We start from the raw sequence: 144,179 nt of genomic DNA, 5'->3' as shown, positions 1-144,179 counted from the left end.
CAATTCTTTTATTCATTTCATAAAACAATGTACAAAGAACTCTCTTTTAAGTGAGATGCGTATAACTACTTGGGTGAAGCTTGGCCAGAGAAGATGAGAGATCGGTATAACTACCTGTGATTCAGAGCCCTCTCTAACTATTGCAACACATCAAGACAAGCTTATAAAGACTTTGTGAAGACTGGTCTCAGAAATATCTCACTTTCTCAACATAGAAGCTGAAATATCAAACATGCATGTGCATTTGCTCGACACTTGAATGCCGTATTGTATGTATTAACTTTGCATGCTCTTGAAGAAATGTTTATGCTGTATCTATTAGTCAATTAGTCAATTCTCAAGTGTTGTTTAGTGATGCCCATTTTGGTAGAAAATATTATTTCTAATCTATCAGGCAAGAGAAAAGACTTGATGTAAATAACTGGTGAAACCACAAACTGCAGTCTGTCTGAAATTTGGTCAGTTAGCCACACTGGTGACATAAGCTTTCGCACTAGCATTATTACATGCATTTTCTCTCTCTTTTCTGTTCTGATATTTTACATGTATTTTTCCTCATTTGCAGGAGATATTGGAGGGAGTGACTGATATTGACTTGGTGATAAACTTAAAGCTCAGGGAAGATGTACTAATTGAGAAGTGCCTGGGGAGAAGGATTTGCAGCCAATGCAGAGGGAACTTCAATGTTGCTAACATTGACCTCAAGGGTGAGAATGGGACTCCCGGTATATGCATGGCTCCACTTCTCCCCCCTGCACATTGTGCTTCTAAGCTCATCACTCGGGCTGATGATACCGAACCAGTCGTAAAAGAACGACTCCGTATTTACAATGACCTGGTATTTTTCTGTTGTCTTCTCTCATTTTGCTTTTCACAAATATTATTTTCTAATTTCTGGAAGAATATAAAAATAAACAAGTACTATTTACTTCTATGGAGGTAAATGTACCCCATTCTCTTAAGGGAATTTTGTAATGTTCGTTTAATGTGAACAGAAATGACTGATTTTGCACAATGATCTAACCAAGGTTTAAAATTTCGGTCTTGGATTTGGATATGGCCGAAACCGAAATTTTGGCTGAAATACCGAAATTTCGACTGAAATCTGGGCCGACACTGAAATGTGTACTTTCAGTGTCGGCCCTGGCCGAAATCTGAAATTTCGGCATTTCGGCCGAACTTTAAAACCATGGATCTAACGAAGACTCCAAAGAGGATGTCTGCTTTCAGTATCAGTAAAACTTAAAGAATTTCTGAAGTGCAGAGTTATTTTCCTTCACTTTCAATTTACAATTTTAAGAAAAGAAATTGTTTGTTTCTGCAGAGCCGACCCGTGGAAGAGTTCTATCGTAGCCGAGGGAAATTGTTGGAGTTTGATCTACCGGGAGGAATCCCGGAGTCCTGGCCGAAGCTACTGCAAGCACTCAATCTTGAAGACCATGATGACAAGCAATCAGCAGCTGCATAAGTTATATGGGTCGAGGTGAGTCATTCTTCGCATGTGTGAGATGTACATGCGTGTCAATTTAAAACATTCTTTAAATAAAAGCTCGAATTCTGGCTACCGCTTAAAGATGTGGCTGTTAAGTCGGGCTTTCTGAGTGGGGGAGCAGGAAGGGGGTAGGTGTATTTTAAAAGCAACACGCTATTATTATATTGTGTTGAGAATGATGAGCTGAAAAGGATTTTTAGCGAGTTTTGATTGTTTTTTTTTTTTTTTTGACCTGACAGAGTTTTGATTGATATGAAGATTGTTTCCAGTTTTGGCTGGTAAACAAATGATTTCTTCTTCTCCTTCACCTCTTGATCGTTGACCATCCTTTGGAGAATGACTGAAAATTTTTACATCAATCTAAATGTCAGAAAATGCTTTGAAATTTCAAAAATATCCCTCCATGACGGTTACAAACTGATATAGAGGTGTGGATCTAGTGGCAATTCTGAAACTCAGTAATCTCTGTTATTTTGGGGAGATAAGGTGGTTTTATTGACGGAAATTGTAGAGTAGGCATAGTTTGGTCAGATGTGGTGGTCTTCAATTTCACAGATTTTTGCTTCATGGGTGTTAGATGTGTAACTTGGTCAAGCCATTGTTTATGACAATGGTGATCTTAGTTGCAGGTAGTCTGGATTGTAGTGGATGACAATTTTGTATTAACCCTAGTTGGTGAGGGCACATTTATGTCGGTTTAACGATTACAGATCTCATTGCAGGCTTGATCATTGCGACTTTGAAGAACAGAAAGCATCTCACATGTTCAAGAACTGCACTGGGTAGTGGAATGTCTTGCTTGTTCTGCTTTCGAACCCCATCATTAGTAGTAATGGAAGGAAAATCCAAATCCTCCGTGTTCTATAGGCAAAATACTAGATTTGGATGTCAGTTTGGGTTCGAAAAACAACATAGGTTTTAGCGCTTATAATCACCCTAAATGCAACTGTAAGATCAGTGGATCCAGGCATTCGTCAGCTTATTCTTCCCATTGATGACCCACAATGTGACATCATTACATCATTGGATGATCCAAGTCTTAGCCACAATCAGTTGTTTTTAGTTGAGCTGTTAGGAACAAGTATCTGTTGGTCTATTTTAACAGGGATTTCTAGGGATTTCTGATCTGTAATCTTTGATTTTTGTTTTGCTGTCATGCATATTGGGCCCTTATGGACACTTGTAGGAGTTTAACCCGACCCCGACGGGTTCAACCCGAAAAAGAGTTGGGTCAGGTTTAGGTTGAGTTTTCCCAACCTGGTATGAGTTCGGGTTCGGGTTGAGTTTTCCCAACTTGGGTTGAGTTCGAGTTCGGGCTGAGGGTTTGGGCAACCCGACCTGAGTTCAACCCGACATTTTTTATGAAATTTTTTTATTCTAAGCTTAAAAATATAGGTTGAACTCGGGTCGGGTTCGGATTGGAAAAACGGGTTCCTTGGGTCAGGGCGTCGGGTTGGAAAAAAGGGTTCTTCAGGTCGGGTTGGCCTCAACCCGTCCCTAGTTGCACCCAATAATGGACAGTCTGGATTATCTAACTGTTGCCTAACTGTATAGTCAGGTTGTCATTCGTTTTTTGAAACATTAGCGATACTTTATTCCCGTCCATGTGGACTTGAGGTTAATTTCGGTCCTTCAGGCATTTTAGAAAATGTTTTCTTTGGGAATTGCACTGTCCTTTCCAAAAAAATCTTTTCTCTTGAAGGTCTTCTCGGGGTTTTGGGTCATCCACCTTCCTTCTCAGATTCAAGAATGACAAATGGGCTCATCATTGGAGTGCTAGACTGTGTTCAGTCGCAATTAAAGGAAAAGACTATACTAGTCATACAAGCCGGAAAAAACAACAATAACAGAAATACAAAGAGCTCTTTAGCAACCATTCCTTGAGTTGTGATTCTTCTAGGTGTTAAAGAGTGAGGGACTCTCTTATCACTAGCCTGCTTGATCAGTGGCTGAATCAGATTTCATAGTTCTTGAATCTTCCCAATAATCCTTGTAAGCTTACAAGGTTCTGTTCACAGTCTCTTTGCCCGTGCAATCAGGGGCGGAGCCAGGAATTTACACTTGGGTGGGCCGGACTAATTTACACTTTGCCTGCATTGGTCATTGAGAGGGGGGTGTGACCAGCCTACGTGCAACCTATTGGCATTCAGTGCATGTAGGCTTCCATCTCTTAGTTTTACATGTAGGCTTCCATCTCTTAGTTTAAAACGGTAAAAATTTAAGGGGTTTTTGCAAAAGAAGTCTTCTACTTTGTTTTATTTGCAAAAGGAGTCTTCTTGTTCAACAATTTGCAAATAGAGTCGTAACTTTTGAGTGAATTTTGCAAATCAGGACATGTCATTGGTTTGTGACCAAAATGCCCAAAGTGACCAAAATTCCTTCTCTATATACTAACATTCTTATGCATGAAAAGACAAAAATTACGGGCGCTACTCTATACATGGGCTCGGGTGCTGGAGATCATGGGACCTACCCAATCATAACAATCTTGGCCTATGCTATGCATAGGTGTGAAAAAATGAGCCCACCCTGTCACAACATAAGCTTCAAAATTGTGAACCCATAAAAAAACGTAAGGCAAATTGGTGGGCCCAACCTGATACATGGGTTAGAGTTCACTTGGTGTGACCTGCCCTATCAAATATCCATGAGCACCATGGGTATTTTGGTCTTTTTAAAATATAGATTTCATCTTTTAAGATGTAGGGACATTTTGGTCTTCTTAACAGTAAAAAAAAAAATCTAACGAAGGGTATTTTGGTCATAAATTGATGGCATGACCTGATTTGCAAAATCGAGGAAAAAGTGATGACTCTATTTGCAAATTGTGGAACTAGAAGACTCTTTTTGCAAATAAAGAAAAGTAGAAAACTTCATTTGCAAAAACCCCAAAATTTAATAAGGAGAAAGAGAGATTGGAGAAGAAAGGACAAGTGTCACGGGGAAACAGTTCAGGACACAACCGGTATTAAAATCCATCTCGTCTCGTCTCATTGCGTCTTGGAAATGCGTTGTTTATAGCACCTTTGGTCGCCACTCGCCGCTAAGCTGGATGGTTGGCCAAACTCTATAGGAGAAGTTGACCCGTGACTTGCTGACTCCTCCCCCGTTAGGCCCAGCAGGTGTGGGCAGGAGCCTTGGTGGCTTGCTCATGAGTTGCAAGATGACTTACTTGTGCATCTGTTGCACACAGTAGGAAATCATACTTCAACTCATAGGCGTGCCCTAAGGGAGCTTTGGGTGCGGACTGTGAGCTATCCATAGGGATGCTCCAGTTTCTTTGGTTGAGGATGGGGGCCAAAGACAGTGCCTGTTGGGTTGGGTTCCCACATGCATTGCGCGGCGGACCGGTGCAGGGGGCTACTTATACTGTTTGCCCCTCTGCATCGCGGTACGTCTCGTGGGTAGGCCATTCTCTAGGCCTTCCATGGGTTCGTGCCGGGGCGACTTCGGTTGCCCTCGCGAGGTGTACACCTTGCGGATCAGTCCATGGGGCATCTTGCTCCTTGGATGACCAAGCCGTAGTGCTTGGCGGGTGGTGCGTGGCATCGTCATGCCTCGTACTCGATGGACTTTGCATTAGGCCCCAAGGCCTTATGTTCGATGTACTCGTGATGCAGGCTGATCATGAGTGTGGGTATCTAGAAGCGCATGTCAAGATCTGAGCCAAGTAGCCTGTTGAACAGCTTAGAGTTTGTGTGCACATTTGAAGCATCAAGGGGTGTTGGCGTGTAGGGCCTTTAAAGGCTTGCACGATTGAAGGCTGGCCCTAGCATTCGTGCATGTTGGGGCGCCGCACGGGTTATTCCGTTGCTCAAATATTTGGCCCGTGACAGTTGGTATCAGAGCAGAATGTCCAAGCTATGTATTCAGAGTGTGCTTTGAGAATTGGTGCCAGATGGTATCTAGTGCCAGATCAGAGCAGTTATGAATCAAGAGTTTTTCAAGGAGCTATGATACAGTTGGTGTCTGTGTTGGCATAGTTGCAGCAAGTGGCAGTGTTTGCGGCTATGATTAGCGCATCTCTAGTGCATGTTGCTTTGCACAAAAGGAACGGGAAATGCTTTCTGTTGTGGTGGAGTTGGAAAGAGCTTGAATGTTAGCACACCAAGTTGGAGGTGCCAAGTGCGGATGTCTTTGAATCTAACACTTTGAAAGTCCATTAGTCAGCCGAAGAAGAGCTGAAATTGCGTGGGTATGTTCCTTTCGGGGGACTCTCCCTTATTCTACTTGAGTCGCGCAACAGAGGCGCGGTGGCCTGTAAAGATTAGTACCATCAGTGTTTGTTCAAGCGTTGCTCAATGGATTTGCTCGAAGCTTGATACAATGTTAGAGCTACAACCATCAGGGAACAGGTTGGCATCTTTCAGTGACCCACCGATGTGTGAGATCGGAAGTGTCAGTTGGGGAGTTGTGAATGCTCCGTTGCAGTGTTGGCTAAACATTGATGTGTTAGCATATGGCCTTAAGGGCTTGCTATGAAAAAAAGGGTTGGCTGCTGGCATAAGCCTTCCCCTATCAGATGAGGTGTTGAGCGTGTCGGCACCAAAGCGCTCATCGAAGTGAATTTGCTTGCTTAGTGTGATGGCATAACCAGTTTGACGAACTAGCAGACATGCTCAGGATGAAGAGTTGGTCAATGACTGAAGTACTTTTATGGCAGTTCACAATTACAATCGAGCATGCATGATGCTCTTCTCAGAAAGACCTTGGAACGAACGCCAAGGCCGCTTAGATTTGATAATGGGTTTGCTGTGCTGATATGAGACAGTGTGGTGAGCTCAGATGACATATGGGCAGACTGTGTTGGTATGGGACGACATGGTATGTTTGTGTGTTTCTTGCTGCTTTAGAATCTCTTTGTTTGTCGAAATTGAAAGGACAGCTCAATCTGAATGATGGAATATTTGGGTGGTTAGCAGTGTGAGTACTAGCCGCAAGTGCCCAAGGAGACCATTTGTGGCATAAGGTTTGATTGTTCAAATCAAGTTCTATAGTGTTGAACAGAAGCAGGCAAGACTAAGCGTCCCGTTGATTGATCCCAACAGGGAATTCTTGGCCTCAGGAGGAGGCGAGACCGATGTGGTGGTCTCTTTGCTTGGGAGTGCTTTTGGACTCCGTGGTTGGCTTGCACTTTGCGGGTGGCAAGTGCTGCACTTGGCCGAAAGTGAGGCAGGTGCTGTGCCAGAAGTGGTGGCACATTCAGGGCGAGACGAAGCGGTGCAAGTTGGCCATTTCGGAAGACCACTCCAGAGGAAGCTCGAGTGTAGCTGAGGAGGAACTTGAGAGTTGCTTGAGGAAAGGATTCAAGTTTGGTCGCTCTGCCCTCATGGAGTTTGGTGGAGTGCTCAGAACCATCATCACCGGTTGTAGGTGAGCCAAAACCTTCCGTGCCGAAAGTGTTGGCACGTTAACCGGTTGTAGGTGAGCCAAAACCTTCCATGCCGAAAGTGATGGCATGTTATCCGGTTGTAGGTGAGCCAAAACCTTCCATGCCGAAAGTGATGGCATGTTATCCGGTTGTAGGTGAGCCAAAACCTTTCGTGCCGAAAGTGATGGCATGTTATCCGGTTGTAGGTGAGCCAAAACCTTCCGTGCCGAAAGTGATGGCACGTTATCCGGTTGTAGGTGAGCCAAAACCTTCCGTGCCGAAAGTGATGGCACGTTATCCGGTTGTAGGTGAGCCAAAACCTTCCGTGCCGAAAGTGATGGCACGCTATCCGGTTGTAGGTGAGCCAAAACCTTCCGTGCCGAAAGTGATGGTACGCTATCCGGTTGTAGGTGAGCCAAAACCTTCCGTGCTGAAAGTGATGGCACGCTACCCGGTTGTAGATGAGCCAAAACATTCCGTGCCGAAAGTGATGGCACGTTATCCGGTTGTAGGTGAGCCAAAACCTTCCGTGCTGAAAGTGATGGCACGCTACCCGGTTGTAGGTGAGCCAAAACCTTCCGTGCCGAAAGTGGTGGCACGTCATCCGGTTGTAGGTGAGCCATAACCTTCCGTGCCGAAAGTGATGGCATGTCATCCACAACGTTTGTAGGCTCCGTCAGAAAACCTTCGCCTAGTTTGATGGAGTCCGAGAAAACCATCGTTGTTGAAGATAACTCCAGCAGAGCTATAGTGCAGTGATTGGCAGAACTTGACGCAGTGTGGTATGCAGTAGAAGTCAGAATACGCTGATTGTCGAAGCACCAGTGGCAGCTGTTTTCAAGATTGAGAAGTCATTGTTATTGTGGAACTGAGCTTCACAGAGCGTTCAGTGTCGACGAGGGCGTCGACGTTATCAGGTGGGGGAGTGTCACGGGGAAACAGTTCAGGACACAACCGGTATTAAAATCCATCTCGTCTCGTTGCGTCTTGGAAATGCGTTGTTTATAGCACCTTTGGTCGCCACTCGCCGCTAAGCTGGATGGTTGGCCAAACTCTATAGGAGAAGTTGACCCGTGACTTGCTGACTCCTCCCCCGTTAGGCCCAGCAGTGTGGGCAGGAGCCTTAGTGGCTTGCTCATGAGTTGCAAGAGGACTTACTTGTGCATCTGTTGCACACAGTAGGAAATCATACTTCAACTCGTAGGCGTGCCCTAAGAGAGCTTTGGGTGCGGACTGTGAGCTATCCATAGGGATGCTCCAGTTTCTTTGGTTGAGGATGGGGGCCAAAGACAGTGCCTGTTGGGTTGGGTTCCCACATGCATTGCGCGGCGGACCGGTGCAGGGGGCTACTTATACTGTTTGCCCCTCTGCATCGCGGTACGTCTCGTGGGTAGGCCATTCTCTAGGCCTTCCATGGGTTCGTGCCGGGGCGACTTCGGTTGCCCTCGCGAGGTGTACACCTTGCGGATCAGTCCATGGGGCATCTTGCTCCTTGGATGACCAAGCCCTAGTGCTTGGCGGGTGGTGCGTGGCATCGTCATGCCTCGTACTCGATGGACTTTGCATTAGGCCCCAAGGCCTTATGTTCGATGTACTCGTGATGCAGGCTGATCATGAGTGTGGGTATCTAGAAGCGCATGTCAAGATCTGAGCCAAGTAGCCTGTTGAACAGCTTAGAGTTTGTGTGCACATTTGAAGCATCAAGGGGTGTTGGCGTGTAGGGCCTTTAAAGGCTTGCACGATTGAAGGCTGGCCCTAGCATTCGTGCATGTTGGGGCGCCGCACGGGTTATTCCGTTGCTCAAATATTTGGCCCGTGACACAAGGATAGGTGGAGAAGCTACATTTTGGAACATAAAGTCTTAAGCTTTTCCAACACAATAACAACATCAATAACACACAATAGACAAAGCAGTAGGGTAGGCCCATGGCTCCTAGTGGCTAGCTAGATGGGTCTCTTATTATGGCAATTAAGTTTCCATACATATACCTCTAACAAGGCCCCGAACAGAGGCATCGAGGACTAATTCCATTACAGTGACCGTCCAAGTAACCCTGCTCTGGCAAATTTTCCGGCAGGTGCTCTCCTTGAAACACAACAGAACTTTTTCTTTCCTAAGATACTCACATATCTCTGCATCCACCTTACTTATCCCAATCTCTGCCAGCAAATAATAATACACCCATCACATATTTTGCATGTTATCTATGTAAGGAACTTTGATAATTTAATCTTAGGTAGACGTAAAAAAGTTAATTAATATTAATGAAAATTAAATGGGTTGTGAACAAAGTCTTCAAAAAATACACAAGTGCTTTGTTGGTTTTACATATGGATGCATGTTCAAAACTTCATTTGTGGCAACTGAAAAAACAAAACATGATTTGGGTGCATTTTAAGGTGGTTATTTTTGTACTAAAAATAGGAGACATTCACATATAATTAAGGCTGCAACAGGGTCGGGTTGGGTCGGGTTTTACAAAACCCTAGCCCAACCCTGGATCCCATTATCTCGGCCCTGACTCGCCCTAACCCTGAGTCAGGGCCGAAAAACCTCAACCCATTGCTCTCCCTACAGGGCTCAACGCAGCCCTGGCCCGCCCTGATTGGCCCTGATTGGGCAGGGCCAGGCCGGGCTGGCCCTAATTGACCCTAGTGCAAATACTTGTTAAGATTGCCAAAAATAAAGCAACCACATATCATATAGAACAAAATGATCAATAAACAGAGAAATGGAACAAAATAAGGCAATATGAATTCAGCAACATGACGGGCCATCAATCCAAGATAATAGAAAACATTAGCAAAAGAAACATGCACAAATGGTTCAATTATATAATAGAAAACTTAGGGTCGGGCCGGGTCAGGGTGATCCGAGGCATTAACCCAGAACCCGACCTGACCCTGAGTCAGGGCCTAAAAAATGAACCCTGACCCGCCCTCAGGGTTGGAAAATCCAGCCCAGACCAGGCTCAGGGCGGGTCAGCGCGGACAGGGCCAAACTTGCACCCTTACATATAATCATATATGTATGGTATGGAGGAATGAATGCACAAGACATAAAGAACCATGACATGCAATGCTTGTAATGGTCTTAAGAGAGAGAGAGAGAGAGAGAGAGAGAGAGAGAGAGAGAGTTACCAGAGGCAACAAGTAGGAAAGCCAAAAGCAAAGAGAGGACCCTTCTTCATGGTCACCATCTCCTTCTACAACTTAACAAGTTACAACTGCTACTCCCGTCCTCATAGTAGAGAGGTTGCCTTCTATTTATAGGAGTACTAGAAGAAGCTTGGCATTTCAATGAGGGTATATATTGATATGAACACCCCTTCATTAATGCTATTACCAACCTTAATAGCGAAGATGAGATGAACATGCGTCACCTCAATATATGCAAAGGATAAAACGTCAAAGTACATTCTCTAGAAAATTCCTTCTGTGAGAGAATTCTATATTTGAGAGGTTTCTGAGAACAGTCTTTATCTACAGGGATATTATCTAAAGTTGCATCTCTATTCTAAAAAATGTAAGGATAAAAAAAAATCTATAAATCAAATACCACTCCTTCCTTGTCATCGATGATCCACATAGTGCATTTAAGTCTAAGTTTGTTCATATGATATGAGAGCTATCTAAGGAGTGACCAAGTGAGCATCCTTTGTTTTTTTTTATTTTCTTAAAAATTTAACCATGTTCAATGGTTGTATCCTCCCCTCAAAGGCTGATACCCATATCAATTTTGTAAACTTTGAGTCTCAATCTTTGTGTGTTTAAAGTGACTTAATTAGATTAGGATGATTTCCTTCTATCTTTATTTTTATCTTTCCAAACTTATTCACTAAGTGCTCTATATAAGCACTGTTTACTTAGGACCCTTTTTTACTAACCTCATAGACGATTGATCTGGTGATCATTCTAATCTGTAATTATCCTTTAATCGTAATAGGATAAGGGAAAACACTTTGAAAACGGAATCCTGTCTAGAAAATAAAGAAAACAATAGAAATTACCGTGGATTTGGTCATTTTCACTGTATTAATAGTGTTTCATGGGGATTCGAGCTCTCCTTATTGCCTTTTTTTTGTTAACACAGCACCAATATTTGTATTTGATTACGTCTTTTATAACAAAACAGATTCTCTTTTTGCTAGCAGTGCTCCCTAACTTTATAAATTGCAACACTAGCCCAGACGGCATAAGAATGAAGTGTTGAAGTAGAAGTAATTAAAGAGAAATTATATGGTGCCCGATCATGAAGTCTCATGTACGGTATAAAGGAGTAACCCCTTGATATTTGATAAAACTGCATCTTAAAAAGTGTGGCAATAGCTCTATATACCATGTGAAACAACCAATTACTTCAAAAGCTTAAGTCGTTAGAGGTTGTGTCAATTATTTAATTCTTTTTTTTTTAGAAGGTAACTATTTCATTTCATCTGTAAAAATTTACAAATTGACATACGGGACAAGCTGTCCCTGTGACTGTACAAAAAAAGCAAGACTATAATCTTATTTAATCCCCGTGATATCGTTAAAAGATATTTCCGTGTCTGATCGGATTGCACCCACCTTTGCTAAAACGTCTGCCATTGAATTTGCTGTTCGTCTCCTATGCGTTAATGATGGGCAGATATCTCAAACAAGGTCTCTAATCTCTTCCACAGTGCTTGCTAGTCTCCATGGCCCAGCACGTCTTCCCCCTGCCTACGTAATAACATTTGTGGAGTCCCCTTCTACCATCAGAGGACCCATATTGTGAGACTTATACCATCTCAGCCCGAAGAGTAATGATTTTGCCTCAGCCTCATTTGCATCACACAACCCAATCGGCCCTGAGTAAGTAATGATGACTACCCCATTTGCGTCATGTAGCGCGCCCCCGATTCCACTCGGGCCTGGATTTCCCAATGAGCTTCCATCAAAATTTAACTTATAAAATCCGTTAAATTATTGGCCCACGGTGGATCGCACCTCCTGACGGATTTCAATTATTTAATTCTATGGCAATAGAATTTGACATAACTCCATGCACATATGTAAGCTTCCTTCACTTATTTAATAAAGGCAAGATTTAAAAAAGAGAGAGAAACAAGAAGAAGAAGAAGGAAACAAAGAAAGACAATTAGAGAAGGCATATCTATAACCATAAGTAAGCTTTTCTTACACTACCAACACCAACAACACACAGATAGACAAGTAGGGAGGATCCATGGCGCCTAGTGGTGAGATGGATATTTTATTATGACACGTGACTCATCTAGCAAGTCCCACGACACATGCATCGATGACGAAACCCATGACAGTAACCGTCTATAAAAGCCTCACCATGGCAAACATTTTCGCAGTTTCAGTCACTCAAACACAACCCTTTGAAGGTTTTACTAGGCGTATGACACAACTTAATTTGCATCCACCTTACTTATCCCAATCTCTGCAAAACAAAGAAAAACCATAAAACACAACAAAAATTACACCCTTCTCATATGCGTTGCATCTTATATAAGATAAGTAGCGTATTTTAATCATTTGAAGCTAAGTAAAGGTGGACCAAACATCTTAAAGACATGAAAATTAAATGGGTTGTGGTTTGAATCTTCAAAACACTACATAAAATCTTTGGTGTTTCACAGATATATAGGTTTGAGATCTTGATGTGAGTACTTTTAAACTGGGTGTTTTTATATTTACATTCATATTTGGTATGGAAAATTGACATAGAGAATAAAGGGTGGTGATGGTTCTTAAGAAGGATAAATGGGGAAAAAAGAAGAGATGTACCAGAGGAAACAAGGAGGCAAGCCAACAAAAGAAAAGAAAAGAGAAGACTCTTCTTCAAAGGCACCATCTTCTTCTAGTAGCCAAGATACAACCACTTATTATCATGTTTAAGGTTGCCCTTATTTAGAAGAGTACAGAGAAATAAAGGGAATCCCTTGATTTTTAATCCAAGGGAAAGTACCATTTTTACTCTTCCTTGGTTCAAAAATCAAGGCAGCAGTTTTTGTCTCCTTCCGCCCTTTACATTTTGACGGTAGGGCATCATATAATTTCTCTTATAAGAGAAGAAAGTCGGTTGTTAAATGAGGGACAGATTGATATGCATACCCTCACTTCCACACGAAAGGGTGTGCAATACCAAAACAAGGGGAGTTAAATATTATCCCTCTCTCAAATGTTAATTTCCTTTTTCAGAAGTTCTACAACATTCCCGGGCTAGCCACGTTTCATTGTCCTGGGTCTTTAATATAAAATTAAATAATTAAAGAGGAAAGAACGATAAGAGAATGATATTTTCTTGACGGATAAAATCCCCCCTTTAAAGCTATCTGTTAACTTTCAAGGGTAAGAAAAAACATCAAAGGGGCTGAATTTATTCTCAAGTAGTGAACCATTCTCACGGAAATCGCTAAGCGAGGGGGGGGGGGGTTGATTTTATCCCTCAAAGGGGAAAAAATATCATTCCCCTAAAATTTCTATGTATTAAAACTCAACAAATAGCAGAATATAAAAGGCCGAATTTTTTATTTTTTTACTATACTACGTGTAAATTTTTCGGTTAAGCATTCTTTTACTAATTTTTTACCATTTTTTTTCAGTCAAGCCCCACATACAATTAAGCAAATTCCACACGTATCCCTCCCTATATGGAAACACGTCCCAAACCTCCCACGTATACATAATTCTAGCTCTATTTTTTACACGTGCACAGACGTTCCTTCCTATTCCACCCACTCTCTCTTCCCGGAAAAACTCTCCACCATAGTCTCTCTCAAAAAAAAAAAATCAGCGAGAAAACTAGTCCTTTACTCTCTCTTTACTGACCAAAACCCACAGACCCATCTCTATTTGGTGGGCCCAACATTTAATTTGTTGAAATATTTGAACAAGGTAGGCCCCACCCATATTTTTCAACATGAACTGTACAGCCCACACCATAGGATGATCCAAACCGTCCATTTGATGGGCCACAACGTAAATAGGTTGTCCAAAAAAATCATTCCATGGAAATGATTTTTGGGGCACAACCTATTTACATTGCTGCCATCAAATGGATGGTTTGGATCATACTATGGTGTGGGTTGTATAGTTACATTAACTCCCAATTGTAGGCCCCGCCAATATTTACCGTCCAATGATCTCCACCCAAGCCCATGCATAGGGTGGGACCCACAATTTTACACCCCATGTTTTGATGGGGTGGACCCCTCTCTTTTGCATTCATCTATAGCATGGGCCAAGAATGCTATATGTAGAAATAGTATCTATTCAAATTTCCTTTACATTACATAGAAATAAATTTCTTTATAGCTATTAAAGACCTTGCTCTCGCTCTATTTTTACCTTATGAAACTTTAGAGAAAAAAGCATAAGTATCGCCAACGAAATGTGGGCACACTATTCGTGTTAAATTTCACCCACCCTCTCTCTCTTAGATAGATACATATGCTACATTGAGCGTTACGTATTTTTGAAACGTGTACATGATACCCTTAGAGTGTACATGCAATCTTGAGCATTCAATGCACGTAGGCTTCCATCTTTTATTTTAAAACGGTAAATTTTACTAAGGAGAAAGAGGAATACAAGAAGAAAGTAAGAAAAAAAGGGTAGAGAAGCTACATTGAGAACATCTAGTCTTAATCCTTTTACACAATAACAACACCAATCAGACACAGAGAGAGACAAAGCAGTAGGGAGGACCCATGGCGCCTAGTGGCTAGCTACATGGGTCTCTTATTATGGCAATTAAGTCTCCATGTATAGGTCTAGCAAGGCCCCGTACAGAGGCATCGAGTACTAAGTCCATTACAGCGACCGTCCATGTAACCCTCGCCCTGGCAAATATTCCGGCAAGCGCTCTCTCTCAAACACAACCCAATTTTTTCTTTGCTGAGATACTCACAAGTCTCTGCATCCACATTACTTATCCCAATCTCTGCCAAAAAAATAAAAAGCAAAACAACAACAACAACAAATTTACACCCATCTCTTTGCATGTAATATATGTAAGGCAATTTGATCATTTAATCTAAGGTAGACCTAAACATCTTAATTAAAACTCATGAAAATTAAATGGGTTGTGAATAAAATCTTCAAAAACTACATAAATGCTTTGTTGGTTTTACAAATAGAGGTTCGAAGATACATTTGCTGCCACTAAAATGCCAAAAAAAGATGTGGGTATTTTAAGGTGGGTGTTTTTTTTACTAAAAATAAGAGAGCCTTTCACTAATTTATGTGCCGTATAGTCTATAGAGAAATGAATGCTTAAGACATGAAGAACCATGACATGCAAGGCTTGTAATGGTCGTAGGAAAGATATATGCTAGAGAGAATTCTTTCTCTTGAAAAACCAACCCTAGGAGGCTACAAAATTCGTCCCTCTCTCTCCTCCCTCTTCAAATTTATTCCACTTTTTTGTATACTTTGGTGTTCATCTCTACCACTTGGTTCTACACAAAGTGCTTTCACATATTCAACATATTTGAGGCTATATTATTATTCTTCGGGGTTTTCTATGCGATTAAAAGGGTAAGTCAAAACGTATATCCAAGGATTACTTACCCTAGAGACAAGGAGAGCTAGCAAGGTTAGTCTTCCAAAACCCTCTTTCATGTAGCTTAAATTAGAAGCATGCTAGGAGTGAATCTATGCTTTTCTTTAAAAAGTTATGAAGATGAAAGTGTTTGCATGTAAAATTTTGAGAAGATAAGATCAGGTTTAGGTTATTTCATAATCTGAAATTTTTCTTGAAAAATCTATTTTTTAATATTAAAATCTGATTTTTGAACTTAAGAAGGTTTAAATCTATTTTACAAAGCAATTCTAATAATCCTTTGTAATTTTTTGAATTTTTCAATCTCTAAGTCTTTTGTGTATTAAAGAGTATAGAAATTTGAAATTTTCAGGAATTTTAACTTTATATTGACCACTATTTGACCTTTTGAACTCTACCCTTAAAGGGGTAAAATTTCAAAGATTGAATTTAAAAAGATGTCAAAATATATAAAAAAATCAATAAAAATTTAAACATAACAAAATTTTAAGGTTTTGAAACAGCACAAATTGTTTGAAGAATTTTGGATTTAAATTAATGGGTTTAAAAAATTGTTTAATTTTAGGGGCATTTTTGAAAAAAAACCAATTTTCGAAATGTATATAGGGTTTCCAGAAGTAAATTTTGGATAAAACTTGATCTGATCTCCAGTGAATTTTTCAAGATTTTTGGTTGCTGTTAGATAAGTCTTATAATTTTTTATGACAAATCAAGCAAGCCATATTAAATTCGAAAAAAATAGCAAATTACAATAAACAATTCTGAAAATATTTTATTGAGGTTTACTTCTGGAATGACATGTTTTCACAAAGTTTGGATTGATTTAGACTATTTTTACTATATGTTTCTGTGTAATTTCATAATCTGGACAGATATCTTTAAAATCGACAATTGATTGTAAATCATCTTTAAAATTCATGAAAATTTTACAGTAATCTTCTCTGATCAAGATAAAGCTACTGTAAAAATTTCATCTTATTATGATTAGATTTGCTATAAGTTTATGTGTATATTTATAATCTGGACAAATATCTTCAACATTAGAAAATTGATACCAAAACACAGTTAAAATCCATGACAATTTTACAGTAATCTTCTCTGGTCAAGAGAAAGCTACTGTAAAAATTTCAACTAATTTTGATTAGATTTGCTATAAGTTTATGTGTAATTCTATAATCTGAACTGAATTTTTTTAAAATCCTTAAGAAAATCGAAATAAATTCAAATTGTTATAAAAATTTTTCGAGAATTCTAATACTACATCATGTATTCAATCTTTAAACTATTGAAACATAAACCTTAGTAATCATTGATTTCCTTTGTAAATTTACAATGCTATGATAGTTTAACCGCCAAAATCTCATTTATAATCGCATACTAATTGTGATCAATCATTAATAATTTGAGCATGTAACTTATAGTACGTTATTGGCTCCAAGGTCTACTGTCCACGAAAATCCTGAGAAACATGCCAGGCAATAACATACTATAACTTACGTGTTAAATTATATAAGGGTGGAAAGCATGATTCCCTTCCATGGATGTAATTATATGCTGAAACTTGCCAATATTAAAGCCATTGGTATTCCTTAGATTTTAGGATTCGAAAACCTTCAAAGAACTAAAAATCGTTAATTTCAGATAACTGAATTAATTTAATCCGTGTCTTTGGAACCGTTGGATTACGGTCTCCCATCGTAGGAACCTTTAGGGCTCCTTAGGAACACTTACGTCACATTGTGTTTAGGTTTTATGATGTCCTAGAGTTAGGAGTTCAGCCTCATCACGACCGATTGCTATTATTAGCAATCGAGTAATAGGTCTAGCTACATTTAACCCATTTTCCTATAGGACAAGCCTAGTTAACATAGGATGTATGTTCACCTGCATTAGTTTAGGGAACGTCTTGCACTTAGATAGAACCATATAGCATCTTAGATGAAGACCTAGGATAATAAAAGCCACTCAACTTGAATTAAATGAATTCCCTTAAACTGTTGAAACAGTTGGTCCAATTTAGATTGGTGTCCTAGATGTTTAGGCATATAGCTTAGTTTAGGCACCGAACTACGATCGACTCTTATTCCAGTGAGGCTTGGATACGTAGGCAACTTTGGATGCTTTGAATGGCATACTGAGCACGAGTCGGCCCACTACAAATGGTGGAATTTTGTATGTTAGTTCTTTTAATTGAATTAATTAAAATATATAGGATTTTTTACAAATTAGAATTTTAGAAGAACATTCACTTAAATTGAATCCAAACAAATTAAGAAAATCAAAATACACATTAGGAATTACATTGAAATTAGATTTTAGGATGCATGTCACATGGTTCGCACATTAATATAGAGTTAAATGAGCCATTTAAAAAAAATTCAAGAGCTGTGGGACTCGACCCGCGAGAGGGGTGGCGCGGCCCGCCTCTCTCTCTCTCTTGGTCTCTCGTACCCACGCGATTGGCGTGTGCCTTTATTATTGATTTAATTCATTTTTTTCATGAACTTGGGATCACTAAAGTAATTCGAATTTCACGCAAAAGGGAATGACAGAGTCGTCACCTAGATGAGAGATATAGGACCCATAAGTGACCAGAAATCTTGATTCGTTACCTGATTACGAGAATGGAAGGTATGTGGAGTTATCACCACATGCATCACTCTTGCCTGATAATCCGGTCTTCAATTCCAAAAGTTAACTCTCTTAAATTTTTTTTAAATGGCTCATTTAACTCTATTTAATGTGCAAATTATGTGACATGCATCCTAAAATCTAATTTCAATGTAATCCCTAATGTGTATCTTGATTTTTTTAATTTGTTTGGATTCAATCTAAGTGAATGTTCTCCTAAAATTCTAATTCGAGGAAAATCCTATGTGATTTAATTAATTTTAATTTAAAGTTTTAAATAAAAAAAGAAAATAAAAATTATCCTAAAAACCCCACTGATTGTGTGTGGGGCCAACTCGTGATTGATATGCTATCAAGCATCCAAGCTGCCTACGTACCGAAACCTCACTGGGATCAGAGTCGACGCTAGTTGCCGCTATGTAGTGGGCATTGATTTTGGTCGAAAAAACACTAGCGCTTTTCTTGGCTTTATGTGTTAGAGGTCGTAGTTGGGGGCCTACCTTATCTGGCAACTTTTGACTCTTTGAGGGTGGTGGGACCCGTACTTCCTATTAGAAATGGGGACCACTGACTTGCCGACGTTGTATTTTAAGCGCAGTAACGACAGGTGGAAGAAAAAATAAAGATATCCAACCTTATTACTACACGCCGAAGATGATTTTTTAGGCACGGCCCATCTAATGTCGGTTTTGATCATCCTATGGTGTGGGCATACCGTACTTTTAAAAATGTGAGGACTGCAGTCATCAAAATACGGTAGTGGTGATATCATTTCCCTTAGAAAAAGGTATAGATATTTGCACTACGATGTTTTGATAATGGCACGAACTCAACTCGTCTTTACCTCTCTGTAAGGGCTGCTGAGAGCTTATTGGAAAGAGTAATGCTAGATCGAAAAATTGGGTTCTAGCCACAACGTATGCCAGGCCTTAGGTTTAGGAGAATTGACAAAAATCAGATTTTTCTTTTTTTTGCACACATGTCCCTCCCATCTGTCCCACTCTCAGCCACCATATTATTTTCCCATTGGGATTTGTGAAAACCTTATGCTCCCCAGAGACGAGAGTTTCAAATCCCCATAGGCTTACCCGATGCGCGTGGTTTACGGGTGATTGTGCGCATCCGGAGGGACTTAGTCCCACTCTACAAAGTGGGGTGGGGACACCCTACGTCATCAAAAAAAAAAAAAAATTAAAAGACCGGGCGAGTGTATCCCATAGTACTTATATTGGCACTTCAATGTTTAATAATTCCACAAACTCAGCTTTGTCTTTGAAGTTTTAATTGGCTTCTGAGAGCTTTTTGGTAGCTGTAATTAGGGCTGCACAAAAACCGGCCAAACCAATAAACAGAACCGAACCGGGCCTTTCGGTTCGGTTTCTCTAGGCATTGGTTCGGTCACGGTTAAGATTTTTACCAAACCGAACCGATGGGAATGCCCATTCCCCCCAGTGAACTCAAAATTGCACCTTCTTTCTTTTGTCTTCTCATTAGTGGGAATTTTTTGGCATTTCGGGTAGTCTAGGAGTAATTCTGTCATTTTAGTCACCCTAAAGGGTTTCAAACTTTCAACCTTAGATATAAATGCAACATAAAAGCCTGGTTTGAGGTATAAACCGTGAACCAAACCGGTCAAAATCGGTTCGGTTTGGTTTGGTTATACCCCCCAATCGGTTCAGTTACGATTTGGATTTTCTCCAAACCGATGGGATCGGCTCGGTTCAAAAAACCTCCCTCAACAAAACCGGACCGAACCGTGTGCAGCCCTGGCTGTAATAACCTTCAATAAGCACAGCAGTTTAAATAATAAAAGAGAAGATGAACTAGTGCAATTATCAAAACATGGTAATCCAAATATCAGTAGCTTTATTGAACCATGTCAACACACTTGACTAATAACCTCTCTCTCTCAACATTTGTATCCATGGCAACACACTAGAATTATTCCACGCATGTAAGCTACCATCTCTTATTTGAAAACCACTACATTTAGTGAGCAAGGTGAAACACAAAACGAAAAAGAAAAGGATGGAGAAGTTCCATCTACAACCAAACGACTATAACTTTTCTAACACAATAAAACACCACCAACTACACACACATAAAGACATAGAAGTTGGAAAGGAGACTTGGACAATCAACCTAATCGCGAGATGGGTATGTTTTCCGGCATAGTCTAGCAAGGCTTGGTACACAAGCAACGACGACGAACTCCAGAGCAGTGACCATCAGTAAAGTGCTCACTCTGGCAAATGCTCGCACAATTGCTGCTCCTAAAGCACAACCCATTGAACTTTCCGCTAGGTGTCTCACAAATCCTTGCATCCACCTTACTTATCCCAATCTCTGCAACAAACACAAAAACAGTAAAAATTTTACACCTATCTCATATTTTGTACTTTAGTGTGTTCCTTTTAAGCAAAGATGAAACTACGTAGCATCTTAAAGACTTAAACTAATGAAAATTAAGTGGGTTGCCATTAAAATCTTCAAGAACAATAGGAATATTTTGGTGCTTTAGAGATGTATGGTTGGAATTAAAAAGCCAAAACAAAATCTGGGTGTCTTTTTATTAAAAGTAAGAATGTATGTAGCCTCATGTAAGGCAAATGGCATAAAGAAATGGAAATATGTAAGGGATGATAAGAGAATAGGAGAGAAGAAACACCAGAGGAAACAAGTAGGAAGGACAACAAGAGAAAAGCAAAGAGAGGACTCTTCTTCATGGGCGCCATCTCCTTCTCCTACTTAACAAGATACAACTACTACTTCGCCCCATATTGCCTAGATTTATAAGGAAAAGAAGGTAGCTCATTCAGTGAGGGGAGTGATATTGATATGTACAGCCTCTTCATCAATGAAAAAAGACTTTAGAAAACGTGACAAAGTGTGGGGCATAAAATCAAGTGGAGTTAAATATCCCCTTCCTACTGTTTCTCCGTAGGCAGTACAAGACTCCAAGATTACCCAGTAGGATAGTATTTACCACGTTATCTTCAAATCTGATGTTATAATCTTCTTATCTTATCAACAGTTAGGATGATGGGATGGGATGGATGGTCAGGATCGTTTAGTTAGTGGGATTTTGAGCTATGGCCCCTCACTTTACATTCAAGTGAACCAATTGGATGGTTGATGATGGCATGTATTTACACTGAAATAGAAGCATGATCTTCACATTACAAGTGGGGCCTACTTATTCAATGATATCCAAAAGACTTCTTCAAATGATGAAGCTGAAATACAAGTGGGACCTACTTCGTCAATGATCTAAACCACATTTATCTATTATTCCATCAATCGAAATCCATTTACATGGAACGATTCTAACCCTCCAATTTGTTGCTGCTAAATGGATGGTAAGAAAATAAAGAAGCAACGGTCTATATTTACAGCGGTAAATTGGAGAGTTAGAGTCATCCAAAGAGAAGTTTTTTATACATTTTTTTTTATGGGCAAGCTGGGGTTAGGCCGGACTAGGGGTGTAAACGAGCCGAGCCAAGCCGAGCTTGGCCCGGCTCGGCTCGGCTCGGCTCGTTAAGCTCAAAAGCTCGGCTCGGCTCGGGCTCGAACCAGGCTCGTGAGCCTTACCGAGCTCAGGTTATATTATGTTCACACCCCTCATCTTCCCTGGACAGCCCTACTAGTGTAATTTGGCTACTTTTTTTACACTGTGGGGGGTGGTCCTAGTAACAAATGGGGTTCCAAAAATGAAGTGACATATTTTGCCCCCCCTTTCACTCCCTGGACAACCCTTTTAATGTATAAATTAATATATAATATATATATTTAAATATATTAAATTCTTAACGAGCCGAGCCTGGCCTAAATTAGGCTCAACTCGTTAAGCTTAACGAGCCTGGTGAGCCGGCTCGGCTCGGCTCGTTAAGGGTTCGAGCCGAGCTCGAGCGAGCCTCCGAGCCCGAGCCAAAATTGACACCCTTAGGCCGGACTCAAACCAGAAATTTAAACAGAAAGAGATATTAGGATCTAGTATATAGGACCTCTGTCAAGTCCATGGAGGAGAGGAGAGGAGAGGGGATGGACATGGTCACATGGGATAGTTTTTTATACATGACCCATAGCAAAGCTTCCCACATAAATGGTTAGGATTACTGAACAAGTGGGCTCCACAGTTTAGATGAACGCTTTAAATAATTCTAAATATGTGGGCCCTACTTTACTTTTATACAGTACCCACCGACAGATAATATTAAATCTAGATTTATGATGGGGGTAAATGCGGTAACATAGGAAACCCACTACGCCAATTTTTGGTTTTATCTGCTCAGAATAGTGTGGGGCTCACTCTCCAGCACCTGTCAACGTTTACTGGTGGGTCCCACATTCCACTACCTCACAATCTCAGTAGTGGGTCCCACATTACCTATTTTATATAATGAGAAGACTCAGAAGAGAGATGCCGACAGTGTCTTTGCAGGGGAAGGACTAAGGAGTGCCTTGTGGGAACGGATATGGGGATATTCCTATCTTATGCGAGAAGCTTGTGTTTATTTTCGTGCTGCAATTTATAGTGGGCCCCTACCAGATATATTAGATAAAAGGGAAAAATACACTTAGATCCCCTGTGGTTTCTGACACATTCAACTTAACCCCTGATGTTTAAAAAGTTACAAGTAGACCTCTTGTGGTTTCAATTTGTGTAAGGTAGGGCCCCTCAATTGAAGGGTTAGGATGATCCGATGGAGCTGATTTTTTGGGCACACCCTATCTATGTCAGGGCCCATCAAATGAACGCTTTGGATCATCCAAACAATGTGGGCCCATACCCGAATCTACCACAAGGGGTCTACTTGTAACTTTTTAAACATTAAGGGTTAAGTTGAATGTGTCAGAAACCACCGGGGGTTTAAGTGTATTTTTCCCTAGATAAAAAGAAGAAGGGAAATGATACTGTGATATAACGGTCTGATCAAGAGCTTGTAAATTGATCGGTCAAAAAATGCAACCGTCTGCATTTAATTCAGAAAATTCATTTGATCACTCAGTTGAAATTTTCTGACTGCCATGATTTTTGTATATGGTCCAGGTTGATCAAAGATGGGCCCCACCTTTTTCAATATGGCACTCCTTTTTCAGCGTACACGGATTCGGTTCATGATGCTATGGTCAGAGGCGTTTTTACTCACTACTCAACTCAACTAAGCCTTTGTCCCAAGCTATTTGGGGTCCGCTAATGAATTCTTTAGAAAATTTTCATGAAGAAGGTGAAATGATCTATCCGGCTCAAATTGACAAAGTCTAATCCTGACACTAGTTGGGTTAGCCTACATGGATCATTTTCTTCCATTCTCTCGTATCCAAGGTCATGTTCTCTATTATGTTCCTAGCCGTCAAGTATTTACTCACTGTTTCTACCCAGGTTGTTTTCGGTTTGCCCTACCTCTTTTTACTCCATTAACTTGGCACAAATCAATTCTTCAGACAAAGACCTACGTTGGATATGCCCAAAACCATCTTAAGCGGTGATCTTTCTTCTCCTCAATTGGTGTCACCCTCACCTTTTTACGGATGTCTTCATTTTTAATTCGATCTAACTTTGTGTGGCCGCACATCATCTAAACATTTGCATCTCTGCTAAACTCATCTTATGCACATGGTGCTTCTTGGTGTCCCAACATTCTGAGATGTGCAGCATGGCTAGCCTTACAGCTATCTTATAAAACTTTTCCTTCAAATTGGTAGGTAATTTACGGTCGCACAGAACTCCTGAAGCATGCTTTCACTTTAACCAACTTGCTCTTATTCTATGATTAACATCCTCTTCAATTCTGAGGCGTTTGACCAGACAAAACGTTTAGAACGGTGTTTCTTTTGTCAATGAGTGCAAACTAAGTTTGCAAAACCCTGTGTTTTATATTTTTTAGGCTCCTGATATAATGACTTCGCGGCCGTTTGGATACGCGGATTTTAGAGTCCAGGTTTTAGTTTGAAAACAGTGTAAAAGAAGGTTCATGATCAAGCTGTTGTATACTGTCGTGACAGCATTTCTTGGATTGTAAGTAAGAAATCCAGGTTTTAGAAACCTCTCCCCCACCATGAGATTTCTAAAACATGGGACGCCTCGTCTGCTCTCTTGCTGTTGGAAAGAAAGGGCGAGAAATAAAAAAACAACGGCTGGTCTCTTTCTTCTAAAATCCACGTATCCAAACGGCCCCTACATGTTTTCATAACAACTCAACAACTTGTTTTTCCCTTTAATTGTTATAGCTTTTTTTGGTAGGTAACCTGGGATGGAACCCTTGTCCTAAAGCTTGAGGAACAAAGCCTCAACCATTGAGCACCTAACCCCTTTAGCTTTTGACAGCCTGTTAAGGAATAAAAGACAAGGGGATTCTGTGTCATTATTAAAATATGGAAATGCAATATCAGTAGCTATGTGATTTACTTTGGTCGCAACTTGCATGTACGCCGCGTAAACATGTGGCTTTGGAAAAAGACTTGGTTCCACTGGCAGGGAAATAAAAGGTGGTGAATACGCTGGAGTAGCGCCATTTTCCTACCAGAGCCACCCACTGTTGTTTTAAAAAAGCATTCATAAATGGACTAGAGGGGGTGACAGGGAAATAAAAGGGGGTGAATATATCACTTCTCAAAAAAATACATAAAAATTAGTGCTTAATAGAGGCTCTTTATAAAAATAGGGACGCTAAATTGAAAGACATCCGTGCAAAATCCCAGTGACAAGGGCACTCCATTGGATTGACATCAGCTGACCATATTTATGACGGCAGGAAAAAATACCAAAAAGAAATGATAAATGCAGTTGGGTGACGCTGTTCCAATGGGGTGCCCTTCAGACCAAGGTTTTAAATTTCGGTTTCTGCATGAATTTCGGCCCAAATTTCAGTAATTTCTACTGAAATTTGTAAGCAAATAAAATAATAATAATTTAGCTAAAATTCAACCAAAATTACTGCTAAATTTTGCCAATTTCGGTCTCGAAACGTTTCGATTTCGTTCTTGACCGAAATCCAAAATTTAGATTTCGGTCAAATTTCAAACGTTGCTTCCGACTAGGTTTCTGTAAAGGCACCCTTCAGTTTAGCATTCTTCTAAACTCGAGGGCGCTCATACTTTAATTCAGTTGCAAGGGTACCCATTGGATCCTGGTCACTAGGGCTGCAACTCGGGTCGAGCGGGTCGGGTTTTGGAGAACCCAACCCAACCCGAGAAATATCTCGGGTCGGGTCGGGTCGGGTTTTTTTTCGGAAAACCCACGATTCCCAAACCTGACCCTACCCATGATAAATCTCGGGTCGGTTCGGGTTTTTTCACGTTGACGCAATTTTTTAAGGAAAATTCTTGTTTGGCAAGACAACTCAACTCATAGAAGCAGAAATTACACTCACATTACACTTGAATCAAACAATGATGTAATTACACTCACATCACACTTGAATCAAACAATGCTGTAATCAAACAATGTTGTAATTACAATCAAACACTTGAATCAACTCAACTCATAGAAGCAAAAATTACACTCACATACGGTAACAGTGGGTGCGTGAGTTTTCACTTTTAACTTTTAACTAACAGTAGAAAAAAATGTACATACTATACTTATGTAACTCGGGTCGGGTCGGGTCGGGTCGGGTCGGGCCCCTTCAAACCCGGCTCGACCCGAGATTCATGCGGGCTTTTGAATGCTCAACCCGGCTCGACCCGAAACCCATGAAACCTGAACCCAACCCAGGCTATTTTCGGGTCGGGTCGATGCGGGTCGGGTCGATGCGGGTCGGGTAAAACCCGGCTCGAGTTGCAGCCCTACTGGTCACCCAACACTATTTATAAGGGCACTGAAAAATACTCAACAATAAACACACTTGGGTAACGTGGATCCAATGGGGTGCCCTTGCTTCCGGGTATTTACAAGGGGCACCCTTCAATTTAGAATTCCTCATTATAGAAAACCCTTTTATTGCAATTTTCAATAAAAAAAAAACTTTTGAAGAAAAACTCTTCTTTTTGGTTTTTTAACCCTAATTTACCTATTGCCTACCACTAAGGGTGTCAATTTTGGCTCGGGCTCGAAAGCTCGCTCGAGCTCGGCTCGAATCCTTAACGAGCCGAGCTGAGCCCGATTTAGGCCAGGCTCAGCTCGTTAAGGCTCGTTAAGAATTTAATATATTTAAATATATATATATATATATATATATATATATATATATATATATATATTAATATATACACTAAAAGGGTTGTCCGGGGAGTGAAAAGGGGAGGCAAAATATGTTACTTCATTTTTGGAACCCCATTTGTTACTTGGACCACCTCCCATAGTGTAAAAAAGTAGTCAAATTACACTAGATAGGGCTGTCCAGGGAAGATGAGGGGTGTGAACTTAATATAACCTGAGCTCGGTAAGGCTCGCGAGCCTGGCCGAGCCGAGCAGAGCTTTTGAGCTTAACGAGCCGAGCAGAGCCTGGCCAAGCTCGGCTCGGCTCCTTTACACCCTAGCTACCACTTTAAGCTTAGTTAAAATTTTGGCTGCTGACTAATGTTCCATTTTCGTGAATATCTAAGGCGTGTTAGGCACTTAGGCTACTGAGTACTGACTATGATGTTCCATTTTCGTGAATATCTAAGGCTTGTTCGGTGTCTATAGTGAGAGAATTGATGTTACAAGTTAGGACTCCCACCCATGCCTCAATAATGGTACTGCTCTCGCCATTGGACCTGCAAGGACTCCCATCCCTCAATAATGGTACTGCTCTGCTTGCTGCGGTTTGAGAGGTCCGATCGAGACAGGCCTTGCAAGGGATCTTCGTAGCTAATAATAATAGCCCCTCTCGGACTGTATCAACAAATGTTTTATAACGAAAATAACCCAATCTCTCTCATAAATGACAAATCTCTCTCTCTCTCTCTCTCTCTCTCTCTCTCTCTCTAACATTTGTATCCATGTCAACACACTTAATTATTCTACGCAAGTTAAGTACCATCTCTTATTTGAAAAACCATTACATTGAGTGATCAAGGTGAAAGACAAAAAAGAAAAAGATGAAGATGGAGAAGTTCCATCTACAACCAAGCATCTAAGCTTTTCTAACACAATATATTAATATAACACCACCAACTACAGTACTACACACATAAAGAGAGAGAACTTAGAAGGAGACAAGGACAAGCTAATGGCGAGATGGATGTGTTTCCCTAGCACAGTCTGCACGTCTAGCAAGGCTTGGTACATAAGCAACGACGACGAGCTCCAGCACAGTGACCGTCTGTAAATTGCTCGCTCTGGCAAACAGTTGCACAATTGCTGCTCCTAAAACACAGCCCATTGAACTTCCCACTAGGGGCCTCACAAGTCCTTGCATCCACCTTAGTTACCCCAATCTCTGCAACAACAACAACAAAAGAGTAAACATTTTACACCCGTCTCATATTTTGTACTTAAGCAAAGTTAACATGCTAGTTAGCATCTTAAACTCATGAAAATTTAAGTGGGTTGCCATTAAAATCTTCAACAACTATATAAATGGTCTAGTGATGTATGTTAGAACTAAAAACTAAAAAGCCAATCCAACTAAATGTGGATGTCTAATTATTAAAAGTAAGAGTGCATCTAGACTCATAAGAGGCAAATGGCATAAAGAAAGGGATGAAGAAGAGAGAAGAAGCACCAGAGGCAAGGAGGAGGAAGGACAACAAGAGAAAAGCAAAGAGAGGACTCTTCTTCATGGGTGCCATCTCCTTCTCCTACTTAACAAGATACAACTATACTACTTCACCCCGTTGCCTTATATTTATAGGCAAAGTTGGTGGCCCATTGAATGAGTGGGGTTAGATTGATATGCACACCCCCTTCATCTAAGTTATTTGGAAATACAAACTAAAATAACTTCCTAATCTGCTACTACGACGATCCAATGGTCAGATCTTTCTAGATCTGACCAATACATTAATTCAAACAAAATAGAGTCCAACGTTTCATATAAAATCTCTTCATAACAAGCATGATCTTCACTCTACAAGTAAGGCCAAACTTCTTCAAGTGAGGAAGTTGAATTGCAAGTGGGACCTACTTCTTCAATGATCTAAACCCTCCAATTTGTTGCTGCTAAGGGGATGGAAAGAAAATTAAGAAGCAACGGTCTATATTAATTGTGATAAATTGCGAGGGTTAGAATTATCCCACGAGACTGGTTTTCTACACATGACCCACATGAAAGCCTCCCAGATAAATGGTCAGGATTATTGAACAAGTGGGCTCAACAGTTTGGATGAACGCTTCAAATCATTTTAAATATGTGGGCCCCACTTTACTTTTATACAGTAGCCACCGACTTATCATATATTTAAATATAGATTTACGATGGTGGTAAATGCGGTGACATAGGAAACCACCACTCAATTTTTTTGCTTTTATGTGCTCAGAATAGTGTGGGCCCCACACTTCGCTACCTGCCAATGCTCACAGGTGGGTCCCACATTCAGCCACCAGCCAATATCAGTAGTGGGTCCCACATTAGATGCTCAGAATACTCAGAATACAGATGCCGACAGTGCCTTTTCAGGCGGAGGAGTACGGGGATATTCCAATCTTATCCGAGAATCCATTGTTTATTGTCGGGCTGCAATTATAGTGGGCCCCACCCTAAGCTGATCGGGACCGTTGGATAATAATTGTTGGCTTTTCTCTCGATCGGATGGTTAGGATCATCCGATCGGCATGGTTTCTTGATCATTTGGAGATCTGAGATGGGGCGAACCGTCGGATCGAAAAATTGAAGGTACGTAGGACAAGCACCTTTGACGAGGGGTTGTATACCTTGCAATTTTACGTGGGACCCACTACATTTGAAAGGACCGCTCACATATGGGCCCTACCTTCGATCCTGTTTAAGTGGGGAAATTAAAGTCTTGCCTTGCCTTGCCAACCTTTTTAAAGTTTCATTATCTTTCCGTCATCTTTTTATCATCTCTTTTTATCTTTGACCCCATTCTTTCCATTCTTTCCAACGCATGCATGTAGTGGCACTAAATTAAGTGATGTCTCGATTCACTTACTTTATAATTTACTAAGTATTTTAACGTGTGTAGACTTAGATAACATTAATATTGAATAAGTAATGAAATGTATGACATGAGTATTCACACAATATTAAACGTGTGGGCGGGGATCATCCTATGAAATGATTTTTGGGGAACAGTCTATTTACGTTGTATTCCATCTTATAGACGGTTTGGATCATACCATGATGTGTTCGTGCAGTACTTTTTGAAAAATAAGGGACTATAAGGGCTCACACCGTATAAAAACTCTTCGTAAGTAATCACACAATCCTAAGCATGAGATTGAATACTTGAATATAGACTATTTATTTTATTTTTATTTTTTATTTTTATAATATAGACTATTCCCTAATCATTTTATTGACTGTGGCATCTCAAAAGCAAGGAAGATAAGATGAGCAGCTCAGATATTGTTGGTGGGTGGGCATCACTGCAAGTATTTCACATACATCACCAAAAAAACATCCTAGATGTGAAATGGGTCGAGTCGAGTCACCTCGAACAGGTGTTTGTTGGCCCAATAGAAACTCAAGCACATTTTTCATTTATTGATATTTTATAGATATAGTTACATTTCTTATATTTGGATCAATTACCAGTGGGGGACAAAAATTAGGTGGAATTATCAATAGGATTTATGCTTTTCAGAATTATCAACGAGGGACAAAAGAGGTCTTGTCATTAAAAGCTGGCCGAAAATGCCCTTTTTTCTTAAGCAACACATTTTGTTTTTCCACTTTTCCCTCTTCTCTCTTATTTCCCTCTTTTTTTTTTTACTTTTCCATTTTCAACTTGTTTGTTTTTTGCCCTACCAGTCATCTTCTTCATCATTTTAGCCACCATTGGAGGAGGGAAAGCTCGTAAACTTGAAACGTGAGTTCATTCCCATCTCTCTCTATATCTAGGTTTTCTTTTTCATTTGTTTTAGGGTTTTGTATTTCTCCTTCTCCCTTTCAATGGAGGATGAGGAAGATGAATTGTACGGTAGAAAGAAAGAAACGTGAAAATGAACGAGTAAAAAAAAACAGGAAGTAAAAACGTGTTCATAAGGGACTTGATAAGCCCATTCGGAATTTGATAACCCCATTTTGATACTGGATAACCCCAACACCAGAGACTTGAAAACCCCCTTCCAAAACTCCAGTACCCTTGGGCAATTTTAAGGGACTTGATAAGCCCATTCGTAAATTGGTAACCCCATTTTGATACTAAATAACCCCAATCCCAAATACTTGAAAACCCCTTTCCAAAACTCTAGTGCCCTCGGCCAATTTTTAGGGACTTGCTATGCCCGTTTGGAAATTGGTAACCTCATTTTGATATTTGATAACCCCAATCCTAGAGACTTGAAAACCCCCTTCCAAAACTCCAGTACCCTCGGCCAATTTTCAAGGACTTGATAAGCCCATTCAGAAATTGGTAACCCCATTTTTTATACTAGATATCCCGAATCCCAGAGACTTGAAAACCCCCTTCCAAAACTCTAGTATCCTTGGCCAATTTTCAGGGACTTGATCACCCCATTCGGAAATTAGTAACCCCATTTTTTATACTAGATAACCCCATTCCTAGAGACTTGAAAACCCTCTTCCAAAACTCCAGAACTCTCGGCTAATTTTCAAGCACTTGATAAGCCCATTCGAAAATTGGTAACCCCATTTTTTATACTAGATAACCCCATTCCTAGAGACTTGAAAACCCTCTTCCAAAACTCCAGAACTCTCGGCCAATTTTCAAGCACTTGATAAGCCCATTCGGAAATTGGTAACCCTACTTTTGAGAGTTACTAACCCCCTTCGAGAGAGTTGATAAACCCCTTCTGCTACAAAACCCCCTGCCTATAGCAACTCTTCTAATGGCATTACAATTATGCTCATGATAGAAATAACAAAGAAATGGATGTTGTTTTCATTAAATGTCCTTCATGTATTACATCCCAATTTGTGTATTACAAAAAAAAATTTAAGTAAATAAAAAAATGTGTAGCCATCCATTCATGTATTACATCAACTTTTTCTTATACAACCACTTGTCTTCCAAAAAAGTGAGTGAAGCCATCCATGCATTATCTCCAGAACTCACCCTAAAAACAATAGCTTAAACCCTAAACAAAATAAATCAGAAACAGAGGAATGGAAAATAGTGCAAAATCCTAAAAACAAAACCTAAATACAAAGAGCTAAAGGGTAAGAACTCAACATTTAAGTTTTTAAGATTTGCCAACAACAATGATGGCTGAACAAGGAGGAAGATGACTGGTAGTGTAAAAAAATCAAAAAGGTGATAATGGAAAAGTAAAAGAAGAGGGAAGAAGGAAAAACCAAGGACAAAACGTGTTGTAAATGCCAAAGGGCATTTTCGTCCAGCTTTTACTGACAAGACCTCTTTTGTCCCCCATTGATAATTTTTGAAAAGCATGGGTCATGTTGATAACTTTGCCTAATGTTTGTCCCCTATTGGTAATTGGTCCCTTATATTTTTAATCCACAGGAGAAGCAATTTTAGTGGTTTGAGATATGTTGCACAAAGTAAGAGGTCATGAATAGACCTGGCAAACGGGTGGGCCGGGACGGGTTTCACCCAATCTGTAGGGTCCGGGTGGTCTGTGCCGGGTCATAAATGCTCCAGGATTTTACGGGTTACAATTTGGTGAACCCAGACCCCACCCATACTGGCCGGGTGGACCCGCGGGTCACCCGGTTTTTTTTATTTTATTTTATTCCCACACTATAATAAGATTATCCAAATCGTCCATGTGATGGGTCATAATGTAACTAAGTTGTGCCCAAAAAATCATTTCTATAGGATGATCTTAGCCCTCTGAGCTATCGAGGAATTGCATATTATTATTTATAGAAACCTTTATAGATCAGAAGGCTAAGATCATCCTATGGAAATGATTTTTGGGGCACAACCTAAATGGACGGTTTAGATCATCCTATGATGTGGTCCATACAATACTTTCTGGAAACTACGGGACTACAAGGGCTTACACAATATAAAATCTCGATCATTGGGTTTTTATGGGCACCCACAGGTCCACCCAGCCCAGCCCAGCCCAACTTTGACGAGACCCGTACGGGCCAAGTCAAATTTCACCGGGTCAATAATTTAGTGACCCGGACCCGTAACTTAGGGGCAGGCTGGGTGAACCTGCTAGTCTGGAGCACTTTTTGCCAGATTTAATCTTGAAACAACTCATTTGACAAGTGAGTCAAGCCAACTAGAAGTATTAAGTTGAACCAACGAGCTTAATTACTATGGTATTTCATGTTGGCATAACCAAAACCAAAATGCATACTGAATTTCATGTCAAATGTAGTGTATGTATTACATATAAATATTTATTTAACTTACATGTGAAATGTGGTATGTGCTGAATTGTCCGACATGCATGCATGACAGCATATGACGGTAGTTGTTCTATGAATGATTTTCTTGCGTTTACAATTATTTTTATGTATATTTGCATTTATTCTAGCGTATTATGAACTTTCATCTAAAAAATCTACCACTTGCATATATTCTTATTCGTTTTTTTGTTATTTTATATTATTTGTAGTAAAACTTCAAACCAAACGAAAATGTTTATGCTTATGTGGTAACCGAAATCAAATCTTAATTTTTAAAGCTTAAGTGCAAGTGCATCACTTAGTATAACATATTTCTTTTCATATAGTCAACCAATTTCATCCGTAGACAAAGCTTTCCTCGAAAAGTACTATATTACATAAATATTTCAAATCATGCATCGTTTTGACATTCCCCTATGGAGAGAAGGTCTCAACCACTCTGATTTTTTTTCTTGTAATTGTGGAACCCAGATCTCATCATTATGTAAGTAGAGCTATGTTAAAATAACCATTTTTCACCCATTGTTTCATCATTAAATGTTGAGTAAATCTGTTAGATATTTTTTAGAATTCATAGACCTCATCCAAGCATACGAGTACGTCCAGCCGTAGCTAGGGGTGGTAAAATTGGCCGAACCGAACCAAAACAGAGCTGAAACTGAACCGAATCGAAGGTTCGGTTTCGGTTTGGTTAAACCAAACCAATTCAAATTTCGGTTCGGCTCGGTTCGGTTCGGTTTGGGGGTCAAACCGAACCGAAACCGAAGATTTCCAATGATTATGAGTAAGGGGTGGCAAAATTGGCAGAACTGAGCCGAAACCGAACCGAAAATTCGGTTTTGGTCTGGTTAACCAAACCGATTCAAATTTCGGTTCGGTTTCAGTTTGGTAGAACCACAAACCGATTCAAATTTTGGTTTGGATGTCAACTTAACCGAAACCGAACCATTGCCACCCCTAACCGTAGCTTGTAGATTTATATCTTTTTTCTAAAATGGAAAAGTTATAGAGTTATGCTGATATAAATTTAGGGAAATGATTTCAACACAAACATGTTTTGATATAAGATGCTCATGTTTCTTGTCTTTTATAATTAAAGAGGTGTAAAAGGGTTTTTACTGTCCCCCAAGAAGCACTTACGTGACAATTAAATGCTAAAAGACATGATACATGAGCGCATATACCAGAACATAGTTGTGTTGAAATCATTTCCCTTAATCTAATAGCTATAAAATCGTTTTCCACATTGCATTCTCAATGCTCATGGATAATATTTCCTGTCCTTGGAAATTAACATACAATGGGCCTCACTATGTTTTTCAAAGTGATCATTACGTTAGTAAGCCAATTACCAATCATATTAGTAACATGAATGAACATACGCGCGCACACATATACGGGCAACCAATATTTTAACATAATGAATTATGGGCAACCATTATTTTCATATTAAAAAAAATGACCAAGGTGAACGTATTATAGCTGATATATTTAGGGAAATGTTATCAGCACTACTGTATGTTGACGAGGGCACTCCTCACTTTATTAAAAGTACTGTATGGCCCGTACCATAGGATGATCCAAACCGTCCATTAGATGGGCCACAGTCTAAATAGGTTGTGCCCCAAAAATCGTTTCCATAGGTTGATTCTAACCCTCCGATCTGAATGTTAGAGGGTTGATCCTAACCCTCTATAGATTGGAGGGTTAGGATCAACCTACGGAAATAATTTTTGGGGCACAAACTATTTAGGGTGTGGCCCATCTAATGGACAGTTTGGATCATCCTATGGTGCGGGCCATACCGTACTTTTAATAAAGTGAGGAGTGCCCTCATCAAAATACAGTAGTGCTGATAACATTTCCCTATATTTATATATTGCTATACTACGACTTATGAGTCTTCTTCTCCTGGAAGAATTTAATAAAGTTAGAGTCTGTCTCGCATCCAATGATTTGCTCCAAGCATCAACTCACTTCGAGATTAAATTTAGAATAGCACTCATTTCTTTAATTACACCATTTCTAATTAGATAAATTAGGCGATGAAGACTGTTACAAATCCAAAAGAACAATAAACAACCCAGTAAAAAAAGTGTTCAATCGATTAATTAACTAAATCTAAGGCACTGGTGAGTCCAAAACCAATTACTAATTTTCAGTCGAATAATTAGTTTTGAACTCACAATCAGTTGCCATAATCTCAAACGAACAGAGTCTTCAGATAAAATAAATTATGAAACTATATCCATCTACCAAAATTTCAAAAATTATTAATTCTCATAACATTTTTTCAAGTACAACACTGAGATGCCAAACAGAGAGACACACAACCACACGATGAACTTAACATTTAAACGAGAAACAAGCAGTCCCACACGACACACAAACACTGATTAAGGAGGATTATTGCAGTTTAACTGCTAATCACTAACAAGTTTTAACACAAAAGCATCGGCGGCGAAATCCACGGCATTCTCCTCCAGGAAAGCCCTCGGTCCTGCAAACGTTCGCACAGTTGCTGTGCCTCACACATAGCCCTTTGAACCGATGGCTCTGAGACTCACATATCCTTGCCTCCACCATTGTTCCCATCTCTACCACCAAGTTCAAAAGATCAAATTAATAAGATTAGTTAGCCGATTATTAAAATTGGGGAGGGAATTTTTATTTGTGTTATGTTACGAGAAATTGAAATGTAAATCGATATGACTAAGTAGACAATCATTTGTATTATTTTATACAAAGGAGAAATATAAATCAATATGCTTAGACATTGCAATTAAGGACCAATGAAGCTAGGATTCTAATCTTTATTATGGTTAAGGAAATGGTATCAGCACAACCATGTTATGATAATTGCACAAAACCATCTTGTCTTTTCATATTTAATCGGCTTGCGAGAGCTTTTTGGGAACTGTAATAACATTTTTTTGGTAGGTAAGCTGGGATCGAACCTGAGGCCTCAAGGTGAGATACAAACCCTCAACCATTGAGCTACAAGCCGCCCATACCCAACTGTACTAACCTTTGAGAGCTCTTTCAAAGTTTCAATAACAAAAGACAAGATGAGTAATTACAATTATTAAAACATGGTTGTGTTGATATCATTTCCATATGTTTATTATCCGGAATTAAAATATTAGAGCTTAGAGTGGTTGCAATTCCCAAAAAAATATCATCAATTAAAAAAGATAAGACAAAGTGTGTTCTTCTTAATAAAGGGGGTGTCGTTATGAAAATAAAAGAGTGGAAATTTTTTAAAAACTTCTTATCGGACGGTTTAGATCATCTAATGGACGATATTTTTGGGGTATAGTCTGTCCACTAGCTAGAACCCAAATGAACACATTCTAGATCACGTGCAGATGCTCAGAGGGAATTTTACAAACGTTTTAAGAATTTTTCATTGGAAATGCTCGTTAGAAAAATCCTATAATCATCGTCATCATAATCTGTTTACTGAGTCAACCGAGTCAGTTGCGAGTCGAAGCATGTATGCCTGTCAACCAAGCGAGTCAACCAGTCCATGCATGCCTTAAGCACTACTTATAAGCCTTGTACACACTTCATCCGAGTCAGGGTGACTTTGCCTAGTATTAAATTAACATGGGTATTCGACCTTCGGCAGAAAAACTGAGTCAACTCGGACACTGTTTTAATCCTTGTTAAAAGCATGGACCTTTTGAAATCCATTTTGGTACATCGTGTGTAAAACTAATGTAACCATTATTTGTAAATGACTATTGAACTTCAAAACATTTCCATCCAAGTTTAAAGGCACATAACTTGTATAGGGGATTTGCTAGTGTCCATCGCAAAAGGCATTTCGCAAATGCTCTGTTCCATGTTAGAGTGGCCACAGAAGCTCACTTTTCAGCATATTTTGTCATCATTCACAGGGTAGCTACTCTGAAATGCGACAGAGCATCTGCGAAATGCCTTTTGCGATGGACGCTAGCAAATCCCTTTTTAAAATGCCCGAAGAGGCCCTTAATTGCTAATCATTAAAAAAACAGGATTGATATGATAATGTTTTGCATGCAAAGTGCCATGGAAGCACGTTTGAAATATAGAAGAAAGGAAAGAGAGTTGAAACCGGTAGCTAAGAAGAGCAAAACGAGCATGGCGATCGCTGGAACTAGGCTTGCACGACGCTCCATCAGAAAATGAAGAGAGAGAGAGAGAGAGAGAGAGAGAGAGAGAGAGAGAGAGAGAGAGAGAGAGAGAGAGTTGTATTGCAACAAGAGAGGGGGAGATTGATCTTATATAAGGAAATTTAGGGTGTTTTTAACTTTATTTTAACTCATTTCAGGCCTAGTTCACGCCCGCACCTCCAAAGAGAAAAGAAAAAGAAAAAGAAAAAAGCGCGGCGACCCCACAGAAGTTGGTGGGTGGCTTTATAAAGTGAAAGGTCCCATGATATTGCAGATTTTATTTTAAGGGTTTTGCTTAGGGCACTCTTTAAGCATCATTTACTTGATATTGGGACCATGAATTTACACATACTTTGAGATTTTTACATATTTTTTGACTTCTTTTTTTTCTCTCTCTCACTAAGTTTGTGCAAAATCGTGTTCCAAATAGCAGTTAAATGGTGCTTAAAGAGGGCCCTACACATAATATCGTTGGTCCACTTATGTGCATGATCTGAACCATTCATTTATTAGTCACTCGCCATCCATAGATCCTATGTCCTAAAAATCTTCTCTTTAGTGTGATCCTAACCCCAAATCCCCAATTTCAAATCTAGGGCCATCATCCTATGGAGAAGATTATTGTATTAAGATCTATCTGATGACCAAGAAATGAATGGTTTAGATCATTTATAGAAGTGTCCGTTACTAACTTTTTCTAATCCATTTATTTCAGTAGAAATACAAGGCCCACGTATTTAAAAATGGATAAAAGAAAAACATTGGGAACTGATCCACAGGAAAATGATAGATGTAACTCCACCAGGCTCGTTTGTATAATCAACTGGCTGGTTAAACCTTAGCTCCTTCCTGAAAATAAATAAACAGGGGGCGGTAATATAATATAATAATGTGGTACATTGATTTAAACCACTCATTGTCCCACTTCAAAATCAAACCACCCATTGAAAAACATTCAAATTTGTTGTGGGTTTATTTATTGATGAAGATAAGCTGTCCTGCCCAATTGAATATTGAATTATTTTGGTTATGGGCTACTGAAAGATAAAGAGTGGGGCCCACTTTTACTAGTTAGGCAACAGAGATCTAGTGGACATATCTTCATTAGGGCTGCAACTCGAGCCGGGTTTTACCCGACCCGCATCGACCCGACCCGAAAATAGCCTGGGTTGGGTTCAGGTTTCATGGGTTTCGGGTCGAGCCGGGTTGAGCATTCAAAAGCCCGCATGAATCTCGGGTCGAGCCGGGTTTGAAGGGGCCCGACCCGGCCCGACCCGACCTGAACCGAGTTACATAAGTTATAGTATGTACATTTTTTCTATTGTTAGTTAAAAGTTAAAAGTGAAAACCGACACACCCACTGTTATTGTATGTGAGTGTAATTTATGCTTCTATGATTTGAGTTGATTCAAGTGTTTGATTCAGCATTGTTTGATTGTAATTACAACGTTGTTTGATTACAGCATTGTTTGATTCAAGTGTAATTTGAGTGTAATTACATCATTGTTTGATTCAAGTATAATGTGAGTGTAATTTCTGCTTCTATGAGTTGAGTTGCCTTGCCAAACAAGAATTTTCCTTAAAAAATTGCGTCAACGTGAAAAAACCCGACCCGACCCGACCCGAGATATTTCTCGGGTAGGGTTGGGTTCTCCAAAACCCGACCCGTCCGACCCGAGTTGCAGCCCTAATCTTCATAATGATAAGGATCAGTTTCTTTGGCCATAAAATGGGCATAAGAAAAAAAAATTAGGGCTCATTTTACCCTTAAAATGAGAGTAAATTTTTTTTTTTTTTTTACAGTCATACTTTATGGACCCAATCGTAGCATGGGTTGTGGTGCAATCCAACCCGTGGAGCCACCAATGAATTACCCTAAAATGATGGCGACTTGGATTGGCCCAGCACAAATTGAAATTTCGATAAAATTGGCTCTTTGAGAGATGATCCTAACCATCTAATTTTGTTGCTTTAAAACAGAATACCAAATCTAGAAAAGGTTCTCTTTTAGGGCACAATTGGCTACCAAGAATTTTCTTTCATGATAAATCGGGGGCTTGGAGGGTTGGCAATTTCACCCGTGAAAATAGGGATCCGCCCCGCCCTACACGGGGCGGGGAATCCCCGACTTGGAGCGGGGCACGGGGACTTAAAAAATTCCCTGAAGCGGGGATGGGGAAGGAGATGGACCCACCCGGCCCCGTTTTAATATGCAAGCCATTATCAATATCCTCGTATTTTAGTAATGTTTTAGTATTTTTTTTGTTAACAATAAATATTTCTTTTAGGATAGTGATATTGGCACTACCATATTTTGATAAGTGCACAAACACGGCTTGTCTTTTTCTTTTTTATGGGCGTTAAAAGGCTTTTTTGGGGTGAGGATTTTTTGTGCGGGACAGGGATGAGGATTAGATATTCCCCGTAGGGCGGGGAGGGATTCCCTGCCATCCCCAAAGCGAGGATGGGGTGGGGACGGGGAATTTTCCTCCCGACGAGGACGGGGAATGCAACATCGGGCCCTGCCCCGTTGCTAGCCGACTCCAAGTGGAGATGAGGGTCAAGTGGCTAAAAATCAAAAAACAAAAAAAATGATACATGTGTCTCCAGTGATGAGAAGTGGCTAAAATCACAATAAACTCCATTAGATTTTGAGTAGAGCTTTTTGTTTCCTGATTTTTTGCCACTTCGCATCATTGTAGACACTAACATCCTGTTTTTTGTTTCGTGATTTTTAGCCATTTCACCCCTAATCTTCAGTTGGAGACCCCGCGATATATCATAATAAAAAATTCGTGGTAGCCAAAAGTGCCCTTACTCACCAATCTATTTAGCTATCGGTAATTTTTACTGGGGTAAACCCCACATGTTCGTGAGAAGTGGTAGTTATTCTCAATGCTAGTGTGCATATTGTATATTAGGATTTGCTAGGGACCCTCACAGAAGGCATTTTGCATACAAGCCTTTGCATGAGACAACAGCCACCCCGGATGAATTAAATGAATAAGACAAGTCCCTGGCAAATCCCTTGTATATTTTAATATAGGTTTTTTATTTTATTTTTAATATGGGATTTGCTAGGAACCATCGCAAAATGGCATTTTATAGCTGGTTGTTGCATGTGAGCAGCCACATAGGCTTACTTTTCAATAGATTTTGTCTTATTAATTTTATTCATCAGAGGCGGCTACTCTCACACGGAACAACATGATGGGAAATGCCTTTCTGCGATGGTCCCTAGCAAATCCTTTTGAATATAAAATTGGGGATCTAATGATTAATGCTCTACACATTTATAATCTCTTGTTCCACAGTGTTCAGACCATGAACTATATTACCTATGCCAATATTTATACTCTCTTATTTCTAATACTTAATACAAATCCAATGATATTAGATATAATAGAGTATTTTCTTAGAAAACATTGTTCAAAGTATATATAATAGATATAATAGAGTATTTTCTTAGGAAACATTGTTCAAAGTTTATACAGGCAAACATTAATACTCTTCAAAGTACGTAAAGTACGTAGGTACATAGAAAACATTATTTAGTCTCTTCAATAGAATCCATTGTGGTGCTCGTAGCAACCATGGACTCTAACACGACAGTGGCGACAGCACTAATGGCAGATGCCAGTAGAAAGACTCCCTACATAGCACGTTTTTTCTTACTTGACATACATATATAAAACTTAGTACACCAGAAACATGAGCTGAACAATGACAAAGAATTAAAAAAACGAAATGTTAAGTAGATAGGGGCATGGTTTTAAATTCCGTCCGAAATCCAAATTTCGCCAATTACCGAAATTTCAGCCGAAATTTCGAAGTTAATTAGATATTACTTCTTTTTTTCATTACCGGATTTCGGCCGAAATTTCGATTTCAGTGAGACCGAAAAAACATATGCCAAAACCAAAATTTAAAACCATGGCTAGGGGTAACGGATGTTGATGGATGACACTTATATGAAAGTTAATATTTACTAACCCCTTATAAAATGTGGCCAAACTCAATACTAATTATTAGAACCCTGAATGTAGTCTCCTAAGATCATAAATGTGTTACACATTTTGCCTTAAAATGTACATTGAGTGGAGGCTGAGTCATGAAAATTATAAAGTTAATCTCTTTTGATTCATATGTAGACCACAGAATCTTTCCTACTTTCTAAAGCTTCTTAAAAAACATGGTAGAAGATGACTACAATCCGACAATCTATCTTTTGAAAGATGTAAAGATATAAAGCAAAGAGATATTAATCCCAAAAGAAAAAAGAGCATTAAAGATAGACAGCAAAGAGATATTAATTCATATGTAGACCACTGAATTGGTGCACCAAATTTGGTAGGGCCCACAAAAAAAGTGTGACACTGTGAGATGCGGCTATCGCAAAAAAGTGTTCACACTCTTTGAGAGGGCCCACCACGTGCATGGACATATAAGGACCACTCTACTCACCTCGAAGCGAGTCAACTGAACACCAGGGTCCCTATAATAGACTCAATAGAAACTCGATTGTATTTTTTTATTTGGCACTACCATGTTTTGATAATTGCACGAACTCAATTTCTCTTTTCCGTTTTAATCTGCTTCTAAGAGTTTCTTTGGGAACTACAACATCCTTCTCTCCACCGCCCTTTGCATCTTCTTCTTTACTTTTCTTTCCTATCAACCAAACATATTTTCTCCTCAATTTTTATGGGAAATGATATCCCCCTCCCCTAAATGAATAAAATCCCCCCCCCCCCCCCCCCCCCCTTTAACGGTTTATGTGTGAGGATAAATTCACCCCTTTTAACGTTTTTCTTTGCCTTTAAAACTTAACGAATAACGCTGGAGGAAGGGAATTTTATCCGTCAGCGGGTGAGGAAAATATCATTCCCCATTTTTATCCTTTCCTTTCCTTTTCCTTTTCCTTTTCGCCCAATCAATTCCAAGGGCTTCTAACTAGTCACTATATTTCCAAGAAACCCCAGACTCATTCGATTTTTTGAGTGTGAAAACATATGACTGAATGTTCAATTAATTCTTGTGATATGATGTTTCTCTATTTAAAGTTTTTCTAAGTCATACAAGCATTATATTTTGTAACATCTTAAATTTAGAAATTATAAATGTTGGAAGTATTGAGGATCTGATCTATGGTTTATTCGAACCCAAAACATGCAACTTGAAGCGAAAAACTGTTACTCGAATCGAAAACCTTTTTCCGTTGAAAATCAGAAACCGAAATAAAATAGTACGTATCTCTTCTGTAGAAAACCTTTCTGAACCATATTGAAAAGGAGAAAGCTAAGTCGTGCCACTTGCTCACTCTCCTTAAGAATCGTATCTGCCCCCTATCGGTGCAACCGGGATCCGCGAACTGACGCTCCAAGATAAAACAACCAAATATGGCTCCAATCCGCGTGCACTCGCTGGCTGGTCCACCCAGAATCACCGTAGAATTGTGCTCAAATAGGAATGGAACGGAGGAAGAAGAAGAAAAAAAAAAGAAACATAAAGTCTTTCTTTGTAAAAACTAGAAAGTGCAAAAACGCCTTACTTTTTTGTGTGTCTCATCCCCTTTTATGACCAAAAGGTGTTTATTGGGAAAAGACATTAGAAGAATTCCAACAGCCCATGCATGTATAGACATGCACCGACTCGCTGACTGGTCCACCCATAATCACCGTAGAATTGTGCTCAAATAGGAATGGAACGGAGGAAGAAGAAGAAAAAAAATGAAACATAAAGTCTTTCTTTGTAAAAACTAGAAAGTGCAAAAACGCCTTACTTTTTTCTGTGTCTCATCCCCTTTTATGACCAAAAGGTGTTTATTGGGAAAAGACATTAGAAGAATTCCAACAGCCCATGCATGTATAGACATGCAACGTATAAAGGAATTTTGCAAGTCATGGGGGGACCATGGCCCCCCTCAAGCTATATGTGCCTCCGCCCCTGCCAACAGTCATATTTGTGTAACCCAAACCCAAACCCAAACCCGTACCTCGGGCCACGGCCCGGCCCGCGTGTGTGTTTTATTCATTGGCTTGTGCTCTTCTAAAAGCCTAGGACCCAACAAATTCTAAAGCCCCTTAAGGCCCAAGCCTTTCTCCAACTCTCCATCTTATATGGATGAGAAGAATTTTCTTTGAAAGCAATGTGGGACTATTTGTTTTGCCTTTGATTAAGAGAACACAACAAGCACACACAGTCCAAGGTTTTGGGTTCAAGTCCCTATTCAAGCAAAAGATTCTTGCTTTCAAAACAAAGAGGAAAACTTTAATTTGAATCTTCCCTCCAATTTTTAAAGTCTAGCAAAAGCAAGTTATAAATTTGACTTTGTCTTTAAAGACTTTTGTCTTATTCAATTTAAAAACTAACAATAAATAAACTCAATTTTTTTCAGAATGCAAGATATACCTTTATATTTAGAGAATGATGGACAACTAAGAGAAAAAAATTATAGAATCCATATTAACCGAGCTCGAGAGAGGATGAGAGGGTGAAGATGGGAGGGAGGAGAGCATGAGATGGACTGGAAAAACAAAGAAAAATTATTCACCAAGGGCACGTTTGGCTGCCATGAATTTTTTTTCATGATAAACTAGTGTTAGGATTAGACTTAGTCAATTTGAGCCGGTAGCTTTCACCTTCTTCATGAATTTTTTTAAAGGATTCATCACCCAACCCCAACTAGTTTGGGACAAAGGCTTAATTGAGTTGAGTTGAGTTGAGATAAACCGGAGCCTCCAAGTTGTGAGAGGGGTTTGGCTTGTGAAGTTGCTAAAAATCAGCAAACAAAATACAAACGTGCATGTTACTTTGTCCTGTTTTAAGAGGCTTTACCAAGTGTGTCACCCAAAATCAGCACATTCACTGATTCACTTTCTCATACTGATATTAGTCTAACTGAAAAACAGGTTTTTAAATCTCAGCCATTCTTAGAAACGTGAATGGACAATGCACGTAGTCGCGACTGAAGTGAAATAGACTACTGTTATTAAGGCAAATATTTCCTACATTGCAACTGTTTGTTCCATTTATGTAGGCTATTTTGAACAGATTTGGCCAATTTTGTGAAAGATTAAAGAGCAGGGACAGTACATGTTAAGTTATGCATTGGGATCATCAAAATCACACGCTTAACAAGTGAACTGGATCGTTCATCCTGCAGCCATTAGATCAAAAGTTGAACTGACTGAAACATCAGACCTGTTCAATGGCATCTAAATAAATGGTCAAGAACAAAAATGAGCAATAGTCTATGTTCAACAGTTAAAGGTCCCCAATTGAACGACTATGATTGCCTAATCGGTGCAGTTTTGCCTAATAGATGATCTGGGTCACCATAGAGATATCTTATAATGCGGAAGGAGAAACAGTTCAAGTAAAATGAAACAGAATGAAGATTGCTTTGCCTATTTTCCCATATGTAAATCCTCAGTAATGTTTTTGTACACCAAAAGTAAATGAAACTGAAAGCCATTCAAATCGGAAAAAGTAAATCCTTAGTAATGTTTTGTACAGTAAGACCAAATGAAGTACTTAGCAAATACAAATTGAAAGCCACTCATCAAATCAATTACCAAGAACAGTAACACCATCACCAAGTACAAGGCAAAGAAAAAAAAGCACTGGAGTGCTTTCCCCTGATAATTTCTTCTCTTTACTTCTCTTGCATTCTGCAATCTGGAGAATTCTGCTGCAGAGGCGACAATGGCTTTCTCGGCGAATCCGACCCATTAAAATCAATCACCTTTCCAACAGAACTGGGTGTCCTCGGGCTTGATTTTCGTTTTCCCTAGATGAGAAACGCATGTAAATTATTGCACAAGCTCACATTTGTAACAACTAAGATAAACTAGAAGTTACAATAACAGCACTTAATAGTAATACATCTCATTCGAAAGAGAGCTGCCTTGGAACTTGATTGACTACTTGGTCGAATTTCTGAGTTTTCAGGTCTGAATACTTGATTTTAGTTTTCAAAATGCGGATGCAAACAAAAACACGGTCAAAGAAAATCCTAATCGACTTGGCATTGAAGTGGTCGAGTACTCAGTGGACGTGGCTAAGTACTTGATTGACGTGGTCTTAACTTGGAAGAATCAAAGTAGTTTTGATTGAGTTTGTAAGGCAAGATGCAGACTCGGACAAGAATGCAACCAAGGTAAAAGGGGGTGTCAACTCGGGGGAGTTTTGAAACTATGCTTTGATTGTGTCTTGAAGCCACATTATACCAAGTCAGAATGTGGCCAAGGTAAAAAGCTGAGAGTTGATCAAATTAAGTAGACCGGGTTACTTATCCAAGTACCCAATTGAGGTCCAATTTGGAACCACGCTATACCAAATTGGATATGCTTGATTTTCATAAACTTAATTGGGTAGAAAATGATGGGACCGATTAATCGGTTGGTGTGTTTTGTGATTGTTTAGCGGCTTAAATCAGCTTAACTTGAATCCCCATGGAAGTCCATGAACTACATGGTGCATGTTAGAGGGACCAGTGGATAAAAAATATAAGTAAATAAACATTTAGGACTTTGTAACTACAAATAAGTTTAAGAAAATCGAATATACTTCGGAAGTAGCACAATAAGTTCAAGAAAATCAAATATTTTCTTACTTTCGAAGAAGCACTGGTGGTATGTTTGCAGCCAGATCCTTGGTGATGCCTTTCTCGCTTAAGTTGCCTCAACAGTCTTTTAATTTCCTCATCCAACACATCATTTTCTTCGGACAATACTTTGACCTTGATTAATAAAATTAACAGATTACATTTAAGTGGGATGACATGAAGCCCAAAAGAACACTGAACATATTTATCACCATACCTCCTCTTCTGCCCTGTGTAGGTTAATCCTTATATGTTCCTTGTCATTCTGAAGTGATTCGACTACACATGCCAATGCTAGAATATTTTTGGTTGATGGCTTCAGGCTGGAATGATTGATACAGAAATTGAAGGCATTTCACATCAAATAAGCAGAAAGTGAGACGCTAAGTTTTACAATCAATAAGATGCATTCCTCCCAAGTCAAGCAAGAGTCACACTCAGATACTAAAATTACCTGAAACAGGGTTCCTTTTAGGGCACATTTGGCTACCATGAATTTTTTTTCCCTGGAATATTAGCTAAATCAATGGTGAGGGAGACTGGGAGAGGGATAGATACGTGAGGGACTGGGTGAGGAGAGGGTAAGAAAAGCCTGAAAAACAAGGAAACAAAAAAATTTTATCCAAAATATGAACGACTTTTTCCTTGTATTTTAGCCACTTCTCACTCTCTACTCATTCGTGCCCTCTCAAGTCTCTCCTCCCATCCGCACTACGCCTCTCTCACTTCGAGAAACTAATTTATCATGAAAACAAATTCATGGTTGCAAGACATGACCTTAGCAAATGGAATTTACAAGAAAAGAACTCACCTTTCCCAGACTTTAAGCAAACTCTGACATGATTCGACTTCAGTATGAGCCTCTAAGAAAGAGCGTGCATTAACTGGAATTTCATCTGTCATAGGTCTTGTGGTGTCCACTTTTGTAAGCATTGAAGATATCACTGAATCAAGTAAATGCTCTTCCAAAGTTGTGCCAAGTCCTGATGAATCACCCTTTACAGAGCAAGTTACAAGATTTTATCAGCCTTTCTGTGTTTCCATTAGAAATGATACACTAATTTTTCATAAAAAGCACTGCCTATACTTTATTCAGTTAATACCACCTAGAGTATCAATATGCATAAACAAAGAAGACAGAGAAGTATAAAGAGATCCAAAATTGACAGTATGTTCTTGAGATTTTTTTCAGGAATTTTACGAAGGAATGGAGTTAGACAGAGGTACTGGTGCTACTTTCATTGTCCTTATTCCAAAAGTTAAGAATGCAGTGAATGCCCCCTATCACATTCTCTAAAATGCCCCCTCCAGATGTGTTTAGGTGATTTTAATGGTAATGTAAAATATACAGCCATCCCCTGAAATATCCCTTCCAGCTGTAGTCAACAATAGTCCACATGGTCACAATGGAAAAAAAGAGAATTTCAAGGGAGAATCTATCTTGGAGTTCTAGGATGTTTAACTTGTTAACAGGAGCACAGTTCATCTTACTAAATATACATGATAGATCTATACGAATTACGAATACATGCACTAACGCACCAGATCCTAACTGTTATTGGTACAAGTTGTAAAGGAAGATGAATTCTCCTCAATTCATCATCCTGATTGTCTTTACTTAGACCCCATCCAACTCCAAGTCTGAATGCACGAACCCAACTAATGTCAAATAGTTCGAGGGTTCTGTTGCTACTGGAATACATGATTAAAATCAAGAAGAAAGTAGAATCATAATTTAAACTAAAGAAACATCTTTAAACAACTCTTTCATCTTCGATCTTCGTTCCACATGTAGTTAAACTGTTAAACCAAACATGCGAAGTGACAGCATGCAACCATGCTGGCTCACTAAATGCCATTACCCTTTTATGTTCAATAACATGGCTTTCATAGATTGATTAATATAAATAAGTTAAATTGTAATTACCCTAGCTCAATAACAAGCACTTTACCATTCAAAAAAAAAAATTTAACAAGCACTTTACACGATTTTAATTTTTTCTTTTTAATAAAATGCCTTTAATAGTGGTTAATATAAAGTACAAGTTCATATTTCCATGACCCTACCTCAACAACTAGCACTTTAACACACATTTATTTTCTTGATAAATGTTTTTTCGGGTCCTTTTTACAATGTTTCTCTAGTTCACTTCAAGATATGCCAAAGCTTCTACTTGAGAAATTGAAACAGACACTTGAAGATTTTTCTGCCCCCGGGCGTTTCTTCAGGGATGATTCTGCATTTTGTTTCTCAGTTTCTAACATTTAATAATTCATATGACCATCATCACATAAGAAATACGAGGCTCTCTATCCTTTAATTAGTTAAAAAATCCAAATGAGAGAGAGAGAGAGAGAGAGAGAGCAATCCCTGCACATCTGCAATTGAGTCACTGGATAAATAGAAATGCTCAAAAATTGTGGAAGATGGGAGCAAGGATGAAAAAAAGTTTATAAAACAGTCCAAAAGCATAGAAAAATCCACGTTCAACAAAATACAACTCCAACATGAATTTATTGAGTTGTTACCCTTCAAGCTCACAAACTACAGCATGAGGCTAATAGATGGATTTTCCTAGCGCCTATTGTCTTAGCTTACAATCTTAATTTGTGGATTTTCCACGCTATTATCATCATTGTCAAGAAAACTATGATGAACCTCAAAGGACAACTGTGTATAAGTCGATAAATCTTCGAAAGCTTGCACTAGTAAAGATTTAAAACATAAGTCCATCATGCATAAACAGCAGATTGATGGTGTAATCCAAAGTGTTTCGACAGTTGGTCCTTAATAAAATCTAAAATACAAAATTCATCCAAAGCATCTACACTTATACGTGTATTGTTCCAAGTTTCCAAGCATTGTCCACCAACCATAGATGAAGCCTTTACCTTCTTCAGGACATGCATTATATACTTTATGCCAAATCAAGGCACATGTAACCGGAAACCCAATATAGCAAGCAACACCTAGCATTGTCAAATAAGCCATTAAATTGCTACAAAGCCTGAATGCTCTGCATCTCCAAACACCAGCTCAAACTTAAGATAACCAATATTAACTTGACACCGGTATGGGAGTATATATAAAATTGGATATAAAACATGAACTAGCATTAGGTAATAATCTAGGGTCGGGAAGTGAATAAGGATATACCATAGCATCTGACCTACTCTGTAATTTCATTTTTTTAATTTTTGAATGGTAAAAATTTCATTGAGTAAAGAGCAAGAATACCACGAAAGGAAATCGACTGAGCGGGTCGACAACAACAAAGAACAAGAAAAAGACAGCGCAATAAAATACAAAATGACAACAGGGTAGGAGAAAATCAAACAATTCTAGCCCCTGCCTCCCCACTCCGGCCCTCTAGCTAGGCCATCCGCTTCAGAATTAGCAGACCTTGTAACATGTTGGAATACAATAGCCGCTCCTCCAATCCGATCTTTAATCTCATCAATCCAGCCAGCGAATCTCCAAGGGAAAGGTTTGCCCCCCCTTGAATCACCCTATGACGTTCTGCAAGTCTCCTTCCACTACTACCTTATCCAAATCCAAATGTTCCGCCAATCTAAGACCCTGTAAAGCTGCCCCGACTTCCGCTTCGTTAGAATCCGCTATGCCTATCGGGCCAAAAAAGGCCCCCCTTCAACCACCCTACTCTGTAATTTCATCTTTGGGTAAAAAACTACCTTATACAGCCCCAAGAAAAAAATAACCATACTGCCTATCAGTGTTTCAAAACTCGGGCTCATATAAGAATTCAGCCATGGTAAAGAGTTGACTCGGGCGAGCCAACAATTGATGCTGTCAAATTTTCATTAACATGGGTGAATCAAAGGAGTTTTGATTAAGGTGCTAGGGCAAAACTCAGACTCAAACGAGAACTCAGCTCAGCCAATGTAAAAGGACTCACCTCCTATTTGAGTATTTGTAGTGGCCCCACCTATAATTTCCTCAAGAAGACCTCATTAAAAAAAAAAATTAAAAGAATCTTTCCATGGATGAGAATCCAACTCACCATTAAAAGTCAAATCAAGAATTTAAATTTCAGTTTCGGTCGGCGCGGAAAGGGAAACATTTTGGTTTCGGTGGAAATCTTGTAAAATCAAGGAAACGTATAGAAACATATGCAAATGATGAATTTTTTTAATCTTCTAAAAAGAAACATATAGAAATGATGAAATTTTACGATAAAATTTTGGGAAATGCTAGAATAAGGAAAAATACATACTTAGAAACCATCACATAAGCAACAAAACCATCCATGATGACTTAATCCCACCGAACACCTAGTGGCATGCATTGTTGCACATGTCTATACCAGTTAAGTCAATAAAGAAATACAATGTAATAAAGCATAAGAGAGTACAATGACCAGCCTTCCCTCTAAGGACCTCAACTCTATGTCAATACCACATAGAGTTACGGGATATTATTGGACCCATGCGGATATGACATCCCATGTATACGATACGGTTATTTTGTTGTGCAATTCAATGATGTTGCCTGCCATATCATTAATGAAATAAAGTAAGATGCAAATAATATCTTTCCATTTTTTGTCATTCCGACCATTTCGATCGAATTTTGTGAATTAAGGTCAAATTTCGGGAATCCCACTCAAAATTTCAGGGAAATAATAACGTGAAAGGAAATCCTGTAATTTTGTATCGGTGGGGATGGAAATGAAAACATTTCGATCATTTCGGGGAAATTTAAAACCATGAGTCAATCAACTCTCCTCCCCCACTCACTCCCAAAAAGCCCACTTTTCTCTCCTTTTCTTTCACAAAACGAAAAAAAGGGAAAACCACCCCTTTCTCAAGAGCACTCACTCTATTCTTCGTTTTCGTATCTCTCTCTTACTACTTAAAGACAAAATACACATCTTCTCTTCTTTTCAATTATTTTTACACACATCAAATCGTTCATCCATCTCAATCTTCACACAGGGCCTATGTGGCCTACTCTCTGATCTCTTCTCCTTCTTCCATAACGATTTCACAATCAATGATTGAAACAACAATTGTCAAGGCCAGGGAAGATCTAACCTTTATTTTCCTTTTATCCTTCATTTATCACATCCATGGTTTAAGCTTGAGTAGATAGTCATATGAAGCAATGATTAGACTCGTTCATTTAAATATCTATTTTTCTATGATCATAGCTTTACATTATTGTCTATTAATCGATTATACATGTCCTTGATCCTAAATAACCTCTAAATCGATTCGATTGATTGATAAATTTGCTAGGAAAATTTATTTTCTCTCAATTTCTATCTTTATACACAATATAACATTTACTGGTATAATTATCAATCTAAGCATTCATACATTATCTTTGTGTTTGTAATTTGTACACTCCATAATTAATTAATCAATATATTCAACATTTATTGTTTGTTTAAATAACATTATTGTCGATTATATTATATCTTTGTGAAAATACACAATTTATTCACTTAAATTTATAAAATATCATTTTGTCATCACATCCTCATGTATACACAGAAAACACAAATCTTTTACATTTTTGCTGTTTTCAGGGAGTAACTGAACAATTGAAGTAGGGAGTTTTTAAACAGTGCTTCCTATACAAAATATAATGTTTGCCATAAATACAACGCAATGCAGTAACATTAGTAACAAGTCTAATTCTTGAGAAAATATTCTAGATTGTCATTTTATTTCACTGATAAAAAACAAATCTCTAGTTACAAAAAATTAAAGTAAAAACCAAATCCCCTTTTCTAGAAACAACTCAACATAAAAACAATGGAAGTTCAACACTCACAGTTACAGTGGATAGCAAGTGTGATCGCAATTCATGATTTTCCTTCTCCAGTGAAGAACATTGGCGACAAGAAAGACGGTCATTATCACATCCTTGCAACCTGTTTTCCACACATGATTAATAGATTTAACGTGCGAGTAAAATACTAAAAAATCTATTAAACAATGCTAAAATGGCTATATGATAATACAGTTTGATTAAAACCCAGTATACCGTGTGTGGTCAAGTTCATCAATCTTGTGCCGAAGAGCATGCAACTCTGCAGTCGCCCTTGCTTCATTAGCCTATCATAATGTGAAACAACCAATTACTCCAAAAGGTTAAGCTGTTAGTGTTGGTGGTATTTAATCATTTATTCTTCAACACTCCCTCTCACACGTGGCCCCTCTTTTTTGGTTTGGCCGTACACGTGGATTTTTAATATCAAGGAGTTGTTGGGTTTTGAACACAGGAACTTCCATGAGGCAATTGCTCTGATACCATGTGAAACAACAAATTACTCCAAAAGAAATCATTTAAATTTGAACACATTAGATATCAGATATCATAATCATAGAACTAACTCCTTTGACATAACAAAAAAAAAAAAAAAAAAGAAAGAAAAACAATACCAAGTGATTCTCGCATTCATGTCGATAGTAATTCAAATCTTCCATTAGTCTCCTCGAGCTTTCCTCTGCCTCAAGAGCGCGAATCTCGGCCTCCTTCACACGTTCTTCAGCATCATTTCCAAACTCCATCAACGCCTCTCTGTCCCTATCATATAACAAGCATTCATTCTCCCACTTTGCACATTGACTTATCAACTTCCCACATTCCAACTCCAATTTTTTGTTCTCCTCAATGTATTTCTTCAATGCTTGGGCGTTCATGCTCGCCTCGGCCTAAAAAAAAAAATCATTGTCTCATCAAAGAATAAAGAAGAAACTTAAAAATTCAAAAACAATAGATAGACAAATCTACAAGAAAGGTGAAATGTAAACCCTAGATCCCTAAAAAAGAGAAATCCACAAGAAAGGTGAAATGCAAACCCTAGATCGCTCGATTCTTGTGTCTTTCTCCTTCAATCGATCTTGTAAGAGAAAGATCAGTTCTCGAAGGCGATTACATGAATCTTCAGACGCACGAAGCTTTAATTCTAGGGTTTTTTCAGGGACGGGGAGACCTAAAGAGTATTCGATGGATTTGTGGATGTATTCGTCTAGATCTGAAGAGAGATCCATTCTCGAAAAAAATCAAAAGATTTCCTCCTCACAGAAACCTAACAAAGATCGATTTTCCGCTTACTCAAAAATCAAGTTTGTAGAAACCCTAGAAATTGGATTGCGGTAGAATGGAAATCCGTACGGAGTTTCAAAACCCTAGAAACCCTATGAGAAAGGTTGTTTCTGAAAATGAAACCCTAGAAATGTTGGATTCGAATCGGAAAATAGAAACAGGAAAAGATTGCAGAGGAATATTTTTCCAAGGATTTTGGGATTTTTTTTTTTTCTGTTTCTTTTTCTTTCGTGGGAGCGAAGAGGGCAAAAAGTAAAGAGAGGGGTTTGATCGGGAGTTTTTCTTTTTCAAAATGGAGGAAGGAGCCGTTACCGTTAGAAAAGGTTTTTTTTTTTTTTTTCCGTCTTTTAAAAAGGAAAGGAAGGGTGGGCCAAAAGAGGATTTTACACGTGGTGCAAGATTTATTAATTTTTTATAGGACTAGTTGCAGACCCATGCGATGCACAGGGTGCGAAAAAAAAATGATTTAAAACTGTTTTAAATAGGGGAAATTATTTAAAAAATGCAAAGTTTATGCTAAATTGTGAACAAATGATGGACATTTCAAATCTATATAAAAAGGGCTGTCATGTACGAAAATAGACCATTTAGGACGAAAATACCCCCCCTTTGCTTTTTCCCACCAACTATATAGGATCTAATCCCTAAGCAATTTCACCTCCCTCCTTTTCTTTTCTTTCTTCTTCCCCAAGCAAGTTCCAACGTGAGAAACAGCCATTGTTGATGAAAAATAGCCATTGCCAACGTAAAAAACAGCCATTGTTCTTTGAAAAAAAAATGGGAAATGTTATCCGCACTACCATATTTTGATGAGGACACTCCTCACTTTATTAAAAGTATTGTATGGCCCGCACCATAGGATGATCCAAACCGTCCATTAGATGGGTCACAGTCTAAATAGGTTGTGCCCCAAAAAGCATTTCCATAGGTTGATCCTAACCCTCCGAACTGAATGTTAGAGGGTTGATCCTAACCCTCTATAGATCGGAGGGTTAGGATCAACCCATGGAAATGATTTTTGGGACACAACCCATTTAGGCTGTGGCCCATCTAATGGACGGTTTGGATCATCCTATGTGGGGGCCATACCGTACTTTTAATTAAGTGAGGAGTGCCCTCACAACATTTCCCAAAAAAAATACCATTACTTACTAAACTACTTGGGTGATAAACATAGCTTCAAGTATGTCTAAATTATGGTTCCAAGAGTGATACTTGTGATGGGGGCATTCTAATAGTATGAAATTGGTTTTGAAACTGATCATGAGTGTTTTAAACCTTTGGAACCATTACATAAGCCCCGGAACCACTAGGGAACCATATTATAGTTGTTCCGGGGTGTTAAGTGGTTCGAAGAGTCTAAATTATGGTTCCAAGAGTGCCACTTGTGATTGGGACATTATAATAGTATGAAATTGGTTTTGAAACTGATCATGAGTGTTTTAAACATTTTGGAAAAATTACATAGTCTCCGGAATCACTTGGGAACCATATTATAGTTGTTCCGAGGTGTTAAGTGGTTCCAAGAGTCTAAATTATGGTTCCAAGAGTGGTACTTGTGATGGGGACATTCTAATAGTATGAAATTGGTTTTGAAACTGATCATGAGTGTTTTAAACCTTTTGGAACAATTACATAAGTTCTAGAAGCACTTGGGAACCATATTATAGTTGTTCTGAGGTGTTAAGTGGTTTCAAGAGTCTAAATGATGGTTCCAAGAGTACTACTTGTGATTGGGACATTCTAATAGTATTTTGAAACTGATCATGAATGTTTTAAACCTTTTGGAACCATTACATAGGCCCCGAAACCACTTGGGAACCATATTATAGTTGTTCCGAGGTGTTAAGTGGTTCCAAGAGTCTAAATGATGGTACCAAGAGTGCTACTTGTGATTGTGACATTCTAATAGTATTTTAAAACTGATCATGAGTGTTTTAAACCCTTTGGAACCATTACATTGGCTCCGAAACTACTTGTGAACCATATTATAGTTGTTCCGAGGTGTTAAGTGGTTCCAAGAGTCTAAATGATGGTTCCAAGAGCGCTACTTGTGATTGGGACATTCTAACAGTATTTTGAAACTGATCATGAGTGTTTTAAACCTTTTGGAACCATTACATAGGCTTCGGAACCACTTGGGAACCATATTATAGTTGTTCTGAGGTATTAAGTGGTTCCAAGAGTCTAAATGATGGTTCCAAGAGTGCTACTTGTGATTGAGACATTCTAATAGTATTTTAAAACTGATCATGAATGTTTTAAACCTTTTAGAATTATTACATAGGCTCCGGAACCACTTGGGAACCATATTATAGTTGTTCTGAGGTGTTAAGTGGTTCCAAGAGTCTAAATGATGGTTCCAAGAGTGCTACTTGTGATTGAGACATTCTAATAGTATTTTGAAACTGATCATGAGTGTTTTAAACCTTTTGGAACCATTACATAGGCTCCGGAACCACTTGGGAACCATATTATAGTTGTTCCAAGGTGTTAAGTGGTTCTAAGAGTCTAATGATGGTTCCAAGAGTGCTACTTGTGATTGGGACATTCTAATAGTATTTTGAAACTGATCATGAGTATTTTAAACCTTTTGGAACCATTACATAGGCTTCGGAACTACTTGGGAACCATATTATAGTTGTTTCGAGGTGTTAAGTGGTTCCAAGAGTCTAAATTATGGTTCCAAGAGTGCTACTTGTGATGGGTGGGACATTCTAATAGTATTTTGAAACTGAGAGTGTTTTAAACCTTTTGGAACCATTACATAGGCTTCGGAACTACTTGGGAACCATATTATAGTTGTTTCGAGGTGTTAAGTGGTTCCAAGAGTGCTACTTGTGATGGGGACATTCTAATAGTATGAAATTGGTTTTGAAACTAATCATGGGTGTTTTAAACCTTTTGGAACCATTACATAGGTTCCGGAACCAGTTGGGAACCATATTATAGTTGATCCGAGGTGTTAAGTGGTTCCAAGAGTCTAAATGATGGTTTCAAGAGTGCTACTTGTGATTGGAACATTCTAATAGTATTTTGAAACTGATCATGAGTGTTTTCAACCTTTTGGAACCATTACATAGGCTTCGGAACCACTTGGGAACCATATTATAGTTGTTCTGAGGTGTTAAGTGGTTCCAAGAGTGGTTCCGAGGTATTAAATGTGGTTCCCTAGTGGTTCCGAGGTATAAAATGTGGTTCCGGGGTATAAAATGTGGTTCCCTAGTGGTTCCAAGGTATAAAATGTGGTTCTATAGTGGCCCATCTAATGGACGGTTTGGATCATCCTATGGTGCGGGCCATACAGTACTTTTAATAAAGTGAGGAGTGTCCTCATCAAAATACGGTAGTGCGGATAACATTTCCCATTTTTTTTCCAAAGAACAATGGCTGTTTTTTACGTTGGCAATGGTTGTTTTTCATCAACACAGGTATTGGCAATGGCTGTTTCTCACGTTGGAACTTGCTTGGGGAAAAAGAAAGAAAAGAAAACGTGGTAGGTGAAATTGCTTAGGGATTAGATCCTACATAGTTGGTTGGGAAAAGCAAAGGGGGGGTATTTTCATCCTAAATGGTCTATTTTCGTACATGACAGCCCTTTTTTATAGATTTGAAATGTCCACCTTTTGTTCACAATTTAGCATAAACTATGCATTTTTTTAATAATTTTCCCTTTTAAATAAAGATGCATTTTAAAAGAGATCCATGAGGATAGATATTGATAACCCTATAAAAATAAAAATAAAGCTAAATGTACAAACAAATTAGGAATTAATGGGCGAGAAAAATTATAAATCAATTTTTATAAAGTCGTAGAAGCATAAACCAATATATAAATTAATTGCAAAAAAATGCCTTTTCTTTAAGGAATAAGACAGCACAATAAAAAAGAGTACCTAGTGTCTAATATAATGGTGAATTTTGAGCAGAAGATATAGGGAAAATTGCAGAAATGGGATGGATAATGGGGTAGAGGCAAGGAAACTATATTTAAATAGGTGGAGTTCAGGAGGCATTTCTGAAAAGACATTATGTATGGGTGGGTATTTAGAAATTATGGATGGAAGGGTTGTGATCCTTCATAGGGTTTGATTGGAGAGAGAGAGATAGAGAATAAAACGGTTTAAAAAAGCTTTGTGAGTAGATGCGTTAAAAAAACGGCTGAAATTATGGATTGAAGGGTTCTTATCCTTCATAGGGTTTGATTGGAGAGAGAGAGAGAATCGTAGAAAGGAGGGCTGAATGCGGTATGCAGAGGGGTGACACGTGGCACACCCTCAGCATACCACATCCAGCTTTATATATATAGATAGGTTTGCTAGCGACAATCGTAGAAAGGCATTTCGCGAGCGGCTGTTGCATAAGAGAGCAGTACAGCAGATTTTGTCTAATGCATTTGATTCATCTGAGGTGGCTGCTCTCACATGCAGCATCCAGTTTCTTTGATGATCCCTAGCAAATCCCTTTTTTATTGGCAGTGGAAGGGACGATTGATTAAGGTGATTCCTCAGCCGTCCATTAGTGGAAAAAGATGGGGCCCACCAATTGGAGGATGATCATCTGACACACCAATTGCACAAAGTGGGTCTCATTGATTTCAGGAATTTTGTGGATCAATTGGAGTGAATTTTACTTTGAGAAATTGAGGGTGTTTTGGTCATTTCAGGAAGAACTTTGTACAAAAGGATTTAATATGATACTTGGGAGTGCAGTTCAGAGAATCAGAGTAAAAATCCTCTTCGTAGGATCTATCATATTTTTTATACGGTGTATCCCGTGTAGGTGAGTATTTTTTAAAAAACAAAATACACTGGAATCCATTTTATACACTAGCAAACGCTTTGGATTCGGGTATGGGCCCACATTATTTGGATGATCCAAAGCGTTCATTTGATGGGTCCTGCATAGATAGGGTGTGCCCAAAAAATCAGCTCCATTGGATCATCCTAACCCTTCAATCTATGGACAAACCTTCAGCTGAGGGGGCAAACCTTCAACAAAACGAAACTAGAGGGGATGTCTTTGTCACTTTTTAAACTATAGGGGTTGAAGTGGATGTGTTAGAAACTAGAGGAGGTGTAAATGTAATTATCAAACTCATAGGGCATGGTTGGTAAAACAAGGTGAGCTTGACCCATTATCAAAACATGGTCGTGCATATATCACCTCCGTATTTTTACATCATCATTTTTTTTTTTTCAGCCGCTTATTTAACACCAAGGGCATGTCTAGTAACCATGAAAAACTATTCCATGGAAACATGAATGCAGATGGGTGGTAAAAGAAACTCCTAATCTCTGACCATTTTTCATGACTAAAACGAGGAAAAAATATTTCATACCCCAAAAGCTTCACCAATCACCAGCTTCCATTCTCAAAGTTTGGGGGTTACCCAAAGGATCCAGTGTTTTCGACACAAGGATCCCCACCTTCAAAAAACCCAATGTTTTCTGCAATTGCAAAATCACAAACTTGCTTTTCTTCCATTTCACAAAACCCCTTCTCCAACTGCTGCAAAAACCCATTTATTTTGCCACCACAAATCATATCTAGCTACTGCAAGTAACTGTAATTCCTCAATATATCTCACAAGGATCCCCACCTTTATACTTGAAACTTGAAAGTAACCCCCCTATGGAAACTTTTCAATTATAGCCTTTTTGGCCAAATTTCTAAGCATAGAACAGACAAATATCACATCAAGAACACTTAATTCAAAACCCAAGCTTACGGACATAAAAATGGAACATTGAATTACACCATACTGTTTTATATTCAACAGACTTGTAGGCACACAACTACTTATTTACAGTGTTCATCAGAAACATCTCCAGAAGTTTAAACAAAGAAAAGTCAGAGCCCCTCCTTAATGTCAGGAAGGGGAAGACCCACTCATATATTTGCCCTTGGGTATCATTTCATGACTTCATGAAGTCATTCCAATTCCAAAAAGCACAAACACTGTTCACCACTTCTTCCAAGTCGTGCATTTGAAGACTTTATAACCTGCTGGAAATACAGCATTTCAAGTGAAAATTTGTAACTTCAATATACAAACATTTATGCATAACTAGCATTGGATGCTTGACTGTCACAGTCCCACATGATGTTGCATTGGTTCCCACACAAATGCAACATCCATTAAGAATTATCTCAGATTTTGGCCTAAAGTTAGTGAAACAACCAATTACTCCAAAAGCTTAAGCTGTTGGAGAAGGCATTATTTAATCTTTTATACTTTAATACTCCCCCTCAAGTGTGGCCCCTCTTTTGGGTTGGCCATTACATGTGGATTTTTTTATCATCAAGGAGTTGTTTGGTTTTGAACCTAGACCTGCCGTGAGGCAATAGCTCTATACCATGTGAAACAACCAATTACTCCAAAAGCTTAAGCCATTGGAGAAGGCGTATTTAATCTTTTATAATTGAATAAAAACTTATACCAAAATACACCAACTAGCTTAGTGTATCTATTTTTTATCTTTCTCATTTTCTTTACCAAAAGAACATGTAGTAATATTAAAAAAATTAAGGAATGCTAGTTGCAGAAGCAAGGTCTGCAGATGATCCAAAACATGCGGCCATGTCTTCACATTTACTGTGTTTGGGGATCAAAACACAGATAACATTTTTGATATGTAGCGTGTCTGCATGTTTGAGGTGCACCTGCAACTAGCATTCCTCATTGAGGCAGCATTAGGTGTATACATTTGATTAAGTTTCTGAGGAAAAAACAAAAACCTAAAAAAGGAAAGAAGTAATCTAAAGCTATACGGTAATACCTAGGAACAGCATGCTGAGGCTCGTGATCTTTCTGCTGGCCTATCCATTAGAACCATGCCTGTTGGATTCTGAGCAGGCTGAGCTCGAGGCAACCTTTTTGCTGTTTCAACAGAACAAAAATTCTGTCATTAACAAGAAAAATGATTCCATTCAAAAAAAAAATGATTGCTAACATGAACAAAAGCTAGAACAGTCATAACCTACAGTCGGGAAATAGAGCAATATATTCGGGTATCGTTACAGACCCACCCGCTTATATACTACTGTGATTTCAGTGATGAAGCAACGGTCATATAAATTATGCATCGAAATATGATCCACACAAATTTCTGTCTAGTTCAACAATACTACAGGTGATTGAATCAAAGAGAGTTATCAAACTCTGATATCAATCATGTCATAGTGATACCAACCAAAGGTGGGAAGCAAAAAACGAGTGAAACAAGGCATGACCATGGTTTTAGATTTCGGTTTCGGTAAATATTTCGGTGTTGACCGAAACCAAAATTTCGGCTGAAATCCGGTAAGGTGATACGAACTCATTTTATTGAAATTTCGGTTTCGGTGTTGACTGAAATTTCGGTCGAAATTTAAAACCATGGGCACGACTACAACAGGTCTTGCCTAGCCAAGTTGCACAAGAGGTCCACTGTCCAGAGTAATATGGTTTATCGCCAAAATCAAACACTATAGTTTCCCTAGTTCTGCGAGAAGGAAATTAAAACTCACCAATTTCATAGAATATGTCATTCACATTAATAGCAGTTTTGGCAGAGGTTTCTATGAAGAAAAGACCATTCTCCTCGGCATATGCACGTGCTTCCTGAACAGCAGACAGCAGCAACATTATGCACGTTAAGCAATCAACAAACCATTTAGAACGGGGAAGCAAACAATACGCATTCATCTCTTGATATATCAAGAAAAGCAGATGATATTTCAAAGAGGAATGCTAGACTCACAGGCGGGCAAAGCCAGGGCTCCCCCATTGGTAGAATTCCATTTAAGATGGCACAAAATATTGTGATCATAACTGTCTTTAATGGAATTTGACCAAGGGTCAATGCTTACGAAACAATGGATAGCAGGATAGGTAACATGCAACAACCAGACAGCTTGCAATTGTCAAGACTCAAGCCACCAAGTTCAAAATGCCAAAACACAACCATCCTTACATGGTAGGGAAACAGAAATGGGGAACAGCAAACGAAATAAAAGAAGAAGAAATGGGAATAATTTTAGTTATAGGAAATACATTCAGGGTAAAAAGGACCTATGATCATTCCTTAGAAAAATTATTAGTAAGATTTACCAGCTCTATCCCATGATAGACGATAGTATGGCTATGGTTTGAAGTTCGAAAATAGGCACACTGAAAAACAATAAAAGAGGATTGTTCCAAATTGCAAGAAGACAGTCATTTCTCGCCAATTCCCATTGTCCCACCGTCTTCAATTTCCCTCTAGGGCCTGTTTGGATACCTCATATTTTCTATTTGGATCTGGAATTGAGATTTGAATACAAAAATGAATAGATCCGCCAGCTCATGTTGAGGAAGACATAGAGGGAAGGGGGTACTTCCAACTGGAGGGGAGAGGTTCAGGAGCCAAGAGGGTGAAGGAAACTGCCAGATCTGTAGATTTCCAATTACTTATTTCCACAGCATATTTGGAAATCTGATTTTTTTCACTGCCAGTCGCTGATTTGGAAATCAAAGGATTTGATCCGGATCCAAATCATAACACAAAACAGGCTGCAAATGTGAGACATCCAAATCAAAATCTTCTCGGCATCCAAACGGGCCCTTAATGACAGATATTCCCCTTTTCCCTACTGGATTCCTAAATTAAGAACCATTGCCCTGTATCCTTGGTTCAAAAAACAACGCATATAGCAAAACGACATAGGCATGCACTACTTTGGATCACAAAAAAAAAAAGAGGATTCAAGGAATCGTACATCTAGAAGTGATTTAGCATGGTGTTTAGGGGTGCAACTTGGGTCGGGTCTGGTTGAGCTTTTGCTAAAAAATGAATAGGAATCAACCCGAATCTGACCTGATTTTAAGGTAAAGCTCAACCCGAGTTCCCAAAAATCAGCCCGAGTTGCACAACTAATGGTGTTCTTGGATAGCCATTACTTGTGTATGACTTTATTCATATTAATTATGCATTCCTTTTCTTATTAATTTAGGATAAGATTGTAAATATTGTGGATATGGGGTCTATCTTTTAATGGATATCAACCTCTTCCGATGTACAAGATTATCTGATCTCTCCCTCCAGAATAAAAGGTTGCATGTGTTGTCCTTATAGGATACAGATTGTGTCCTTTGGGCAGAGAAAATAAGCTGTTTCCTTCAGCACAAGAAAACAGATTCAAAGTGGGCTGTGCAGGCTGCCATGTTCAGCAGCAACTAGCAACCAAGGGTGGAGGCAATCTGGGATATACAATTGGCACCGTGTAATAAATTAATTTGGAGACTCCAATATCAATGATTTACCTGGCTAGGCTACTAGGCTTCCACTTTCCGGACAACATAATTGTTTACCTCATAGAAGCAGATTCCTCCATCCCACTTCATTTCCCATTCACAAATCTACACATTAGGAGCTACAGCTTGGCAAATTCACGCTATTATTTAACAGATTTAAACCCTTATCTTGATAGATTACCCTCTTGCATTGATAGGTATATAATTAAGAACTGACAGATTAACATTTTTTAACAAATCTGTGGATTGGTATCACTTGTACAAATGAATAGTTGTGAGATCAAACATTATCATCAAAGTCATGAATTGGTCAAGATAGTCATTAATCTGTACCAAAAGATTTGGGACTCTAATATTTGATAGCTTCAACAATCAGTCTTGACTTTTGAATCTTTATAAACTTTCAAACATTTCAGTAAGCATATATTTAATTCAACTAGCCACTAAAGTTGTACTAAAGTTTGTTTAGATGACAATGCCTATTTGATGAAGCACAACCTTGATAAATTATAATTGAGAACATTGAGTGCATGCAGTCAATATATGCAACCATGTTACAAATTAGTGAAACAGATTAGATTTTAGCATAAGATATACTAATATATAAGTAAAAAGTAATACTAGTTGCTAAGAAACAAAGATAAAGTTAATTTTATTTAAATATCAGTTTTGATATTGCAAACAATAATCCTTATTCATGATTATTTAGGCCCCGTTCGTTTAAAATTCTGACTACTGATCGTGAGTCCAATACCGATTATTGGACTCAATTGCATTTAATTTTGAGTCCAATAAACGGTATAGAACTCATAATCGGTTGTCATAATCTTAAGGCCCTGTTCATTTGAGATTATGACAGCCGATTGAGAGTCCCAAACCTATTATTGGGCTCAAAATTACATTTAAATTTGAGTCCAATAATAGGTTTAGGGCTGACAATCGGTTGTCATAATCTCAAAAGAACAGGACCTAAAAATGGCGAAATTATAATCAAAGGAATGGACTTCTATGAGGCCTAATGGTGTTACATGTAGAAAACTACAAATATAAACTTAGTAAAACATCATATACAATGATGGCAAATTGCAATTAAGATTTTCTATCCAATAGATGGAGCAGGGAAGCAGGATTCGTACCTGAGGGTGGGGATTCGCGATTCCCCGAATCGCGAATCGGAATCTTGATTTGATTCGATTCCCCGATTCTGGGGAATCCCGAATCGATTCTGTCGGAACCCCGATTCCCAATTTTGGGAACCTCGATTCCCAATTTATGAAAACCCCGATTCCCACTTTATAGGAACCCCGATTCCCAGGCGATTCCCTGCGAATCCCCAGCGAATCCCAACTCCCCAGCGACTCCCAGCGATTCCCCGGCGAATCTACAGCGAATCCCCGGCGATTCCCCGACGAATCCCCGGCGAATCTCTGGCAAACCCACGATTCCCGCTTCCAACCATCCCAGGAGCCTTCGATTCCCGCTTTTGAATCCCGAATCGAGTCCCGCTTTCGATTCCCGCCTTGGCAACCTTGAGATGGAGTGCCCACTCCAATGTAACTATATTAAGTTTACAATAGAAAATCATTTACAAGAGCATGAAACATCAACCATGCACAAAGAGGGTAAAACATCAACCATGCACTTGAAAGAATAACACAAATCTACCACCGAAGTTAATTAAGTTGCCAAGAGCAGAAGATACAACAATTTAAAACATTTTAAAATACCTATAAATGAATGGGAAATACAAATAGTTATATAAACTAGTTTTTTTTTTTCCTTTTTGGAATAGCTAGTTATATAAACTAGTTAACTATGGACGTTAAATAGAAAGAACATTTAACTATCTTAAAATCTTTATACTCATTTTAAATGTCTCTCTTAATATAGTATAATATATTAATTATCAAATATATACACCAACAACCACTTTCTGATCCTAGCCTTCAACACCACTCCTGCACTCTTGTTCTCACCCTACTATTGGCTTCCAGCATCAATAAATTGTACAAAACATAATGAAAACCATGGATTTATTAAAGGGAAGTGATATTTACGCCCCTTTTGATCACCAGGGACACCCAGTGTCAGTGTATCAATGACAAAAAGGGAACTAATGTACTTGATGTCAGAAAAATCCATTGGCTATGATTGCAACATACACTGGCAATGGGTGTCCCTGGTGATCAAAAGGGGCGTAAATATCATTTCCCTTATTAAATCATCCAAGATGCAAAAGGTAGATGGAGCTCCAAAACCCCATACCTATGGTTCCCATGAGATGTGTCCCTAATCATTAAAAGGGGCATGCTAAAATCACAAAACAATTACTGGAAGCAACAAAAAAGAAATAAATAAGAATAAAAGGAGAATTTTCCTCCCCCACAAAGCAAGCATAGTATCAAAGGCTTAGCAATTCCATTAGCTTAAACCGTGATGAACTTGCACTTAGCACCACTATGCTTGGCACAAGTCGGCCATCTACCTGACTAGAGTAATACTAAGATGAAATGAACACAAAAAATTCAGAGAGAGAGCTTCTATTACTTGGAGAATGCTTACAACTTTATGAGGTGATTTACAAATGAGGGGCTCTCCTCATTTTATAGGCCTCAAGGAACTTTAGACCCCTTTCTAAACACTTCTTTTTCTAGAGTACTCTAAGAATATTCCAAGTACATTCTTTACAAAATATATAACCCTCTTCTAGAATATTTACATAATTCTAAAGACTTCTTCTACACATGTATAGAAGGTTATATAAATTCCTACATAATTCTAGTGATGTCTTAAAGGCTCTAGAATTCTCTACATAATTCTAGGTGTCTACATACTTCTAGACTTCTCCAAGAAACTTCTACAAAACTTTAGACTTCTGGAAGGTTCTTCACCACTCCGTACTAGTCTTGAGCCTCCCATATGCCTATAAAAAGAGATGTGGTGAGCCAAATCGTCACCCCGTGGCAATAGCCTCAAATTTTGTTCAATTAAAAAGAGTCCTCAAAAGATTTTCTGCGAACTAGAGTAGCATGGTTGAAGGCATCGTTCTTGAAGTGTCCATAGCATAATCATGTTTCAAAGTGGTGCCCTTAGCTTAATTGTGAAAGAATTGAAGGGACCAAGAGATGTTTGGAGCAATGTTAAAAAATGTGAACTAATTCAATCGTTAACTAGACCTGATCAGCTCCATTGCAACTCTATGGAGTCAAATAAACTTGTCCGCCTACCCTAAAACTTGACAACTCAATCATTGACTTGCCCAAGTCAACATAGTTGTGCCTTGGGAATATTCTTGAGCAAACATGAGGTTTTAAACATTGGTTTGGGGGGAACCACCCTTCTAAGGGGATGAAACTAAACTTTGAGAGAAATATCAAACACAACCCATGATAGAATGTTTAGAAGCATGCAAGGTTTTAAATTTCGGTTTACGTTGCCATGAAAACGGATTAGAAATTTAAGTGAAAATCCTATAAAATTATAGAATGTATGTAAAAATATACAAATGATAGAATTTTAAAATGAAACTTCATGAAATGCTAGAATAAGCACAAACATGGACTTAAAAACCATCAAATAAGTGAGACAACCATCCATAATGGTTTAACAACATCGAACAAGTTGTCACCTAAGTTATCAATTTCGTTTCGTTTAGGCTGAAATGGCTGAAACATTTCATTCTTGTCTGAAAATGGAACAAAATACCTTCGTTCCATTCCAGCTAGAATTTTTTTCCGTTTCGTCCCTATTTCGACCGTTTACGAAACGGTCATTATAAAAAAAATTACAATTTTGCCGCTTAACGACTCTTTTTGGTTTTACCCTTATGTTTTTAGCTTTTTTTTATCGTATTATAGCCATTTAAAAGGTGTTTTCCATCCTTTTTCCTCAAACATGAAAAACCCGATATAAACCAACATGAACTCTATATAAACCCATCTAAGCCCTGTTAATTTCCTTTCCTTTATTGATGCATCGCAATAAATTCAATGTTTAAGTAATAAAATGTGTTTTTTATTAAATTTGGTTCATATAATAGTTTCTTAATTTTTCTAGCAATTTTCTATTTTTTTTTTAAATTTAAAATTTTAACTGTTAAAGCAAAATCTCCAGTTGTAGTATTTTCCAAAACGAAACACCGAGACGGCCGAAATGTTCCGTTCCACTGACCATAACGAAATGGCAAACGAAACAGAATCGATAACTAAGATTGTCATGTATGTCTAACAGTTCATTATATACCACATTCATATGTGATTCAAATAAATATTTATAGATAATACATACACCGCATTTCACATGCAATTCATATAAATTTAATTATGCAACATATATTGATATAAGATACTACTAATACCCTTACGGTTTTGGTTTCAGTGTGTATTTCAGTTTCGACATGCGTTTCGGTGGGTGTGGAGATGAAAACATTTCTAAGCTGGTGAACTACTAGTTTCTATAACACAACCGGAGTTGGTACCGGTTCCTTCAAAATGGGATCAAGATTCTAAAAGAGTCGAGCCACCACGCATTCTTTGGCAATAAGTCAGAGGTCCTCTTCACCAATTTTGGAGCAGTTAATTTCATTACTGCAATTGAATCTGAAGACTAAGACCTTTCAAATCGGATAAGGAATCTAAACACACTTTGGATCAGCATTGACTCGATCAATTTCTTACTATTGATGAAAAGAGAGACTGTCCCTCTATAGAACCTCTATTGAAAATTTCAAAAGTTCGCCCAGGAAGGTATTCTGATTGATTGGCCTGATTGATCTTTTCTGGCCTTGCAGCTCGACTCTAAAGGGAAGCGCATCGCATCTTGATTCTCTCTCTTATTTGGCCCCCCATTTAATCTGCTGACTCAACCTGCTGTGGGGCCAAAGAGGCAATCTCTCCCAGCTTAAACCTCCCTAAACCCAAACTCGGAAGTGGACTTCAAAGAAAAGGGAGAGATTGATACGGTTTCCCGATTGGAGATTCATGGATCACAGACGGTATCTCCCCATGGCCTGCCTTATGACTCAAAGCTGAGAACAGCTGAGATCTCAGTCCTCCTACTGGAGTCCATACTATACTAAGGGCCACTAAGTTGAAACATTGCGCTCTCACAGAGTATTTTACTGAATGGATGGGATGAAAAAGATGGGTAGAAGTTATTCCAACCATTACAATGATGTAAAAAGTGCATTTACAGTTTCACACATTCGTAAAATAACAACAAGAATAATGCTTTTCCTTGGCCTATTTTAAGGCTGCACAAACAGATAGTCACTACTGGAACTTTTAAAACAAGGTGATGAATTCAATAGGTATTCAAACAGGAAGCATCGCCAACATTATACCCAACCAAAAAACAAATCCAAAGATCAAAGATAATACACTCACCTCTGCTGTCACCTTCCGTTTGTCTTCCAAGTCAGCTTTATTTCCAGCTAGTGCCATCACCATGTTTGGGTTACCTGAATCAGTATCGAAATGCATCAAAATTAAAGTAACAATACGGAAATTATTCAACTGATTCGAGTTATTACAACTGATCCTAAAGTGTAAAATGCAACAGCAAATGTAAAATAGAGAAATCTAAGTATATACAACACAAAAACAAGGAAAAAATGAAAAAACTCAGAATCAAATATCAGATAAGGCCCAACCCAATTCTTATCCTTCTATTATGTCTATTCAAATTGAGAATTCACTTTCATAAACACCAGAGAACGAAAAACATTAAAAAACCAAAATCTAATAGACTAACGGATTACAATTGTGCGCACCTTGTTTCTGGAGTTCTTGCACCCACTTCTTTGCCCGCGCAAACGACTCCTACATTAAAAAGAAAAGATGAATGATCAATAGGGTAAAGGGAAAATCACCAGATCCCCATCTCTAATTAAGACTACTAAACAACCAAACAGAGAGATACGAACATCTACATGCTACCTAACATGTAAAACTACCCACAAAAATTCAAGCAAATGAAATCACTTCCCAATAAAATTAAGCACCAAAAGAATCAAATTGAACTAAACAGATAGATTTAAACAAAAAATAAATAAAAAAACATCATACCGTAGTAGTTATATCGTAGACTATGATGGCAGCGGCAGCACCTCTGTAATACATTGGAGCCAAGCTATGGTACCTCTCCTGCCCTGCTGTATCCCAAATCTCAAATTTCACAGTCGTATCGTCCACCGCTAATGTCTGCGAAAAGAATGCCGCTCCGATTGTCGACTCCTGTAATTCAACAATCAAATAACAGAAAACCCCAACCCTTATAAGAAAACAATCCATAGAATGATACGTGCATATAATTATGGTGTTTATGGGGTAGTTGTAATGTAGTTATTATGTGATTTAGGGTAGTGGGTGTTAGTTGTTGATGATGTGTCTGGTAAGTGGGAAATGGAAATGAAGAGAAGGAAAAAAATGAAACTTTGTTTTAGAAGAGTCATGGTTACTCTAAAATTGGACCTCAGTTGATATGATATCTGCATATTATTATGGTGTTTATTGGGTAGTTGTAATGTAGTTATTATGTGTTTATGGTTTATGTGTTTTAGGCTAGTGGGTGTTAGTTGTGGATGATTTGTCTGGTAAGTGGGAAATGGAAATGAAGAGAATTTGGCATCAAAGAAACTTTGGTTTAGGAGAGTCATGGTTCCTCTCGAATTGAACCTCTATGAGGTCCGGTTGCATCGAATCAACCCGTCCTCACTCTTTTTCTATCGTTTTTCTTCATTTATTTGTGTTACGGCCAATTAGTCACGTAACATAGAAATTGTAGAAATTACAGAATCCTTTCACAGATCAAATCATGTTCTCAAAATGAAACCTTAGAAGCCAATGGAATTTACCTAGAATTCAAGGAACTGCCCCAAACCCATATTTAAAAAAAACCTTAGAAATTACATAATCGTTTCAAAGAACAAATCAAGTTCTCAAAAGGAAACCCTATAAGCTGATGGAATTACTGGAATTCAAGGAAATGGCCCCTAACCCTTATTAAAAAAATCCATAGAAATTAAAAGATCAAATCAAGTTCTCAAAAGGAAACCCTATAAGCCAATGGAATTACTGCCCATGGATAAATTTGCACCTACACGGACGTAGGTGCGTACATGCGAAACCCTAGAAATTACAGAATCGTTTCAGAGATCAAATCAAGTTATCAAAAGGAAACCCTAGACGCCAATGGAATTTACTTAGAATTTAAGGAACTGGCCCCAAACCCATATAAAAAAAAAAACCCTAGAAATTACATAATCGTTTCAAAGAACAATTCAAGTTCTCAAAAGGAAACCCTATAAGCTGATGGAATTAATGGAATTCAAGGAAATGGCCCATAACCCTTATTAAAAAAATCCATAGAAATTAAAAGATCAAATCAAGTTCTCAAAAGGAAACCCTATAAGCCAATGGAATTACTGCCCATGGGTAAATTTGCACCTACACGGACGTAGGTGCGTACATGCGAAACCCTAGAAATTACAGAATCGTTTCAAAGATCAAATCAAGTTATCAAAAGGAAACCCTAGAAGCCAATGGAATTTACATAGAATTCAAGGAACTGGCCCCAAACCCATATAAAAAGAAAAAACCCTAGAAATTACATAATCGTTTCAAAGAACAAATCAAGTTCTCAAAAGGAAACCCTATAAGCTGATGGAATTACTGGAATTCAAGGAAATGGCCCCTAACCCTTATTAAAAAAATCCATAGAAATTAAAAGATCAAATCAAGTTCTCAAAAGGAAACCCTATAAGCCAATGGAATTACTGCCCATGGGTAAATTTGCACCTACACGGACGTAGGTGCGTACATGCGAAACCCTAGAAATTACAGAATCGTTTCAGAGATCAAATCAAGTTATCAAAAGGAAACCCTAGAAGCCAATGGAATTTACATAGAATTCAAGGAACTGGCCCCAAACCCATATAAAAAGAAAAAACCCTAGAAATTACATAATCGTTTCAAAGAACAAATCAAGTTCTCAAAAGGAAACCCTATAAGCTGATGGAATTACTGGAATTCAAGGAAATGGCCCCTAACCCTTATTAAAAAAATCCATAGAAATTAAAAGATCAAATCAAGTTCTCAAAAGGAAACCCTATAAGCCAATGGAATTACTGCCCATGGGTAAATTTGCACCTACACGGACGTAGGTGCGTACATGCGAAACCCTAGAAATTACAGAATCGTTTCAAAGATCAAATCAAGTTATCAAAAGGAAACCCTAGAAGCCAATGGAATTTACATAGAATTCAAGGAACTGGCCCCAAACCCATATAAAAAGAAAAAACCCTAGAAATTACATAATCGTTTCAAAGAACAAATCAAGTTCTCAAAAGGAAACCCTATAAGCTGATGGAATTACTGGAATTCAAGGAAATGGCCCCTAACCCTTATTAAAAAAATCCATAGAAATTAAAAGATCAAATCAAGTTCTCAAAAGGAAACCCTATAAGCCAATGGAATTACTGCCCATGGGTAAATTTGCACCTACACGGACGTAGGTGCGTACATGCGAAACCCTAGAAATTACAGAATCGTTTCAAAGATCAAATCAAGTTATCAAAAGGAAACCCTAGAAGCCAATGGAATTTACATAGAATTCAAGGAACTGGCCCCAAACCCATATAAAAAGAAAAAACCCTAGAAATTACATAATCGTTTCAAAGAACAAATCAAGTTCTCAAAAGGAAACCCTATAAGCTGATGGAATTACTGGAATTCAAGGAAATGGCCCCTAACCCTTATTAAAAAAATCCATAGAAATTAAAAGATCAAATCAAGTTCTCAAAAGGAAACCCTATAAGCCAATGGAATTACTGCCCATGGGTAAATTTGCACCTACACGGACGTAGGTGCGTACATGCGAAACCCTAGAAATTACAGAATCGTTTCAAAGATCAAATCAAGTTATCAAAAGGAAACCCTAGAAGCCAATGGAATTTACATAGAATTCAAGGAACTGGCCCCAAACCCATATAAAAAGAAAAAACCCTAGAAATTACATAATCGTTTCAAAGAACAAATCAAGTTCTCAAAAGGAAACCCTATAAGCTGATGGAATTACTGGAATTCAAGGAAATGGCCCCTAACCCTTATTAAAAAAATCCATAGAAATTAAAAGATCAAATCAAGTTCTCAAAAGGAAACCCTATAAGCCAATGGAATTACTGCCCATGGGTAAATTTGCACCTACACGGACGTAGGTGCGTACATGCGAAACCCTAGAAATTACAGAATCGTTTCAAAGATCAAATCAAGTTATCAAAAGGAAACCCTAGAAGCCAATGGAATTTACATAGAATTCAAGGAACTGGCCCCAAACCCATATAAAAAGAAAAAACCCTAGAAATTACATAATCGTTTCAAAGAACAAATCAAGTTCTCAAAAGGAAACCCTATAAGCTGATGGAATTACTGGAATTCAAGGAAATGGCCCCTAACCCTTATTAAAAAAATCCATAGAAATTAAAAGATCAAATCAAGTTCTCAAAAGGAAACCCTATAAGCCAATGGAATTACTGCCCATGGGTAAATTTGCACCTACACGGACGTAGGTGCGTACATGCGAAACCCTAGAAATTACAGAATCGTTTCAAAGATCAAATCAAGTTATCAAAAGGAAACCCTAGAAGCCAATGGAATTTACATAGAATTCAAGGAACTGGCCCCAAACCCATATAAAAAGAAAAAACCCTAGAAATTACATAATCGTTTCAAAGAACAAATCAAGTTCTCAAAAGGAAACCCTATAAGCTGATGGAATTACTGGAATTCAAGGAAATGGCCCCTAACCCTTATTAAAAAAATCCATAGAAATTAAAAGATCAAATCAAGTTCTCAAAAGGAAACCCTATAAGCCAATGGAATTACTGCCCATGGGTAAATTTGCACCTACACGGACGTAGGTGCGTACATGCGAAACCCTAGAAATTACAGAATCGTTTCAGAGATCAAATCAAGTTATCAAAAGGAAACCCTAGAAGCCAATGGAATTTACATAGAATTCAAGGAACTGGCCCCAAACCCATATAAAAAGAAAAAACCCTAGAAATTACATAATCGTTTCAAAGAACAAATCAAGTTCTCAAAAGGAAACCCTATAAGCTGATGGAATTACTGGAATTCAAGGAAATGGCCCCTAACCCTTATTAAAAAAATCCATAGAAATTAAAAGATCAAATCAAGTTCTCAAAAGGAAACCCTATAAGCCAATGGAATTACTGCCCATGGGTAAATTTGCACCTACACGGACGTAGGTGCGTACATGCGAAACCCTAGAAATTACAGAATCGTTTCAAAGATCAAATCAAGTTATCAAAAGGAAACCCTAGAAGCCAATGGAATTTACATAGAATTCAAGGAACTGGCCCCAAACCCATATAAAAAGAAAAAACCCTAGAAATTACATAATCGTTTCAAAGAACAAATCAAGTTCTCAAAAGGAAACCCTATAAGCTGATGGAATTACTGGAATTCAAGGAAATGGCCCCTAACCCTTATTAAAAAAATCCATAGAAATTAAAAGATCAAATCAAGTTCTCAAAAGGAAACCCTATAAGCCAATGGAATTACTGCCCATGGGTAAATTTGCACCTACACGGACGTAGGTGCGTACATGCGAAACCCTAGAAATTACAGAATCGTTTCAAAGATCAAATCAAGTTATCAAAAGGAAACCCTAGAAGCCAATGGAATTTACATAGAATTCAAGGAACTGGCCCCAAACCCATATAAAAAGAAAAAACCCTAGAAATTACATAATCGTTTCAAAGAACAAATCAAGTTCTCAAAAGGAAACCCTATAAGCTGATGGAATTACTGGAATTCAAGGAAATGGCCCCTAACCCTTATTAAAAAAATCCATAGAAATTAAAAGATCAAATCAAGTTCTCAAAAGGAAACCCTATAAGCCAATGGAATTACTGCCCATGGGTAAATTTGCACCTACACGGACGTAGGTGCGTACATGCGAAACCCTAGAAATTACAGAATCGTTTCAAAGATCAAATCAAGTTATCAAAAGGAAACCCTAGAAGCCAATGGAATTTACATAGAATTCAAGGAACTGGCCCCAAACCCATATAAAAAGAAAAAACCCTAGAAATTACATAATCGTTTCAAAGAACAAATCAAGTTCTCAAAAGGAAACCCTATAAGCTGATGGAATTACTGGAATTCAAGGAAATGGCCCCTAACCCTTATTAAAAAAATCCATAGAAATTAAAAGATCAAATCAAGTTCTCAAAAGGAAACCCTATAAGCCAATGGAATTACTGCCCATGGGTAAATTTGCACCTACACGGACGTAGGTGCGTACATGCGAAACCCTAGAAATTACAGAATCGTTTCAAAGATCAAATCAAGTTATCAAAAGGAAACCCTAGAAGCCAATGGAATTTACATAGAATTCAAGGAACTGGCCCCAAACCCATATAAAAAGAAAAAACCCTAGAAATTACATAATCGTTTCAAAGAACAAATCAAGTTCTCAAAAGGAAACCCTATAAGCTGATGGAATTACTGGAATTCAAGGAAATGGCCCCTAACCCTTATTAAAAAAATCCATAGAAATTAAAAGATCAAATCAAGTTCTCAAAAGGAAACCCTATAAGCCAATGGAATTACTGCCCATGGGTAAATTTGCACCTACACGGACGTAGGTGCGTACATGCGAAACCCTAGAAATTACAGAATCGTTTCAAAGATCAAATCAAGTTATCAAAAGGAAACCCTAGAAGCCAATGGAATTTACATAGAATTCAAGGAACTGGCCCCAAACCCATATAAAAAGAAAAAACCCTAGAAATTACATAATCGTTTCAAAGAACAAATCAAGTTCTCAAAAGGAAACCCTATAAGCTGATGGAATTACTGGAATTCAAGGAAATGGCCCCTAACCCTTATTAAAAAAATCCATAGAAATTAAAAGATCAAATCAAGTTCTCAAAAGGAAACCCTATAAGCCAATGGAATTACTGCCCATGGGTAAATTTGCACCTACACGGACGTAGGTGCGTACATGCGAAACCCTAGAAATTACAGAATCGTTTCAAAGATCAAATCAAGTTATCAAAAGGAAACCCTAGAAGCCAATGGAATTTACATAGAATTCAAGGAACTGGCCCCAAACCCATATAAAAAGAAAAAACCCTAGAAATTACATAATCGTTTCAAAGAACAAATCAAGTTCTCAAAAGGAAACCCTATAAGCTGATGGAATTACTGGAATTCAAGGAAATGGCCCCTAACCCTTATTAAAAAAATCCATAGAAATTAAAAGATCAAATCAAGTTCTCAAAAGGAAACCCTATAAGCCAATGGAATTACTGCCCATGGGTAAATTTGCACCTACACGGACGTAGGTGCGTACATGCGAAACCCTAGAAATTACAGAATCGTTTCAAAGATCAAATCAAGTTATCAAAAGGAAACCCTAGAAGCCAATGGAATTTACATAGAATTCAAGGAACTGGCCCCAAACCCATATAAAAAGAAAAAACCCTAGAAATTACATAATCGTTTCAAAGAACAAATCAAGTTCTCAAAAGGAAACCCTATAAGCTGATGGAATTACTGGAATTCAAGGAAATGGCCCCTAACCCTTATTAAAAAAATCCATAGAAATTAAAAGATCAAATCAAGTTCTCAAAAGGAAACCCTATAAGCCAATGGAATTACTGCCCATGGGTAAATTTGCACCTACACGGACGTAGGTGCGTACATGCGAAACCCTAGAAATTACAGAATCGTTTCAAAGATCAAATCAAGTTATCAAAAGGAAACCCTAGAAGCCAATGGAATTTACATAGAATTCAAGGAACTGGCCCCAAACCCATATAAAAAGAAAAAACCCTAGAAATTACATAATCGTTTCAAAGAACAAATCAAGTTCTCAAAAGGAAACCCTATAAGCTGATGGAATTACTGGAATTCAAGGAAATGGCCCCTAACCCTTATTAAAAAAATCCATAGAAATTAAAAGATCAAATCAAGTTCTCAAAAGGAAACCCTATAAGCCAATGGAATTACTGCCCATGGGTAAATTTGCACCTACACGGACGTAGGTGCGTACATGCGAAACCCTAGAAATTACAGAATCGTTTCAAAGATCAAATCAAGTTATCAAAAGGAAACCCTAGAAGCCAATGGAATTTACATAGAATTCAAGGAACTGGCCCCAAACCCATATAAAAAGAAAAAACCCTAGAAATTACATAATCGTTTCAAAGAACAAATCAAGTTCTCAAAAGGAAACCCTATAAGCTGATGGAATTACTGGAATTCAAGGAAATGGCCCCTAACCCTTATTAAAAAAATCCATAGAAATTAAAAGATCAAATCAAGTTCTCAAAAGGAAACCCTATAAGCCAATGGAATTACTGCCCATGGGTAAATTTGCACCTACACGGACGTAGGTGCGTACATGCGAAACCCTAGAAATTACAGAATCGTTTCAAAGATCAAATCAAGTTATCAAAAGGAAACCCTAGAAGCCAATGGAATTTACATAGAATTCAAGGAACTGGCCCCAAACCCATATAAAAAGAAAAAACCCTAGAAATTACATAATCGTTTCAAAGAACAAATCAAGTTCTCAAAAGGAAACCCTATAAGCTGATGGAATTACTGGAATTCAAGGAAATGGCCCCTAACCCTTATTAAAAAAATCCATAGAAATTAAAAGATCAAATCAAGTTCTCAAAAGGAAACCCTATAAGCCAATGGAATTACTGCCCATGGGTAAATTTGCACCTACACGGACGTAGGTGCGTACATGCGAAACCCTAGAAATTACAGAATCGTTTCAAAGATCAAATCAAGTTATCAAAAGGAAACCCTAGAAGCCAATGGAATTTACATAGAATTCAAGGAACTGGCCCCAAACCCATATAAAAAGAAAAAACCCTAGAAATTACATAATCGTTTCAAAGAACAAATCAAGTTCTCAAAAGGAAACCCTATAAGCTGATGGAATTACTGGAATTCAAGGAAATGGCCCCTAACCCTTATTAAAAAAATCCATAGAAATTAAAAGATCAAATCAAGTTCTCAAAAGGAAACCCTATAAGCCAATGGAATTACTGCCCATGGGTAAATTTGCACCTACACGGACGTAGGTGCGTACATGCGAAACCCTAGAAATTACAGAATCGTTTCAAAGATCAAATCAAGTTATCAAAAGGAAACCCTAGAAGCCAATGGAATTTACATAGAATTCAAGGAACTGGCCCCAAACCCATATAAAAAGAAAAAACCCTAGAAATTACATAATCGTTTCAAAGAACAAATCAAGTTCTCAAAAGGAAACCCTATAAGCTGATGGAATTACTGGAATTCAAGGAAATGGCCCCTAACCCTTATTAAAAAAATCCATAGAAATTAAAAGATCAAATCAAGTTCTCAAAAGGAAACCCTATAAGCCAATGGAATTACTGCCCATGGGTAAATTTGCACCTACACGGACGTAGGTGCGTACATGCGAAACCCTAGAAATTACAGAATCGTTTCAAAGATCAAATCAAGTTATCAAAAGGAAACCCTAGAAGCCAATGGAATTTACATAGAATTCAAGGAACTGGCCCCAAACCCATATAAAAAGAAAAAACCCTAGAAATTACATAATCGTTTCAAAGAACAAATCAAGTTCTCAAAAGGAAACCCTATAAGCTGATGGAATTACTGGAATTCAAGGAAATGGCCCCTAACCCTTATTAAAAAAATCCATAGAAATTAAAAGATCAAATCAAGTTCTCAAAAGGAAACCCTATAAGCCAATGGAATTACTGCCCATGGGTAAATTTGCACCTACACGGACGTAGGTGCGTACATGCGAAACCCTAGAAATTACAGAATCGTTTCAAAGATCAAATCAAGTTATCAAAAGGAAACCCTAGAAGCCAATGGAATTTACATAGAATTCAAGGAACTGGCCCCAAACCCATATAAAAAGAAAAAACCCTAGAAATTACATAATCGTTTCAAAGAACAAATCAAGTTCTCAAAAGGAAACCCTATAAGCTGATGGAATTACTGGAATTCAAGGAAATGGCCCCTAACCCTTATTAAAAAAATCCATAGAAATTAAAAGATCAAATCAAGTTCTCAAAAGGAAACCCTATAAGCCAATGGAATTACTGCCCATGGGTAAATTTGCACCTACACGGACGTAGGTGCGTACATGCGAAACCCTAGAAATTACAGAATCGTTTCAAAGATCAAATCAAGTTATCAAAAGGAAACCCTAGAAGCCAATGGAATTTACATAGAATTCAAGGAACTGGCCCCAAACCCATATAAAAAGAAAAAACCCTAGAAATTACATAATCGTTTCAAAGAACAAATCAAGTTCTCAAAAGGAAACCCTATAAGCTGATGGAATTACTGGAATTCAAGGAAATGGCCCCTAACCCTTATTAAAAAAATCCATAGAAATTAAAAGATCAAATCAAGTTCTCAAAAGGAAACCCTATAAGCCAATGGAATTACTGCCCATGGGTAAATTTGCACCTACACGGACGTAGGTGCGTACATGCGAAACCCTAGAAATTACAGAATCGTTTCAAAGATCAAATCAAGTTATCAAAAGGAAACCCTAGAAGCCAATGGAATTTACATAGAATTCAAGGAACTGGCCCCAAACCCATATAAAAAGAAAAAACCCTAGAAATTACATAATCGTTTCAAAGAACAAATCAAGTTCTCAAAAGGAAACCCTATAAGCTGATGGAATTACTGGAATTCAAGGAAATGGCCCCTAACCCTTATTAAAAAAATCCATAGAAATTAAAAGATCAAATCAAGTTCTCAAAAGGAAACCCTATAAGCCAATGGAATTACTGCCCATGGGTAAATTTGCACCTACACGGACGTAGGTGCGTACATGCGAAACCCTAGAAATTACAGAATCGTTTCAAAGATCAAATCAAGTTATCAAAAGGAAACCCTAGAAGCCAATGGAATTTACATAGAATTCAAGGAACTGGCCCCAAACCCATATAAAAAGAAAAAACCCTAGAAATTACATAATCGTTTCAAAGAACAAATCAAGTTCTCAAAAGGAAACCCTATAAGCTGATGGAATTACTGGAATTCAAGGAAATGGCCCCTAACCCTTATTAAAAAAATCCATAGAAATTAAAAGATCAAATCAAGTTCTCAAAAGGAAACCCTATAAGCCAATGGAATTACTGCCCATGGGTAAATTTGCACCTACACGGACGTAGGTGCGTACATGCGAAACCCTAGAAATTACAGAATCGTTTCAAAGATCAAATCAAGTTATCAAAAGGAAACCCTAGAAGCCAATGGAATTTACATAGAATTCAAGGAACTGGCCCCAAACCCATATAAAAAGAAAAAACCCTAGAAATTACATAATCGTTTCAAAGAACAAATCAAGTTCTCAAAAGGAAACCCTATAAGCTGATGGAATTACTGGAATTCAAGGAAATGGCCCCTAACCCTTATTAAAAAAATCCATAGAAATTAAAAGATCAAATCAAGTTCTCAAAAGGAAACCCTATAAGCCAATGGAATTACTGCCCATGGGTAAATTTGCACCTACACGGACGTAGGTGCGTACATGCGAAACCCTAGAAATTACAGAATCGTTTCAAAGATCAAATCAAGTTATCAAAAGGAAACCCTAGAAGCCAATGGAATTTACATAGAATTCAAGGAACTGGCCCCAAACCCATATAAAAAGAAAAAACCCTAGAAATTACATAATCGTTTCAAAGAACAAATCAAGTTCTCAAAAGGAAACCCTATAAGCTGATGGAATTACTGGAATTCAAGGAAATGGCCCCTAACCCTTATTAAAAAAATCCATAGAAATTAAAAGATCAAATCAAGTTCTCAAAAGGAAACCCTATAAGCCAATGGAATTACTGCCCATGGGTAAATTTGCACCTACACGGACGTAGGTGCGTACATGCGAAACCCTAGAAATTACAGAATCGTTTCAAAGATCAAATCAAGTTATCAAAAGGAAACCCTAGAAGCCAATGGAATTTACATAGAATTCAAGGAACTGGCCCCAAACCCATATAAAAAGAAAAAACCCTAGAAATTACATAATCGTTTCAAAGAACAAATCAAGTTCTCAAAAGGAAACCCTATAAGCTGATGGAATTACTGGAATTCAAGGAAATGGCCCCTAACCCTTATTAAAAAAATCCATAGAAATTAAAAGATCAAATCAAGTTCTCAAAAGGAAACCCTATAAGCCAATGGAATTACTGCCCATGGGTAAATTTGCACCTACACGGACGTAGGTGCGTACATGCGAAACCCTAGAAATTACAGAATCGTTTCAAAGATCAAATCAAGTTATCAAAAGGAAACCCTAGAAGCCAATGGAATTTACATAGAATTCAAGGAACTGGCCCCAAACCCATATAAAAAGAAAAAACCCTAGAAATTACATAATCGTTTCAAAGAACAAATCAAGTTCTCAAAAGGAAACCCTATAAGCTGATGGAATTACTGGAATTCAAGGAAATGGCCCCTAACCCTTATTAAAAAAATCCATAGAAATTAAAAGATCAAATCAAGTTCTCAAAAGGAAACCCTATAAGCCAATGGAATTACTGCCCATGGGTAAATTTGCACCTACACGGACGTAGGTGCGTACATGCGAAACCCTAGAAATTACAGAATCGTTTCAAAGATCAAATCAAGTTATCAAAAGGAAACCCTAGAAGCCAATGGAATTTACATAGAATTCAAGGAACTGGCCCCAAACCCATATAAAAAGAAAAAACCCTAGAAATTACATAATCGTTTCAAAGAACAAATCAAGTTCTCAAAAGGAAACCCTATAAGCTGATGGAATTACTGGAATTCAAGGAAATGGCCCCTAACCCTTATTAAAAAAATCCATAGAAATTAAAAGATCAAATCAAGTTCTCAAAAGGAAACCCTATAAGCCAATGGAATTACTGCCCATGGGTAAATTTGCACCTACACGGACGTAGGTGCGTACATGCGAAACCCTAGAAATTACAGAATCGTTTCAAAGATCAAATCAAGTTATCAAAAGGAAACCCTAGAAGCCAATGGAATTTACATAGAATTCAAGGAACTGGCCCCAAACCCATATAAAAAGAAAAAACCCTAGAAATTACATAATCGTTTCAAAGAACAAATCAAGTTCTCAAAAGGAAACCCTATAAGCTGATGGAATTACTGGAATTCAAGGAAATGGCCCCTAACCCTTATTAAAAAAATCCATAGAAATTAAAAGATCAAATCAAGTTCTCAAAAGGAAACCCTATAAGCCAATGGAATTACTGCCCATGGGTAAATTTGCACCTACACGGACGTAGGTGCGTACATGCGAAACCCTAGAAATTACAGAATCGTTTCAAAGATCAAATCAAGTTATCAAAAGGAAACCCTAGAAGCCAATGGAATTTACATAGAATTCAAGGAACTGGCCCCAAACCCATATAAAAAGAAAAAACCCTAGAAATTACATAATCGTTTCAAAGAACAAATCAAGTTCTCAAAAGGAAACCCTATAAGCTGATGGAATTACTGGAATTCAAGGAAATGGCCCCTAACCCTTATTAAAAAAATCCATAGAAATTAAAAGATCAAATCAAGTTCTCAAAAGGAAACCCTATAAGCCAATGGAATTACTGCCCATGGGTAAATTTGCACCTACACGGACGTAGGTGCGTACATGCGAAACCCTAGAAATTACAGAATCGTTTCAAAGATCAAATCAAGTTATCAAAAGGAAACCCTAGAAGCCAATGGAATTTACATAGAATTCAAGGAACTGGCCCCAAACCCATATAAAAAGAAAAAACCCTAGAAATTACATAATCGTTTCAAAGAACAAATCAAGTTCTCAAAAGGAAACCCTATAAGCTGATGGAATTACTGGAATTCAAGGAAATGGCCCCTAACCCTTATTAAAAAAATCCATAGAAATTAAAAGATCAAATCAAGTTCTCAAAAGGAAACCCTATAAGCCAATGGAATTACTGCCCATGGGTAAATTTGCACCTACACGGACGTAGGTGCGTACATGCGAAACCCTAGAAATTACAGAATCGTTTCAAAGATCAAATCAAGTTATCAAAAGGAAACCCTAGAAGCCAATGGAATTTACATAGAATTCAAGGAACTGGCCCCAAACCCATATAAAAAGAAAAAACCCTAGAAATTACATAATCGTTTCAAAGAACAAATCAAGTTCTCAAAAGGAAACCCTATAAGCTGATGGAATTACTGGAATTCAAGGAAATGGCCCCTAACCCTTATTAAAAAAATCCATAGAAATTAAAAGATCAAATCAAGTTCTCAAAAGGAAACCCTATAAGCCAATGGAATTACTGCCCATGGGTAAATTTGCACCTACACGGACGTAGGTGCGTACATGCGAAACCCTAGAAATTACAGAATCGTTTCAAAGATCAAATCAAGTTATCAAAAGGAAACCCTAGAAGCCAATGGAATTTACATAGAATTCAAGGAACTGGCCCCAAACCCATATAAAAAGAAAAAACCCTAGAAATTACATAATCGTTTCAAAGAACAAATCAAGTTCTCAAAAGGAAACCCTATAAGCTGATGGAATTACTGGAATTCAAGGAAATGGCCCCTAACCCTTATTAAAAAAATCCATAGAAATTAAAAGATCAAATCAAGTTCTCAAAAGGAAACCCTATAAGCCAATGGAATTACTGCCCATGGGTAAATTTGCACCTACACGGACGTAGGTGCGTACATGCGAAACCCTAGAAATTACAGAATCGTTTCAAAGATCAAATCAAGTTATCAAAAGGAAACCCTAGAAGCCAATGGAATTTACATAGAATTCAAGGAACTGGCCCCAAACCCATATAAAAAGAAAAAACCCTAGAAATTACATAATCGTTTCAAAGAACAAATCAAGTTCTCAAAAGGAAACCCTATAAGCTGATGGAATTACTGGAATTCAAGGAAATGGCCCCTAACCCTTATTAAAAAAATCCATAGAAATTAAAAGATCAAATCAAGTTCTCAAAAGGAAACCCTATAAGCCAATGGAATTACTGCCCATGGGTAAATTTGCACCTACACGGACGTAGGTGCGTACATGCGAAACCCTAGAAATTACAGAATCGTTTCAAAGATCAAATCAAGTTATCAAAAGGAAACCCTAGAAGCCAATGAAATTTACATAGAATTCAAGGAACTGGCCCCAAACCCATATTAAAAAAAAACCCTAGAAATTACATAATCGTTTCAAAGAACAAATCAAGTTCTGAAAAGGAAACCCTACAAGCTGACGGAATTGCTGGAATTCAAGGAAATGGCCCCTAACCCTTATAAAAAAAAATCCATAGAAATTAAAAGATCAAATCAAGTTCTCAAAAGGAAACCCTATAAGCCGATGGAATTACTGCCCATGGGTAAATTTGCACCTACACGGACGTAGGTGCGTACATGTGAAACCCTAGAAATTACAGAATCGTTTCAAACATCAAATCAAGTTATCAAAAGGAAACCCTAAAATCCGACGGAATTACCTACAATTCAAGGAACTGGCAACTTACCCTTATAAAAAAAAATCCATAGAAATTACAAAAACACTGAAAATGAAACCCTAGAAAGCAGATGAATTTACCTGGAATTCAAGGAATTGGCCCTTGACGAAGCGCAAGACGAGGCTCGACTTGCCGGCGCCCATGTCGCCCAGAAGAACCTGTGAAATCGAGATCGGAATCAGAGTCAAGATCAAACACTAAAAAACATCCGGAGAATGGAAAGAGAATTGAGTTGACTCACGAGCTTGGCATTGAGATTGTTGTTGCCTATGGTGGCCATGACAATTACAGAAAGAAAAAAAAAAAGCTTCGATTTTTGCAAATAGAGAGAGAATAGGATGGGATTATATGAAGAGAAATGGTTTTGGTTTTGGGCTTTCTTGGAAACTCGTCGAGGGAGCGAAGAGAGACGGAAGAAAAGACGAGAAAATAAAATGACGATAATGTCCACGGATTCAACGAGGAAACGTGACGTGCTTGACACCTTATTTTGAAAGGGAAATGAGATCCGCACTCCCTTATTTTGAGAGTGGCACTCTTCTTCTCCTCCTCATTTGATACTTTTCTTACTAGTAAAAATGCAGTAATGCACGTGCATCCATTTAAAATTATACATACCACATCATAGGTTGATCTAAACCGTCCATGTGATGTGATGGAACACAACATCAATAAGTTGTGCCCATAAAATCATTTCCTTAGGCTGATTCTAGCCTTCTAATCTATAGAGGTTTCCATGATTGTTGTTCCTCTTAAGGTGCCCAGAATTCGTCAATATTTTCAAAGGTGTCCTGCATTCGTAATATCAACATTTCTCTAATTTGACCCGCACATAGTGAATAAGGAAAAGTAGTTTTTTCGCCATTGTTAGGAGTGTAACTTGGTTGTTAACCCGACCCAATTCGGATTGGGTTGAGTCGGGCTGACCCGATTTGATATGGTACCAATTGTTGACCACCTCAACTCAAGCCGGGTTCTTTTGGATCTTGAGAACCAATAGTGAGTCACCAATAATCACTTTTTAACTCACAATCGGTTCTCAAAATCCAAACCAAACAGGGACTAACAATTAATAAAGGGAAATATTATCCGCACTAGTATATTTTGATGATCACACTTCTCACTTTATTCAAGTACGATATGGGCCGCACTATAGGATTATCCAAACCGTCCATTGTGGACTGTGGAGACTATTTGAATGTTGAAAAAGAGAAACACGCATATACAGAACTTCTTCAGATGGAACCCAAATTCGGGTTTCGAGTTGCCCGACAGCCCAACCCGACCCGACCCTATTTCCAATTGGGGTTGATTTTTCCCAACCCAACCCAACCCGATTTGCGAAAAAGCTTAACCCGACCCAACCCAAATTCGGGTTGAACCCGACCTTTGTGGGAACATCCAAGTAACAACGACGGTTTGAAATTATATATAGTGCTAATGTCCTCACTACCATATTTTATAATGGCACTACTCACCGTATTTTGATGATGACACTCTTCACTCTATTAAAATGTACGGTGTCGGTACTTTTCGTATGTAGATTACGATTTTATCCTGAAATAATCTCTCATAGAGATAGATGTTAGATATTAGCAAAGGGGTTAATGGTAAAACAATAATGCTGATGTGTAAATCCTAGACAAAAAGAAAAGAAATTTCTTTTGGATGGGCCACTTCCTACATAGGTCGTGCCCCAAAAATAATTTTCATAGGTTTATCCGAACCCTCTAATCTATATTTTCATAGGTTGATCTAAACCGTCCATGTGATGGAACACAACATCAATCGATTGTGCCCATAAAACCATTTCCATAGGTTGATCCTAGCCCTCCAATCAATATAGGCTTATCCTAGCCCTCCAATCAATATAGGCTTATCCTAGCCCTCCAATCAATAGGGGTTTCCATAATTGTTGTTCTTCTTCAGGTGCCCGGAATCCATCAATATTTTGCAAGTGTCATGCATGAGTAAGTTCCTCTTCAGGTGCCCGGAATCCATCAATATTTTGCAAGTGTCATGCATGAGTAATATAAAGTAGTTTTTTCGTCATTGTCATATGTCTTTACCTCTTCTTGGTAGTTTTTTGCCGTAATTGTCAGTATCATGTCGGTACTTTTTGTATGTAGATTATGATTTTACCCTCAAATAATTTCTCATGTTAGATATCAGCAAAATGAGTTAATGGTAAGGGAATAATGCTGACAACACAAGCGGAAATAACGGCATATGACACAAATACCCTTACATGTGGGATGCAATTGGAATTATGGCAATGGGACACAAGCGGAAATAACGGCAAAGGGTGGAAGAACTTAACCCATCATTTTGCCTTTATATATAAAAATGGAAATAAAGAAAAGGGCGCTGATACCCCCCCCCCCCCCTTGTAGGCTATTCCCCCCCGACGGCTAGCTAACGTTAAACGTTAGGATGTCACTTTCCCACCATTTGACCGGTTTCTCTCTCTCTCTCTCTCCACACACACAACAGGAATAGTTGGTGGGCCCAACAGAAACCGTTGGTGGAATGGTGGGCCCATCTTTAAACAACATAGGCCCCGCCCATACCACCATAGGATAATCCAAACCGTCCATTTGATGGGCCCTAAACGTAAATAGGTTGCGTCCCAAAATATCATTTCCATAGGCTAATCCTAGCCCTCCGATTTAAATAGAAACTACATCTTATGCAACCTCTATAGATTGTAGGGTTGTGATCATCCTATGGAAATGATTTTTGGGGCACAACCTATTTACATTGTGGCCCATCAAATGAATGGTTTGGATCATTCTATGGAGTTGGTCGTAAAGTAACATTAAGGCCCGTCCACGACATAGGACGATCCAAGCCGTCCATGGTTTGGATAATCCTATGGAGTTGGTCGTGCAGTAACATTAAGGCCCAATCGTAGGCCCCACCGATTTTTTTCAAATTGAAGCGTACCGTCCACAACATAGGATGATCCAAGCTGTCCATGGTTTGGATCCTCCTATGGTGTGGTTCGTACAATAACATTAAGGCCCAATTTAGGCCCCACCCATATTTTTGAAAATGAAGTGTACCGTCCAGACCATAGGATGATCTGAGCCGTCCATTTGATGGGCCATAACGTAAATGGGTTGTGCCCCCAAAAGGGTTGGCCCATCAAATGAATGGTTTGGATCATCCTGTGGTCGTACAGTAACATTAAGGCCCGTCCACAACATAGGATGATCCAAGCCGTCCATGGTTTGGATAATCCTATGGAGTTAGTTGTACACTAACATTAAGGCCCAATCGTAGGCCCCACCGATATTTTTCAAATTGAAGCATACCGTCCACAACATAGGATGATCCAAGCCGTCCATGGTTTGGATCATCCTATGGTGTGGTTCGTACCAATTTAGGCCCCACCCATATTTTTGAAAATGAAGTGTACCGTCCAGACCATAGGATGATCCGAGCCGTCCATTTGATGGGCCACAATGTAAATAGGTTGTGCCCCAAAAATCATTTCCGTAGGATGATCACAACCCTACAATCTATAGAGGTTGCATAAGATGTAGTTTCTATTTAGATCGGAGGGCTAGGATCCGCCTATGGAAAAATATTTTGGGACATAACCTATTTACGTTTATGGCCCATCAAATGGACGGTTTGGATTATCCTACGGTGTGGTATGGGCGGGGCCTTCGTTGTTCAAAGATGGGCCCACCATTCCACCAATGGTTTCTGTTGGGGCCACCAACTGTTCCTGTTGTGTGTTGAGAGAGAGAGAGAGAGAGAGAGAGACCGGTCAAATGGTGGGAATACGTTAACCAGCCGTTTGGGGGGGGGGGGGGGGGGGGGGGGATATCAGCGCCCAAAGAAAAGGTAGGAAGAATTTAACCCTTGATTCACGCTTTATATATATAGTATAAGGATTATCAAATAAAAACAGTTCTTGGGATTCTCAGAAAATTCTAAACTACCAATTAGAAAAACGGTTTGACAGAGTAAGGACTAAGGAGTGATATAATTGAAACTAGGAGTGTGGATAGGTATTAGTTATTCCTTCTTTTTTTTGAATAAGGATGTTTAGCCTATTAATAGGATAACTTTATAGACAAATAATTGTGCAAATTAGAGTACGGGCGTGCACCAAACTCAATATTGGACTCGAAATCAAACTGATTATTAGACTCAAAATTGAGTTAATTGGACTCAAAATTGCATTCGTTTAGATTTTGTGAATCGATTCGCTTCAAAATCAAACGAATTTTAGAGTCCCATAACCAGTTTTGGACACAAAATATGTCCTCAAGTCAAAATACAAAACAAACGGGGCCTAACCTTATTTTTTTTAGATTTTGACAACCGATTGTGAGTCCAAAACCAAAACCGATTATAAGACTCGAAGTTAAACGTGATTTTGAGCCCAATAATCAGTTTTGGACTCACAATAGGCTCTCAAAATCTAAAACAAACAAGACCTTAAGAATCTCTGATCCTCAATATGATTTTAAGCTATGGGACTAACAAAGATTACATCAAATAAATGCATCTCATCTATCTAACCCAAATTCAAATGCTAAAATTATGATAATCTAGTCCCCTTTAATGTCTTTTTTTTGTAGGGATCTGGGGTTACACTAACCTTTCAGATTTATCGCATGAGATAAGAATTAGCTAGTGTATTACACTAACCTTTCAGATTTGAGAAACAAATCATCAATTTTCAACCGTTGAGCTACGGGCCCAGGCCCAACCCCTAGTGAGATCCACTTTGTAGGATGATCTAAATCGTTCATCTGTTGGGTCACAACGTAAATAGGCTGTACCACAAAAATAATCTCCATAAGTTGATTGTAACCGTTCAATCCGTAGAGGTTTCTAATAAGTACCTCAACAGATCAGACACTTACATTCATCTACGGGGATGATTGAGGGTATAGCCTATTTATCTTGTGGGATTGAACCCCCTACCTACGCCAAACATGTATGTATGAGTATGACTACTCTTTTTACACTACAAGGGGTGGCCTGGGGAAGAAAAAGAGGTGAGTATATCATTTCCCTTTTCCCAGTTCAGTATGGGGAACACCCATGGAGGGCTAAAGTGGACCAGGGTTTCCCTACTTTAATATTTTATTAGAAAATTGACATCTAGAACGTGACTTGCTTCTTATAAAAAGTTAAATTTCAAGTCAATTACATGGACTCTATCAAGGAGAGATGGTGCATTACCGTTTGCAAGCACGCAGACGGGGTGAAGTGCCGGGGTTTCAACAGTTTGGATTGCAGGAAAAACTTTTCTTGTGGAAATTTGTTTCCTTGGAATTTTTATGTTTCGTCAATTTAAAGGGAAGCAATATGGTCGTGGCTTATTTAGACGTAAATTATCACAACTTTAAGGTCCCACTAGATAAAAATCGAACAGGGATGGTTTAGGTTACAATTTTTTACATGTAATCAATCAACAGAAAAGCAAGACGTTCTTGAAATTTTTTATTTTCCAAACTTTTTCAGAAAATTCCTGCAAGAACGACTCTTAACACAGATAGATGACTGTCTCTTCCAAACTCCTTGTTATATGATGCATGTAGAGGCTTTCCAAATCCCAGTATAAACTTTTCCCATATTTGGAGAGAAGGAAATGCAGTAGCAGTCATTCTTTCTAAACAGGATTATTTTTGTAAGGGTGATAATATCCCCCCTAATTTTCTGTCCCCCTCCCTTGTAGAGGTCTTGTCATCGGACTCCTTGGGGTCCCTCTATGAAAGATTGTAATATGCTTTTTTTCTTAATATATCTCGTAGGGGTCCGCCTAACCCCAGATTGCCCGTCAAAAAAAAAGAAAAGATCCCTATATAAATTGTTGCTTTTTTAAATTTGAGGCTTAGAAAAGGGGTCCAACTCGGGTTGGGTTGGATTTGGTTGAGGCCAACCCTAACTAGGGGTGCCAATTGGGTCTGGTTCAACCCGGCCCGATTTTAGTTCGGGTCGGGTTAGCATTTCCTCAGGTTGGGTTGGGAAAAGCCAATCTGATTTACTTTCGGGTTGGGTTAGGATTGAGGCCTTGGCAACCCGACTCGACCTGAACCCGACCTCCGTCCTCTAATTTTACTTTGATTTCCTTTGGGTTATTGTTTTTTTCTGTTTGGCCCAAGGTGAACGCGACTCGACCCGACATTATTTCGGGTTAGATGGATTGGGTTAGGGTTGAGAAATTTAGAGGCGGGCTGGGTTGGGGTTGACCATCTTCAACCCGAGCCTCGGGTTGGGTTGGATTAGGGTTGAGGGAATGCTATCTCGGGTTTGCTTAGGGTTGGCCCTAACCCTATCTAAACCGACCAGAGTTGCACCCCTAACCCTGACCCAACCCAAGATAACATTCCCTCAACCGTAACCCGAATCTCGCTCTGAGGATTGTCCGTCCCACCTGTTTTTCCAAATCGGATTAGGTTGGGTTAGTATTAAACTAGGGCCAAATACAAAAATACAAAAAAATAACATAACCCTAAGAAATCACGATAAAATCACAGGATGGAGGATAGGTAAGGTTGTCAATTTTGGCTCGGGCTTGGAAGCTCGCTCGAGCTCGGCTCGAATCCTTAACGAGTCGAGCCAGCCCGAGCGGCCAGGCTCGGCTTGGCTCGTTAAGGCTCGTTAAGAATTTAATATATACACTAAAAGGGTTGTCCAGGGAGTGAAAGGGGGAGGCAAAATATGTCACTTCTTTTTTGGAACCCCATTTGTTACTTGGACCACCCCCCGTAGTGTAAAAAGAGTAGTCAAATTACACTAGATAGGGCTGTCTAGGGAAGATGAGGGATGTGAACTTAATATAACCCGAGCTTGGTAAGGCTCGCGAGCCTGGCCAAGCTCGGCTCGGCTTGGCTCGTTTACACCCCTAAGGACAGGTTGGGTTGCCCAAAGCCTTAACACTAACCCAACTCAAAATTAAAAACAAGTTGCCTTTTCCCAACCCTATCACAACCCAGCCCAAGCCAAAATCGGATTGAAACCGTTGGGTTCGGGTCAGTCTGACCCAAGTTGCACCCCTACTAAGACTTGTTCAACTGGGTGAAATTTGGTCGTATAATAATTTAACATAGTAATAATATTATTATGATGCCTTTACCTACTTCACCACAAAAGCGGGGGTGTAGCTCATATGGTAGAGCGCTCGCTTCGCATGCGAGAGGCACGGGGTTCGATTCCCCGCACCTCCAATTCTGTAGTTTTTTTTATCATTTTAATTTTGAACAAGGGCCTTGGCTTCCATTTATCCTTTTTATCGAGATATTTTCATTTCATCGCGATAAATTTCTTTCCAATAGTTATTACTGTATTACAGTTCCCAAATTGCTGTAAAGAGCCAATTAATAAAAGATGGAGTGCCACTAATGAAGCCATGGAGTGTGAATATCATCTTCATTTTTATATACCCTTGTTTTAGACAACTCACCCCCTTTACCTCTACTTATAGAGCCTTCTTTTGGATGGCCCAAAAATCAAACTAATCATCTTATCCTACTATACATGATATGTAGTTTTTGACATTGAAAAAGAGGGATTTACTAGTGTCCATCCAGGAGCCATTTCGCGATGGGTTGTTGTTGCATGTGAGCGCAGCCACCTCATAAATAAAGACAAAATCTGTTAAAAAGTAAACAGCCCATCTGTGAAATGCCTTCTGCGATGGATACTAGCAAATCCCTTTTCTCAAAGCACAACTATGGCAACATAAACACTGGAAATGATATTTTCACCCCCACGCCCTTTCAGTATTACCACTCCTAATTTGCATTTTCGAAAAAGGCTTTGTTTATTTCCACATAAAATGGGTGATATTGGTCCCACCATGTGTTAAAAATCGGACAAGCTCATCTTGTCTTTTATTATTTAAACAGCTGTGTTATTAGTAGGGTTGCAACTCGGGTCAGGTTTTTCAAAACCCTACCCTACTTGAGAAACTATCTCGGGTTGGGTGGGGTTGGGTTTTTTCTACATTCTCGATACATACACCATAATTTATGTTCCATTAGTTGAATTTATGGTGCATGATCTATACCAACCCAACGGTTGAACTTAGATAATCGGAACACATTGTGGGAAATAATTTTTTCCCAAAAGTGCTCCCAATATGATAAAAATCAACACTTTTACACTCATAGAGATGTGTATGTACATGCACAATGCCAACATTAAAGTGATGTTTTAGTCTTAAGAATCGCTAGGAAACGGGAATTATCATGGGAAACAATTTTTTCCCAAAAGTGCTCCTATATGATAAAAATCAACACTTTTACACTCATGGAGGTGTTTATGCACAATGCAAACATTAAAATGATGGTTTAGTCTTCAGTATTAAATCTATCTGCATTAAGAATAGCTAGGAACCAGGAATTATTGCTGTTGCATGGGTAGTTAATTCAAATGATCATCCTTGATAGAAGTGAAAGGCACAAAAATTGGTATATTGCAACTCAGGTTGAGCGGGTTGGTTTTTCTAGAACCCTACCCTACCCTACCCTAGAAGAAATCTAGGGTTGAGACGGGATGTTGCGGGTTGGTTTTCAAGTTGCAACCCTAGTGATTAGTTATTACAACTCCCAAAAAGCTCATAAAAGCCCATTAAAACGGAAAAAAGACAAGCTGAGATTATGAAATTATTAAAACATAGTCGTAGCCCAAACATTTTATTTAAGTGAAAAATGGGCATAAAAGTACTAAATTTCCATCTGCCTGTCATTTCTAGGAAAAAAGCCATCTTAGGAAGCAACATAGAAAACGATTGGAAATGCTGGGAAAGAGGAAAATACCATTTCTAATATTTTATATATATTATGGGAAATAATATTTCCACACACCATTAAATTCGAAATGATACAATTGTCCAAGAAAGTCTCTAGCTTAGTCAAATTCAAGCATCCAAATGCTCCGATTAAGCAACCAAGTGATGGGCGCTCCAGATTCATTAAGGTTCCCAAGCAACAAGGGGCTCACGATGGAAATATTATTTCCCATAATTGGCAAATCTAGCGATAGAGAAGAGGCAAAAATCTATTTATCTTTAAATACGCGCACCCCCCAGACCTAAGACTCCCTATTAACGCATCATGTAAGTTGAAGTTTGCTTATCTCTGTTTGTTTGTTTGTTTGTTTTTTTTTTTTTTTGGGTAGGTAAGCTGGGATCGAACCTGCGACCTCAAGGTTGCGAAACAAATCCTCAACCATTCGCTTGTTGTCTAGCCCTAAATGGAATGGCTCTCTTAGTTACACTGCACCCCGAGCTGAGTCTCCACATCCGCTTTTCTCTGCTCGTTCCCAGAGAATAAGCTAATCCCAAGTATGCAAATCGCTTCTCCTTGCTTTAGCATTGCTTTATAAAAGCCCAACTAGTCTTATTTTTATGCCATTATTGAATGCAGGGTTTCAGCTCAAACACTAAGAATTACCATCTCCATCTCAAAGAATCCCATAGATATCCTTAAAAAGTTCTTGATGAAAAAACATCGGAACCAATGAGGTTTAAGGCTAGGATCATTGGGCTCCTATAACGAATGATTCAGATCATGCAAAAAGACCACGTGTACAGGTGTACGGCGGAGATCAATGAGAACCAAGTACCAATTGAGCTAATCTACCTTTTGGTAGTCCATTGGAGCACCGAAAGGCTTGTTTTCTTACTCCATTGTTTTCAATTTGCCATAATCTCCACATTCGATCAATTCATCACCAGAAAAGACCAGCATTAAATTTGTTGCATTGTGTGCGTCCCTAAATACTAAATATAAGAATAGTTTGAAAAAAAAATGCATGACTTATTTTTACTAAAATACCCCTAAAATAATACTTAAAGTTGTAAAAATGTGCATGGGATGATATTTTTGTAAAATAGCATAGTAAATTCGAATTTAGGATTGTCCCGCAGGCTTTTGTTAGTTGTCTGGATCTGATCGAAAAAATTTCGAATCCTATGGTAAGGATCCTAATAATGTGTCTAGATCCTATCTGCTTAAGTTCGGATTTGGATGGTCCATCGAACCGTCTGGGTCTATTGACACCCTGAATCACTAGGGGGGCTCAACAGATTCACTTCGGATCGGATCCGCCAATGTCTTAATCACAATCCGTTCAAATTTCTTACTGGTCGGATCGGATTTGGAGTGTTCTTTAGATCCTACTTCCTACGCCTTGATCACGATCCATTTCAAATCAGACTTTTGATCTGAGAGTATCCTAGTAGGTCCCACTTACATTTTAAGTAAATATTGTCAAAAGAGGGCAAATGCAAACGTGACCATCAGTGGCGGGCAACGCAGTAGGCTAGAGAGTTAGGATCAATGGTTAGAGAAGAGAAGAGAGTGACTCAAGACTTGTCAAGACTTGAGCGAGATAAATGTATCCGATCCGTAATAATTCCGGACCCATGATAATGTCCCAAAAATGTGTCCATGGATCTGAGTAAGGTATCTAGATCCCATCCATTTAAGTTTGGATTCGGATGGTCCATCAGACTGTCTAGGTACATTGACACCCTTATTGGTCACAAAATGTAGAAACCAATATCCAAGAACGTTTCTATTTTGAATGCCAAATTGCTGCTCAGTTCTATGACCCGTCTATTTTCATGATCGGATTTGGATAGTCCGATAAGTTTAATCTAATGGTAATATCATCTCCCTGACGGGGCCCACAAAATGAAGGGTTCCTAATCCTAAGTCCTAACACACTTCCAAAACACCCCAGAAAAAAACACGAAAACAAAAGACAAAAAATCCAAGTTATCGCGAAAAATTCAACATCCATTGCGTATTTAAAGAAAACCAACACCCCCTCTTTTCCTTCTCCCACCCCCCATTTCCCACTACCAACCTCTCTCTCTCTCTCTCTCCCAACACAAATGCCAGAACCACCACCACCATGTCCGAACCTCCAAACACTTCTTCCTCCGACATAGTCCTCCACCACCATCAACCACCACCTTTCTCCGGCCAACCCTCAACCTCCGATCCCACCCCATCCTCCTCTCTTACTCGTGAATACCACAAAGGAAATTGGACCCTACACGAGACCCTCATCCTAATCACAGCCAAAAAACTCAACGATGAACGTCGATCCAAAGGGCCCACCCCTATAGGACCCACCACCACTGAACCCACCAAACCTTCATCTAACAAAACCTTGGAACTCCGTTGGAAATGGGTCGAGAACTATTGTTGGAACAACAATTGCCTTCGTAGCCAAAACCAATGCAATGACAAGTGGGACAATCTCCTCCGTGATTACAAAAAAATCCGCGATTATGAATCCAGATCCAACGGTCAGGATCGACCCTCCTATTGGCAGTTAGAAAAACACCAACGTAAAGACCTCCATCTCCCTTCCAATCTCCTCTTCGAAGTCTTTCAAGCTCTACACGATGTAGTCAATAAAAAACAACCCCAAATGCTACCCTCACTCGCCTTACCATTAACAACATCATTACAAAAAACACCGATTGCTAATATCACTCGCTCCTCACTTCCTCCTCCTCCACCTTCTCTTCCTACTATAGACCCGTCCGAGACGGAAGGGAGCGGGTCTGGATCCGACTCGGGGTCGAAACGGAGGAAGGTTCGGACCCTGGGCTCGAGCATTGTGCGGGCCGCGTCTGTGTTGGGTCGGACCCTTGAAGCGTGTGAGGAGAAAAATGAGAAGCGGCACCGTGACGTGGTGGAATTGGAGGAGAGGAAGATCCGGATTGAAGAGGATCGGACGGAGCACAATCGGCAAGGGATCGCTGAACTCGTCACGGCCGTTAATAATCTTTCTAATGCTGTTCATGCACTCGTTTCGGACAGACACGATACTAGAGTTTCGGACCGACACGATACGAGATGACAAACCCACGTCCGATACGCGGAAACATTGGCCGAAACTGGCCTTTTTTATCCAAATTCATGTGAATTCCGGTGTAACTGCAATTGGGTTTTTATTTTCTTTATTAATTAATGATTATTATTGCTATTTTTATTCACTGCTTGATTCAGTCTATATTTCTCTCTCTTTCTTTCTCAATCTTTTTTTTTTTTTTAATTCTTGACATTTTTATTGCTTTTGTTTGTTATCATGCAATCTGCAGAGCTCTTTTTGAGTCTCTTTTTTCTAGCTAGTGATATTGGCACAACCATGTTTTAATAATTGTACAAACTTAGCTTGCCTTTTCTTTTTAAATTGGCTTGTGAGAGTTTTTTGGGAGCTGTAATAATAACCTTAACAGCTCTTTAAATAACAAAAGACAAGGTAAGTTAGTAGATTTATCAAAACATGGATGTGCTGAAATCCTTTCCCCTGATTTTTTAAGTTAATGGGCGCACTTTTGCATGATGAAGTTCTAGAAGATCAACGGTCTTGATTTCACATACATCCATAAGACATACCCGTATCCTTCATTTGGTCCGTCCAATAAGGAGATATAGAAAATCAAAATCATAGTATAATCCCAATTATGCAATTGATTAGTTATAGAAAGAGCAATTAAGAAAAAAATGTGCAAATTCAAGATCAAATAGCTAACAATGTTGGAAAATTTCATCATCAAGTTGGGGACCCGGCCCCGAGATGAAGGGTAGAATATCATGCTGAGATCGTTTGAGTGGGCCCAAGTCAAGATTATATCGTACCATTTCACCTACATAATTGAATTTAGGAAATGCTATCCACACAACCATATTTTGATATTTTTGCTAACCCATCTTGTCTTTTAGTATTTATAGAGCTGTAAAACGGTTATTACATTTCTTAAAGGGCTGTCACGAGCCGATTAACAAAGAGAGATGCACGGTGTAAATGATTAAAATCACGAGCTGAAAGAAACCAAGCAGGTTTCCTTTCTAGACCTCTTCTCTTTAAGGGTGGCTTCAAAGCTGACATCTATGACACTGTAGTCAAATCTTTTTGACTGATACATTTGCAATATCATTCAATAGAAGAGAAGTGCTAAATCTGGCCCCTTTTTTTCCCAGTCCACCCCCATCTGGTCTATTTATCACAACTCTTTTTACACTAAGGGATGGCCCAGGGAAGAGAAATGGAGCGAATATAGCATTGTTCCTAATCTGGTCCTGCTTCTGAACATCCCATTTTATTTTATACACGTGAAATGATTAGCCTCTGTGTACAGACTACAGATAATCAATACTCTTTCGGGACCTGGTAAAGAGCCTTTAGCAGTTAACTAGGAAAGTGTCAATGAAGAGAAGAGTGCCATTATTAAAATAAGGGAGTGCTCAATCCTTTTGGAATACGTGTCATTGATGTGGGTCCATCACGCTGGGCATGACTGAATCTACGGTCACAATCGCATGTGAGACCTACCCCACCCGAGATTGATTGTTAGAATCAAATCTAAATTCTGTTATGATTTATCGTCTCTCTAACGTGCATGTAATATTCTGTATGTCCTCATGAACTCTCTCATGCACTGCCCATAAACAATTGAAGGAAGAATTTTCATGTGGGCCCTACAAGTATGGTGCAATAACACACCCTGCCATCTTCTATCATGTAAAAAGATACTTTATCATGAAGTGACCACTCAAATTGGTGTCACTCTAATTTGAAAGGTGGGACCACCATGGATGTTTGTATTATCTTGAGAAATCCATCAAAAAATCCTAACCGTTGGATTCGGTTGGAAGCACGGTGGATCACCAGTTCGGGTGGGGCCGCTGGATATGGAAAAGTTGTGTGGATAGTTATAAGATGCCGATCTTCATCTCCATTGATTGGATAGGAAGGTACAACTGAGAATCTGACCTGACATAGGTTTCGGTCAAACTTAAAAAGGCTAATGATGTTGGCACTACCTTGTTGTAAGAATTGCACAAACTCAGCCTGTCTTTTCTGTCTTTTCTTTCTTAAACAGATGTCAATGGTTATTAAAGTTCCAAAAGAGCTCTCAGAAGCCGATTAAAAAGGTAAAGACTAGATCAGTTTGTGCAATTAATAAAGGGAAATGTTATCAACACTACTGTATTTTGATGAGGGCACTCCTCACTTTATTAAAAGTACATTATGGCCTGCACCATAGGATGATCCAAACCGTCCATTAGATGAGCCACAGGTTAAATAGGTTGTGCCCAAAAAATCATCTCCATAGGTTGATCCTAACCCTCCGATCTATAGGGGGTTAGGATCAACCCTCTAACATTCAAATCGGAGGGGGGGTTAGGATCAACCTATGGAAATGATTTTTGGGGCACAACCTATATAGGCTGTGGCTCATCTAATGGATGGTTTGGATCATCCTATGATGGGGGCCATACCGCACTTTTAATTAAGTGAGGAGTGCCCTCATCAAAATACAGTAGTGCTGATAACATTTCCCTTAATAAAACATGGTAGTGCACTAGTGCTAATATCAATAGCCCTAAAATGACCAGAATGCCATTCCATCCTAACCAGCCAAATTTCACAAGATCGGATTCCCGATTCCCACAATGCTACTAACAATCTTGAAATTGGATGATTGACTGAAATAGCCTTCTTGTTGTTGAGACTCTTTGGAATGAGCCCACCCAAATGATGCTGGCATAATCTGGCCGTCCACTGGTCCACGAAATGCCTTCTGCGGTGATCCCTAGCCAATCCCTTAAAAAAAAGGTATTCTTATCATGGAAAATGGTTATTAATGTGATTTTGTAAGCGTGACACCGACACAAGGGTGTTCAACTCGTCCACTAGAGCCATTATATGGACGGTCTAGATCATCTGAGAGAATCATTGTTAGAACAATTGAACAATCAACGTTGATCTTGCTATAATTTTCTATCATACCATGAGAATTTTACATATTGAATGTTGATCACAGCTAGGGGTGGCAACAGTTCGGTTTGGTATGACCCCCAAATTGCACCAAACCGAAATTTGAATCGGTTCGGTCCGAACCGAAACCAAACTGAAATTTGAATTTTTGGTTCGGTTTCCGTTCGGTTCAGCCCATTTCGCCACCCCTTACTCATAATCATTGGAATTTGGGGGCAACAGTTCGGTTTCGGTTCAGTTTGAAATTTGAATCGGTTACCGAAACCAAACCGAAATATGAATCGGTTTGGTTTTACCAAACCAAAACCGAATTTTCGGTTCGGTTTCGTTTCGCTATCGGTTGGATTGCCTCCCCTAATCACAGCTCTTTTATTCTTGCCAAGCCAACAACTAGCAAGATCTCTAGAAAATCCAATTGACGGGTTCAACCAAATGAATGGCTCGGATCATGACAATTTTATATGCAGGTAGGCCCCACTGGATGAGGGGGTAGGATCATGTTGTACATGATTGAGTCTAGTCATGTTTTTGGTAAATTTGAAGAGAAGAGGCATAATTTAGTAAATTGAAGTGGGTTGTGTAAATTTACTGTCCCTTTGACCAAGACTGTCAGTAGTGTCAGGGACACACAAAACCTCGATTCTGCTGCCCCTTTCCTACCCCACAAAACCCTAACCCTAGTTAGTAGTTACCCACTTCCTAACCCACGATAAATCCAATTTCTCGAAGCCTTATCGACAATCTCGTCATCTCGAATTAGTTTTCCTAATCACTATTTCACGGGAGAATTTTCATGATAGTATATCAGTGTAGGGCCCACACATTTTGATGATCTGAGCCGTTCATTTCCTGGCCCGTGCCTCACAGATCTTCTCCATAACCATAACCCTCTGATACATGTAGTAAAATGAGCGGTTCAGAAAGTTAAAAAAAAGACTAATCTCAGCGAAGGGTTAGGATCATCCTAGGGAAAGATTTTGTGGGGCCTATTGTATGTTTTGAGTCATTATATTTCGGTAGAAATACGAGCCAAATGTACCAACTTGAATCTCTATTTCTTAGATGGAAGCTGATTGTACATCATCTGGATCGTCCATTGCGGGACCCAAATTAGTTACGAAGATGATCTGAACTATTCATAGTGGCCCCACTTGTATTGGAAATTTTATGTCTATAATGTATCTATGGGATTTAGATAGATAGAGCTCCCACCATAGTCTGAACAAGACAAATTCAAAAACATCATCAATAATTCATTAGATACAGCCCGGCTGAACCCGCCTAGAACATCAAGCGAACCGCGCTCATTTCGGTTCAAGCCAAAAAGTAGGTCTTGGTTTCCCAAAGCTGTGAGATAAAATTGGGCATGGGTTGTTAATACCGCACTAGCTATTAACTTGTTTGGGGTACCCTTCGTTAGGAAGCGAAAGGCCCCCTCTGTTGTATAGCAACTTGTTAAGAGTAGGTTTCGGCTTGCCCTAAAACTAGTAAGGGTGCTAGCGCACTCATTCCGTTGCTTGTTTTGTGAATGAAGTGAATTTAAGAAAAACAAAAGAGATTTGTTATTACTATATTTATTGTGTGTGTTTTCTTTCAAAATCTTGCTCCGCATGCAAGTCTTTGGATCCCACTACATCAGGACCCTTTCGACATTGCACAAAAGCCATGATTTTATGTTCAGCTTTTTTGGAGCTGCTCCAAGCTTACACTATGGTGGAGGAGGTGCCGTGAGGATCTAGGAGTGTGAATGCATCTTGTTCGGTCAAAATAGCATTCAAATTTGCCCCAACATCAAGTCCCATGTGGGTGGGACAATAAAAGTACCACCCTTGATTTTTTATCCAACAGTAGCCTCTTAAGAAGTGAGCTGCTGTCGGATCAAACATAAGGGTAGTAAAAACTTTCTCATATTTACATAGGAAGGTCTCGATAATGTTTAGTCAGTTCTAAGGAAAAAACAAAGGAAAGAACAATAAGCAGAGAAAATTGTACAAAGGGCAATAATATTGCCCCCTTGAATGTTTTCCGTGGGAATGGTTCACTACTTGAGGTTAAATTCACCTCTTGAGCGTTTTTCTTACCTTTGAAAGTTAACGGATAATGTTATAGGGGGATTTCATCTGTCAAGGGGGATATCATTTCCCAAGCAAGGTTAACTTTTCCTCGTAGTCTAGATACTTTGTTGCCCTCGGGATTGCTTGCACCAAGCAGAAAGAAAGGGCGTGTTTCCGCTTCCTTCAGTTCAGAACATGGACAGAAAGACCAGAGCAACTGCAATATTTACAACAATGAATGTTAAAACCTGATGCTTAGAAAGAACATCAATTTGAAATGACGTGGGCTTAATAACTAGCAGATTAGATGACTAAAGATAAATAAATTTAAGCAGAAATCATCAAGTTTGATGTGTCAACGATACCAAAATTTTCCATCTGATTAGTCTAAAGTTGTCGGGCGTGGGGCCAACCACTTGATATAATAGTGGGTTAGCTAATGCCCCACAAGCTATGTTACATGGATTCTTTTGAATCAGTGAAGTACCCGTGTCGGATTTCAGTACTTTTGGCTTCATTGGGTTACTTCTAGATCTCTTTAATCTATTTTCTAAATACTGCAACAAATTTACAATTATCATATGTTTTGAATTTTATCTATCTTTTTTTTCCGGGGTAGGTTAGCAGGGATTGAACCTCTGACCTCATGGTTGAGGAACAAAGTCTTTACCATTGATATAGAGGCTCAACCTCGATTTTTTGTTTATATTAGGTTCTTGTTTATAATAATATAAAGGGATTTGCTAGCGTCCATCGCAGAAGGTATTTCGTGGATGGGCTGTTGCATGTGAGAGCAGCCACATATGCTCAGATTTTGTCTTATTCATTTAATTCATCTGAGGTGGCTGCTCCCTCATGCAACAGATGCTCCGCGAAATACCTTATGCAATAGATGCTCCGCTAAATACCTTCTGCGATGGACGCTAGCAAATCCCTATAGACATTATATTTACTTAAACTACCAAAATTCCTAATATATAATCGTATTATTATGTTAAAGAATTAAAATTTGTCGAATCCAAGAATCTTTTTTTTTACGTTAGCCGACAATCGTATCCACTCATGCAACATAGCCCACAAGCCCGCAGATGAGGATTATCGGATCAAAAAGATTATGAGGTTTTGATCTCGTGACTGAAATCCAATGCAATTGATTCACACTAGATAATTTCCCTAAACAACAGTGTTATCGATAAGAACGAAATTAAGTAGAATTTTTAGCTGTAGTGGATCTGTACGGAGGAAATTACTCTGAGCCTCCAACTCTACAAACAAGGCTTCACCATGGGAAGAGATGGATAAACTGGCGTTTTAATTGCACAAATTTCTGCCATCACCTAGAATTTAGGTTCCTCATTACTAGTAGCAGTGGAGATTACAAGGTCTTTCAAGCTCCCATTAACTGCCAATGCCAGCAGAAAATCCCCGTCCTCTCCAGAAGCTTCATCTGCAACTAAACAGCACAAAAAAAAAACTGTTAAAGACAGAAATCTAAACCATAGTATTAATACGCCATTCATATTAGCACTGCCATATTTTGATAATTGCACTAACTCATTTTGTTTTTTAATTATTTAAATAGCTGTCAAAAGGTTAATGCAGTTCCCCAAAAGCCGTCAGAAGTAAAAAAATATAAGACGAGCTGAGTTAGTACAATTATTAAAACACGGTGGTGCAAATATCAGTAGCGTATGAATATATACAACTACTGTAGTATAAAAATCTGTGTAGAGTACGACCACTTATTTCCTATGTAGAGGATTTCAATGGTTGCATTCTAATTTTCCATCTATAAAGGCACTCTTATTTCTAGAAGGTAAATCAAAATGAATCAGCCACTACCAATAAATTTCTTCTCTTACTCTAATAAGAATAGAATCCCATCTATCTATGGAAGCAAAGTCCACCACTAATTAGCATAGGAAATAACTAATTTCTAAACGAAACAGTATCATACAACTATTCCAATAGCAACATTCCAATATGTGTGGTTCGGATGCCACATTTGCTATGCAAGGACATCTAAAAAATAGAATGTTGATCGATCCATTTGCAATCCAAATTAGAAGTCACCCCTTAGTTGCTTAGTAGAATAAGATGTCCTAGCAATAGTTTAGGGATTATGATGTGCTAATTAGGCTAATCCAAACCATCCATGCATTCAAATTTTGAAAAAAGGCACCCATTTCCAAGCAATTATTCCTAAACTCGATGTTGGTATTGACACCCATTCCAAGCAAATAGTTATAAGCTAAATCTTGGCAACAACACCCATTAGAGAAATAAAAAAAAGGTATAAGTTCAATTTGATAAGGACAACCATATAAAAAACACTTTAGTTGGGACCGGGTATTACACCAACCAATCCAAATAAATTCGGCTAAACCATGGGAGATTAATGTCTAAAGTAATGAACAAGCAATATTGTAGAAAACAAAGTATGGGTCACATTGTATCCATCAAATTGTGTCACTATTTGTACTGTAATTTAAAATAAAGTTCAATTACCAAAAAATACTTCGATTATACAAAATTTACATTAATATTTTCAAGTTTTACGATTTTGGGCTTAGAAAAAAAAAATCAGGATTATAGGGTATTGAAATCTTACCTGGAAGAACTGTTTCGCGGTTTCAGCCTATTCTCCAATGGGAATCTCTAGGAAGGAGGAAACTATATTCTGTTTTTCAATTACCGTTAGAGTGCTCTCCATGTCGAGAGAACTAGGGTTTGGGAATGAAGAAAGAGGGAGAGGTAGGGTTTGGGAATGAGAGTGAGAAAGAACTAGGGGGAGAGGAACTCTCAGTTATAAGGAGAAACCTTCTAAAACGGGATGCCCTTAGAAAATAAATTTTGGCTTGTTTGGTTAATTACAAAACCATGATTCTTAGAATAAAAAAGAGGCAAGTAATAGGAAAGGAAAAAGAAACTTTTTGGTGATTAGAGAGAGCTTAATTATAAATTAATTAGATTAGTATTTATTAAAGAAAAACACGTGGAGATGGTCACATAGAGAGTAAGAGTATAATTAGCAAGTAAATGAATAGGAGAAAGAAAGCGGGTGACTGAACTAAATTAGAAAAAGAAAATCCCATTAAAGAGGTGTAATACCCGGGCGAAAAATCTTCTCTGTAAGATCATACTAACCCTCCCTTTCTAGAGGTTTCAATATTACGCCCCTCATTAGATATGAGAGTTATAATTTCATATAATTTCTCATATCTTCTGAAAATCATTAGAACCAACATATAATTTCTAAACAGAATAGATAGATAAGTTTTGAAAAAATCAAACGTAAAATGGGATTTATATGACTTGATATGGGAAACGGAAACCGAATTGGAAACTAAGTATGAAAATAGTAATGACTATTCACCCGTACAATAAACAAGTTGGTGATCTTGGACCAAATGATCTTCTATCACTACTTTCATACATGCAGGAAGCACCAAGGATCACATCTTCCAAGTTGTCCGCGTCGAGACTATACTTTCTCACCACCATCCCATATCCACTACCACTAGAAGTGGCTGCCTCTCCCCATGATTGGTAAAGAAGAAAGATCTCCGTTAGTTTCTTCCAATGTCTCAAATGTAACGATTAATTCTACAATTACTTGCATTCTTTTCTAATTTAATTTAAGCTCACTCTGCAATAGTAAATGGACGAAGACATAACCTTTTATAAGGATTAATCATGCCAAAATGTTAGGTTGGTTTATCTTTGTTGTTGTATCGCACCATATACATTACTCTATTAGTAGTTTTTCCATGCAAAGCACATGTACTATTATAGAATATTAAGCATGCATAATCTATGTGAAACCAGTTAGAAAGGTTTGAGGCGTGGAGAAAATGTAATTGTTTATGAAATAAGCTATTATATATTACACGTTTCAAGTAATCTACTATTTATTTGACGGATTTTCTTATTGATATTTAATGAAATCAAGGAAAATGATTTGAGGAGACCATAGGAGGATGACAAGGCAGGGACAGCCTCTGCCTTTGCAAAGTGGATGCATGCCAGAATAAATTGCAATTTGGTCCACATGCATGGCGTCCAAGTTGAGACCGTGCCAAAGTATTTTCTATGCAGAAGAAACTTCGCTTAATGTTAACTCAAAATTACCAGGGGAGCTCTCCAAATCATGTCAACTGGGTCCTAAGACTAATCTAATGAGGGGGGCGTGGGGGGGGGGGGGGAACTCGATTTTTCTCTATATAATGGATCCTAATTTCTTAGGCTTAGGGACTTGTCCAATGAAACATATTTTGGAGAGAGAGAGAGAGAGAGAGAGAGAGAGAGAGAGAGAGATTTGTATTTTATAGTGAAGACAGATAAATTAGAAGGTGAGGTTTAATGGGTAAGTTTAGGTGATGTTTAGAGAGAGAGATTTTTGGAAACACTATTCTTCACATATAGATAGATAGATAAAATAGGAGTGTTAAAGAGAGATGTAAAATAAGAATCCTAAATGGGTTAGGAAATATTATCATATTAAGGTAGAGAATATAACACTATTATTTTTGCGAATTCATCCTTGCTTTATAAAATTATTGTCAAAGGGTAAGAACATCATATTTGCCAATTAGTTCCTAATGTGCACCCAATCCCAAAAACAAACTTGAGTTACTTTTCTCTCTTAAAGTTTTGAAAATGACAAAATTACCCACAACCTCTAGCTCTCCACGGTTCACACTCCGATGATAATCTCTCTCCTTAAACTTTGGTCACCTCTTTTGTTCATTGGCCACCCCATCTAGTGTATTTATGACTACTCTTTTTACACTAAAAGGGGTGGCCCAAGATAGGAAATGGAACAAAAATATCATTCTCCTTGTTCAGATTTTTGAACAAGCTAGGCCAAGCATATTCTAAAAAAATATGCACGTTTATGCTGAGTAGACATAATATAATGTATATTTTAATAAGAAGGGAAAAATACAAATACACCTCCTCAACTTTTGACATTTTCAACGATAACCCTGACTTTTCGAAGTCATCAACGACACCCCTGATTATCAATAATGCTTGTTACGTGACAGGGTGGACGGGAACGGAGAAATTGTCAGAGGGAATTTGATGAATTTTGAACTACAGGGTGAAAAGTCAGGGATTTACTTGATGGATGGTGCAAATTAATGGGGTGTCATTGATGATCGACTTTGAAAAGTTAGAATTATCATTGAAAATGTCAGATAGTTGAGAGGGTGTATCTGTATTTTTCCTTTTGAAGAAAAAGACCAGAGCTTCCCCCTGACATTACGGAGAAGGGGGCACAAATCCCCACAAAAGTTTGAAATCACTTTCAAATTGAGCAAATCAAGGGTAATTTTGTCTTCGTATTATTCAAAGACAAATGCCATCATGTTTCTCCCCATTTTCCTCACGGCAAGTGGTCTAGGGAGGTCTAGAGGTGGTGATTTGTAATAACTCCTTGAAAGTATGATATAAGTGAGTTTTAAGTTCTTAAATAAGGCCAAAACTGTTATTTCAAAAATAATAAGAGATACTCGAAGGAACTTAATTATGTATGCTTCTTACATTTTTTTTGAAAATTTAAGAATAAAATAAAGTATGCTTCTTACATTATTTTTAAATAACCTCTTAGATAATATATAATTTTTAGTAAGTAATTGAAAAATATTTTACAAAATAAGACTTATCGGCAAAAAATGATCCATCAACGCTCAAATCTTATTATAAAACCCAATCTGAGAGGGGAAATTTTTATTCTCTTGTGAAAATATTCTAGATTTTGATCCTTCAAAATCACATACATGAGTCAAAGATATATGATGAAATTCCCAATACCCAAAAAGAAAAAGACAAATATTCTAGATTTTGATCCTTCAAAATCACATACATGAATCAAGATATATAATGAAATTCCTAATACCCAAAAAGAATAAGGCCCATCACAACCTGAACTCACAAAAACAATCAGGCAAAGCAGAACCTTTGCCCATAACAAAATAATCTCTATGAGCCTTCCAAAGAGCTTCAACCAAGTCCTCCCCTTTCAACCCTTTAGAAGTACAAACTGCAAAAGCCTTCCTGCTCAAGAAAAGAGTGCGGCTTTCGTGAACATGTCGCTATGTACATGTCACTGTTGATATCATAGTAATCCAGTGCGGCTTTCGTGTTCCCGTGCATACCCACAAAGTCCTCACTGCTCAGAAGAGAAGATTTGGTATATATGTTGATGTAAACAGATTTAAACCCCTCAAATTCCAAGAGACCATGTCCGGCAGCTAAGTAAAGAGTCATGTTTTGGGAGATCCCAAGAGCTTGAAGAATTAAGGCGGTTTCGCTTGGAGTGAGAGCGCACTTACCACAGCTTCTACACACAAGAGTAGCATCCCCTGTCCATGTTTTCCTATCCCCTCTTGTAGCATTGATAGTGTCCATTGATGAAGGAGAGAGGCCTGAGTATTCACAGTGACTGTAAGCTACCATGTCTAATTCAAATCTGAGGTGAAGGGATAAGAAGGGTTTGGGAATGGTATCTAGGAGCTCCAAGCCTTTGTCCTCCAATGATTTGGTAAGGCGTAGGGCTTTATAACATGCTTGGCAAAGGGCTGCCTTCGCATATAAAGGATACAAACATGGCATAGACAAATATATCATAAGCAAAAAACATGTTGGGGACTCAAGTAAAATTTCAACCCAATATTGGCAACCAAACAAGGGAACGTCAACCGTCGGCATTTGAAATTCTAATGAATGCCGAGTGTTTGGTTAGTGTTTGGTTGCACCAAACAGGGCCTCTAAACGATCTAAACGGTTTTATCTGCTAGATTTTGCAATAGAGGAGACAAGAACGATCCTAACCTTTGATATGTGAATGGTCTACTGATTTTCATGTAGTTTTTTTCCTTGACCGGTTATCAAGTCCCTGTTTGGATTGTAAAAAAAATATTTCTCACGAAAAAAAATGAATTGCCGTGGTTTATGATACTTTTTTCATGTGAGTAAATAAACAATGGAAAAGTTAGAAGGTTTGGATAAGTTTTTCTCTTCCAAACTTTTAAGAAAATCCTTGCAATAGTGATAAATTGGAGAATTTTGATGCATGACCCTTCGTTTGCAAGATATAGCAGATAAATGGTTTCCATCACGTGGCCCCACTTATTCTCCTTACCCATATTTTGCTTTGAGAAAATACGGGCATCCATAGTATAAGAACTCTTTTGTAGCTGATAAAGCATTCTCTGCCATTCAAACACCCCCTTTACAACTTTTGCACAGCAATTCAATTCACTTTCTGGAATTGGAAATTTTATGTCTATAATTTATCTATGGGATTTAGATATATAGACCTTCCGAATATTTACATAGTAAGGTCTCTCTGTAATGTTCAGTCAGTTTTTTTTTGAATGTTCAATCAGTTCTAAAGAAAAAACAAGGAAAGCAGTAAGACACTTGCAGAAAAGAAAGCCAGTGAAGATTTTCATAACCACTGTTTTAAAGTACTATATTTACAAGAAGAAAAATAAATACATAGAGATTAACAAATGTGTATACTAATACGTTTCTATAAGCCAAATTTGTCCTTCAGACAGACATTTGAGTATCGAACAAAAAGAAAAATGAGTGTAAATTTCACCTCGAAAATTCTATGGAAACATCATAATGAATTTCTGACCCCTTTTCACTCCCAAGTCATCCCCAAGTCATCGAAATCATCGAATTTGACAATCCCGACTCGTCAAATGTTAACTTATTTTCGTAGTCCAGATAATTTGATGCCCCCGGAATTGCTAGCGCCAATCGGAAAGGGCGTGTTTCGGCTTCCTTCAGCTCAGAACAGCAGAAAGACCAGAGAAACTGCAATATTGCAACAATGAATGTAAAAACATGGTGATAAGAAAGACCAACAAATTGAAATTAAGTGGGCTTTTCAGGCAGGAGACTAACCTGATAACCAGCGGAGTAGATGGGTAAAGATAAATAAATTTAAGCAGAAATTATCAGGTTTGATGAGTCAACCATACCAAAATTTTCATCTGATTAGTTTAATAAAGTTGTGGGCACGGGGACAACCACTTGTTACAGCATGTGATGTCCCACAAGCTATGTGACATGGATTCTTTTAAACAGGTGAAGTACCCATGTCGGATTCCAAACCTTTTGGATCTCTTTAATCTATTTTCTAAATACTGCAACAAATTTACAACTATCACATGTTTTGAATTTTATCTAGGGCGATGATATTTTCACTGTTTTCCACGCAATGAGGAATGGGATTCTTAGATGACCACCGCTGCAAATAGATCGGGTTCATAACACTTCCGGCCCTCCGCCTCATCTCCGATTGCGTGGCTCCGCGGCCTCCACTAGTCCGCCTCATCTCCGGCTCCGCCGCCTCTCCACCGCTCTGTTTTCCTCCTCCCTCCTCCAAAATATTCTTGTCTTTGAGAAGAGGGTTTAGAGCTCAAAAGGGGGAAAATGATGTATTAGGGTTTTCCGTGGGTACATCAAAAGAAATTACATATCTTGGTGAGCACAAGATGTGGATCTGAGATCTAGATCGGACACCCATCTTGAGCCATCCTGCCTCATGAATTTCTTGTTGGTGGCAGAGCTTGATCCCCACCCACCTTGAGCCACCATCACTACCACCGCCACTTTCTTTTTCACCACCACCGATCACCACCACCACTGCAATTTCTGCGCCTCGAACCGACGACCACCTCCACCGCCTCATCTTCATCTCTACCTCCTCCGACCGGCCACCTCATCATCACCATCATCTTACCTCTTCTTCCCCTCCTTTTTGCAGCCACCATTAAATCCGACCTCCCTACCCAAATCAACCACCCTTACCACCACAAAACCCATTTCATTTTAACCTCTCCCATTTTTGATCTTTTATAAACCCATTTCACCACCTACCTCCACCCTCAGCCACCTCTGCAGATTTTCTTCTTCCCCTTCTCAGCCGTTCCACCTCCTACCACCATCTTTTTCAACCTTCAGTGTTTCCCTCTATTCTAGAACCCAGCCATAAAACCCATTCCCTCCATTGTGCTGCGGAAGAAAAAAGGGGGGAAAAGAGAATGGTGGTTCCTTGGGCGAAGCAGAAGAATCGCAGGGAGAAGAGAATAGATAGAATAGGAAAGAAGAGAGTGGAACAGCTGAGGGGAGACTGGCAGTGCTGCAAGTGCGGGTTCTACAATTTCAAGAGAAGGGTTGAGTGTTGGCAATGCGGGAAGATCTGGTCGTCGTATGACTGCAATGTCGATACGAGTCCGACAAAACCAAAGACCAACGCATTGAATGCATCAAGTAGTGGGAGTATCGAAGGGATTGATAAGCCTGAGTCTGGCAGTAGGAAAACTCCTTTGAATATTGTCTTTGGCGAGCCGGACAATGGAGCGGTTCTTCCATTGGTCTCTTTGAAAGGAACAGAACGTAGTTTGTGGGGCAAAATCGGGGAAGGATGGTCTGGCAATGTTCAGGCTTTGGAAGCTTGGTTGTTTGAAAGGAAAGTTGCAGAAGGGGCTGTTAAAGTTTACAAAATAGATGAAAGGGAAGTTATGATTGTTTTAAAGGCAGAATCTGCTCTTGAGCAATCGAAGATAGCCTGGTTTACTGCTAGAAATTCGCCATTTGTTGAATTGAGCTCTTGGTCGAAGAAGTTTGAGAATCTGACAAGGGTGGAGTGGTGGTTCATTTCTGGAATTCCACCTCAAGCTTGGTGTGTGGAGAATTTCAGAAACATCGGGAAGAGGATTGGTAGGGTAATTGAGATGGATGATTCCTGCAAAGCTGCTAGAGGATATCAGTGGGCCAAAGTTCGGATTGCCACAAGCTCTGGCTGCCCAGTCGTGGTAGCTTTTCCGGTAGGCATCGACGGAGCAACAATGTGGGTGAAATACGAAATGGAGTCGGCGCGCAAAAAGGTGGATGGGGGGAAGACATATTCCACTCAATTCAGCTCGGATGATGATGAGGATGGGTTTGGGGCTGATGGATGTTCGGAAAAACAGTCTGGTAGTGGGGAGGAGGAGCAGGTTAGCATGGATTGGGCTGGAAGGAATAGGGTGGTGCACGATAGCGGGGAGGCACACGATAGCAGGGGGGCGCACGATAGCGCAGAATTTGCAAATCAAATTTCCCAAATTTGTGGTGAGGAAAGAGTGGAAGGGAGTGGGCTGGAGTTTCTGGAAGGTCAGACGTCTGGTGTTGACAGAGGTAGGGGGGTTGACTTGATTGACGCTAGGATGGTGGGCTTGCCAGATGATCAAATCAGTGGACATATTAATGGGCTTAGAAGACATTTGAACCTGCTGGTGGAGAATATTATTGGACTGGTGGAGAACAACTCAGGGAGAGGTTGTGGGCCTGTTACACCTTTAAGACAAATGCCAATTGCTAGGAAATTTTGCAACACTGCTGATGGCCCGCCCTTGATTGACATGTCACCAGATCAAGGGAGCATAAACTTTGGGGCAGATTTGCATGGTGTTGCTGGCAATGAAATTAGCCTGGAAGAATGGAGGGCTGATTCAAGAGCAGTGGATAGTGTCTCTTCAAGTGACGCTGAATTAAGGCGAACATCGGTGAGTCGTAGGGAAGATTCTAACACTGCTTTGAGGGGAGGGTGTGAGGAATACTCTCGGAGGATTATCCCTTCGGAATTGGTTTTCCGGAGAATTAATGATGGGTTGGGTAACTCAGAGCACTCTGTACAGTTCAGCCTGGACCGAGCGGGAGAGAAAAGCACCACAAGTGCCGTAGAAGATCCTATCTTACCAGGTATTGGTGGGTTAATGAAAATATTTCAAGTCAATCAATCACAACTGGAATGCGATGGTTGTAGTCTTGGCTTCAACTCCCCCAAAGGTATCAACTCTTTGTTTTCATTTCGTGGCAATGAGGTGTCTTTTCCTTATCCAAATATGCAGGGCACAAAAATGGGTTTCTATGTAGAGGACGAAATCAGTGAGTCTTTGGGTATGGATGTCCCAAACCATTGCTTGCTATCCTCTCCTATTCCTTCTTGTTATGCGCATCTTGATAAGAGGGCTTTGTTGGGCCGGGAAAATTCCAATAGTCCCGAGGAGATAGAGGGGGTTGAGGGGTCTGAGGGTAACATGGAGCTACTGGAGAGGGCAGTGGATAAGGTGATAGATGTTAGTGGGAAGGTGGGGTTAAGATACCTCGGACCATTACCGGAGTTTCGTGGTATGATTCGGTCGATTGAATTAAGGGATATGGTTGGGGGAGAGGTTAACGAGTCTCACAGGGGTGATTCTTCGAAGAAGTCACTCCGAGAGTTGGCTAGATTGAAATCGGGTGTTAATTATGGGGATAAGAAGAGTGAGGGAGGTAAGAAGAGTGAGGGAGGTGAGAAGAGTTCTCCATTGAGGAGTGTCAAGTCAGGGAGAAAGGGGAGAAAGTACGTGAAAATTGTTTCCTTATGAAGACGTTATCATGGAATGTAAATGGATTGGGTTCTTTGGCGAAGAGAGCTCAAGTGAAGGAAATGGTTAAAAGATGTAAACCGAGTCTTGTATGTCTACAAGAAACCAAATTAGAGGTTATTGATAAGGTTACTGTTCAGAGTATTGGTCTCACAGGTCAGTGGATCTTCTCTTTTGTGGGTTCAATTGGCCTTTCTGGGGGGATTTTGGTTGCTTGGGAGGAGTCTTATTGGAATGTGGTCGAGGAATGGAAGGGTAGGTTCTCCTTGTCTGTTGTTCTGGAAAGGGTGGAAGACGCGGTGAGGGTTGTTTTCTCTGGGATCTATGGGCCTTCTCAAAGGGTGGAGAAAAGGTTGTTATGGGGGGAGTTAGATGGGATTAGGGCGCGATGGTCTCATCCTTGGTGTTTAGGTGGAGACTTTAATGAAATTAGATTTGCGTGTGAAAGGGTGGATTGCACGAGGTCTAATAGAAATATGGTCTTGTTCGCTGATTTCATTTCTAAGCATGAGTTAATCGATCTTCCATTATCTGGGGCTCGTTTCACGTGGAATAGAGGGGAGAGTCATAGTAGGATTGATCGCTTCCTTGTATGTCCACTGTGGATGTGCTTGACTCCTGAGGTGATACAAAAATCCCTGGTTCATTCGGTTTCAGATCACTGTCCTATTCTTCTGGATCCGAGGTTAGAATCTTGGGGGCCCCCACCTTTTCGATTTGAGATTGCATGGCTCCAGGATCCGAATATGGAAGAAAGGATGGGAAAATGGTGGGCCTCTGAAAATTTTGAGGGGCCTGCAGACGTTAGAATAGGGAGAAAATTGAGATTTGTTAAGAAGATGTTGAAGGAATGGATTAAGGAGAAAAGAGGGTCTGACTCTTGCAGAAAGAATTGGTTGGAAAGTAGGATTGTAGAACTAGGAGATTTAGAGGAAGAGGGATTGGGGAACATTGTTTCTAGGGAGGAATTGGGGCGTCTTCGTGAAGAACATAAAAGTATTCTTCTACATGAAGAGATATCCTGGAGGCAAAAGTCGAGGGTCAAGTGGCTGAAGGAAGGTGATAAAAATACAGCTTACTTTCATGCTATGGCTAGTGCTAGAAGAAGGGGTAATAGGATTGTCTCATTGATGGTGGACGGGGTGGTGGTTTCCGGAAAGGAAGATATTTCGAGTGCTATATTGAGCTTTTATAATGCCTTATATACATCAGATGGTATATTGAAGCCTATTCCGGAGGGGGTGGATTTTAATCATTTAGAATGTGATCAGAGTAGGAAATTGGAGGATCCGTTTGAGGTAGACGAGATTGAGAGGGCTGTTTTCTCTTTGAGTAGAGATAAGGCTCCCGGGCCGGATGGCTTTTGTTTGGCATTTTTCCAATCTTGTTGGGAATATGTCAAGGGTGACCTAGTGGTATTTTTTCATGAGTTCCATCAAGGAATGGAGTTGGATAGAGGTTCGGGGGCTACTTTCATTACTCTAATTCCTAAGGTGGAAGGTGCTAGCAGGATATCAGAGTTTAGGCCTATCAGTCTTGTGGGATGCCTTTATAAGGTTTTGGCTAAAGTTTTAGCGGATCGCTTAAAAAGGGTACTTCCATCAATCATATCGGATTATCAATGTGCTTTCGTAGAAAAAAGACAAATTTTAGATTGCTCCTTGATTGCAAATGAGGCTATTGACTCATATCGCAAACTTCGTAAGCAAGGCATCTTGTGTAAGTTGGACATGGAGAAAGCTTATGATAGAGTGGATTGGGGATGTATGGATTACTCTCTTCAGCGTATGGGATTCGGATGTCTATGGCGTTCGTGGATGAAGAATTGTGTGTCATCTGCTTGGTTTTCTATTCTCATTAATGGATCTCCAAAGGGTTTCTTCAAGTCGTCTAGAGGGCTTAGACAAGGGGATCCTTTATCCCCTTTCTTGTTTATCATTGTGGCGGAAACCCTTAGTAGGTTACTGGCGAAGGGAAGCGGTCTTGATCTTTTTAGAGGATTCAGGATCGGCTTGGAGGAGGTGGAGGTCTCCCACTTGCAATTTGCTGATGATACATTATTATTTTGTGAGCCGGAGATTGGGCAAGTGAGAAACTTAAAAGCCATTTTGAGATGCTATGAGCTCATTTCAGGCCAAAAATCTAATTTCCACAAGTCTAAAATTTTTGCTTTGAATATTCCTGAGGAGAGGGCTCTGGAAATTGCTGTGATTCTGGGATGTCAGCTGGACACGTTGCCTTCCTCATATTTGGGCCTTCCGTTAGGGGTTGGTAGACCGAATAAAGACATGTGGGTTCCTATAGTTGAGAGGATCGAGAGAAGATTAGGTTCATGGAAAAGGAATCTTGTTTCTCGTGGTGGTAGGCTTGTGCTGGTTAAGGTAGTATTGTCCAATATACCTATATACTTCATGTCTTTATTTAAATGCCCTGTTAGTGTCTCCCTCAGGATTGAACAGATTCAGAGGAGATTTTTGTGGGGTGGGAATGAGGATAAGAGAGGAATTGCTTTGGTCAAATGGGAGGAGGTTTGTATCCCCATCAAGTTGGGTGGTTTGGGTATCAGGAGAATTAGAGATTTTAATCATGCGCTCTTGGGTAAATGGTTATGGAGATTTGGGGATGAGCATGATCGTTGGTGGGTCAAGGTCATTAGAAGTAAGTATGGATGTGATATGGGGAGATGGGAATCCTTGGACTTGTTTGAAAAAAAAGGGTTGTCGGTTTGGAGAGACATTCTAAAAATCTCTTCTCTTTTCAAGTTAAATGTTAGATTTAGAGTGTATAGGGGTGATAGAATATCTTTCTGGCAGGATGTGTGGTGTGGGGATGTGTCCTTTAAGTGTCGATTTCCGAGATTATTCAATATGGCTTCAAATAGGGAGGCCTTTGTTAGCGATTGCTTTGAGTGGAATGAGGGTGTTCTTGTGTGGAACCCTGGGTTTAGAAGATCATTTTTTGAGTGGGAGGTGGAATTGGTCTCTAGCCTGCGGGCCCTTCTTGCGGGTTGTTACATTAAAAGGAATGGGGAGGATAAAAGGCTTTGGATTGAGGAACCTTCTGGGACTTTCTCAGTTAAATCTTTCTATAAAAGTATTATGCCCATTTCTAACCCTTCATGTTCGGCAAAGGTATGAAAATTTCATTGCCCACCTAGAGTTTGTATCTTTGGTTGGGCGGTTTGTCGTGATAGAATACAAACTATCAATTTTCTGAGAAACCGTGGTATGTGGCTTATTGATCATTGCCCACTATGTCTGCATGATGGGGAATCTGTGGATCACTTGTTTATGCATTGTTCGTTCACTAGGCTCATATGGCATTTCATCTTCATGCGATTTGGGATTTGTTGGGTTTTTCCAAAATCTATTCCGTCGCTATTGCACCAATGGGGAGGGGTTCCTTGGAAGGAAAAAGGAAAAACCTTGTGGAATTTTTGTTTACTTGCTACGTGGTGGTCTATATGGAAGGAGAGGAACTCTAGAGTCTTTGAGGGGAAAGCCATGAATCCTCATTGGATTTACTTGAAGATCATCACCTTGGTTATATCTTGGGTGAGATGCCTCCCATCCTTTCGGTTTGTATCGGCTTTTGATCTTTGGGAAGGTTGGCGGGAGGTGTGCTTTAGTGTTGAGCGCAGAGATCTTATTTTGCATAGGTGGAAGCCCCCTGCTCAAAACATGTATAAGGTTAATTTCGATGGTGCAAGTTCCGGCAATCCGGGTCCGGCAGGAGTGGGAGGGGTTTGTCACAATGATAAGGGGGATGTTATGTGGGCATACTACGGCTCTATTGGTGTGTCTGATTCCTCAGATGCGGAAGTAAGGGCGGCACATTGTGGCATTTTGAATATTGATAGAAGGTTGATGGATCAGACCATTGTTGAGGGTGATTCGCTAAATGTGATTCGTTGGCTGAAAGGTGAGGTGGTTCCTCCGTGGAGATTTCTTTCCATTTTTGATGAGATTGAGGACTTAACTGCGGGGTCCGCTATCGGCTTTCAACATGTTAGAAGATCAGCAAATGAAAAAGCGGATGCGCTAGCTAAGCGTGGTGTCTCCGGTGGTTCTATTCTGTGGTTCGACCACCTTCCTCCCTGATAAGGGTTTTCTCTGTATTTTGTTTTTTCTTCGTTCCTGTGTCTTTCTTGCTTCCTATTGTAGATATGGGTGGTCCATCTCGGCCTCCTAAATTTGCTATATATTATTATTGCCATTTCAAAAAAAAAATGATATTTTCACTGCCCCTGTAGTACGCATTCGCCCCCCTCTTAACATTAATTGTTTTTTTAATAAGGAAACAAACATTATATTTACTTAACATATGAAAATTCCCAATATATAACCATATAATTATGCAAAAGAATTAAAATTAGTCAAATCGTAAAATCCTTTTTTTGAGGTTAGCCGAATCCGACACTCGTACTGTACCCATGCAACATTAACCCACAAGCCCGCAGCTGAATTTTATAAGATCAAAAAAATTAGGAGGTTGTGATCTCGAGACTGAAATCCAATGCGGTTGACTCACACTAGATAATTTCCCAAGAGTTTTATCAATAAGAATGAAATTAAGCAGAATTTTTACCTTTAGTGGATCAGTACGGAGGAAATTCCTCTGAATCCTTTGCCCATCTGGAAGACGGATTGCAACTCTACAGCTTCGGTCACCCCTTGGTTCTTCGGGGAGAGATGGATAAGATGGGATTTTACTCGCTGGTTCTTCATTAACCACCTCGACATTAGGTTCTTCATTGCTAGTTGCAGTCGAGATTACAGGGTCTTTCAAGCTCCCCATTGACACTGCCAATGCCAGCAGAAAATCCTCGTCCTCCTCTTCAGAAGCTTCATCGGCAACTAACAGGACCAAAAAAACTGTTAAAGATAGAAATCTAAAATCTAAACCACAATATGGATACACCATTGATATTGGCGCTCCCATATTTTGATAATTACACTAACTCATTTTGTCTTTTAATTACTTAAACAGCTGTCAAAGGTTTATTGCAGTTCCTAAAAAGCTGTCAGAAGCCAATTAAAAAAGAAAAGACAAGATGAGTTAGTGCAATTATTAAAACACGGTGGTGCAAATATCAGTAGATATAAAAATCTATGTAGAGTCCAAGCCCTTGTTTCCAAGAGCATAACTCAGCCAATAGAGCAATAGAGCTCCTGTACATCCCAAAACCAGACAAGTCTCAAGGTGCCCGGGGTATGATTTTGAATCATCGGTGGTGCAATTATCACAATAAAATGAGAGAAATCAAGAGAAATGCCTGTCGATTTTAAGATATGGCCATTGATGGAAAATCAGATAATCCCTTCCAAGCAATTATTGGACCTTTTGTTTTAATTTTTGTTTTTCCTTGCAAACAAGTCTAATATTTTACAGTTAGAGGTAATTCTACACCTGAAATATCATCGTATAACATCTTATTCATCCGGTGTAAAATGTAGAAAACAAAAAGACTATTTAACATACCTAGTATCTTCTGTGTAGAATCCAGAGAACTTTCTTGTGGACGTTTATAAGGAAGAGACAAATGGTCCTTGGGTGCTTTATCCATGAAACGTGTTAGATCCTGCATGAAATGAAAACAATTAGACAAGTTGGGTGTGAAAAAATTTACCTTTAGTGTCGCTTGGTTCAGCTTAATATATGTTTTAAACTCATTAACTGAATTTCAAAATAGAGAATAGCTATACAGAAAGTCACTTTTACGATAAATGTTAAGGCGAGTGTTGGGCAATACAAGGGGTATAAGGTGGCATGTATGTGAAATCAAGACCATTGATCTTGTAGATCATAAGCCAACCCACATGGTACTGTCCTACGTTAAACAGGCATCCCATGCGTAAGATAAATGCTACAAAATTCAAGAACACTAAGTCTCCGTTTCTTTCTACATAAAAATGGACGTAAAATTTGTTTTATGAAGATTAATGGATAAGGGACCTAGGATCATCCGATCAAGGTGTTCTCAACGGAATTTGGTCAGTTTATGGTTGCCGTTCGGATCAATGGATCTGATCACAAAAACGATGCACAGGTGGGGCCTAATGTCGTTTAGGAAGGAGTGTAAAAGTGACTTCCTTTTTAGTATTTTCCTTCAAAATATTAATTGGTGACTTGATACAACAATATAGTGAAGCCATTAAATGTTCAAGATCTGCAATGTAACAAGTACCTCCAACAAACTCTCTGGTTGAACCACACCGTTCCACAAGCGCATTTTTTGTCCAGTAATGGGGTCGATGACGAGAACCACAGGAAAGGAAGCCAATTTGTAGTAGGTGCAAACCTTCATTCCCTCGCGACTATCATCATGCACCTATAGTGAAACAAATATCATATATCAGAAACTTTTTGTCCATGAATGTATAATCTCAAGAACCATAGCATAAAAATTTAAATCATAAAATAAATATCCATTTAGGAGGCCATAAAAGAGTTATAAAAGTACAAACCTGCCAGAAAATGAAGCTATTACTGATTGTTTGCGCCAAAGCTTCATTTCCCCATGTATCTCTATTTAGCTGAACAAGGTAACACAATTCCACAATCAGCCCAGATTCCAACCAAGATCAAAAACTCAAAATTAATAGGAAAAGAGGGAAAATGCTGAAGACATTACAATGTGTGAGCTGAATTCCTTGGTGGACTGCAAGTTTACTAGAAGCCACTTATCCTGAAGGGCGGCCATCATTTTTGCCTGCATTTATCAGAAATACAATTATCATTATTGGATTTTGAACGACAAACTCAAAAGAAAATGCATGATACGCAAGCACCTGAAATAGACAGATTTAACAATCACACTTTCTACCTTTAAAGTTTATTGTGACTAAGTTAAAAGATGAACTATTTAAAGGGAAAATGGGAAAACAAGCAAAACAACGACCAAAAAAACCAAAAAGGGAAAAAAAAAGGTAGTGGAGTCTCCAACATATGGTTCAATTGGATCAATTTACAATCATATTCCATCAGTTTTGCTCTATAAAAAAATTCTTATTCCATCAATTTAGTAAGGAAAAATGTTCTTTTTGGACTCTGAAATCACTTGCATGATCCACAATGACTCAAGAAAGCTCAAACCACTCGTGGGATTTAAAGTTTGTAAAAATGGCTGCAAAATGGAGAAAGGGGATACATGAGGTTAGGCTTTTTTGTTCTATGCCTCTTCTGATCCAAAAAGTGAGATAAAAAGAGTGTTGAAAAGACTGCCACCAAACCTCACATTTTAGAACAAAAATATGAAAGTTTCCATGTTGGAAAATTTTGCACACACAAGATGAACAACTAACACAAACTGTTAGGATAACAACTTAGTTTATCCCTCTCTATCTTTTTATATTACTTGCACAACATTTGTAACTTTTTTAGACATTCCTATATATATATATATAATTATATTTTCTTATTTCCTATATGAATAAAATAGAATAATGTATTTTTAAAATATTATCATGTATCTTTATAACTACATAAGAACTCGCCCAATCATTAACTCGTTTGAGTTTAATCAGTTTTGTCCCCACCAACTCAATCAAAAGCTCTTTTGACTTGCCCGAAAGCCAAGTTGGCTTTACCTTGGCCGAGTTCTTGTCGGAGTACGAGTTTTTAAACACTACTGTAAACATTTTGGAATGTTGAGACTACTAAAGGCCTATGAAAGACACATCAGGTCTGTGTGTGACACCTTGGCATGTCCACATCAAGTCAAAGCTGCATTGCTTAAAGCATATTGCCATAAGAAAATAAGATCGTTCCAGTAATATCGAAACCCAGCTACTAGAAAGAGAAAATAGATCCAAAGGAAATCCTAGAGAGTGGAAATAGTCATGGAGTGGAACACCTGGAAGAAGAAAAGTCATCATACCTTGTCAAAAGTTCCATGGTACATCAAGGCAAGAGGAGGGCGATACAACGTAGCAAGATTATCTCGAGAACTATCCGTTGTAGAAGTAGAATTTTGATCCGACTCCCAAATGCTAGGACATGTCAATTCCTCACCAGAATTTTGGAATGCAATCAATGAATTTGATCCCTCGGATGGATATCCCATGCTTGCATCTCTAAAATAGAAAGAAAGATAAAAAACACAATAAGTAATATGAATCCATTTATCATTTGAGAACAGTTGTGTAGGTTAGGTTGTAAGAATGAGATTTGGGGATAAATGAAGGGCTTGTATGAGAAAATGTGTCTTTCACTTTTCAGTTTGGGCTTGTATGAGAAAATGTGTCTACATCTGGTTTTCAAAACGTCTAGATGCCTTTGCAAAAGTGACCTTTATCCCCTTTTTCTTTCGACTATTATGGCTGAAGCTATGAGTAAGATGATTGAGAAGGCTAGCGTTTGTGGTTTGATAGAAGGTTTTAAGATTAGTCAATCGATTGAGGATAACTGGATATTACTATTAGTATATTACTCATTTTTGGTATGTTATGAACTTATGATACCCTTATTTTTTAGAAGTGATGGTGTCTAAGAAAATTACAAAATTTGAAAGCAATCTTGTGAAGTTATGAGGTCATTTCGAGTCAAAGGTAGTGATGGGTGTTTGCTTGGACGATGGGGAAAGCCAGGAGGAATTGTGTGGGAGCGTCATGGGAAGTGCATATGAAGCATGCAGTATATGAGAAGAGTACAGAAAGAGAAAACATTACAGTACGCTGGAGATGAATGGTTAATGTAGGTTAGGGTTACAGACAGTTAAAAAGGACTTCATTGCTGATTAAAATTGCAAGTTTTTGGATTTCATATCTTTACAAGCTTGATATTTAATCCATTTAAATTTAATGCCAATTTTTTTGAAAAAAAAAACATATTTTATTTGAAACTTAAGATGAGTATTTTAAGTTCTAAATATAGTCTTTTGGCATTATCGAAAGGGGAAAACACTCTTCTAAGAATAAATAATCAACTTAATAAGAAGTGTATTGGAAGCACGCTTCTACTAAATTTGGGAAGCAAGGAGAATTTCCGAAACCTAACAAAGGGAATGAATATGGCTTAATCAGCTTATTCAACTAAAAGAAAACAAAGGGAATAAATTGGCTGATATCAAAACCACACAAAGGGAATGAATTTGTATCAATAGGATATCTTAGGACCTTTTCTTTCCTGTATTCAAGGGAAAAGGAATGCAACACAAGTCAGCATAAAAGCATCACACATGCAGACTTACTGAAAATTAAATTAGTTCCAAAAGTGAACAAGAAGTACTTGATCATTCCAACGGAATGAATTTGCTAATATGAAAATCACACAAATGTCACAAGTCTAACATTGGCCAAGAGGTCTAAGTAAAAAAGCGCAGGGGCGGACAAACAGGTCATCAACTAAGTGAGATTCTATGTTGTCATTAAAGATCATCAAGTTTTAATGGCTCCCCTATATTTATATTCAGTCAAAATCCCAGTTTGCTCAATTTATGATCTGTTACTGTGTGAAGGTAGGGAAAAATTTGTTAGACGGAACCTTCACGTAATAACAGAGTCAAATAGGTTTTTAACCCTGCTTGCAATGTAGGTTGCCAGTAAACATATCAACTAGTAAAGACACACAATAACATCAAACAAAAATAAAGAACAAATAAGTGAGCATATAGTTGTCATTCATTAGCCCAGGATATGTAGACCATTCACATGAACAAATAATCAAACCCCACCTGTTATCATAGAGAATCTCTCCATTATTGTTTTCCCATTCATCGTTTTTCCATCTACAATATTCATCTCCAACCCATTCATCGTATTCATGTCCAACCCATTCATTGTATTCATCTCCATGGTTTTCCCATTCAGTGTATTCCTCTCCGTTTCCCCATTCACTGTATCAAGGAAAACAAGATGATGTTGGTGAAGAATCTAAAATACCAATAATCAATACAAATCGCTATTTCAAAAAAAAAAAAGAATCTAAAATACCAATTACTAAAATACCAATTATTAAAATACCAATTATTCATTAACATTTTAAGGTACTAGTTTCAGTTTGCGTTCAACTACTAATAGAAAAAGAAAATCCCATTGTCTTACCAAGAACTATCAGCAGGAACACTTTCGGTGAAGGAGGATGAGGCCAAGCCATCACCATAGAACAATTCAATAGCTTCTTCGGCATTCCAACTTGGAGCCTGTCAAACCATTTTTTCGGTTAATTCCAAAAATAAATTCGAAGTTCACAACAATAACATATTACTTTAACAATGACATATATATTACTAAGTACAATATACTTGAGACCAAAACGAACAAACAAGTTCGTTCTAACTTAATGACACAAGGTAATACTCATGTGAAAAAAAAAAAAAAAACTATATGAGCAGGAAATCACATTATTAAGTAAAGATCAAAATTCCATACAAAATATTATGTCAGATGAATCTTAGGTCAATCTTATTGGAACTGAAATTTCTGCAAAATAAAGTAGAAACCCCATTTGAAAAAGTCCTCCACTACCAACCAATCCAAATAAATTCGACTAAATCATGGGAGATTAATGTCTAAAGTAAAGAAAAGCAATATTGTAAAAATAAATTATGGGTCACATTGAACTTACTTGTAATGTATTTTTAACATAACGTTCTAAGTGTCAGACATACTGAAAACCCATCATCCACAAAATAAAATAAAATAATAATAATAAAAAATATATATATTATATAAAATTTACATCAATAATATGGTTTAACCCTTTGGGCTTTTAGTGGGTACAGATTAGACACCAAAAAAAAAAAAAAAATTGAAATCTTACCGTTTTGGCCGACTGTGAAGAAACCTGTTTTTCCATTGTGGTGTTGTTTGGGTTTGAGAGAGAGAGAGAGAGAGAGAGAGAGAGAGAGAGAGAGAGAGAGGGAAGAAAGCTAGAGAGTGAATGTGGCTATGTATTATATATAATAGCACAGAGGGTTGTAGGAAAAATAGAATCCATGTTGAAGAGGATCTCTTCTTTCCTAAAACGAACGTGGGCAATAAAAAAGAAAGTTTGAATCTGTAATACCCAGTCGTACCACAGGAAAAACCCCATCTCTTAAAAATTGGGTATTAAAAAGGCTTGTAGAGGGTGCCGTTACCAAACTAAGCTTAAGTTTCGTTTGAGGTTGCTAGGAGTGTCTTTATCAAAAAGCATATTAGTTTTTGTAGATAACTTTCTAAATTTTTGGGAACGAAAGCAATATGAATTCCATAGTCTGATATTTCTACACCCCATGTTTGATATTTCCACACCCCCTGTTTTCCCTATTATATATTTCTACAATCCATAGCCTGAGTTGGAGTCGATTTCTACTTTCCTAAAAACCTGGGCAACAATAAAAAAGAAAGTTTGAACCCAGGAAAGCACTTTATATTCCCGTACAGTACTTTTTGGAAAATACGGGAGTATAAGGGCCTACACCGTATAGTTTATGGTGTGCCGTCAGAGGTTAAATAAGCACAACATGTTTTTTTTTATATGGTGTCCCCATACATGCACATATTTTTTTGTAAAAAATACAATGGAGCACATATTTTTCGATGATCCAAACCATTCATTTGTTGGGTCCCAACATAAATAAGCCATCTCCCAAAAATATCTTTGTAAGATGATCCTAACCCTCCAATCTTCAATAATATGCCCCCTCAATAGATAGGAGGGTTATATGATGATCCTACGGATATGATTATCATGGAACAGCCTATTTACATTGGACCCAACAAATGAGTGGTCTAGATATTATAGTGTGGGAGATCTCACCGTGAGATCATTGTGGTGGTGGATTAGAAGAGGTAACCATGAGAGATTAGGAAAGTAGATTTAATTAGGATTGTTTCCTTTCATAATACCGACCCCAACTAGTTTGGGACAAAGGATTAGTTGAGTTGAGCTGTTTCCTTTCATAATTATCAAGATTTCATTCTATGTTTAGCCCTTTAAGTGCTCAATATAAGCACACTTTGGGATTCATTTTAATCATCCAAGAATCAATAGAAATTCCTAATTTTACATCAGATCATAATTAAACGGTGTTTTTTTTTCCTTTTGAAAAAAAAGTGATTTAATGGTTCGTTGTTTAATCCGTTTAGAGTTTTTACAGTAAAAAAAAAAAACTCCGATTTTTCGAGGAAAATGTTTAAAATGTATTCAACAGGACTGAAGATGGGTTTTTCAAAACGTCTAGATGCCTTTGCCGAGGTGACCTTTATAACCTTTTTCTTTTGACAAATTTGGCTGAAGCTATGAGTAAGATGATTGAGAAGGCTAGCGTTTGTGGTTTGAAAGACAGTTTTAAGATTAGTCAATCGATTGTGGATAACTGGATATTACTAATCTTCAGTATGCTATGATATCCTTATTTTTAGCAGTGATGATGTCTAGAAAATTTAAAAGCAGTCTTGTGATGTTATGAGGTCGTTTCAAATCAAAGGATCAACTTTAATAGTGTTGGGTGTTTGCTTGGATGATGGAGATGACGCAAGTTTTACTACGCTTCCTAGCTGCCACTTTCTCAGGTCCCTTACCCTCTCTAACTCTACGCACACTAATGCTCCCCCGTTCTTCTTCTTCTTCTTCTTCTTCTTCTTCTTCTTCTTCTTCTTCTCTCTCAGAGAGAGATTGAGGAGGATTTTAATGGATATGTTGAATGTAAAATTATACTCTAATCTTAAATTAGGCTGTAAGATTTTGTTTATTTGTTTCTTTATTTTGTTTTGCTTATGTGCATCGCATGTGCCTTTTTTTTACGATACATACATACATATACACGTATATGTGTGTGTTAGGTCATATGATAGCATTCAATAACCCTTCCTCACATCTGTAGTTTTCTATTAATGGCGAATAATATACATTAAAATGGGAAAGCAAGTCAATAAATGTTAGAATATGTGAGATCTCACCAACAGGTTAGATTAGGCAACTATGGTTTGATTAGGTAGAATAAAATCAAATCTCAAGCCTAATGAGTGTTTATATAGAACACTCAAGAGGATAAACATAGAAACTAGTATCACAAGATTTATGGAAAGAGATTTGACAAGATATGAGAAGATAATCTCAATACCTAATCTAGCCTGCCTGCATAATCTTCCCCAATTAATCTAAATCAAATCTTGGAAGATGTGATTTTATTCTACCTAATCAAACCATAGTTGCCTAATCTAACCCATTGGTGAGATCTCACATATTCTAACAATAAATGAGGCAAAAAATTGGTCAAATATGAACAAAGAGAACAAAAAGGATATCTAAAGTATAGTTGCAAGAGTGGAAGTGAATATGAGAAGAGAGCAGAAAGTGGAAAAGCGAAGCCAGAGGTCTAAAAAAGAGAATGCGCGAAGTGAAAAAGCGCTAAGGAAGCAATCGGGAAAGCGAGGAGGAAATGTGTGGGAGTGTCATCGGAAGTGTATATGAAGCATGCAGTAAGCGTCATGGGAAGAGAATGAGAAGCATGCGGTAAGAGACAAGATTATATTACACTAAAGATGAAGGGTTAATGTAGGTTAGGGTTACAAGTAGTTAAAGAGGACTTCACATCTAATTAAAATTACAAGTTTTGGGTTTTCATACATTTACAAGCTTGATATTCACTAGGAGTTTTGCATCTGTTTCATACGCATTTGCATAAGTAGGGGTAGTTTAGTCATTTTAGCCCTTTAATGCATTTTAGGGATTTTTCATTAAATAAGGGTAGTTTGGGAAATTGATAACTATAAAAGCCAATTGGCCACTCATTTTCATTTTAGATCTTACACATTGTAATTTGAAACTTAGCAAGTTGAAAATTAGAGAATTTGGGAGGGAAGTCTCCATTTGAAGAAAATTTCATGTAACTCTCGTTCAAGAGCTAGAGAAAACAAAAGGCCTTGTTCATCAAGTTTCTTTGGTCCTTGATTTGTGATAGGGTCCGGACTCAGCACTGAGGGAATCCGGACTCAGCAATCCGGACTCAGCACTGAGGGGTCCGAACTCAGCATCCAATTAGCTTCTGGCACGTGGCCCTCACACGGACCGTTGGAAGGCCAACACCTGTCTCCACTAGGTGTGACACCTGGACCAATCAGGGACCTCCACCTGCCCTCCTTAGGTATGAAACCTGGTCCATACAGAGGCCACCACCTGGCTCAGAACTACCACCTGTCCTAGACAGGTGGCTCAGAATCACTATAAATAGCCTTCACTTGTGCTAAGGTGAGGGTCCTGAAAAACTGAGAACCAAAACTCTAAGCTTTTTGCTCTGACATTTGCTCTGCACTCCTGCTCATACTGACTTGACTGTCGAAGCGCCCGTCCGGAGTATCACTCCGGGTTGGTCCTCTGACCCTTTTCTTTCTTGTCTGTACTCTTGTGCAGCGCAGGACTCAACCAGCCCCTCAGTCGTGGCTCGTTAGTTCGGACCACCCAGCCCTACCATAACCTGTTACCGATTTTAGGCCTAACAGATTTGGCGCCATCCGTGGGACTACGCAACAAAAAGCTGTTCGAAATCTCACCCAGATAAAAATGGTAGGACAGACCGGCAAGCGAGCACCTCCGACTTCTCGGGCTACTCGGGCTACGGCCCCCCGTGAAGGACGAAGTGAGCGGCTGGCCTCACAGGTGGAGGTCGGGGCGGCCGTGGAGCGAACTTCGCCCCACTCGGACCGTTCAGACCCTACCCCGACCCCAAGGGAGATGCGAGCCCTTTTTCAGGAAATGACTGCTGTAGTTGCGCAGTTCAGGAACGCGGCCCCCGCACTCCAGCAACACCCAGTCGAGGTTTCTCGACCCGTTCAGAGGGGAGAAAGCTCCCGCAGAGAACGCGCGTCTCCACCCCGGGACCAAACTCGTCACTCCACAAGAAGAGACCACCGCTCGCGGGACAGGAACGTGCGCCCTGAGCCTCGACAGCATCACCGGTCACGATCCCCCTCCGTGCAGAAACGTGGCAGCAAGAGAGACCCTATGCACGGAGAGGGATCGCGGCACCGGCGAAGGAGTCCCCTCAGCCAGTCCGGATCGGCAAGGAGCCCATCAGCCGTAAGAAGTAGACCTGCCCGTCTGGCCGAACAGAGGGATGATCCGATGTTACTGAGAATCCAGAAGATCGATAATAGAATCGAGGAGCTGGCTAGAGATCATGGCCGCCCTGCTTCAAGGATCTTCAGTAGCAATCCCCCTTTCACAGACAGGGTACTCGGTGCGGCAGTCCCCTTGGGCTTCAAGATGCCGCAGATCCCGCAGTATGATGGGACCACCGATCCCGTGGATCATCTGCAGACCTTCAGGACCACGATGCTTCTCCACGGGGCGTCGGACGGGTTCCTTTGCAGGGCACTCCCCACCACATTAACTGGAGCCGCGAGAGACTGGTACTCACGGCTGAAGCCCAAGTCTGTGGACAATTTCGACGACTTCGGGGACGACCTGGCCCGACATTTCATGAGCAGCAGAAGGCCTCGAAAGACAACGGCTTCACTGATGGCCCTGAGGCAGGAAGACGGTGAGGCCTTAAAGGCGTTCGTTGGCCGGTTCAACAGGGAGGCCCTGCAGGTACCCAACCTGGACCCCTCCGTGGCAACGAATGCTCTTCTGGCCGGAGCCCGGTCCACCGACTTCAGAAGGGCAGTCGCTCGACGCAATCCGCAGTCCTTGGCAGATCTGATGACCGGGGCGGAAGAGTACATTTCCGTCGAGGAAACTCTCGCTGCCCTGGATTCCGTCAGCAAGAGAAGACCAGAGGAGAAGAACCCCGCCAAGCAGCGTAGGGATGACAGGCCCCAGAGGAAGGAGAGCAGTCCGTCCCGGAAGGAAAGGAGCTCCCCCCGGCCTCGGAAGGAGAGGAGCCCCCCGACGAGGGAGCGCTACACGCCGCTCACCGCTTCCAGGGCTCAAATTTTGGCAGCCATTCGGAAAGAAGACTTCATCCGATGGCCGAAGAAGCAGACACCAGAGGCGGGCACGCAAGATATGTCCAGGTATTGCCGGTTCCATAAGAGCCACGGCCACGACACCAACGCCTGCATTCATCTCAAGGAGGAGATCGAGCAACTGATAAGCAGAGGGTACCTTGGGAGGTACTTAAAAAATAATGACAACAGAAGGGAGCGCCAGGACAACCCGAGGCCCAGAGACAGAAGTCCTCGAGACGCCCAACCCCTGGGCGACCGCATCCAGGCTCCTGCCCCGGCCGTTCTCCCTCCTCAGGTACCTCAACCTCAACTTCAACCTCATGGTGTTATTGGTACCATTTCAGGAGGGCCAACCGCGGGAGGGACCTCTTCATCGGCCCGCAGGACCTATGCCCGGCAGATCAACGCCGTCCATGCCTGCAGCAAGAGGGCCGAGCCAGAAAATGAGATATCCTTTTCGGAGGCAGATCTTGACGGTCTGATCCTCCCGCACGATGATGCCCTGGTCGTCACAATGCTAGTGGCGAACTGGGAAATGAAGAAGATCCTGGTCGACAACGGGAGCTCCGCCGACATCCTCTACTATCACGCCTTCGAACAGATGACGATCGGAGCTGACCGTCTGAAGCCGGCCAACTCAGATCTGTTCGGGTTCTCAGGAGAAGTTGTCAAGGTCGAAGGGCAGATTGAGCTTCCAGTTCTTATCGGGGAGCCACCCCGCCAGTCCTTCGCAATGGTGACCTTCCTGGTGGTTAAGGCCAAGTCGGCCTATAATGCCATTCTAGGACGCCCCGGCCAGAACCTCCTCCGAGCTATTCCCTCCGCTTATCATCAGAAGATGAAGTTCATTACGCCAGGAGGCGTAGGTGAAGTCAGAGGGGATCAACCCCAATCAAGACAATGCTATGCGGCAGCTCTGAGAGGGAAGAATGCGTCTGAGTCTCTTCCAATCGAGCTGTACGATCTCAGAGACGAAGCACAGGTCACAGTCAACGAGCCCGCAGAGGACCTCATCTCTATTCAATTGAACATCGATGACGAACAGAGGGTTGTCCAGATCGGCTCTGCCCTGCCAGAGGCCGCGCAGCAGAATCTCGCTCAGTTCCTCAGAGCCAATGCAGATGTCTTTGCCTGGACTCCTTCAGACATGCCCGGCATTGACCCGTCGATTAGCACCCACGAACTCTGTGTCGATCAGACATGCAAGCCCGTGAAGCAGAAGCGGAGACACTTTGCACCAGAAAGGCGGAGAGCCATCAGAGAAGAGGTGGAGAGGCTTTTGAAGGCCGATTTCATCCGTGAGATCCAGTATCCGGACTGGCTCGCGAATGTGGTAATGGTGAAAAAGTCCAACGGGAAGTGGAGGACCTGTATAGACTTCACAGACCTGAATAAGGCCTGCCCAAAGGACAGCTACCCACTCCCAAAAATAGACCAGCTCATTGACGCCACAGCAGGTCACGAGCTGCTCAGTTTCATGGATGCTTTCTCAGGATACAATCAAATCAGAATGTACGAGTCAGACATCCCGAAGACATCATTCGTTACCGACCAGGGGACTTATTGCTATCGGGTGATGCCTTTCGGACTGAAGAATGCAGGAGCCACTTACCAGCGTCTCGTCAACAAGCTGTTCAGAAATCAGATCGGTCGGAACATGGAGGTCTACGTTGATGATATGCTAGTGAAGAGCAGAAGTGCTTCCAACCACGTCTCCGACCTCGAAGAGGCCTTCCAAGTCTTGAGGGAACACAACATGAAGCTTAATCCGACCAAATGTACGTTTGGCGTCGGAGCAGGCAAATTCCTGGGCTTCATGGTAAGCCAGAGAGGAATAGAGGCGAATCCGGAGAAGATCAAGGCAGTAATGGAGCTGACTCCTCCCAACACTATCAGAGAAGTACAGCGGCTGACCGGGCTTGTGGCAGCCCTGGGGCGGTTTATTTCAAAATCCGTCGAGAGATGCCTCCCGTTCTTCAATGCGATCAAAGGTATAAAAATCGCGCCCTGGACTCCGGAATGTCAAGCAGCGTTCGAGGAGTTGAAGCAGTACTTATCCTCCCCCCCTTGTTGTCCACGCCGGAGCCAGGATAAGAGCTGATTCTGTTCCTCTCAGCGGGACCCTTGGCAGTTGCAGCAGTACTGATCAAAGAAGAGTCTAACCAGCAAAAGCCGATCTACTATGTTAGCAAGGTCCTCCACGATGCAGAGACCAGATATCAGCGAGTAGAGAAGCTCGTGTGTTATGGCGGCCCGGAAGCTAAGGCCGTACTTCCAGGCGCACACAATCAAGGTCTTGACAGGGCAGCCTCTCAGACAGATCCTCCACCGACCAGATACTTCGGGCCGACTTGTCAAGTGGGCCGTGGAGCTCAGTGAGTTTGATATCAAGTATCTGCCCAGGCCGGCGATCAAAGCTCAGATTCTCGCTGACTTCATAGCCGAGTGCACAGTTCCGGACCCAGACCCCGAGCTGGTAGCAGTTCCATCTCCAGAAGCAGAGCTGGCTCTACCGGAGCCTCGAGTCGTTCCCAGAGCATCACCGCCCCCCGGGACTGAGCCCGTCATCGTGCGCCCAGTTTTTGATGAAGAGCCGCTCTGGGAAGTTTATGTGGACGGGTCATCGAACAGGACAGGGTGTGGTGCAGGACTAGTTCTCACTGGACCAGAGGACTTCGTCCTGAACTATGCCCTGCGGTTTGGTTTCCGTGCGTCCAACAATGAAGCAGAATATGAAGCGCTCATAGCCGGGATGAATCTAGCTGTGCAGACCCGTGCTCAGAGGTTAAGGGCGTATTGCGATTCACAGCTGGTCGTCTGTCAGATCCAGGGAGTATATGAAGCCCGTGAAGAGCGAATGATCAAGTACCTGGGAAGGGTTCGCAGTCTGGCCGTTCATTTCAAGAGCTTTGAGGTCGTCAGAATCCCCCGAGCAGAGAATGTAAGGGCAGATGTGCTATCAAAGCTTGCAGCCTCAGGTTACACCGCCCTCAGAGAAATTCGCATGGAGTTTCTGAAGAGGTCCAGTATTGATGCCCAGTCCGTCGTGGTGATGCAGATTGACGATGAGCCGTGCTGGATGGATGAGATGATCAGGTATCTGCGCAGCGGAGAGCTCCCTGGAGAGAGAAAGGAGGCCCGTAAGGTCACGCAGAGGGCAGCGAGGTTTTCACTGGATGGCGAGACTCTATACAAGAGGTCGTATACCCTCCCGTATCTGAAGTGTCTTCGCCCCAGTGATGCCTTGTTAGCCCTGCAGGAAACCCATGAAGGAATCTGCGGAGAGCACCTCGGGGGCAAGGCCCTCGCCATTAAAATCCTCCTGAGAGGTCTGTACTGGCCTACATTGAGGAAGGACGCGCTGAGCCTTGTGAAAAAGTGTGAGAAGTGCCAGAAGTTCTCTCCGACTGTCCACCAGCCACCCGTTCCGATGGCCCCGATCATCAGTCCTCTTCCCTTCGCAGTATGGGGAATGGATATTCTGGGCCCCTTTCTGCCGGCCTCGGGAGGCCGGGAGTTCGTCGTTGTCGCTATTGATTATTTCACCAAATGGGTAGAAGCAGAGCCTCTGGCCAAGATCACAGAGCAGAATGTACAGAACTTCTTCTGGAAATCAGTGGTGTGCAGGTTCGGAATCCCCCGGGTCCTCATAACGGACAATGGCAAGCAGTTCGACTCGAGGAACTTCCGGAAGTTTTGTTCTGACCTGCACATAGAGCAGAGATTCACATCTGTGGCACATCCTCAGACGAATGGGCAAACAGAGGTGACGAACAGGACCCTCTTGCAGGGGATAAAGAAGAGACTGGATGGCAAGGCCGGGCGTTGGGCAGACGAACTGTATCATGTGCTCTGGGCGTATCGGACTACTCCGCGTACGGCCACAGGCGAGTCACCTTTCAATCTCTCCTTCGGAACAGAAGCAGTGATCCCGGTTGACATCGGCGTCCCCTCCCCAAGGATCGTCCATTTCAGTGAGCAGCTCAACGGGGACGGACTCCGTGCCAACCTTGACTTGCTTGAAGAAGTCCGTGAGGAATCTCAGATCAGGTCGGCGGCCTATAAGCAGAAAGTATCCAGATATCACGACGTCAAGATCCGACCAAGAGAATTCCGTGCCGGCCACCTAGTCCTGAGGAAAGCCTCCGTTTCCCAGCCAAGAAGCGTGGGCAAGCTCTCTCCGACTTGGGAAGGGCCATACCGAATCAAAGAAGTCATCCGCCCAGGAAGCTATCGGTTAGAGTCCCTCGACGAACAGATGCTACCACACGCCTGGAATTCTAGAAATCTTCGGATCTACTATCAGTAATTTTGTTTGCCTTCATAGGCTTGTAAAGAACTGCTGTAATCATCCAAGTTCTGGAATGAATAAAATAAGTTTCCCGAACAAGTGTCCCTCTTTGAGTAACTTATGTAGACATCAGCATATAACAGCAGTGGTGCACTCCGGCTCATCCTAGTGGCTTGGAGATCAGTTCCAGCCAGGACGCCCGCAGTGGAAACCACCTTCAAATATTTCCTAAGTGTTTGAGTACCAAGCTTCCAGCTCGGTTCTCGCAGATTTAGGACGAGCAGCAGTGGTGCACTCCGGCTCATCCTAGTGGCTTGGAGATCAGTTCCAGCCAGGACGCCCGCAGTGGAAACCACCTTCAAATATTTCCTAAGTGTTTGAGTACCAAGCTTCCAGCTCGGTTCTCGCAGATTTAGGACGAGCAGCAGTGGTGCACTCCGGCTCATCCTAGTGGCTTGGAGATCAGTTCCAGCCAGGACGCCCGCAGTGGAAACCACATTCAAATATTTCCTAAGTGTTTGAGTACCAAGCTTCCAGCTCGGTTCTCGCAGATTTAGGACGAGCAGCAGTGGTGCACTCCGGCTCATCCTAGTGGCTTGGAGATCAGTTCCAGCCAGGACGCCCGCAGTGGAAACCACCTTCAAATATTTCCTAAGTGTTTGAGTACCAAGCTTCCAGCTCGGTTCTCGCAGATTTAGGACGAGCAGCAGTGGTGCACTCCGGCTCATCCTAGTGGCTTGGAGATCAGTTCCAGCCAGGACGCCCGCAGTGGAAACCACCTTCAAATATTTCCTAAGTGTTTGAGTACCAAGCTTCCAGCTCGGTTCTCGCAGATTTAGGACGAGCAGCAGTGGTGCACTCCGGCTCATCCTAGTGGCTTGGAGATCAGTTCCAGCCAGGACGCCCGCAGTGGAAACCACCTTCAAATATTTCCTAAGTGTTTGAGTACCAAGCTTCCAGCTCGGTTCTCGCAGACTTAGGACGAGCAGCAGTGGTGCACTCCGGCTCATCCTAGTGGCTTGGAGATCAGTTCCAGCCAGGACGCCCGCAGTGGAAACCACCTTCAAATATTTCCTAAGTGTTTGAGTACCAAGCTTCCAGCTCGGTTCTCGCAGACTTAGGACGAGCAGCAGTGGTGCACTCCGGCTCATCCTAGTGGCTTGGAGATCAGTTCCAGCCAGGACGCCCGCAGTGGAAACCACCTTCAAATATTTCCTAAGTGTTTGAGTACCAAGCTTCCAGCTCGGTTCTCGCAGACTTAGGACGAGCAGCAGTGGTGCACTCCGGCTCATCCTAGTGGCTTGGAGATCAGTTCCAGCCAGGACGCCCGCAGTGGAAACCACCTTCAAATATTTCCTAAGTGTTTGAGTACCAAGCTTCCAGCTCGGTTCTCGCAGACTTAGGACGAGCAGCAGTGGTGCACTCCGGCTCATCCTAGTGGCTTGGAGATCAGTTCCAGCCAGGACGCCCGCAGTGGAAACCACCTTCAAATATTTCCTAAGTGTTTGAGTAATGCGTACAAAAAATAAGAATGCTGTACAGACAGTTGAACAAAAATGTATTTGTATTCAATATTCGTATTACAAAATTGCTCTCTTCGCCGAGCTGGCTTACAAAGAATGGGCATTACAAACTGTGCAAAAAAACGTATCACCAAAAAGAAAGAAGGCTGCTGCTCAGGCCTCCTCGTCTGCCACCACCTCGGTGACGATCTCTGTGGGAGTGAGGGCTGTAAGTTCGCCGCCCTCCGCAGAGGAGACGGCGGCCACAGTCACCTCCGCATCTACCTCAACAGGCCGGGAGGAGTCCGGTTCGTCTTCCTCCTCATCTTCCTCCTCCGGAGGTGCATACGGGACGGTTAGCCCGTCCAGGGAGATGCCGGGGTGAAGTCTCTTCACCTGCTCGGAGCAGAGAAGGAAACCCGCCCTGTAAGCCTGGAGGCCTAAGTCGAAGTGCTGGGCCTCCTTCCTCTCCTCAGTTTCCTTCACGGCCTTCTCCACGGCCGCCTTCTCCTTCCTTCCGGCCCTCTCTGCCGAACTTAGGAGATCCTGCACGGCCTGGTTTTTGACCCTCTGCAGTTCGTCCTGTAAGCTGTTGAGTTCGGCCTCTTTGATCTGGACGGCTTCATTGAGCTCGCCGTTCTCCTTCTGAAGCTGGGCCTTTTCAGACTCGATCCTTGTGATCGTCTCAGAGAAGAGATATCGCTTCTTAGCCATATCCCTTGAGTAGACCTGGAGTTGATAGAGGGCGGAGCTGATTGCCGCTTCGCAGGTCTCCGGCACCTCTTTTTCGACTTCTAACCGGTCGCGTGGGAGGACGCCCTTGTACATCAACTCTGTGGCCACCCGGGTATCCCCCAGACCGGTGTCCGTTTTCTGCACGGCCCAGTTCGGGCGGAAGACGTTGTCGCCTCCAACTGATGCGGCGGCCGGAATACCCAGTACTGCCCCGCCGTGTTTTGACCCTGTCGCCGCTCCGGACTTGGAGCTCTGACCCGTGGTGTCTGCCCGGCTCGATAGGGCAAGCTTATGCGTCGCCCGGCTGCTTTTCAGAGGCTTAGCCAGTGCGACCATCGGCGGAGTCGACTCCGGCACCTTCCTCTTCTTGCCCTTTGTTTGGGGCTGCTCCTGTGCCGGGGACGCGCCCGAGGTCTGCTTGATTCTGTCCAAAAGGGACATCTGCTTCACCATTTCTGCAAAAGAGAACGGAGCGCAGTCAGAAATATGAAAATCGAAGAACACTTCAGAAAAACAAAATGTTATCCTAAAAGATCTACGTACGTGCCGGCGTCGCACGACTGACCCCGAGTGCGACCAGCTCGGCCTCTTCTTCGAACTCTGAGCAGTGTATTGGACCTCGCTTGAGCTCTTCTTTGATCAGAGCGAAGGTCATATGGTCATAGTCCTCGAGGGCTGGTTTCTTACTAAGGCGGCGAGTGTCCGGCGTTCTCCATTGTAATGAGAACGGCCAGTGCGAGCCCGGCACAGTGTCCTTTACATAGAAGAACCTGTTCTTCCATGTGTGAATGGAAGAAGGTATCCCAGTGATCATTTTCATTTCAGGCCTCTGGCTAATGTAGATCCAGCCGCCGTCCTTATGCCTCTTCAGGTGCGCACACATCCTGAAGACGGGCACGGTGGGGTTCCTACGGAGCCGGACTTCAAGAAGGTACAAGAAGCCGATCAGCGTTCTCCAAGAGTTTGGGACGACCTGTGTAACTGCCAGCCCGTAATAATTCAGTGCGTCCGCAAAAAAGGGGTGGAAGGGGAGCCTAAGCCCGGCCCGTAAGGCCTCTTCATATACGCAGAGGTCTGCGCTATCGTTGCTGGCCCGATCCCCTTCGACAGCCGCCCTCAGAATGTACCGGCTAGGAATACAGTATTTGTCCCTGACGATCTGAAGCCTGTTCGGCCACAGATGGTTCACCTCGTATAGGGCCCCGATGTTATACTGCGGGTTGGCTTCCATCTGTGCCTCCGCTATCACCTCGACTGGCATGCGCGACGATTGAGGGACTGCCGCTTCGACGTCCTCATCATCGTCGCTGGTTTCTACCCGGTCCGGTCCGTCCCCACAGGCCGGGATTGTGTCTAAGTCCACACTCATTTCCTCACCGCTCTCCTCGTCTATTATGATCACTAGCTCTTCGCCCTCATCACCGGCCTCCACTATAGGTGAGGCCGGAACCGCCCTCTCCGACGCCCCGGACCCCGTGGCGGTACTGGTCGAACCGGACTCCTTTGAACTGGAGTCCGTCTCCGAACTAGTGCTAGACATAAAAAAGGAAGAAAAGAAAAGCTAAAAGCTAAAAAAGATTACCGAACTGAAGTGTTGGACGAGGACCTCCGAGCTCACTGATCCGAAGCGGGCAGAAAACTTGAGTAGCCGAACAGAAGAGAAGGAGAGTAAAAGATGAAAAGTAAGAAATGAAGAGTAAACTTCAGTATTTATAGAGAAGCTGGGAAGAGCGGGAAAAATCCCGCCCCTTTCCGCCAGCCGGAGTGCGCCACGTCGCCTTCCGCATTAAATGCGCCGCTCGCATTAAATGCGCCGTCCGCATTAAATGCGCCGCTCGCATTAAATGCGCCGCCCGCATTAAATGCGCCGCCTGCATTAAATACAAGGCACAGGTCCCAAAGCGCTAGAGGACAAAAGACCTGTCCGGCTGTCCGGACAGGATATGGCGCATTCAGAGGACAAAAGACCTGTCCGGACAGGATATGGCGCATTCAGAAGACAAAAGACCTGTCCGGCTGTCCGGACAGGATATGGCGCGTTCGCTAGACGACAAAAGCGCTAAAAGACAAAAGACCTGTCCGGGTGTCTGGACAGGATATGGCGCGTTCGCTAGACGACAAAAGCGCTAGGCGACAAAAGACCTGTCCGGCTGTCCGGACAGGATATGGCGCGTTCGCGAGACGACAAAAGCGCTAGAAGACAAAAGACCTGTCCGGATGTCCGGACAGGATATGGTGCATTCAGAAGACAAAAGACCTGTTCGGCTGTCCGGACAGGATATGGCGCGTTCGCTAGGCGACAAAAGCGCTAGAAGACAAAAGACCTGTCCGGCTGTCCGGACAGGATATGGTGCATTCAGAAGACAAAAGACCTGTCCGGCTGTCCGGACAGGATATGGCGCGTTCGCTAGGCGACAAAAGCGCTAGAAGACAAAAGACCTGTCCGGCTGTCCGGACAGGATATGGCGCGTTCGCTAGACGACAAAAGCGCTAGACGACAAAAGACCTGTCCGGCTGTCCGGACAGGATATGGCGCGTTCGCTAGACGACAAAAGCGCTAGACGACAAAAGACCTGTCCGGCTGTCCGGACAGGATATGGCGCGTTCGCTAGACGACAAAAGCGCTAGGCGACAAAAAGCTTTACCAGCAAAAACCTGTCCGGCTGGCCGTTCACAGCCTTAGCCGAACAGGACCACGTAACCTCCTGAACCAAGGACGTCCAGGAAGCCTGGCCGCTCAGACCTCTGGTCAAAAATTTAGCCGTGCTGGATAGCCGAATGCCTTCTGCCCGGCCGTACTCCTTCAGGCCAAACGCCAAGGCCAGGCCAGGGCGCCCGGAGTCTCCTGTCCGGCCACTATTTCTCCTAGCTGAGTCTGAGCCCGGCCTCAGCTGCCTGGAGGTCTTAAGGCCGGCCCGACGCTGTCTTTACCTTCTCTTTGCTTCTTCTAGCCACTTTCATGGCTTGAAGAACCAGGGGGCAACTGATAGGGTCCGGACTCAGCACTGAGGGAATCCGGACTCAGCAATCCGGACTCAGCAATCCGGACTCAGCACTGAGGGGTCCGAACTCAGCATCCAATTAGCTTCTGGCACGTGGCCCTCACACGGACCGTTGGAAGGCCAACACCTGTCTCCACTAGGTGTGACACCTGGACCAATCAGGGACCTCCACCTGCCCTCCTTAGGTATGAAACCTGGTCCATACAGAGGCCACCACCTGGCTCAGAACTACCACCTGTCCTAGACAGGTGGCTCAGAATCACTATAAATAGCCTTCACTTGTGCTAAGGTGAGGGTCCTGAAAAACTGAGAACCAAAACTCTAAGCTTTTTGCTCTGACATTTGCTCTGCACTCCTGCTCATACTGACTTGACTGTCGAAGCGCCCGTCCGGAGTATCACTCCGGGTTGGTCCTCTGACCCTTTTCTTTCTTGTCTGTACTCTTGTGCAGCGCAGGACTCAACCAGCCCCTCAGTCGTGGCTCGTTAGTTCGGACCACCCAGCCCTACCATAACCTGTTACCGATTTTAGGCCTAACAATTTGCATTATCTTTCATCGATTTTTTGCGCACTATAGATAATTGGAGCCAAAATCTTGAAACAACTACTGATCTATTAATCCTCTCGTAAGTAATTCCTTCTGAATTCTACTATTTCTGTATAAAGTGGCAAGAAAATCACAAATCTCAGATTTAAAACTCAAGCAAGAAATCAGTTTCATATTCGATGAACTTTGTGAAGCTTGCATGAAAATTGAGGTTTCATATCTGTTCGGATGCACCAATTTCCTCTAAAATTTGACTAGATGAGTTTGCTAGAATGAGTTACTTTCTAGTGAATTCTATTTTTACATGAAAACTTGAAGGAATTCAAGCTCATGACCTCAAAATTCTGTTGTGTGTGATTATTGCCATGCCCGACTCTTGTTTTCCTTCTGAAACTACATGAATTGATCGAATTTGGATGTGGGTCTGGTAAATCGAGATCACAAACTAAAAAAAAAACATAAAAGTTGCAGAAAGCTTCAAATTAGAGACGATTGGATCTGTTCTTGTTCATCAAATTAATAGCCTATAATAAATGAGAAGTCATAAACATGTAGGCAACTTGAAGTTGTGCTTTATTGGATGTGAGTCATGTGACACATGTTAATGTTAGTGGAATCTTGCTTTTATAATTTGACTGTGTGAACGTGTTGCTTGCCAAATAGCTTGAAGGTTTCATTCTACAGGACTAAAATTGCCTTTTGAGTTAGCTCTCACTCATAACCATGCTGCTGCCAGGTGTTGAGGAATTTAAGTTTTCAAATGCCATTAATGGGATAAGCTTGTTTAGAGATGGTAGTCCATATTTGCATTAGTTTGCCGGAACACTCTCTCTATAAAGGAATTGCATTTTTGCAAAGTCACTATGACCATAAAAAATCGAGAGTCTATTGTGAAATTCTAAATGTTGCTTGTCTATAATTGCACTCTCTTGATTAAACGTGACTTTTGGGATTCCAAAGCCTATTAGCAAATCACCTGAATCTCAAAATCAAACTGTACAGGCTCATAAATTAGCTCTTTCAAATTACATTTTTAGTCACATTTACATATTCTACATGGGCAAGCCTTGTGTCCTAAGCTTCCGCGCAGGAATTTGGGAAGCAAGGAGAATTTAATTTCCGAAACGAGCATCCGTCCCAACCAGGGAGCTTTCGGTGACTATGACCTAGATATATGGTTTAATCAGCTTATTCAACTGAAAGCAAACACACGCAATGAATTGGCTGATATCTATCAAAATCACACAAAGGGAATGAATTTGTATCAATAGGAATTCAACTAAAAGCAAATGAATTTGCTGATTTCAAAATCACACGAAGGGAATGAATTTGTATCAATATGATATCTTAGAATTTTTTTTCCAGTATTCAAGGGAAAAGGGATACAACAGAAGTCAACATAAAAGCATCACACATGCAGACTTATCAAAAATCAAATTAATGTCAATAGTAAACAAGAAGTACTTGATCCACGGAATGAATTTGCTAATATCAAAATCACATAAAGGTCACAAGTCTAACATCAGCAGACATTTTATGTAAAAGGGGTGAAGGGGTGGGGGTGGACAACTGATGATAAACTAAGTGAGTTTAAATGTTTTCCTTAAAGATCATCAAGTTTTAATGGTCCCCACTATATTCGGATTCGGTCCAAAGCTTAGTTTGCTCAGACAATTTAAGAGTCAAATAGCAAGTTTTTAACAAGCCAACATCTCCGGTAAACATATCAACACAACTTTGGACTGGTAAAGAAACACAATACACATTGGAAAAAATAAAGAACAGATAGAATGAGATATCATCATAGAGAATCTCTCTTTTTACTGGTATAGGAGAGCGTAATTGTTCTTCATCTCCACTACATTCATCCCATCCATTGCATTCATCCCCACTATGGTTTTCATTTTCCCATCCATTGTATCAAAGAAAGAGGTCTTCTTGGTTTTTGTTTTCCCATTAAGTGTATCAAAGAAATGTTGGTGAAGAATCTAAAAAAACCAATTATTAATTAACATTTTATGGTACCAGATTCTTTCAAATTTTGACTATTTGTCTTTAACTAATAGAAAAAAAATCCCATTGTCTTACCAAGAACTTTCACCATGCAATGGAGGAACACTTTCAGTTGGTAGTGAGAAGGAGGTTGAGGCCAAGACATCACCCTCATTTCCAACAAAGAACAACTGAATTTCATCTTCAGTCTTCCAACTTGCAGCCTGTTAAACCATTTTTTCACTCAATTCCATCAATAAGTTCGAAGTTCACAACAATAACATAATACTTTTTTTTTTGAATTACAACAATGACATATTATTAAGCACGTTATACTTCAGAACAAAATGAACAAACAGGAATTCAAATTCAATTCGTTCAACTTAATGACACAAGGTAATACTGATGTGAAAAAAATCCCATATGAGCATAAAACCACATTATTTAAGTAAAGTCCAAAACTCTCTACTAAATATTATGTCAGACAAATTTTAGGTCAATCTTATTGGAACTGAAATTTCTGCCACAATAAAGTAGGAACCCATTTGAAGAAGTCATCAAACACCAACCATTCCAAACAAATTCGACTAAACCATGGGAGATTAATGCCTAAAGTAATGAACAAGCAACATTGTAAAAACAAAATGGGTCACATTGTATCCATCAAATAGTGTCATTACTTGTAATGTAATTTAACATAACGTTCAATAAATGTCAGATTTAGTGAAAACCTATCACCTATAAAAAAAATTAGCAATTATATAAAATTTACATTAATATTTTTCATTTTTACCCTTTTGTTCCGACAATGAAGAAACCTTATTCTGTTTTTCCATTGCAAAACAGAGTTTGTTAGAGAGACAGCTAGTTTGTTAGAGAGAGATAGGGTTTGGGAATGAGAGATAGCTAGGGTTTGGGAAAGAGAGAGAGAGAGAGAGAGAACTCGTAAAAAGGGGGTGACTAGAGCCGGCAATATCATCTCACATCCTGGGTCCCACATCTAAAAAGCTTACTAGTTGAAACTAATCACATGGTGCCCGTAAATGCACATATTTTTTTAGAAAAAAAATACAATGGGCCCCAACTTAAATAGGCCACGGCCCAAAAATTTTCTAAGATGATACTAAACCTCCAATTTCTAGAGGTTGCAATAATACTCCCCTCAATAGATAAGAGAGATATGATGAATATGATTTTCAGTGCACAACCTGAAAATCATTGGGACCAACATATAATTTCTTGATAGAATAGATAGATATGTTTTTGAAAAAAATCAAACGTCAAATGGGATTTATATGACTTCATAAGGGAAACCGAAACCGAAAACCGAATTGGGAACTTAGTATGAAAATAGCAGTAACTACTTGTCATTATATTAATTTACCTTTTTGTTTTGCAATTTTATTCTATAAATAGCTACTTGTCTTTATAATAATTTACCTTTTTGTTTTGCGATTTTATTCTATAAATAGCTACTATGGTGACTACCTATGCAATACACAACTTTGTGGTCTTGGACGAAATGATCTTCTATCACTACTCAGCTACTCTCATACATGCACCAAGCACTGAGGAACACATCCACCACATTGTGCGTGTAGAGACCATACTTTCTCACAACCATCCCATAACCACTACCTCTAGAAGTGGCCGCCTCTCCCCATGGTCGGCAAAGAAGAAAGATTCCCGTTAGTTTCCTCCAATGTCTCAAATGATCCTTAAACACGATTAATTCTACAATTACTTGCATTCTTTTCTAATTTGATTTGAGTTCGTCTGTAATAATAAATGGACGAAGACATAACCTTTTATAAGGGTTGCTCATGCCAAAACATTAGGTTGGTTTATCTTTGTTGCTCTCTATCACACCATATGCACTACTCTACTGGTAGTTTCTTCATGCAAAGCACATGTATACTGTTATAGAATATTAAGCATTCATAACCTATGCAAAACCTGTTAGGAGAGTTTGAGGCATGGAGAAAACTTAATTGTTATGAAATAAGCTACTATATATTATACGTTTCGAGTAATTTACTATTTATTTGACGGATTTTCTCATTGATATTCGATGAAATAAAGGAAAATGATTTGAGGAGACCATAGGGGGATGAAAGGCAGGGATGGCCTCTGCCTGTGCACCATGTATGTATGCTAGACTAAATTGCAATCTGGCCCACATGCATGGCGTCCAAGCAGAGACCGCCCCGACACTAGCACCTTCCTGCTAGCACCCTTTGTATCTCACATTGTCCAAGAGTATAACTACTTGTATACAATGCACATCATTCTTCTCATATACTTTTTTTGGCACAAACAATATGATTCTGTTAGCCCTACTCTATGGGCCCAACCTTTTGGATCTCACATTTTCCAAGAATGTTATTGATAACAATTGGAGATGGATCATCTAATTGGTCATATCTTAGATCTAATACTTTTTTAGGGTAGAGTTATAGAAATTAGAACATCTCAGCCGTAAGAGTTCCAAATAACAGTCTACTAAATATGAGGTTTCGATTTATAAAAGGTGGGGCCCACTCTCCTATAGCAGAGGCCTCTCATTGTATTGCTGTGAAGTTGTGGTAGAGAGAGAGAGAGAGAGAGAGAGTAAAATAAAAAATAAATAAAAACGGTTTTTCGGTTTCTTTTATGTATGGAATTAATATTTTTCATAGGTTATTTTACAAAATATAACATGCTTTAGCAGTTTTAGAATCTTTCTATTAAGTGGGTTTAAAATAATGAACCCTATCCCATCAATACATGAGGAGTAAAATGAAGCACCCCACCCTATCCATGGGTTTTTTTTTAAAAAAAAATTTCTAAAAAAAATTATATTATGTGTAGAAGAAACTCCATATAATTGTAACATGAATATGCCCATTTCATCCAAAATTACCGCAATGTTTGAAACTAAGAATACAAATATTTGAATCGAGATATATTCTAATACAACAATCAAGTGCATTTGGAATTCAACCATGCGCTTTTGGGCAAATGGTTATGGAGATTTGGGGAGGAGCTTGATAGGTCGTGGGTTAAGGTCATTAGTAGCAAGTATGGCCGCGATAGAGGGAGATGGGAATCCATGGACTTGTTTGCGAAAAAAGGGCTGTCGGTATGGAGAGATATCTTAAAAATGACATGTCTTTTCAAGTCTAAGGTTAGATTTAGAGTCTATAGGGGTGATAGAATTTTGTTTTGGCATGATACATGGTGCGGGGATGAGTCTTTTAAATGTAGATTCCCGATATTATTTAGCATGGCTTCTAATAGGGAGGCCTTTGTTTGCGATTGCTTCGAGCGGAATGACGGTGTCCTTGTGTGGAATCCGGGGTTTAGAAGATCTTTTTTTGAGTGGGAGGTGGAATTGGCCTCTAGCCTGCGGGTCCTTCTTGAGGGATGTTATATTAAGAGGAATGGAGAGGATAAAAGGCTTTGGATTGAGGAACCTTCTGGGTCTTTCTCGGTCAAATCTTTCTATAAGAGTTTATTGCCCATTTCTAACCCTTCATATTCGGCAAAGGTATGGAAATTTCATTGCCCACCTAGAGTTTGTATCTTTGGTTGGGCTGTTAGTCGTAATAGAATACAAACTATCAATTTTCTGAGAAACCGTGGTATGTGGCTTATCGATCATTGCCCCCTATGCATGCAAGATAGGGAATCTGTGGATCATTTGTTTATGCATTGTTCTTTTGCTTGGCTCATTTGGCGGTTCATTTTCATGAGATTTGGTATTTGTTGGGTTTTTCCAAAGTCTATTTCATCGTTATTGCATCAATGGGAGGGGTTCCTCAGAAGGAAAAAGGAAAAAAACTTTGTGGAATTTTTGTTTACTTGCTACATGGTGGTCTATTTGGAAGGAGATGAATTCTAGGATATTTGAGGGGAAAGCTAAGAACCCTCATTGGATCTACTTGAAGATTATCACTTTGGTTATATCTTGGGTGATATGCCTTCCTTCTTTTCGGTTTGTATCGGCTTATGATCTTTAGGAAGGTTGGAGGGAGGTTTGTTTTAGTATTGATCGGAGAGCTCTTGTCTCGGTGGGAGTCGCCTCCTCAAAATATGCTTAAGGTTAATTTTGATGGAGCAACCTTTGGCAATTCGGGTCCGGCTAGGGTGGGAGGAGTGTGTCATAACGAAGAGGGGGGAGTAGTGTGGGCATACTATGGCTCTATAGGTGTCTGTGATGTCTCTGAAGCTGAAGTGAGGGCTGTGCATTTTGGCATTTTGCATATTGATAGAAGTCTGTTAGATCAGACCATTATTGAAGGGGATTCGCTAAATGTGATTCGTTGGCTGAAAGGTGGGTCGGCTCCTCCATGGAGATTTCTTTTGCATGTTTGATAAGATTGGTGATATAACTTCGGGGTCTTTTATCGGATATCAACATGTCAGAAGATCGGCAAATGATAAGGCAGATGCGCTTGCCAAGCGTGGTGTATCTGGTGGTCCTATTAGGTGGTTTGACCACCTTCTTCCTTGAGGAGTGGTGTGCCGTTGATTGTATATTTTGACTCTTTTGTCTTCTCGTTTTCTATTGTAAATGTGGGAGTTCCATCTCGGTCTCCTTGTTTTGTTTTGTTTTTTTTTTTGTTTTTTTTCATCATTTATAATATTACCATTTCAAAAAAACCAATCAGGTGCATTTTGTAGATGCTGACTATTTTCATGGATGGAAAATAGAAGAATATGAATCTAGATTAGCTTCTTAGAACATGGCACTGGACTGACACAGTAGTGTTTGGCCAAATTAGGGAGCTCATCAAGAAGTTCAACAAATATAAACTATTCATAAGGTCTCAAAACTTGTAAGTTTGTGTAGGAATGGAAATGATAGCCTATTATGAAAATGCCTAGGCATGAAAAACCTCCACTAGATGAACGATCAAACATGGAAAACTACATTTAAGAAAAGATTAAGGATGGAATAAACCCAATGAAGAGAAACCCAAGTGTGTTGAAACGAAACTAAACAAATAACCAGATTCTAAAATAAATAAATATAAATAAGAGAGCGAGATACAAAAATGGTATTTTGGTCTCTGTCATGTAATAGGTTGTTTGACAAAAACTAACATGCTTTACCAGTTTTAGAATCTTTCCATCTTTAAGCTAATCTAGATTAGCTTCTGAGTTAAGAATCTCTATTGGCTCAGAAGATTTTAACTCACTGTTCAGTTACTAATAAAATTTTATTTAAAATAAAAAATACAATTCTAACCGACCAGAAAGGAGAACAGCTAGCTGAGGATTCAAGAAGCCAGGTAAAATAAAAACACTGCAATTGCACAAATCACTTCAGAAGATGGAAAAGGGCAGTAGTGCGACAGATCATGAACAGTTTGATATTCTAGAACAATGTTTGTAAATACACTATCATGGAATCTTTGCTAAAACACATACGAGTCTATCACCAACAACTTTAGTCTAGAGGAAGTTCTTAGTTCAAAGGACCCCCCTTCGCAAGCAAATACACCGCACTTGTCATCATTTAATGGCCCAGAAAGCAGTAAATACAGTCCCCACTTTTGGGATGTTCATTAGCCTTCACAGCAAATACACCCCCAGTTGTCATCATTTAAAGGTACAAGAGAGAAGTAAACACAGTCCCCACTTTTGGGAAGTTCATTAGCCTGATCAGTTATCCTGACTTCAACATTCTAACTAAATATTACCAATTTGCAAATTTCAACCAATGGGATTCTTTTTTTCTTTTCTTTTTTGAATGGCAACAGATTTCATTAAACCAAAACGAGGGAAGAGACCGAGATGTTCGATACAAATTTAGAAAGAATAGAACAAACCCAAGCATAAAGAAATAAAAAGCTACTATTC

The 144,179-nt window shown here is 39.8% G+C and overlaps 7 protein-coding genes, 1 non-coding gene and 1 pseudogene across 9 annotated transcripts in view; 3 read left to right on the top strand and 6 right to left on the bottom strand.

Annotated features, from left to right (window-relative positions):
* The window catches only part of LOC143886774 (adenylate kinase 1, chloroplastic-like), a 9,633-nt gene extending 7,912 nt beyond the window's left edge, over positions 1-1,721 (top strand). The window contains exons 3-4 of the mRNA XM_077390891.1: positions 566-838; positions 1,325-1,721. Of these exons, the coding sequence (XP_077247006.1) occupies positions 566-838; positions 1,325-1,468 (417 nt within the window). The 3' untranslated portion in view covers positions 1,469-1,721. The remainder of the gene's footprint in view (positions 1-565; positions 839-1,324) is intronic.
* A 25,271-nt stretch (positions 1,722-26,992) lies between these two features.
* LOC143886773 (defensin-like protein 5) lies at positions 26,993-27,861 on the bottom strand. The gene is made up of 2 exons (XM_077390890.1): positions 27,702-27,861; positions 26,993-27,416 (listed from the first exon to the last, which is right to left on the bottom strand). Exons 1-2 carry the CDS (start codon positions 27,766-27,768, stop codon positions 27,247-27,249), a joined length of 237 nt encoding a protein of 78 aa, XP_077247005.1. The 5' UTR covers positions 27,769-27,861; the 3' UTR covers positions 26,993-27,246.
* Positions 27,862-34,702: 6,841 nt separating this feature from the next.
* LOC143886772 (defensin Ec-AMP-D1-like) lies at positions 34,703-36,705 on the bottom strand. The gene is made up of 2 exons (XM_077390889.1): positions 36,547-36,705; positions 34,703-35,044 (listed from the first exon to the last, which is right to left on the bottom strand). Exons 1-2 carry the CDS (start codon positions 36,608-36,610, stop codon positions 34,878-34,880), a joined length of 231 nt encoding a protein of 76 aa, XP_077247004.1. The 5' UTR covers positions 36,611-36,705; the 3' UTR covers positions 34,703-34,877.
* Positions 36,706-44,061: 7,356 nt separating this feature from the next.
* Positions 44,062-52,608, bottom strand: LOC143886771 (uncharacterized). Its single transcript, XM_077390888.1, has 8 exons — positions 52,044-52,608; positions 51,624-51,896; positions 51,226-51,296; positions 51,013-51,112; positions 46,024-46,208; positions 45,430-45,535; positions 45,222-45,347; positions 44,062-44,396 (listed from the first exon to the last, which is right to left on the bottom strand). Exons 1-8 carry the CDS (start codon positions 52,233-52,235, stop codon positions 44,262-44,264), a joined length of 1,188 nt encoding a protein of 395 aa, XP_077247003.1. The 5' UTR covers positions 52,236-52,608; the 3' UTR covers positions 44,062-44,261.
* Positions 52,609-58,017: 5,409 nt separating this feature from the next.
* LOC143886770 (ras-related protein RHN1) lies at positions 58,018-82,563 on the bottom strand. 2 transcript variants are annotated; one of them, XM_077390886.1, is made up of 8 exons: positions 82,363-82,563; positions 82,202-82,279; positions 67,633-67,800; positions 67,338-67,386; positions 66,952-67,025; positions 59,803-59,896; positions 59,073-59,173; positions 58,018-58,296 (listed from the first exon to the last, which is right to left on the bottom strand). In XM_077390886.1, exons 1-7 carry the CDS (start codon positions 82,399-82,401, stop codon positions 59,073-59,075), a joined length of 603 nt encoding a protein of 200 aa, XP_077247001.1. In that variant the 5' UTR covers positions 82,402-82,563; the 3' UTR covers positions 58,018-58,296. The 2 variants fall into 2 exon arrangements, with proteins under 2 accessions (XP_077247001.1, XP_077247000.1); XM_077390885.1 differs by having other exon boundaries at positions 58,018-58,299; positions 82,363-82,562.
* Positions 82,564-89,244: 6,681 nt separating this feature from the next.
* On the top strand, positions 89,245-89,317 carry TRNAA-CGC (transfer RNA alanine (anticodon CGC)). Its single transcript has one exon. It is a non-coding gene; the product is annotated as a tRNA-Ala (tRNA).
* A 3,635-nt stretch (positions 89,318-92,952) lies between these two features.
* Positions 92,953-94,110, top strand: LOC143886312 (uncharacterized). The gene has a single exon (XM_077390254.1). It carries the CDS (start codon positions 93,015-93,017, stop codon positions 93,972-93,974), a length of 960 nt encoding a protein of 319 aa, XP_077246369.1. The 5' UTR covers positions 92,953-93,014; the 3' UTR covers positions 93,975-94,110.
* A 10,764-nt stretch (positions 94,111-104,874) lies between these two features.
* Positions 104,875-105,571, bottom strand: LOC143886080 (O-fucosyltransferase 13 pseudogene; annotated as a pseudogene).
* Positions 105,572-106,433: 862 nt separating this feature from the next.
* Positions 106,434-121,185, bottom strand: LOC143886079 (plant UBX domain-containing protein 7-like). Its single transcript, XM_077390057.1, has 10 exons — positions 121,150-121,185; positions 120,432-120,529; positions 120,062-120,223; positions 118,268-118,463; positions 117,023-117,100; positions 116,856-116,924; positions 116,576-116,719; positions 115,870-115,969; positions 114,976-115,244; positions 106,434-106,786 (listed from the first exon to the last, which is right to left on the bottom strand). The coding sequence occupies exons 1-10, from the start codon at positions 121,183-121,185 to the stop codon at positions 106,622-106,624; spliced, it is 1,317 nt and encodes a 438-aa protein (XP_077246172.1). The 3' UTR covers positions 106,434-106,621.
* Positions 121,186-144,179: the final 22,994 nt, after the last annotated feature.

Source organism: Tasmannia lanceolata, unplaced genomic scaffold (genome assembly GCF_043159265.1).
Source record: "Tasmannia lanceolata isolate RefF3 unplaced genomic scaffold, GAP_Taslan_0.1 ptg000011l, whole genome shotgun sequence".
Lineage (NCBI taxonomy): Eukaryota > Viridiplantae > Streptophyta > Magnoliopsida > Canellales > Winteraceae > Tasmannia > Tasmannia lanceolata.
Note: the sequence above shows the minus strand (reverse complement) of the source record. Positions and strands in the feature narration are given on the sequence as shown.

Bases quoted from the DNA above. Each gene is read 5' to 3' on its own strand.
- LOC143886773 (XM_077390890.1), bottom strand. From the start codon at position 27,768: ATGGCACCCATGAAGAAGAGTCCTCTCTTTGCTTTTCTCTTGTTGTCC. The intron at 27,417-27,701 runs GTGCTTCTTCTC...TTGTTGTTGCAG, and splicing joins CTTCCTCCTCCTTGCCTCTG to AGATTGGGGTAACTAAGGTG.
- LOC143886772 (XM_077390889.1), bottom strand. From the start codon at position 36,610: ATGGAGCGTCGTGCAAGCCTAGTTCCAGCGATCGCCATGCTCGTTTTG. The intron at 35,045-36,546 runs GTTTCAACTCTC...ACTTGGTGGTAG, and splicing joins TTTGCTCTTCTTAGCTACCG to AGATGGGAACAATGGTGGAG.
- LOC143886771 (XM_077390888.1), bottom strand. From the start codon at position 52,235: ATGGATCTCTCTTCAGATCTAGACGAATACATCCACAAATCCATCGAA. The intron at 51,297-51,623 runs GTATTGTTTTTC...ACATTATGATAG, and splicing joins ATGAATGCGAGAATCACTTG to GCTAATGAAGCAAGGGCGAC. The intron at 51,113-51,225 runs GTATACTGGGTT...TGTGGAAAACAG, and splicing joins GATGAACTTGACCACACACG to GTTGCAAGGATGTGATAATG.
- LOC143886770 (XM_077390886.1), bottom strand. From the start codon at position 82,401: ATGGCCACCATAGGCAACAACAATCTCAATGCCAAGCTC. The intron at 67,387-67,632 runs GTATGATGTTTT...TTTTTAATGTAG, and splicing joins TCTACGATATAACTACTACG to GAGTCGTTTGCGCGGGCAAA. The intron at 59,174-59,802 runs GTGAGTTTTAAT...CTGTTGAAACAG, and splicing joins TGACATATTCTATGAAATTG to CAAAAAGGTTGCCTCGAGCT.
- LOC143886312 (XM_077390254.1), top strand. From the start codon at position 93,015: ATGTCCGAACCTCCAAACACTTCTTCCTCCGACATAGTCCTCCACCAC.
- LOC143886079 (XM_077390057.1), bottom strand. From the start codon at position 121,185: ATGGAAAAACAGGTTTCTTCACAGTCGGCCAAAACG. The intron at 118,464-120,061 runs GTGGGGTTTGAT...TTTCTATTTTAG, and splicing joins GAGATTCTCTATGATAACAG to AGATGCAAGCATGGGATATC. The intron at 117,101-118,267 runs GTATGATGACTT...TGATAAATGCAG, and splicing joins ACCATGGAACTTTTGACAAG to GCAAAAATGATGGCCGCCCT.